General features: G+C 43.9%; 1 protein-coding gene and 1 non-coding gene across 3 annotated transcripts; both read left to right on the top strand.

Annotated features, from left to right (window-relative positions):
* The first annotated feature begins 2,471 nt into the window (after positions 1 to 2,471).
* Positions 2,472 to 71,874, top strand: TRIM8 (tripartite motif containing 8). Of its 2 annotated transcripts, XM_066620593.1 has the most exons (8): positions 2,472 to 3,595; positions 4,761 to 4,820; positions 5,087 to 5,769; positions 61,708 to 61,803; positions 63,055 to 63,288; positions 66,114 to 66,145; positions 68,086 to 68,201; positions 69,720 to 71,874. In XM_066620593.1, exons 3-8 carry the CDS (start codon positions 5,200 to 5,202, stop codon positions 70,325 to 70,327), a joined length of 1,656 nt encoding a protein of 551 aa, XP_066476690.1. In that variant the 5' UTR covers positions 2,472 to 3,595; positions 4,761 to 4,820; positions 5,087 to 5,199; the 3' UTR covers positions 70,328 to 71,874. The 2 variants fall into 2 exon arrangements, with proteins under 2 accessions (XP_066476690.1, XP_066476691.1); XM_066620594.1 differs by lacking the exon at positions 4,761 to 4,820.
* Positions 71,875 to 107,994: 36,120 nt separating this feature from the next.
* LOC136647003 (5S ribosomal RNA) lies at positions 107,995 to 108,113 on the top strand. Its single transcript, XR_010794229.1, has one exon. It is a non-coding gene; the product is annotated as a 5S ribosomal RNA (ribosomal RNA).
* Positions 108,114 to 121,896: the final 13,783 nt, after the last annotated feature.

Here is a 121,896-nt window from a genome sequence, read left to right as displayed (position 1 = left end):
AAACACTTTCTAGGGGGTTCATTCAAAATTTACATTTCCCTCTCAGTTAGGAAAAATACCCACACAATCTTATTTTTTTAGCAACACTGAATCTGTATAGGTTAATGTGCTATACAGTGCATGACTCTAAATGCACAGTTTAGAATGTCAGTCTAGTGCAGTGTTTCTCAAAAGTTTGTCCCCCACTGGACCACTTCACACTGTCCACCTATTGTAAGTACCACCAGAGGTAATGGGTGATGATGTCATTGCCAGCTACTTCTGGATTGGGAGGCCAGATGCAACATGACAACTCCAGTAAGAGGTTCAGGGCAGGTGGGAGGACTTTCTGGAACCAGCGAAAAACACACACTAGAGCTCTGCCCACTGAGCTAATCCTCCTATGGCTAACTGATGTTTTGCATTGCTGGTCTCTCTGCCAGGTGATGAGGGTTTGGGGGTCGTGCATGTGCAAACCAGACAGCATTTAAGATACCACCAGTGGTATGAGAAACACTGGTCTAGTGCCTTTCTCCTTGCCATAATGCAGAGTCTAAATCTAATGGACCATAGCCACATTACTTTTGAGGACTGTACAGCACCTGGCTCTCTGTTGGTACTAAACCAGAGGCAATTAGCATCAATAAGAGCAAAACTTCAAAGTTATGTCTTACTAGACCAGTGTTTCTCAACCAGTGGTTCAGGTACCACCAGTGGTACTTGAGGTGGTATCTGATGGTACTTGCAGAACCCCCAGACATCTGCCACCCAGCAGTGAGACAAGTGACACAACATGACAAACAGTGGTATGGGGCTTGGCTTAGTGGGCAGAGCTACAAAGCGTACTTTTCACATGCTTGGAAAAAGACCTGATAAAGTCCATCCTGAGGCTCCTACTGGTGTTTGTCACATTACATCTGGCCTCCCAGTCCAGAAGTAACTGGTGATTACATCATCACCAGTTACTTCAGGTGGAACTTCCAGTAGGTGGACCATGCAAAGTGATACGGTGGGGGACCAACATTGAGAAACGCTGTACTAGCTGAATCAACACAGTGCGTTGTGATAGGCCTGCAGAAATGAAGATACACCTAAGATAAGTAGACACATGTAGTATAGCAGTGTTTCTCAAACTGTGGGACCCACTAGGTGGGTCATGAGCCAATTTCAGGTGGGTAGGTCCCCAGTTATTTCAACTTGATGGTATGTGATGGTATGTGACTGCTTTTGGGAAAATGTTACAGACCTGTACTTTTAACAAGCTACTATGTATATTCTTTTAATAATGACAGTAAATGGGACTTATTCCTGGGTAAGTGTGGGCAGGATTGCAGCCTAGGATTGCAAACATTTTTCCTGCTTGATGATGTCACTTCTGGTCATGACATCACTTCTGGTGGGTCCTGACAGATTCTCATTCTAAAAAGTGGGTCCAGGAGCTAAATTTGTGAGAACCACTGTAGTCTTACAGCAGCCATTGACAACCACTGTGCTGTGAGTAGTTCACAGGTGTGCCACAGGAATTTGGGGGAAAATCATTTGTTCGTAGGGCCAATGGGAATGTGAGCCCCGCATTGGCAGCATGGTGTGCCTTGGCAATGATAAAAAACCTGATGGTGTGCCTTGACAATTTGAGTGCCTTGACAGTGTGCCATGAGATGGGAAAGGTTGAAAATCATTGTCTTAGAGGATGGAGCCCCTGAATCTTCCATGGCGGTTCAGGAGAGGGGGAACTTCAAAGCTGTGTGGAAGAAGGAATCCTGTATCTTTTCTTACCCTGCAGCACTGGGATATGAGACATAGGGCACCATCCTAACCAGGTGTACTCAGAAGTAAGTCTCATTTTGTTCAGTGGGGCTAACTCCCAGGAAAGTGCAGTTAGGATTGCAGCCATAGGCAACAATCCTATCCACACTTTCCTGGGAGTAAGCCCCATTGAACACAATGAGACTTACTCTGAGTAGACATGCATAGGATTGGGCTGAGCGTTGCATCTGGCAACATTTGCTTTGAAAAGTAGGTGTAGGATCTCCGCCCTCTGCCGCATCTGGCAACAGTCACCCTGGTGCACCATGCGGTCTACGTGATACATACTCAACAATGTAACCTTGGTGAGAAAACAGGTCTTGTGCTGGTGAAAGAGGTAGATCTAGGCAGGCTGTATTTTTTCCTTTCCCTCCCCTTGTAGGAAGTGATAGCCCTTTATGACTCATCCCCTGACACCTGACAAATGCAGGGGAAGAGAGTGGGGTGGGGGGGCTCAGCCCAGTCATGGCTGGCTTCCCACCCCCGCCGGTGCTGCCAAGACAGGAGCTCCCCGCCCGCGAGCAAGTGAGTACAGTACAGATGCTGACACGGCTTGGCATTGGCCACCCTCCCGGCTTCCCCCTTGGCGGGGAGCGGCGCCGTTGCCCCTTTAAGAAAGCCCGGACGCGTTCTGTTTAATGTATCAAATTGTGGCGGGTCACGTGAGGCCCTGGAGAAGGGGTTGATCAGCACCGCGGCTGCAGCAGCAGCACCAGCAGCCAAGAGCCGACCGAGCCGGGAAGCGAGGGGTTGGCTGCGGCTAAGCCAGGCTGGGCGCAGTCCCGGTGGAGGGAGGGGGTTGATCCGAATCAAGGCGAGGCCCGGCGCTGGGGCACCCGATTTGCTCCGGAGTGACTCCGATTTCACACCCTTTTCTTTCTCACCCCCCCTTTTTTTCCCTGGCGTGTCCTTTCGCTGCTCTTGAGGACTTCTGCACATACCCACCAGGGATCGATTGGCTATTGATCGGTTCAAGGGGCCCTGCTGCCGCTGGGGAGAGACTTGAGCCGCTGCTCCTTTAAGCCCAGCCGTGGGGGGAGGAGGAGGGGAAATCCTGCGATGCGCCCTTGATCTTTAGTCATCCTTCCGCCCTTGAGTTCCTTCATACCCCCTTTTCCATTCCTTCCCTCCCTCCCTCCCTCCCACACCAACCCTAATGCGCTTTCACCACCCCCGGGAGACGAGGAGAAAAGGAAGAGGCAAGAGCATCTCTGCCTGTTCCCAGGGGCAGCCCCCCTTCGCCCTCCTCCCCTTGATTGCCACCCTGGCGATCGGCTGAAAAGGACCTCATCTCATTTGTCTTGTGCCATCCTCCAGTCCTTCCACCCCCCTAGCTTGCATTATATTGCAGAATCCTCTGTGTGTATGTGTGTGGGGCGAGGTTATGGGGTTTTTAATCTGCTGCATGCATGCAGGAGGCATTTATTTCAAGCAGGCAGCTTGTTCCCCTTCTAAGCCTTGAAGGCAAAAAAAAAGACCTTAAAAGAAAAATCTCCATAGCTTTCCTGTACCAAAATTGTGGGACGCCATAAATGGGCCTCATCTTTCTTTTTCACCCAGTTCACAGGACCTGGAGCACCCTCGCTTTCCTGACTGTGTGGGGCTAGATAGCTGTCCTTCTCTTTCTCTTCCTTCTTCCCCAGCCCCCCCCCTTTTAATTTTCGTTGTGTCTCTTGGGTTGGAACGGTGGCTCTGTTTTTCTGTGGTTGTCTCTTTTGCATGTGGCAAAGGTGTTGGAGATCGCCTTGATGCACTAGTTAATTTTTGTTGCTGTTCGTGACCTCGAGAACGTTAGCGAGAGGTGCTGAAGGTAGATACATATATATGTATTTTATTTAGGGGGGGGGGCGAGAGGAGAGAGAGAGAGACCCAAGATGGCTGGAGGTGGTTGTGAGGAGCATGTAAGGTTTTTTTGATCTGATGATAAAAGCTAAAAGGCACAGCAGCTGCGGCTGTATAAACTCAATTTAGAGCCCTCCCCTTCCCCCCTCTTCTTTCTCTCTCCCCCCCCCCATCATCAGGCACCCACTTGCAGGGTGGTGCCATCAACCAGCCTTCCTTCCCCCCCATTCATTTACAGATTTGTTTCCACTTTTCTCAAAAATAAAAAAAATCTGCCAATTAAAAAAATCAGCTCAAAATGGCTGAGGAGTGACTAGGTCCTCCTGGAATTGTACATTTCAGCAGTTCCCTTTAAGCTTGTGCGTGTCTCTCTGTCTCTCGATTCTCTTCTCTCTCTCTCCCCCCCCCCTTTTTTTTGCAGGCTGGTTCCAAAAGGAGAAATAGCTTTCATGTCAGAAGGAAAACAGAGAAGCAAAGGGGAAGAGGCGGGGGCTGGGCTCTTCATTAGCAGTTGAGAAATTCCTTTTCAGTTTGATCAAGGCATACTTGTTTTCCTTCCAGCAAGAGCAACCCATCACTCTCCAAAAGACTGAGAGGGTTTTGGAGAGGGGAGGTTTTTTTCTCATTTCAGCCTTATTAAAACAAAAACCAAGACAGATCTTGAGGAGAAGAAATTCCAGGGTATATTGAGAGCAGGTTGATTCTGTCTGTGGGTTGATTTGTCCTCAGCGGTTTCCACTCTTCCAAGGCTTTATTTTATTTTTATTTTCCTTCTCATTCCTATTTGTGAAAGGAGCAAAGGATGGGAGGGTCCCTTTGGCTCTGGGCTGGAATTTCATCTGAGAGTGATTGACCGTCTTCCTACTGAGATTGCACTGTCCCAAAGCCAGTGAAGAATTTTTTTTTAGCACCATTCAGCTGCATTAGAAGCCAGTTCAGTTTTAATTTTTCCTCTTGAATTTGTATTTTATCTCCCAACTTTTTGGTGGTTAAAGACTTGAATTCTGGACTCTTATGGGAGGAAAAAAGAGTTCTCTTGGATTTAGTTGGGAGGGGATAAAAGTTCCTTTGCAATAGCAAATGCTGGGTGAAAAGTGGTGATACAAATACTGAACTGGCAGTTTTTAACTTAGGAGGTTTATATGGAATTTGGACTTCCTTCTGGATTTTGTATGGATTTTTTCCAGTTCTCGGTAAGTTTTACTTTGGGAGCGTGTGTGTGAGTGTATGTGAAATTTTACTTTTCAGAATTAAATGTAAAAAATTCACAAGATTTCTTGGCTTTTAAACATATAACCATCTGTGCTCTGCAGTCTTAATATTGATTGTTAATGTCATTGAAACTGTGGGGTTGTGCTGCTGGGCTTTTGGGTGTGGGAGGCAAGAGGTATTTTACTTGATTGTTAGGAGATACAGTAGTTCTGCTTTTAATTTAACTTTTAATTTTTTGGTTCATTAGCAACTTAGTGGCCTTTCTGTTGCAAAAGTGAAAAGTCATCACCGTCGATAGACCAAAAACTGACTCATAAAAGATTTTTTGAAAAATTATAAAAATCTGTCTTGGTGGGAGACATGGCTGAAAACTGGAAGAACTGTTTTGAAGAAGAGCTTATATGCCCCATTTGCCTGCATGTCTTTGTGGAACCTGTCCAGCTTCCTTGTAAGCACAATTTTTGTAGGGGATGCATAGGAGAGGCATGGGCCAAAGAAACTGGACTTGTGCGTTGTCCTGAATGTAACCAGGCCTACAACCAGAAGCCCAACCTTGAGAAGAACTTAAAGCTGACCAATATCGTGGAGAAATTCAACTCTCTCAACCTGGAAAAGACCCCCTCAGTCTTACACTGTGTCTTCTGCCGCCGTGGGCCACCTCTACCTGCCCAGAAGATCTGCCTGAGGTGTGAAGCCCCATGCTGCCAGTCCCATGTTCAGACACACCTGCAACAACCCTCCACGGCGCGTGGGCACCTCCTGGTGGAGGCAGATGACATCCGAGCCTGGAGTTGCCCCCAACACAATGCTTATCGACTGTACCACTGCGAAGCGGAGCAGGTAGCCGTCTGCCAGTTCTGTTGCTATTACAGTGGTGCGCACCAAGGACACTCTGTCTGTGACGTGGAGATCCGGCGCAATGAGATCAGGGTAAGTGTGGAGCATTGCATTTCTGTGTTAGGCCACCTGCCTTTTGTCTACAAAGTACTAGCAGTTTGCTTCATGTTGAACAAGAGAGCATCAGAAAGTTAATTCCCTACCTCAGGGAGCCTCCCATCTTTAAAAGGTTTGATACGCCAGTCCTGGTCAGAAGCCAAAGAGGGGCTGGTTTCTTAACAGTGACTGTGGATCAACTGGATCAATATGGGCCCAGTAGCTCTGCTTTTTGACTTCTAGTTCTGCAAGGGCAGTGTTATCCTTATTGAGAGAGGTAGCTCCTTCTCAAATCAAACCTCTTTTAAAAAAATAAAAAATGGGGCACCCCAAAGGTGAGCTTTCTTTTCTTTTTTTCCTGACTAAGACAAGCATTTTTGTGTCTCTTGCAAGGCCTATGCAAAACATCATGGCCAATAAGATTTTCTGTAGGTTGCTCAGTACAGGCTTGCTGTACCTAATATCTGTGCTGTGCTGACATCTTAGATGTGGTGAAAATGAGGAAGTAAACAAAAGCTGACACAATCTCTTCAGGCCTCATTAGAAATGCATCAAGGGAAATGGACCCTTGGCTGAACAGGATGTGATGGGGGAGGAGGGGAAAGAAGCAGTGGGAATGTGTGTAGGTGGGGGGGCTTGCAATTTGAATGTGGCTATTCAAACAATAGCATGTGGGGGGGAGGTGATGGATGGTGGTGGTCTCTGGGGTTGTTTGTCACCCAGTATAAACAATAGGACCTTTAAATCTTCTAACTGCTTTGCAAACAATTGAAAGAATAGGAGGAAATCTGCTAAAGCTGCAGATCATTTGCATATGGTTCCTGACAATAGGCCTGCACTTAGCAGGTATAAAAAGGTCTCTCCTGCATTTACAATTTACAGTGAGGCAGTCTGATTCTTAGTAGGGGCTCTCCCCCCCCCCCCAAACAAAAAAATTGCATCACTGTCTCTTGCTCTTTGGCTTGCCCTGGGAACCTTTCCTGAAGGCCCTATCCCTCTGCTGCTCTCCACACAAGAATGGAGAAGAGGGGAAATCCAATGGGCTTGAAGCCTGAATGCACTGAAATCTGGTTTCAGGCAGCTTTGCTCCCAGGGGTTAGGAGCAAGGCCTTGATTACAATGCAAACCTCCTATTGTAAGGCATGTCATTGTCAAATCTCCATCTTCTCCCATCCTTTCTGGCCCAGCTCCTATGAAGGAAAAAAAAAATTCCTTATGAACTTGTCCCTCTCGTGATGGCTTCATGCGATGAAGGGTGGAGGGAGGCGGGAGAACATGTTGTCTTCAAGGGCAGGGCTGCTCCAGTGACCAAGCTGTGGGAAGGGGACCTCACTGGAACAACTGTCTAATGCCCCAACAGTTTTTGGCTGACACTTACCCGAATAAAGGAACCAAGTTTGAGGAAGGGCAGAGGGAGCTCTTTATACTGCTGCCAAGGCAATTTGGATCTCTGTGGCTTTGGAATACTAGGTTGAAATTTGAGAAAATAGGGTGCATTTTGTCTTGCATGCATGTAGTAATGGTGATTGGAACTGAGGATCCCTGTATGGATTCATTGAGTTCTGACACTGGCTATATTCTCAAGATCACCAGGTTATTTACTTTCCCCCTTAACAACATGACCATACAGTGCATATAAAAAGGTGACAGAAGGATTTTAAAGGGAGAGGTTTCTTTCTCCACTTCCTTAGTGCCTGCTTATTATGAATGTAGTGAGGTTCTCGATTGCAATGGTGATTATGAGCTTAAAACCAGGGAGTGGTATTTACTCTGGATTAATACTTGTGCCATATACAGAGTTGAAGGGTGTGGGCTCAAATGTTATGCAGGTGCTGTAACACCCCCATTTTTCTAAGGATTGGCTGTGTAGCCTCCCCCCTTGTTCTTGTCTGATTTAGGCCTCTGCTTTCCCTTTCTGAAGTGATCCTACTGTCTGAAATCTCTGAGAAGAGCCTCACAAGCAGGCCCTCGGATTCCTTTCAAGCATCATTGTGTAGGATAAATATTTAACAACAAATGAACAGCGGTGGCTGTAAAACGGAGACAACTTCCTGTGTATTCTAACATTGCCAACATGAGTCACCATTTAGCCATTAAATGGGGGGGGGGGTTAAGAGCAGTCATAAATAAAATTGCTATCTAATTATTTTCCAGTTAGACAGCTGGGCTCTTCTGTGGGGGATGGGGGTCTTCTGGGTAAAAAGAGGAACCTGTGAGTTGGACCAAGGTACCTATTTCCCACTCCTGGGTTTCTGGGGGAACCAAGGACCTGGGAGGAGGAGGTGGCTGTGACTCCATGATGCCCGCACAAGGAGGAGGAAGAGCTAGCTGGGCTTTAGGGAAGCTAAAAGGGTTGGCTTTCCCCTCCCCTCCTCTCTTTCTATTAATAGGTATCCAGGAGGGGAGGAATGCTGGCCCAAGCAGAAAAAAAGATGCCTTTTTTCCCAGATCTGGGAGAGGCTTGATGACAACGCGACTTGTGAATTGAGATGGACAAATCCCAATGGCGATTCGGTTCAGAGCTAACTTGTCCTTTAATGAGTCAGTTTTTAGGAATTCTTAGTCATGTCCACACCCGTCTCTTGCTAGAGGTTTACCTTGTGCTCTTTCTCTTTTTGCTGGAGGCTTCTAATGTGGAAACCTACAGTCATCCTGCTCCATTTTAGTCTTCCAGCTGTTGGTAGTCAGGCTACATTCTGTGTGAGTCACTCCCAAGTCCTTCTAGAATCTCCAGTAGGGGGTTAGCCTGAATAATCACCCTGGAGCAGCTAAAGCAACTGTACCCAGTGTCCTTGTGGTTGGGGTGGGTGTGACGCCAGGTTCTATTCTGTTTCTGTCAGTAAAGAACAAATGAATTGGATGTTGCAGCTTTTGGTGGGGCATGTTATGGGGAAACCTCTGCTTCTTCTGGCTCCTACCTCCTTTGAGAAAGTAGACAGCTGATATATATTGAGATGAATTTATCAGCCCCTGCCAAGCTTGCTGTAGGAGGGGTGTGTGTGTGTGTGTGTGTGTGTGTGTGTGTGAGAGAGAGAGAGAGAGAGAGAGAGAGAGAGAGAGAGAATTTTTTCCATTGAAAGTGAAGAGGATTTCTTTAATAGAAAACCGATACCATAGTAGCACTGAAGAATTGCAAAAGCTGAACTGCTGCATCACACTGGTGCTCCTTATAGGAGCTCCTCTGCAGATTTGTTTAGATATGTGTCCATTCCAGTTGCTGTCTCTTGAATGAAGCTGGAGTACATATACTTGTTTTTGTTCACCTTCCTTCTTGGCTAAGATTACCATTGTGGACATTCCAGGACGTTGGGGTCAATCTAGATGTGATACTAAACACATTGATTGCAAGCTAATGGGGCAGAGGCCTGCCTCTCTTTGCTTTTATTACTTTGTAGAATGGCTAGCATGTTGATGGTGAAGGTAAAATTAACTTCTGCAAGTAAAAGATGCAATCCACACCTTGCTGCAGTGGCAATGGTGGGGGTGATTTTTAGTGGGGAAAATAGCATGGTATGAAGACTGCCTTCTTCTGCACCATGGTCCTAATCTGGACTGGGGCTGTATGCAGCTACTGTCTTGAAAAATTAAAGATAAGACCCTGGCTGGGCAACAAGGTGTTTAACATTGCATAAATCTTGGCCCTAACATCCTGACCATTGTTTCACTGCTCTGCTAAAAAATTTTCTTTTTTAAATAAATACTGTGCTGTGCCTGTGCACCTTTGCGGCAGTCCCCCTGGAAATCACCTCTTTGATGTTCATGTTTTTTCTGTCCCTTTAGTAAAGAACTGGGGTTGTAATGCACAAAGAAAAAGTAAGGCACGCAGCCCCTCTTCTATTGAGATTTTTGCACACCTGCAGGAAGGGAAGCAGCACAGCTTTCTGTGTGTACATTAAACAAGGGCACCATGCTTACATTTGTATTTAAAAAAATAAACCCAAAACTCTCTGTCTAAGGAAAAGCAGGAATGTGTGTTTAGGAAATCCATACAAAAGGGTCATGGGAGATGTTTTGCGCTGGATCCGGGCATACCAATGCAAATGTCCTGCAAATAAGTTTAGGGAGCAGTCTGCTAAGATCCAGGTTTGCATAATAGAAAAGATTAAAATCAGCTAAGCTGTAAAATACTAAATTGGGAAGTGGTGAAAGTTTTGGATGTTTTTCTTTTGTAAGGTTTACAATGTGATCTAATGATTCCTGCTTGTACTGTTTGCCCTGCCTTAATTTTGACCATGCGTAAAGGCTTCTGGATATGGAGGTAGTGGGTGTCATGGGAAACAGTGGCAGGAGGGGCTTGTAATGTAAAATGTTGTTGGATATTCAGACAACTTAAAAACTGCCCATGGCCTTTGAGGAAGCATTATGAAATTTGAGAGCCCCCTGAATGATTAAGCAACTTTCTAATGCATGACAAATTTTAATGCATGCACAATTGGGACTATCCTGCTCCATGAATTGAGGAAACTCCAGGAAAATTATTCAGCTTGGTGCTTTGGAGAGTGAGTCAGCGAGTGGAGCATTTCACACTTTATGTAGCATTCTTATTTGCTGCGGTAAATACGTCAAGTGTGAACGGCAGCTGCTCCTCTCCATCGTACAGTGGATGCATGTTACAAGCCACAGCCAAATGTGGCTCCCTGGTGTGTTTGTGTCCAAGTCCTTGAAGACCTTTATCTTCCTTTCACACTTTACATGTTTATCACGGCAAACAACCGTGTGTGTCGGTGGTGCAAACAAGATTCCCGTATTGAGTGTGAAGCAGCTTCTAGTCCCCCCAGGGTTATCTTTCCTTCTATTGGTGGCTTGTAGGAATCAAGAAGTGGCAAGGAACAGAACCAGACACAAATACAAATATTTGTACTTGTGACAAATCTAGGGTGTTTCTGCTTGGAAAGAGCAATGCAAATGGTTAAAAGCATTGAGGTATTGAAAGCAACAGAAATGCAAGAGGCTATATCTCAAAAGATGCTTGTCTGTTCCTAACTTAGAAGTATTCAACCCTCAAACAGGGCTTTTGTGCCCTATCTGGTTCTTGTTTTGATGAGTCAAACTCTTGCCTGTACTTTGTGGGAAGCAGCGGACCTAGAGCTGGGTGAACGGGGCAACTGCACTGGGTGCTGAGTCAGTGCGCCTCTAGGACCGTGCGGGCAGCCTCCCTGAGGATCCCAGTGTGGTTGGAAACTACACTTCCGGTTTTCTGAAAATACGTTTAAGACCATGGGGAAGCCTCACAAGGCTTCCATAATCTACTTCAAGGTCGTGCAAGGCTCTGTCATGCTTCAGAGGTAGGGAGGCGTCATCTTCTGCAGGGGGGGTTGGCGGCATCTTTTGCAGGGGATGGCTTCATGGACCTTTGCCCAGGAGCAAGGAGGGGAAAGTCTACCACTGCCATGGACTGCCTTTTCCTCAAGTAACCTTCTTCCCTTCAGGCCAACATTTACCCTCATAGCCACAACAGAAATTGATCATCACCCAAAACTTCTTTTAAAATTATGTAACCATTTTGTAGTGGTTGTCATGCGCATGGTGCATGCCACATTATGGCTTTAGGAAATGCTTGAACTTACCTGTGAATCTCCAAAATGTCCTCCCACAAAAGATCCCAAACATAGAAATGTTTGTGCTCAGAAGTGTAGTTGAGTTTTTATCATTTTGTCAAGTCTACAAGTTTTTAATGTATCTTGTATTAGAACTAAGGAAGGTATAGGGCCCTAAAAAAAGAACGTGACTGCTGCCCAGTTCTGCTAAAGGTCTTCTGGGAAGATTAGCCCTTTGCTTCCAGCTCATCCCAGAAATAGGCCTCCCATCTCACTAAGGCAAGTCCTGCAACCCATTCCTGGCAACACTTGAAAATTCAAGAGGGGGAGATCTTCATTCCACTGCTGACCTAAATGTTTTTATGTCTCGCCACCCTTGACCCAGAAGATATATCTGTTTATATTTGGTTTGCTTTCAGCATGTATAATCTGTGAAGCATCCACCATCTAAGATCTATATTGATGGCAAAAGAATTGACTTTTTTCCCCCCTTACTGCTGTATTTTAAGAGCAATTCATGACTGTTTTATCCTTTGCTGAAGTTCACACTTGCTGATTTCTTGCAGAACTCTTAACTTGCAGAGGAGTTGACCTTTTGCACGCAGCTGTGGTTTGATATAATAGTCTATCTCTTGCAAAGTTTACCTTCATTGCCAGTAACAATCCTCAAGAACTGCTAATGGAAAAAAATATATACTTAGTAGAACTAAGGAGGAAGGTCAAAGTGAGAGTCTACCTACCAAGGAGTGAATTGATGGTGTGGTGTGCCTCCTTATTGGACTGTTGTAGAACCATATTTCTGAAAGGTGAGATGCACTGGAAAGGGTTGAGTATTTTTGGGCCACGGAACTGCTGTTCTAAGTGCATCTAACGGGACTGGAAGAAGAAAATTCAAATTTCTAGGTGTGAAGTGTAGGGTTCTGGCCGTGTTGTGGGATCTTGTACCAATTCCAGCAAGGGGGCCATTGATGACTGTTGGGTTCTAGTGCTGCTTCAAAGGGGTACCATATACTCTTAGTCTAACTCTGAATTCTTGTATGCAGTCCTACAAAACACCATTGGAATAAGTCTATTACAAGATTGGTCTTCAAATATTTTCTGATACAGACACCTACACAATTTGGGGGTTTGTGGCTTTCTGGTATTTAAAACTTTCCGCCTCATCTTTGGGCTATTTCCTGCTTGATGTCTTGGACTCCTCCTTTTCAGGGTCCTATACTTTTTACTCATCCTCTTGCATACTAAAGAAACACACAATTTGTTTTTTCCAACCTTGCACTTTTACAGCAATCTCGATAATAAACATCTGTGCTATATTCCTCTTAGTCTGTTTCAGCATACTTGCAACCTTGGAGTACCTAGGTTTTCAAAAATGCTCCTTCCACAAAAACATGATTAGGATAAAAAATCTGACAAAGAACAGTAGACAATCACCCCATGTTTGACATAAACATCTGTAGTCATCTAGACTTGTAATAATTGCTGCATAATAATTATTATGGACAATGCAGTGGGGCTTACTGAGGTATCATATCTTCCCTTTAAGATGCCACATTGTCACCACACAGAGTTCCTCCTAACTTGTTCCTTGAAGAGAAATTTGGAGCTTTTGAGCCATAATATTTAAGATGCCTTTTTATAAGTGAAATATGCTGTGAATGAGATTCTTCCTCACCCCCTGAGTAGCATTTATTTTCTGGCAATGTAACCATTTTTATATGGTTATATGGACCCCCCCCCTCCAAAAAAAAAAAAAAATGCAAGCACAATATCGCTTGTTTCCTATATGCTGTATAGAAGAGGTATTGTCTTACTGCAGCAGTTCTGCTGTGGCCAGCAAGTAGGTAGGATGCTGTTGACTTTGAGATGAGCCATGTAGGGTGGGTGGATGTGTCTGTTCTCTGTTGGACAAAGCCCTCCTACTTTGCTGCAAAGGAAAGAAGCTAAACTTCACCTTCATTTAAACTTGGAAGAAGAGCAACGGGCTTGCCAAACACAAATGGATCTTTGGGTGTCAAGAAAAGATTGCAGGAAGGCATATCTGGCAAGAGCCAGCACTGCAGTATGGTACAAAAATGACAAGGGATTGGGGGGAAAGGTAGCAAGCAGCCTCACTGTGGTCAGAACTAGTTTGCTTTGTCAACACAGGCAATGCAGGAGCCAGCTGATGCTGTACAAATGTACTCCTCTTTTCCCCATCTCTAGCTCCAACCAACTACTTTAAACCCCAGTTTTGCCAGGGGCACAGTAGGGAATGGAAAATGTCCTTTGGTTAAGGTAATACATGCCCTGTTAGATTTATCCTTCTGTAAAGGGCCCAGTCATATCCCCCATTTGTAAAATGCAGGGCTACTTTTGCTCTCCCCAGACCACAGAGCAAACAGTAGTGAGAGAGAACAGAATTTTTCAACAGAGACTGACTAAAGAGTTTCCATGGGCCAGCCACTGTGTTGAAGGGTGATGATTTAAAAAAATTCTAGCGGTATCATGGTTTGTACACAGGGTCATTTTCTCTCCCTTCTTCTCCCCCTTTGTTTTGTGGGTGAACCATATTTGCATCTTCATGATTATAAGCTTGCATCAGCAAGTGGGAGTACAAGTTCCTTCCGGCTGGTCTGTAAACGTGCCACCTTCTGCTTTCCCAGCTCCCCTTGCTGCAGCGCCTGTCACTTTAAATGTGAAGCCAAAGGCTTTCTTTTCCTTTTTCCTCATCCTAGCAATTCCAGTCCCAAATTCCCTTTTCTCTGTTCCTAAGAAAGACCTTGCCCTGCTCTTGCCTTCCAGTTGCTTGGCCTGCAGCATTCTTGCTCTTTCCCTGTGTGGGTTGCCAAATGTGTACAGTGATTTTTCTCCATTGGGCACGCTGCCCAAATGCTTTTTTTATTTGTAATGACTTATTAGGCCTTGGGTGATCTCCCAGCAAATCTGCTGTCACCCACCCAACCTCATTCCTCCTCTTTCCCCTGCCCCCACTGCTCTCCCTGATTGATTGGTCTGGACAGCCTCTAAATTCTTTAAGCTGGGCTTTTGTTTTCATGGAAATTTAGAAGGCAGGAAATTAAACTTGTGATAGCAGGAAAGACTGCTTCATAGGAATCCGAGAGATTAAGATCTCTTAACCATCATGGGTACTGAGGGTGCTGCACCAGGGTGGAATCTGCTCTTAGGACATACAACGAAGGTGTCTTGGCAATTCTCAACAACAATAAAATCTTGCATTTCCTTAAGCCTACACTGTTTCTTAGCTCCTTTGCTGCCCTTCTGGTGAGTGCTGTTGGATGGCAAGCTCTTGATATGGTTTCATTTTTAGCTAAGTAGCTTTCATTGCCCCCAGAGCCACATGTTTTAGGTTGAGTTGCCAAGAAAAATAGGCAGGGTGAAGCAAATGCTGTGGGAAGGCTTGCAACTGCAGATGGAATCGAATACATGGGGCTGATAAAACAAAAGTGCCCAGGTCCAGGGTGACTGCATGTGACAGGAGTTGGCAGAGGAGGGGAAGTTTGTCACACTTGTGTTAAGATATAAAATTGCTTTTGGGGGGATATGTTATGCCTGAGCTTAAACAGAAATCTATTTTGATTTTCCATCTCTTACCATGGGGGGGGGGGGGAGAGCATATGGAGTAACACCCTCAAGTGACCATGTGGAAAGAATGGAGGCAGGAATTTGTATTTCTCTCTTGTGCTCATCCTCATCAAGGGGTGTTTGACTTGGAGGGCCAAGCAAGAATGGCCGTCTGCTGCTATCAAGTAGTGTTTTCTTGGTCCCAGAGACCTGCTACATATTATCTATTAAGGTGAGAATTTGGCCTTCCCTCTTGAATAACTGGCCCCTTTGCTGTCTAGACCCACAGCTTTGGCAAGTTATGGAAATACCTTGGCAGTGATGAATTCTGGTGCTGCCTTGGTCTGACCTAAGGTTGCATCTATACTGTTTAGCACAACCATTGGGGGAGCAAAGGCATGGCAAACCATTCTTTCTTCTCCTATGAATCCTATTGAAAAGGCCAAAAGCACCTTAATTTGAAAGTCTAATTTCCTCCTCTGAACAGAGGAACTCTATGGCAAAGCTTGACATTCTCGATGACCTCCCACTAATTAAAAGGGCAGAAGACTTTTTAGTATGGTGGACATTGTTTGGAAGCCTCCTTGTTTCTTCACTTGAGTCATGGGTTGTGTTTTGCAGCGGGTCCCCTGTTGCAAGATGCTCTCCTGATTTTGCTCTTTGTGCTTTGTTGTCCTGCCACTGGAATTGCTGTTGATTCCTACTGCTTGCCACATGATACTATACTTTTTCATGCATTGAAACAAGCTAGAGGAGTTGAGGACTGTCAGATAGCAAATGCAATCATGATTGGTTGTGAGTGAGAATAAAAGGTGCTTGCTTCTCATGAGCATTGCTGGGTCTTACTTTTTCATCCTTCCTACCCCCCCCCCTTGTGTGTCAGTCTGATGTCTAGCAGAAGTAGGCAGTTGGTCCTTATGTTATAGTGGAGCTGGGGGCTTTGCTTTCTCTTGTGAATTCTCATGGTTTGTTAGCTGATCATCCCTCTTTAATTTTTAGTGACCTAAGACTTCTCCATGTCTACACATACATGCTATGCAGGAAAGCATCACGACTTGGAGCTGCTTTGCATTTTGAGTGGTAGAATTTTGGACTGTGCCACTTGAATCTGCAGGTGTTCTAGTGCTTCGCTATTGAAACTGGGAAGAGAACCTTCAAAAGACCCCTCTTGCTTTGTCAGTTATCTACAGAGACGTTGTGTGGTGTACAGAAGAATGAAATAGCCCCTCCATCTGCTGTCTGAAGTGATATAGTCCATAGTTCTGCCCCCCCATTTACTACTGCATCCTATTTAACGTGTAGATTCTTTTTTTTTTTTTGGCTGACTCTTCTCTATAGCCATCTATACTCTCTTTTCTTTGAAAGCAATATTTCTAGTTCTCATGGCTGCAGTGCTACTAATGCTGTAGAACTGCTTTTTTAAATAAGTTGTCGCACTTGGACTTTTGCATTTTAATGTAAAGCTGATTTCAGTCCCAATGGCAATTCAGTGTCTTTTCTGATCTTGGATCTTGGGCACAAATGGAAAGTATGGAAAATGTGAGTTAAAGTGAGGTGTTGGGAAGGAAGCTGAAACATTTTCTCCAAGAAATGTGCAAGGGGCATGTCTGTCAGAAGGTTCAGAAGCTAGCCTGCTGCATACACTGTCTGTGTAGTTTTCTATGCTGCGTAGCCTGCTGTGGGCAATGTGATTGGGGGAGAATGCTTTGAATTAGGAGGCTGCCAACTGCAATTCTGTCAGGACTGCAAACATGTATTTAGGAACAGCTTTTAAAGTCTGCACAGGGGAAGGAGGATCCAGCTTGGCAGGCTCTGCTCTTGCTGCAGCCCCAGAGCAGCACCTTGCCAGGGCTGCTTAGATGCTGGGATGGCTTTTCTGGTGACTGCATTGCCTTGTTCCTGCTGTCTAAGTCACAGGCTTAATGAGTCACAGGCTTGGCCAGCCCTATTGGGGGGGGGGGGGAGAGAAGGCCATGCTGTGCGTATGGCCCCTCCAGACAAAGATCTGATTTCTACAACCAGGGTGTGCTTTTTGTCTTAACATAAGCAAGATCTTGTTTCCTGTTGATCTTGGGGAAGGTCAGCTGCTCAGGTGCTTGGGAAGCCACATGTAGTTTAGTATGTACAATAGTATGCTCTATGTGTTAGAAGCTGTTTTTTCATTAAAGTGCTGGATAAGCAAAAGCTTGATACGAGCACTGTGTGGTATGAATACAGCCTGTGCCTGTGAATTTTATTTGTCATTTAAAATATGCAGCTGTGTAGTCTAGGTTGTAGGCGCTGTTTTCTGAGAAGATCCATGTCCCCTCCCCATTCATCCAAGACTGTTGGATATCCCTAAAGCTTGTCCTAAACAAAACTGGGTGATGTATTCAGATAAATTTGTGTTCAAGAATTGAAATTTCACATTGTACCTACCAATGGCCTTTCCCCCCTTCACAACAGTACAATTGGTTTTTAAAACTCGGTGGCAGCTTTGGCTGCCTAGATTGTGTTTTGACTGGATATCCTTTGCCCCCCCCCCTTTTCCTGCAGCCATAACCTTCAAAATGTATTCCTTCTCTTTGTTTTTAAATGAAGCTAAACTGTATAATTCTGGGACATTAAGAGTTGCTGCAACTTAGCCAACGGTGGAGGAATTGGTAACTTGGAAGCTATGAAATGCTGATGGCTTCTAGTTGGAGTGTGTGAGGAGGCCAGTTTCCATGGTGATCAAATGCCAGAATGGAAACAATGGTCATGTACTGCTTGTGTTTTCAACCATCAGCTGACAGTGCTTCAGTAACACAGGCCAACACACATTTTGCTTCCTTAAAAGTTACACCAATTCCTGGGTATATTTGGGGTACTGATTCCAAAAGGATCAGTTTTGACCTATCACATCTAGTTTTGGAGATACAGTATAGCCTCATTACTGAATGGTTCAAGCAGTTTCCTCATGAGGAAGCCTACACCATGGCTTCTTTGGCTAAAAGTTTGAGAACCACTGTGTTAAATGATATTACCTTGCTGGTCTGAGTTCACGTACAAATATAAAAAGGCTTTTAAAGAATAACCTTTTATCCTTTAAAACAGGGGTGTCAAACTAATTTCAAACCAAGGGCCGAATAGCATTTATGATGCCTGCTGAGGGCCAGAAGTGATGTCATTAGGCAGGAAATGATGTCATTAAACGGGTCATAACCAAAAATAAGCACTTTTTCTCACTTAGGACCTCATGAGCTGCAAATGACAGAAGAGAAAATATGCAAATCTTGATCATATTTCAAGATATAGGAGAGCCCAATTCATGTGGGCTGCCCTTTCAGAAGTAACACCTCAGCACTGCTCAGCAGATGAGAGCCTGAGAGCCAGATAAAAAGATTCCGCGGGCTGCATAAAAAGATTCAGGCCCCCGGGCCTTATGTTTGACACCCCTGCTTTAAAAGAATAAAAAGATAAAAGGCTTTTAAAGAATTCATAATACAGGCACATCTTGCTTTACACAAGGGGTTACATTTTTGAAAAGCAGCATGTATCTCAAACAGGTAAATTAAAAATATTTCAAACTGCTTTATCCTCTTGCAAGTGTAAAATAGGCTTTGGTACTGAACAAGTACGTTGTTCCAAAAATGCATAAATCAAATGCATGTAAAATGAGGGGTTCATGTATTGAGAAAGCAGTCAACAGTAAACCTACCTGCAGTTTGTCTGTCTTGTATTATCTTAGGTGCTACTCTAGTCTACCCATGTGGAACAAGATGAAGATGCATTTTTTGATCATATTTTTTATACCACCCTTCCTCCAAGGAGCTCAGGTAGTGTATGTAGGTCCTCCCTTTTGTCCTCACAACAACCCTGTGAGGTAGGTGAGGCTGAGAGATAGTGACTGGCCTGAGGTCACCTAGGAAGGGGAAGGATGTGGATCATAGGTTGAGGAGAGTCTCCATGGAAATTACCCATTTTATTCCATCCAGCTACCTGAGCTCTGGAGTGTGTTTTGTAGAACTATGAATATTTCTTACCTTACAAACCATTTGACATTGGCATCTTTTCATCTCATTTAGAACCTTTATTGTTCCCAGCATCATTCCTTACTTATGGAAAGGTCCAAACTCTTGCAGCCTGATCTTGTCTGCTTAAATTGGAAAAAGGTTCTCATTGTTCAGTGGGACTTACTTGGAATTAAGTGTGCATAGGATTACAGCCTAAGCTTTCAAGTAAATGACCTTGCTTAGTATTCTTGCACACATTCAGAGAGCCCAACAGAAATTGGTCTCTTGTCTCCAAGCATACCTAATTATGCAGTGCATGTGGGCTGCATGACAAAAAATTTTGGATTATGCTTCCTAACTATATAGAAGCTCCATTTACTTGCAAACTAATGTTTGAATTGTTATAGCAACCTGTTAGTATACTTGCTTGCTTAGGAATATGTATTTCAAAATGGAGAAACTTAACTAAAATCACTGCAAAGCTATTGGGTACTGATCTGGCGACACTGCTGGCTTGAATACTAAGGCTCACTTTGCAAATGGCACTTGTAATAGTAAAAGGTGCAGCTTTACTGGTGGCTCATTGAAGCTGTATTCTAGCTTAAAGTGATCAATTTATAGCCCAAAATGTATGTGTGTCTTGCACGTGTGCATGTGCTTCTGGGAGAATGCTAAGAAACATAAGCCCCTTCGAATATGTTAAAATGCATGGCCAAAGATGGCTAGTTACTAGTAATCCTTATTCTGGCTCTCGGGGGAGACAAGCCAGAAATTATATTAAATTTGCCCACATAATGGATCAGAAAGGCTAAGACTATGGCCAATGGAGAATTGTCCCATGACCCTTGAAACTTTTGAAATACAGGTGGGCTCCTGTATCTGCAGATCCCATATTCATGGGTTCACTTATCCACCATTTGGGTCCCCCAACCCAGCACCCCTACTGGAGGCAAGGGGAGTTGAGCTCAGAAGCTGAAAACATGATTTCCGGTTTCACAGAGAAACTGGAAGTGACATTTTTAATGCTAATATGGCATTAGGAGGCCTGGGGAAGCTCTCCAGGGCTCTGACCTGCCTTACTTGGATTGTTATAAGGAGTTATTGAGGGAAAGTTCGTAGAGTGTTTTGAACACTCTGTGAGCGTGCAGTAATGGGTATTGGTTGAACTGTCCATGTCAAAGGGGACTTGGCTTGTATTTTGGGAAATGGGATGGAGTTGTTGGCCACTGTGATTAAGAGCAATAGCAACATGTTGCACATTGCAGGCACCCCCAGGCAATGGCAGCTTAAATCACCAAGGCTGCTCACACATGGTGTATTCATGTCAATGAATGCATTTGTTTAAAAGTCAGCATGGGGACTATACTCCTCAAATGTAGTGTAGCTGTATTCATATACTGTTGTGTATGTGTTGAACATGGCACGCGAATAACTACTTGTTGGCACCCTTCAGTCTCGAAAGACTATGGTATCGCGCTCTAAATGGTGTATGAATATTCCAGAATGGTGCATGAATATTCCAGAATGGTGGTTCTGGAATAACTACGCTCATAGTTATAACGTGAATAACTACGCTCATAGCAATCAACAGTAGCATGTACACAGATAATGTGTCTCAGTTTTGACATGCATTGTGTTCTGGGCTGGGGGAGAAAAATCATACTGCCCAACACAACCAGGCTGAGCTGGAAATATATCAGCTTTAGATGAATCCAGATGAAATAGTTGGCAGACAGTGAAGTTCTGGATGACTGTCTCTGAAATCTGAGTAAATGTTGGCAAGTCATCTTGCTTGTATAGTCTGCTGGTTTCAGGGAGTGCTGTAGTCTTGTGTGTGTGTTTCCTCTTAACATGTTCACATCACCTTTTTGGGAATAGTATTATCTACTGTACTTCCAGAAGCCAGTAAGATAAGCTAGAGCAGGGGTGGGCAAACTTTCAACTTTAGGGATCCTGGACCTTTAACAATTGTATAGAAGAGGGATTTTCAGCAGGTGCAGCTAAACTGCACCTGCTGAAATTCTCGCTTACACAATTGTTTAAGGTCCAGGATCCCTAAACTTGAAAGTTTGCCCACCCCTGAGCTAGAGCAAGATGCCCTGTAGCTTTATTTGGGCAGGTTTACCCCAATTTAATTTGGTAGTGTTCACCTTTCATTTAGCAGTTCTTGTGCCAGCTGCTTTTAAAATCTGCCCCTTTGTCAAATGGGTTCTCCACTTGTCCCAGTTGGTTCCTGATAGATTCTTCCTCTTCCTGCCTAGGTGTGCTTTGCTGACACTGCAAACAAACTCGAGGTTGAATGCTCAACTGTACACACAAACCACATCAATCATTTTGCGTGGAGGTTTGCCTCTGTCAGAGGAGGGCCTGGCTTTTGTATGGACAGCCAATATTAAGGAGCTTCTAGGAATTATCAGTAGTGCCTTAGAGTAGACAGCCTAATCTGCACAAACGGCAACTCTGGCTCTTTGGAAGCAGGGAAGGATGGCCTTTCCCAGACAAAGGGACTGTGTGTGCGTGCTTGCCTATCCCTTTGTTCTCTTGTTCAGGCATACCATACGCTGACATTGAAAGCTGCTTTCATATGGCCTTGGGGGGGGGAGGGTGGCTGGATTGCAAGCAGAATAAGATGAAAGCCATCAAATCTCTGGCTCCATTGTGACCCCAGTGGTGTTGGAAAAGCTTCGAGGATACTTGTGAATCTCTCTTCTGCCCTAGCTCTGGCCCTATCAGCTTATAAATGAACACTCATTAAAAGGAGTCCCCTCTAATTGAGGAACATGAAACCCATGTCAGAGGTCTATAATGGAATATAGGTCATCAAGGGAAGACATGCCTCTGTGAAGATTTTTTTTTTGTATAGCACTTTAAGTGTGCAGTGTGGATTTGCATGTATTGCCTTGTTGCAAGGTTATCAAGAGTTTGAGTTAGCACATGTTTAGGATTGGGATTGAACAAGATTTATGATGTTGGATTATGCCCCCTCCTGTATTTAATTTGTGCATTATCTTTTAATTTGATAATGTCCCAACTCCAGAAGCTTGATTTCTCCATCACAGCTCAACAGTCTTGAAGTGCTCTTATTCAACCACCTGGCCTAGCTGCCAAAATGGCCATTACCTCATGGCCTTGTCTATTCAGCTAGACTTTCCCAAGAAACCATTCATTGGTAGAGGCTGGTACTTTGTTTTATTTCCCCATCTCTTAGTCCTACATTTTTCTTTTGGACTCCCTAAGCTTTCCAAACCACCAGAAAAAACAAGGAGAAGAAAGCTTTATATTCTTTGGCGCATGTGTACATAGCCTTCTGAGTAGTGAGCCTAGAGGGGATAATATAGCCTTGCTGTTTTGTTGTCTTGTTTCTGCCATGGAGGCTCTTTAAGATTGTTGTAGGCTAAGATTAGAACTCAGTTCTGTATAAAGGGTTGAATTTTAAAATGAGCTATTTCAGTCTTATTGTGTCAAATGCAACTTTTCATGACTCCACTTTGGCCTAAATTCTTGACCTTTCAGTTTTTATGTAGTCTGAAGCATTCGAAAGGTTATTGTATATCCACCCATACCTTTATAATTCACATTAATTTAACAAATTGCAACTGATATACTTGATGTATTGAAAAGCACAAGTATTTTAATTTCCAGAGAAAGCAAAGCATTTTATATATTGCCTCTCTAAAACATGTTCAAAGAGTGAATAACCTTACTTATTAGGAATTCATTGTCTCTTGTCTGCCCTCCTAATTTTGATTAGATTTGTTAATGAAATTAAACTGTTTCCCAGCATCTCATAATGTGGTCCTCTGTCAATAGTGGATTTAAAATGTCCTTATTTCTATTTTGGTTTTGCTTATACTTCTGTTCCCTGGCATTTGGCTCCAAATATTCAAGTAGTACTGCTGGAGGTTCTATATAGGTAATAATTTGTAGTTCTTTGCCTGTATAGCTTGTTTCTGGAATCTTTGACACTGGCAAAGATTACACTTTCCTTCATATCCTGAAGAGGGAAGAATTAAAATCCATATTTAACCACTCCATGCAAAACCATAAGGGAGTAGTTCACCTCTGAAAATTGAGATTGAAATCTCAGCTCTGATATCTTTTTCTGCTTTTGACAACCAAAGAAATATTGCCTCTGGTATTTAGCCTGTGTTGAGGGAGTATCAAAGGTCTAACCCAGCCATTTTCAACCACTGTGCCGTGGCACATTGGTGTGCCGCGAACGGTCCCCAGGTGTGCCGTAGGAATTTGGGAAAGGGTCATTTATAAGTAGGGCCATTGGGTATGTGAGCCCCCCATTGACAGCACAGTGTGCCTTTTCAATTGTCAAAAAACTGATGGTGTACCTTGACCATTTTAATACCTTGCCAGTGTGCCATGAGATGAAAAAGGTTGAAAATCACTGGTCTAACCTAAATGTCTATCTGTCCCTTAACTTTGAGAGACCTTGGAGGAGGAAGGCATTGGATATTATTGTGGTTTCAATATCTTCTAGGAGGAACCCTTGTTCGGGTGGTGGTCTTCCCATTTAATGTGAGCCCCAAAATGGAAAGCTCTAACCTTGGTTCCTGGGCGATGCCTGGTTACTGGCAGCCCAAGTAAAGGGATTGGTAGTAGGTAAGCCAAAATCGGTGTGTGTTTAAATTCACTTTGATATGATAGCGAGCTCACTTAAGCCATTTCTGCCCAATGTTGTATATATGTGAAGGACCAAATGTATACACCTCTGGGCTAGGGAAAAATGGATTAAGCTTGTAATTTTCTACATCCATGGATTATCACGGAGTAGTGCTTGTGTTAAGATGTTGTTTGCGCAGTTAGACTGGTATAGTGCATTGTACCCGGTGCTATGGTGCTATTGTACAAGGCAACCAGAGGAAGAAGTTTGTCTTGCTCTTAAGGACCTGGTAACCTGGTCACAGTCCAGTTTTTTCCATTTGAGATTGAGAAAGAGAAGGAAAAACTGCAGCAGAGCAGCTTTAGTATGACGTTAAACAAAGCTGATCATATTTTTGCAACAGCCAGTAGAATGGATATTATGTTGGAATGTCAACATAATGGTCTGTATTAGTTATATGCTTTATTGTTTTTAAATTGAAGAACTTTCCTGGGTGACTTTTTTTTTGTTTCTGCTTTCTTGGAGCTAAAAAGATCTCTGCCCAAGTTCCATTTTCTCCCCCCTCCCACCTTTTCCTTTCCTTTTAATATTCTCTTCTTTCAATTACTCACTAGGTCTCTCCCACCCACCCCACCTGCCTCTTCTATGCCATGGAACAGCTAAAAGCTCATGAAGAAAATGTCAGAACTGATTCTGAGAACTGAAGTTTGCAAACTCATTAGTAGCAACCATTCTAGCTCAGAAGGCAATACAGTACTTTATCAGTCCTTGCTTTGCAGATATTGATGTGGAGAAAAGCCAACAAAAACGGGAGCAGTCTGCCAGGGTGTACTCTGTATGATTTTGACCGCACAGCTTTTCAGATTGTCCACTTCTCCATTCCCGAAAGCAAAAGTTTGTGCATGCACTTGTGTATTGGGTGGTGGTGGTGGTGGTGGAGTCTTATATTGAAGCCAAAGCCCTGTCTGATAGCTGTTGCAATGCTGGAGAAAGGCAGAAAGCTAAACAGCCAAGAACCACAAGCATGGAAATAGCCTGCCGTGGAGCAGCAGCTGGCTAGCTTATATGGGAGCCATGTGACTATAGGAGGTGTGAAGGGGGGTGGTGGAAAGACAGACTCTCACAAGCAAAGCAGTAACCATTGCATTTAAGGAATCTATGAATAAATGGAGTCCTGGGGAAACGTACAGCTTACTAGAATTGGTTCTCAAACTGCAAAAGGAATCTAATGTGGTACAGCCAGCATTCTGATTTAGGGTTTATTACTTTAGAGAAGAAGAGTCTCTCTCTCTCTCTCTCTCATATGCATATGTAAATGTACTAGAATTGGAGCAGTTATAGCTTGACTAAAGATGCAGTTGTTTCAAGTTGCCTGATGCACTGGTGAAGCAAGGCAGATCTGGGCCTAATATCTAACTGGGAGACCTCTTGAGGGTGCCACTTATGAGACTCCTTGGAGACAAGGGAGGATACAAATATAATAAAACAAAATGCAGTGGTGGGAAGTGATTTGGTGTACTAGACCTTGAGAACCTGACCCCAGCCTCTGAAGAACAAAAACTGAAGAAAAACAATTGCCTCTGGGTGTTAAGATCAATGGTGTCAAAGTCCCATCATAAATCAAAGAAGATTGAAAACCAACAACAGGTTGAGAGTGCAGTATATAGAGAAATATTGATGTAATTAATATTTTGTGATGTCAGGTATCTATTGCAGAAACAGGGCAGTGTTGCACAAAGACCGCACCAGGAAAAATGTTGCTACATAATTCTAAATGGGTCCAATTCCCCTTTCATGACCTCTCTTGTGCCACACAGTACTTGCCTCTGTATGAACTGGATTTTCAGTGGGCAAAATCCCTGAATGGGGCTCTGATATAGCTGAGTGAGCTTCTTGAGGATGGGGCAGTCAGGAGAGAGGGCCACTGGACAGAGAACCTGCTAGTAAACTGGATGTAAGCAAGGACATCATCCAATGGAAAATAAAATACTAAGTTTTGTGTAGTGAACAATTGCAGCGGATTAGCTGGTACATGTGCAGCCTATTTATCCACGGATTTTTTATCTGCGGATTTGCCTCAATGCAAATGGGGTGGGGGAACTGAAAGTCTCACACACACCTTTGCCCCCTTTGCCCTTCAATGGCCTCTCACTCCTTTTCCAGGCAGCCCAAAACACTGCAAAAAGGCTCAGGCAGGGAAATAGCCCTGGAGCCATGAAAGAGGCTCCCCTTGCTAAGGAACAGTAAGACTCCTGGAGCACCTGAGCCAGCAAAGAGGCTGAAGAGAGGAAAGGGGGGCAGTAAACCTCTGCAGCCAGAGCATATGCAGCAAGGTGGAGCGCTCACTCTCTATCTGAATTCCCCCCCCCCCATGGTGCAGGCTTTCCATGCTCCAGCCTACAGAAACAAAACAGCCCAGCAAGGCTACAATCCTCTCCACACTTTCCTGGGAGTAAGCCCCATTGACTACAGTGGGGCTTACTTCTGAGTAGGCAGGCATAGGACTGGACTCTTAAAAGATCAGCATCCCACCTGTGAAAGAAGTGGGAGGGCTGAATATGAAGGGGAGGGGATTGATAACAGCTGCCTTAGTTTCCTTCCATCTGGAAGTGTCAGGCTGCAGCCTATTTGCGTAACTCTATGGGATTTAGCACAGCGCATTTTTTGTTAATCACGCTGAGTCACGGAACAGAACTAACGCGAATAAATAGGCTCCACATCTGCAAGATGCAGTGAAGGAAATTTCTGGACTTGCAGGCATTTTCTACAATGAAATAAGAAGATGGAGGATGTTTGACTTCTGATGCAGTAGGTGTTTTACTTAAGAGAAGGTGTTTAGAAATTGAAAACTCATTGGGATGAGTCCAACGTTGGTGTAACCATGCTTTAGAACTGTTGGGATTTGTGGTGTACTTCCAGGAAGTGAGATCCAGGAGAAAAGCTGCCGAGATCCTTCAGAGGAAAAACTCTGGGCTTGTTACGGAAAACTAAAACACAATTTCCATTTCTGATTAGAATCTTAGGAGCCATGTTGGTCTCCCAAAGAAAGGAAGAGGATGATCTGGAATCAAGCTTCTAAAGTTGAACCTCTTCACATATAGTGTGGGTGTTGTGATGGCTTGGGGCAGTGTCACTTAGCACAGTCGTTCTCCAAAGCAAAAAGAATTTTTCTCGCTGCATCAAGCTCTCTTTAACCTAGAAGCACTTTAATAAGGCAGATTTGTTTTTCTCTTGTGCTTTTGCAGTGAAGATGCTACAAAATTCCAAAAGGAAGGATTCATGGATGTTGTGTGCTTGTAGTCCCTTCTAACCCTTAGATGTGCTTGCCCAGGTCGAAATTCATGATTGGAACTGTATTTGGTAGGTCTTCCCCTCTTCCCCATTGGAATAGTTTCCCATTCTGTGCAGATAAGGAGTGATGCTGAGGAAAGAGATTCACTTAGTAGAACTGTAGCCTACAAAGCGTGCATAAGCAGTTGGCATGTGGGTATTTGACTAAATTTGGCAGTAGTGAATCCTGCATGAAAAGATGTACGAGAGCACCCACAAATTCACACTACAGCACTCTTATCAAATCTATACTGGCTTCTAGATGTCTGGTTAGATAAAAAAATGAACTTGTTTTCCCCCCTTATAACTAGGCAAGCTAGTGATGTTTCTTCACTTTGAGTTCCCTGTTGATAATTCAGAGCAATGCGGACAAAGTTCCAGTAGGGCCCCATGCTTGGCTGCAGAGTGTCCCCCTCCTTCTGCCTGATTACTACAGTAATTGCAGTACTTGTGTGTAAAGTAATTCTTTGTAACATCATAAGGGAGCTACAAGTTACTGAATTGAGCAAAAAGCCACACACACACCCTTAGAACCCTAGTAAATATAGCAGCTCAGTAGGAAAAATGTACTATGGCTTTGGTCCCATATGTGCTAAAGTAGCAAGCAAGGCAGCTGCTTAACCCCAATAGAGTGCCCTTTCTCAATGCTTGGCTTGAGGCCCTTATTTTACTGAATGCTAGTTTGGTTTGCCGAATGCCCAGAGCTTAATGGAGGTTCCTTCTTTCCTTCCCAGCTAGGTGGGTTTTATGGTGTAAAATCCTTCTCCTTCCTTTATTCAGACAGTGAAATGAATCTGCATCATACTTTATTCCTATTAAAATAATCCATATTCATAAACTGAGTTGGGGCAATTGTGTGATATTGCTTTGGTACCTGGGTTGGGGGTGATTCCAGATTGCAGATAAAGATTTTATTCTAGGTCAACTAGAAAATAGGTCAGCCCTGTTCATATCATTCTGTTTTAAAATTCATTTAGAGAGCAGTGCATTTGGGTAGGTCATCTTGCTTATCTGAACAACTGACAAGAAGTATAGTTCCTTGGATATGGTTAAACCATAACCTGACCTTGTTTTCTTAAAGTGTGGGGGGCGCATCCCTTAAGAATAGCCTGGTGCAGTAAACAAAAACGTTTAAAACATTGTATCACAAACTGTTCTCTTCTCCTTTCTCCCTTCCCAGCTACAGCAAACAAGTTTTACTCTCAAGCCATGTTTAAAATCATATTTCCCCTGTGAAATGGAACTAGGTCCAGATTCTACTACTTGCATTTTCACTACTGGTTCACCAGGTCAACTAACAAGAAGCTCTACTTTGTCAAAACAAAAAAGCTTTTGGATCTAGCCTTATCTATGCAAGATGTTCTCTTATAGGGTCTGTCCCAGCTCTTGCTTAGCAAAGACCTGGGGGTGGGTGGGCGGGGGAATACCATTTCCTCCTCTTCCTCCTGCCCACCCTGAAGAAGAGTTCTGGAAAACCTGAAAGCTTGCTGGTTTTTTCAGTGATATTTTAGTTGGAGTTATTAAAAGTGTTGCTTGACACTGGGTTCCCCCCCCCCATGGAAAAACATTGCTACCTACAGTTATGTCTTTTGGAGAATACCAAATTGTCCAGAAAATGGGATTTTAAAACTGAAGGGAAGTGATCTGCCACCTGAAGCAGGGACGGGGGGTGTCACAGCTTTTGGTAGAGATGGGAGAAGAGTTTACATTTTTGTACTCATTTTGAGTGCTATAAGTCTCCTTGAGTTTTTGGAAAGGCAGAATATAAATGTTAAATAAAATAATATGCGTATCCTCTAACTGCTAGGTAATGCTGTTCAATTTGGTTTATGTTGACTGTATCAAAGTAATCATTGGCTTTGCTAATATAAAGGCTGACATGTTCCTCCCCCTCCTCCCAGATTCTGACTATATCCTTATCTGTATTGCAAGATATAATATGAGATGGGCAATTGGCATGACTGTCTGCTGGAAGTTGGTAGGGTTACAGATTTAACTGAGTGTTGGGTACTTTATTTCGAGCCCCTCCCATTCTAAACCAAATGACTTGGTTCTGGGCTGGCCTTACAGCTGGCTCATAATGGTTCTTTTGCCCGAGTCCCTGGGCCCCTTCCCATCAAGTAAGTGCCTCTTCTAGAGAATAGAGTTTGCACAATAAAAACAAAGTTTTTGATGGTTTGGGGTATTCAGGTTAATTGCAGGGATATTCATTTTCCCAGAACTCACTCAGCAACATTTTTGTTGCTATTGATGGTGGGGAGTTCTGCTTCTTTCTTTCCAGCTGTTGGGTTCATTGCAAGTATAAATGCTGTGTAGATGGGACAAATGTGATGGGCCGTTAATGTCACATACACTGTTCAGTGTTGCACAGCTCTTCCTTTCCCCTGCTTCAGCCCCATGGTGGTCTTTTTTTTAAAAAAAAAAATTATTTTCCAAAAACTACAAACAGACCCATGGTGGTCTTTTTGAAGGTTCATTGTTGTAGGAAGACAAATGTTGGATTCCCTGAGCTGTCCTGCTCAGGGAATCCAAGTGCTCATGTAGTAGTTTTTCTTTAAGTTGCAAATACATGCAGTGCAGTGTCCCCAACCCTAAACAGTGCTGTGCAAAGTGGAAAGTCTTGTGCTATAAAAAGTGTTTTGAAGTTTGAGTTGCTTATGGGGGCACTGAACAGCACATTTTCTCTGAACTGTTGTTTTTTAAACTGCATAAATGGTGTGTTAATAGCATTCTCTTCTTTTTCCTTTCTGTCCTACAGCAATCACTTTCCTCTGCCCGCTATGTCAAAAAATTGTGTTTGGCACACTGGTTCTGGATCCGTGCTAGTCAAAGTATATAGCACAGGAGCATTTGATGGCCGAGCGTTTGTCTGAAAAGACAAAATGCCAGAAAGTTGCAGTGCAATTCAAACTAGCTTAATCTGACATGCTTTCAATTAAGTGTAGATATGTGCAAAACCTGCAGGTGGAACTTCATAGTTGGCTCTGCTTTTCCCAGCCTTGAGCAATGGATTTCCATGGAAAAATCTTGCTGCTTATTTGAATTTTGGCAGGTTTCATGGATATTGCCAGTCCTTCAGCATTGTCAGCTGCTTGCTTCAATTAAGGGCCGCATGTGCTCTTTTGTGTGTGTGTGTGTTCCTTGATTGAAGATTATGATTGGTCCACAATGCTTCAGTTGTCAAGCCACTGCAAAAGGCTGTGCAGGGAGAAGAGATTAAGCCATTTCTGCCCAACATTGCATACATGCAACAGGGATCAAATGTGTACACCTATGGGCTGGGCAGAAATGGATTAAAGCATTGCAAGAGTACATACTTGTATAGCTCTGAAAGGTGAAATATTGAGAGAATGCAGTTATTGCAAGAATATGCAACACCTATTTATAGAAGAGTGATAAGCACCCTTATAGATGCTGCTCGAGAGCCTGTGCGGTCTAGTGGCTAGATTCTTGGACTTGGCTTGGAAAGACCTATGTTCAAATTTCCACGTGGCCATGAGGCTCACTCCTTGGGCCAGTTGATATCTTTTAGCCTAATCTATTTCACAGGATGGCTTGTACTTTGGACCAAGATTTGAAAGTGATGAGAGTATGTTCTTTAAATTCTAGCTGAAAGTCTAGGAAAGAGTGAATTCATATTAGAGAGCTTCTTGTTGTTGTTTTGAGAATTCTGAGCCTATCGCTGGTGCTGCTATGATTTCATCCCTGATTAGGCTCCTTTCTGGGGTTTCTTTGTGCAAAAAGTTAGCATTTTTATTCAGAAGTGCTAAAGCTTTCCATAGTGTCCCTTGTGTTGTCTAGGTACATTTCCCAGACTGCTCTTCTTCCCAGCCATTGTTCTGCCTCTCTTCCTTCATACCCTTTAAAGCATCTGAGGTCTCACAGTTAAGATTTTAACAGAAACAAATCCAGAGAGCAACAGTCAGTCTGGAGTACATGTGGGGGGGGGGGAGTGCAAAGGGTAACATTGGTTTAGAGGTCTGCATGCTGCTATTACTTTAATGGTATTTCTTCAGCTTTCCAGCAATTAAGATGGGTTTTTGGCTATCTAGTGTAGAAAATCTTGTGTATACAAGGAGCTGCTGGATATGTGGATGGGTAAAAATGCAGTGTTACCTGCTAAAAGTTTGGGTGTGGGAGAGAATGCTTAATTCATGTGTATGTTTTTATGAATTGGACAAAACTCAGCAGTGGGTTAATTTGGAACAGAGTGAGGAGAAAATTTAGCTTGGATAATCCTGTGATATTGATTTCTTGTGGCTTGGAACCCATTTTAATTGTAGGTCTCATCATGGGAAATGTACCCCAAGAGAAATGGTGACAAGAGTTTGAACATCTCAGTGGTCAGCTCTCTGTAATATCCATGATAGGCTCATTTTAAAATAAAGCTGCTTTGAATTCCTTGGGGCCAAATTCTATCCAACTTCCCAGCACCAGTATACCTCTGAGGTAAGGAACAAATGCTCCCTTACCTTTAGAAAGCCTCCATGACTGCCCCCCTCACTGCAAGATGCAGCACATGTCCCTTTTAGCATAGCTGCATTGGTGCTGGAAAGTTGGATAGACTTGGGCACTTAGTTTTGAACAACAATATTTCTCTGGCATAACTTGGAAAACATTGGATTGTCCACCTTTATAACCTGGACATTATAACCTGCTCATTAACTTGGAGTCCTAGAACAGGAAGAAAGGCAAAAGTGACAACACTCGAGTTGTTCTGCCTTATTTCCCCTCCTCTCTGACTTCCAACAGCCCAGCCTGACAATCTAGGCTACAGTATGCTATAGTTGGAAAGCGAATATGCCGCAGGAAGATGGCTAGATAGCTTGTGTGTGAAGCAAGTCAAACTACGTGTCATTGTAGCCAGCCTGAAACCAAGCCCCACCTCTGATTCATGAGCAAAACTAAGTTGGGGAAAGACTGCAGCTTATCCACAAATATGGAGCCCAATATGAGTAAAATCCTTCTGTTGGATTCTCCAAAATCTCAAGTCCACCACCTTAAAAAATTAATTCCATCTGTTTCTGAAGACTTGGTTTTAAATCGTCTTTAGACTAAGTTTTTAAAAATCATTATAGCTTGTCCTCAAATGCAGCCAGCTGGGCAGTGTCGATTTGTGCTGCTTTCATTTTTCCTGGCTTGTGTAGACAGGCCTTGAGAAAAGGAATATCCCACCCTTGTGAGCAACATGGTATGTGTACTTTCTCTCTCCTCCCCTGCCCTTAGGAAGAGGCCCAGAATGTTAGGGAAACAAGGGTGATTCTATTCGAGACTGTCCCCCTTTCCAGTTCCTGTTGATGAGTAGCAGTCCTTGCAGCTTCGATCAATAACATGAAGCTTTGCTGGTGTGCTTGTTAAAAATATAGATCTGTATCATTTTGCTTTTTTAAAATTAACAACAAAAATGATGCATGCTGCAAGCTACAGCCAGCTGCTGGTTGGCAGCTTTGCTCGAACATCTGGTGTTCCTGGGCTGTTCTAACGATAGGATTCATGAAAGATTATAATTCAGGCCTTTAGAATTCTGAACAACCACCCCCTCAAAAAAAGTAAAATCCAAGCTGATTTTTTATTGCCTTTTTTAAAAAGGAGACAGCTGGAGGGTGTGTTAGCAAAATAGTCAGGATGCTTCAGCAACTTTGTAATTAGCACTGTTACATGGAGGTTGAATGGAAAATCTGTCCTGATGTGGAAATCTCCTTTCTAAAAATTGCTATATGGCATGATTGTGGGCTTTTGCTAGCTGTGTCGGAGGTCCTACCCCAGAAAGAAGTGGTTTGTGTTTGACTTATTGAAGGGGCTAGGCATATCTTGCAACATAGCTCTGAAAAACAAATATCAAAGGTTCCTAGACTGCTTCGTGTGGGAGACCTGCAAAACATTTCACAAAATTATATAGGAGGGGGATGGACAACTTTTGGTAAGGGGATGTATTGTGTGCATGTTAGTTACCCTCTAGGGAATTAGTTGCAATTGTGTATAGTTTCCTTGCATTTGGCAAGTACGAAAGCCAATATCTCCTGTGCTTGATCACTGACCCACCTGTGGACTAGGAAGAAAGTACACCCAGTTACTCTGATCTATTTGGCTGACCTGACTAGCAACTGCTGCAACAAACGTTCAGTTTAGTGGGAGTCAGTAACTATGCTGATGATTTCAGCTGGAAGATGCAGATACCAAAGAGAACAAGAACTACATTTGTACACAGTCCCTGTATTCAATTCTAGAATTTAATTTCAGCTTGTGGAGTGGAGGGTGAATTTCTTAAATTTCAAGAAACCAATGCTGAAATCGTTAAAATTCTAAAGTGCTAATGGCAAATTTTGAAGATAACCAGTCAGAAAACCCCATGTACACAGCTGAAACCATCTCTAAAAGAGGTACCTAATTTTTTTCTGCTTAGATGGAAGGTGAAATGCATATTAGAAATGCATCAAACTGGTATCAAACTATTGTGAGTGTATGTGCACACACAAAGTCCCCTCAAATCTTACACAGAACCAAAGCGCACTCTTTCCCTTTGCCCTGCAGCACAAATAGAATTCTTGTGGATAGTGATAGGGTTGGCTTATTGAGGCCTCTGGCCACAACCCACTGTGCAGTGTTTTTCTAGGCCTGGAATTTTGAAATTGTCTGGCAAGTGAGACCTACTACTAAATGTCTTGGGAGGATAATGCTGTAGCATTGCTGAAGCTAAGTTGTGGACCTTGTCTGTCCCATAAAGGAGACACCACGGAGTGCTTGCATAAGAGGTATAATGTGTGTTAAAACTGGCCTGACGAGGCCCTAAATGCCTGTTCTGAATTCTGTCTTAAGGTTTTGAAGTTTAAGGTAGACCATATGTTACTGTAGCTCATCCTTCTCCCAGTAAATGAATATTTGCTCACAAGTTCTCCAAGAGGAATTTTATCAGGGGATACAAAGTTTCTTTTGGATCCCCTCCCAAAGAGAGGGGGCAGGGGATGAAACGAAGTGGGAGAGGATTGTGACAAGGGTGGGCAGAACAGGGGTGGGGAAAGAACAAAATAAGGCGGGGAGGGTGGTGACAACCAGATAAGTCTTTGGAGCCTAGGTCTACTAGGCTTCCCCATGCAGAGCCCAGGTCTACCTGCCTGTGCAGGGTTTGCAGCTAGATAACAGTAATATGGAAAACTATAAATGCATTCATCTCTAAAATATGTAGAATCACTGCAGAAAGTTAGCATCCTATTTAGACTCACGCTAGAATGGAAAGTGTCCATTGTGTACTAAAACATACTTCTGTAGCACCGCAGCTGTGTCCCTGAGCTCCTATCCATGCCTTCAGGGCAAGTGGTTCTACACACCAAAGAGCTACTGTAGCAGGCCAGTTTCCTCCCAGATCTGACACTGTGTTGAGGAATGTCATGTATGCATTTCTTGGCCCTGCACATGTGGCTTTTGGTAGCAGCAGCTGCCACACACCCAGGATCCCACGTGAGCAGCGAGTCCAGGTAAGATAAAAAAAATAAGATCCCAGGAAATATCTGGGGCCCTTTCTTTAGCTCCTGGGCCCGCTTTTTGACCCTTCGCCTGGGTCAAATTACCCCCTTTACCACCCTTTCATGACCCTGTTTGCTCATTCAGAAGCAGTTGGCTATTTTTACCAATATCCTTCCAAAAGTGTTGTCTTCGTATATGGCTGGAGAGCTAGACAAGAGACTTCATACTCTAACCCAGTGATTTTCAACCCATTTCATGTCACGGCATACTGACAAGGCACTACAATTTTCAGGGCACACCAGCGGTTTTTGGACAAGGCACACCATGCTGCTGGCAGGAGGCTTACATCCCCAATGGCCCTAGTAATAAATTACCTTCCCCTAAACTCGCAGCACTCCCATGGACCACTTAGGGCACCCTAGTATGCCAGAGCATGCTGGTTGAAAATCGCTGCTCTAACCTGAACAATTTGAGGTACAGCATTGTCCTCTGTCCTGTGTGCACATTCCTTATTAGCTGGTCCAGTGGGTCTCTACCAAGAAGTTGTAATGTGGAGTGAATGGCCTCCATTGGTTGACATGGAGGCCTGCAGTGCAAAAGGCATGCAGCTCAATCCTTAACTATTGATTTTTGGTGGAGTTTAGTTCCATACAAGTGCATTCCTGTTTGTCTCCGGGCACAACCTTCTGATTGTTCCTAGAACAGATAACAGTGAAGTTTGTTGGGAGGCCAAAGGGCTCTGTATACGTGCTGTGGAGATGGGAAGCTTAACTGGTGAGGAAGGGACACAGAGCACAACTAGGTGTTGTGCCCATCCGGTTAACAGATGCAGGAAGTCTGATAGTGGGCCTGTTCTCACTTGAGCAACACAGCATCTGATGGCCGCTAGCCTGACCCTGATCCCTCTCCAAGAGGGAGAAGCAGAGGGGCAGAAAGTTGAAAAGGCAGGAAGCTGGCATTCATACATACCTTCCTAGATCTTGGTGGGACTGCTTATGCAACCTCTGATTTCAATACATTTAATATTTTTGTTTTAACGTGATCTGTTTCTTACAGATAAAGGCCACCAACATAGTGAAATTTAACTTTAAAAAAAAAAAAGCTGTATTCTGACAACATGAAGACACAAGTGTTCTGGCATCCTGCAGCAGGAGTATTCATAAGCATAGGACTGAGCCTGGATGTTGATAACTCTTCTCCCTGACCTGCTAGGTTTCTATGTGCAGGGAAGACGTTAGGTTTCTCCTCCTCTGTCTTTCCCAACTTGGAAGGTTAAAGCATGCATTCTTCACCTGTTCATGGTATTGTAACACTGTCCAGGAATAAGCTTTATTACTTGACTCTGATGATTGTAGAAACTGGCCCTCTGTTTCTAAAGTAACACAAACCTCTGTGTGTTTACAAGTTTTGGTTAAAGTTTTCTTGAAATTGCTAGTTTTAACACTCTGGGTTTAGCTTTCAGGAAAGGTTAAAATAAGTTAGTAATCATCCATTGTGGGTGGTTACTCACATCGCTACTTCAGGAGCAAATTGCCCTTTGGGGGGACGGGACACGACTTTCTGAATGAAAATAACATGAGGAAGGAAGGAATCAACACATGCCTGTTGGTTCCAAATGGGACTCTGTCCTCCGCATCCCACCTGCTCAGCTGTTTTTGAGAGAAAGGTGGCACTTCTGGCTAGAAACATGTCTCTAGCACCCACATCTAGTGCACATGTCTGGTTTGGTCCTTAAAATCCTCTGTCAAATGCTCTGATGCTCTCTAAATTATGACTGGCTGCATGGTGTGGACTGGGCCAGGCCCAATACCTTGGAGAGTCCAAGTTTAAAACCGAAAGGGGCTTGTCTGTCAAGAGCAAAAATACCCAGTTCAGATGGTAAGAACCCAGAAATTTCATTTGCTTCTGTAGTATATGGAGGCAATGATTGTAATCCCCAGAAAAGAATCTTGTTGTTCACCTCTGGGAGAGGGGAGGTCCGTCATATGGCATCTGACATGTGTAATGATCTTGCTTTGCTGCTTTCCTATTTAAAAGATTTGTATACTGTCTTTTTCTGGGCAACAAGAGGCCCAAGGCAGCTCATAATCGATAAAAATACAATAAATAAAATTGAGACTGTCTCCTCACTCTGTACATGCTTGTGTAAGTGAACTTTCTTTTCACTCATAGATTTTACTTTTGCCATCTTCAAATATCTGCAAAATATCTGCAAGTAAATGATATTTACTCATTTCCATCCTGTCCTTTACTGGACGGTCTCAAGGTAGTTAACAAGAACATAAATACAATTTTCAATATAATCAAACTCAAGCAAAAATATAATTGGCTATTGACTAAGACAACATTCCAGCAGCAGCAATGGCAGTAACTCAGCTTCCCAGTCCAAAAGCTTGGTGACACAGGTGTTTTGAGGATGGTCTTTAAAAGCAAAAAGAAAGGAGACCTCTCAGATAACCTGATGCTAGAGGTTTCACATCTGGGGAGAAGGCTATCGTGGAGAAGGCTCTGTCCTGTATGCATGAAAGTATTGGCACACAGTGAGCCTCTTCAGAGCATTTTAACAGGAGAGTAGATTTGTATGGCAGAAGGAAGTTCCTAAAGAATTTCCTAAAGAAGGCCAAAAACTGTATAGGATATTGAGGGCAACAACCAACACCTTAAATTGAACGAAGTAATTGGAAGCCAGTGTGTGGGAGTGATCAGTTCCCCCAGCTGGAGTGTGTTGCAGTACACCAGTCAAAATGTGACCAAAGCATGGGTGACTGTGGCTAGTTCTTTTTGGAGTAAGGGCCACAGCTGGTATACCAGCTGGGCAAAGGCACTCCTGGTCTCAGTTACCACCTATAGGGGCACCACTGGGGACTAGGAGCATGCCCAAGCTGTGTGCCTGTTCTTTAGAGGGAGTGCAACTTTCATTCCTAGACCACCTCTCTCCTACTATCTGTTAGTACTTCTATCTTGCCTGGATTAAATTTCAGTTTTGTCCCAAAATACTGGTTCAGAACAGCCACTGGCTCCCTGGGAACAACAGACATAATGAGAAAAAACTAGGAATCCTCTGCATACTGTTGATGTCTTAGCCCAAACCTCTAGCCATTCTCCCCCAGCAGTTTCACATACAGTCAAGCAACATACGGGTAAAATGGAACTTTGTGGGACTCCATAATGTTGAGAAGTAGTGCCCTTGCAACACCATCTGCACCCTCCAAGTAGGACTGGAACCACCACAGTGCCCTGCCTTTCAGTTCCAAATCCAATTGGGCAAGTGGTCCAGAAGGCTGCCATAGTCAGTGATGATAAATGCTGCTAAGAGGGCTAGCAGAGCCAATAGGGATGCTTTTTCCTGTCTGTTTCTGGCATAGGTCATTACCCAGGACAGTTTCAGTCCTGACCTCCGGTTGAAATGGGTCAAGATGTGCTGTACACAGTTTTGTAGAAGAGAGCCCCACTGCTATGAATGGAATTTTCTTTAAATGTTCTTTTTTTCATCGCTACTTAGAGCTTCAAGGTTGATGCTTCGAGAATAATTCTAATTAAATCTCAAAGTTCATTTGGGGGTTACTCTAGAGCAGCCATTTTCAACCACTGTGCCATGGCAGGATTCTCTGGAGTGTGAGACCTGCTGCTTGCCCGCTCGACCGTTGCCCAGCATGGCTAATTAGGGCTGCCCGGGAAGGGCTAGCCGAGTGGACGGAGAGGGTGGTGAATTCATCCTCTCAGGGAGGGGGTGCTCCCGCCTGCCTTGAAGCAGGTGATGGTTCGCCCCTTCCTGAAGAAGCCCTCCCTGGATCCCACTAATTTAAACAACTTTCGGCTGGTCTCGAATATCCCGTTTCTGGGCAAGGTGATTGAGCAGGTGGTGGCGTCCCAGCTTCAGAGGGTACTGGAGGAAACGGATTATCTGGACCCATTCCACTCTGGCTTCAGGCCGGGGTTCGGGACGGAGACTGCCTTGGTCGCCTTGGTGGATGACCTTCGCCGGGGAATGGACAGGGGGAGTGCGCCCCTGTTAGTCCTGCTGGACCTCTCAGCGGCCTTCAACACCATCGACCATGGTGTCCTTCTGGGTCGGCTGGCCGGGTTGGGGCTTGGAGGCACTGTCTTGAAGTGGTTCTGCTCCTTCCTGGCTGACAGATCCCAGAAGGTGGTGCTGGGGGACGCCTGTTTGGCACCCCGACCTCTTAGGTTTGGGGTGCCGCAGGGTTCCATCTTATCCCCAATGTTTTTTAATATCTACATGAAGCCGCTGGGAGAGGTCATCCAGGGGTTTGGAGTGGGTTGCCATCAGTATGCTGATGACACCCAGCTTTATCTCTCCTTTCCCCCTGATTCTGAGGAGGCGGTTGGGGTCCTGGATCGCTGTCTGGAGTTGGTTAGGGGCTGGATGTGGGCGAACAAGCTGAAATTAAATCCAGATAAGACAGAGGTGCTCTTGGTTCGGAAATCCACAGCTCAGGTACTGGACTATCGTCCTGCTCTGAATGGGGTTGCACTCCCTCTGAAGGAGCAGGTCCGCAGCTTGGGGGTCTCCTGGATCCACAGCTGCACCTGGAGTCCCAGGTGGCGGTGGCGGCCAGGGGAGCCTTTGCTCAGCTTCGGCTGATTCGCCAGCTGAGCTGCGTGGACCTGACCACAGTAACCCATGCCCTAGTAACATTTAGATTAGATTATTGCAATGCACTATGTGGGGCTGCCTTTGAAGACGGTCCGGAAATTACAACTAGTACAGAACACGGCTGCTCGTGTGGTGGCTGGAGCACGTCGGTTTGACTCTGTCGAGCTGTTGCTTTGGCGGCTACACTGGCTGCCGGTTCTGTTCCGGGCCCAATTCAAGGTGCTAGTTTTGACTTTTAAAGCCCTTTACAGCTCGGGTCCGGGGTATTTGAGTGGCCGCCTCCTTCCTTACGATCCTGCCCGGGCTCTTAGGTCATCTGGGGGGGCCCTTTTGACTGTGCCGCCACCAAGAGAGGTGAGAGGGGCGGCAGCCAGAAGGAGGGCCTTCTTGGTGGTGGCCCCCGAACTTTGGAATGCCCTCCCCTTAGAATTGAGAACTGCTCCCTCTTTGCTAACATTTCGGCGTGGACTGAAGACCTTTTTATTTCTAAAAGCTTTTAATTGTTGACAGGCTGGCTGGCTTTCTTGCTTTTTATATGGGGATCCACGGGGTTTGTTGTTTAGATTTTTAATTATTGCTAAATTGTTTTAATTATTGTTTTTAATGTTGTGTTTTTAATTGCTGTAAGCCGCCTTGTGTGCCCTTGGGCATAAAGGCAAGATATAAATTAATAAAATAATAATAATGGGACACTGGTGTGCTGTGAATGGTCTGCAGGTGTATCATGTGAGTTTGAGGGAGTCATTTGTTAGTAGGACCATTGGGGATGTGAGCCCCCCACCAACAGCATGGTCTGCCTTGTCAATTGTCAAACAACTGATGGTGCGCCTTGACAATTTTAGTACCTTGTCAGTGGGCCATGAGACTAAAAAGGTTGAAGATCACTGCTATAGAGAGAGAATGCTTAGACTTTGTGTCCTGAGTTTCTGTAGTTTAACGTCCTTCTGCATATATGGTCCTAGACTTAGCCTTCAGGTTGTTCTTCAAGACACTCTTGATACCCCTATCTGCCTAATGTTATCCTCCTTCTCTAATATGTGTATGAACTACAGCTTATCAGAGAAGTAGTGTGATGCAGTAATTAAAGCCTCTGACTAGAAATAGGGAGAGCTGGGTTAAAATCCCCATTCTTGCGGTGTCTTGAGCCGGTGATGCTTTCTTGGTATAATCTTTGTCATAATCTTGTTAGAAGATGGAACCATGCATGATGTCCTTAGTGTGGGGGGAGGTATAACAATGTAATTGCTCTCTTCCTAATCTACACAGGTAGCAGTATGTACATTCTAGAGGGATACCCTCCCAAGGAAGAAGTGCAGTAGAAGACTTAATTCTTTTGTCCTGAACTTTGGAGGGAGTTGTCTAGGCATACCACCTGTAACAGAAGAGGGGGTGGGGATGTATCAGCCATTCTATTCCCTTCCTTTAATCCTTGTTCCTGGTCCAGCTAATGAGTGAGTTGTGATTGGTTGATTTGCCACCACCCCATTTCTCTGAGCTGCTTTTCAGCAGAGCAGATTCTATTGCTTACTTAGCAGAGGGTAACAGTCTGCTCCTTTAGTCACTTATCTGCTCACTTGGCCACAGGCCTGACATTGTTGTGATTGACGAGGCCATCCTGCTGACCTCATTCCCCTCCCTCCCCCTACAGAGCTGATGCACATGGTGGTGTCCTCCAGTTGCCATGGTGACTGGACCAAGTGGGTCCCTTTCCTGCATTGCCTTAGAATGGATGAATTGCAATTTGATGCAGGCCCCCTTGCATTGGGGGTTTATGGCTGGCAACATTCCACTCTTGCTGAGTGAGGGAGTGTAATTAGAATCTGAGAGACAAGATCCTCGGTGATCGGTATCGTTTTCTTCCACTGCAGCCCTCTCTCCTGATATGGAGAAGGAAGCAGCCGTTCTGTTTGTACTAAGCAGAATTTCATCTGTGGATGGGGCTGAAATGAGCAAAAAAGTGTGTGTGTGGATGGATTCTGCATGCAATTTGGATAGACCTACTGGTTCTCTAAGTGACATCTATTCAGCTGCATTTATTAAGTAAGGGCTGCTCTACACATGCAGTAAAGTCATGTGAGTGCCTGGATTATGCCACCTTGGACTGCATTTCCAAGGTGGAAAATTGGACATTCCCCCCATGCTAAAGAAAAATTAAATAAAAATTACTGTATGCGAAAAGCTTACACATTGAGAAAAGAGAATTTAGCTTAGTCCTTTTGTGCTGTAACTTCCTGCACTGAAAAGAATGGAGAGAGTTGTGTGGGGGATGTCATTCAAAATGTGGGTCATCCACCTATAGAATGGAGCGGTATACTGTAGAAAAGGCCCTACCTTGTGTCCTGATTGTACTCATAGATTACACATCTCTTCATTCACTGCCCCTATCTGGACATTAAGCATTTATGTTGCAAGCTTGGTACAGATGTTAGTGTTCACATAGCACACTTTGGGATTTTCTCACAGGAATTGTGTGAGAGATTCCTATGCAAATTTCAGGAAATGGGGGCAGAAGTTTGGAGTGCTCACATGATCTTGCGAACAGAAGCTGTGTGATGTGTTCCTAGGATGGTTGGCTAGCAGATCCTGCAACTTCACTGTTTCCACAACATGATTGTGTGGGAGCCTTGCCAGCCTCACTGTGTGTTCTCCCATCTTCCTCAGCCTCACCCTCAAAATCAACCTATGGGATCTGGGCAACACTGGGTCACAAGCAGAAAGCAAGTGTCTGTGGAACAAACAGCAGTTCCTCTGACTTAAGCCACAAAAGGCGAGTGTTTTCTGGGCATCCTCCCCTAAGTCAATCTGATTAGCAAGGCCACAGTCGGGACTGCTGAGGGAATTGGTGAGACCCTGTCCATGACCAAATTCTTCAGTTAGATCTTCACAGAGGGATTTTTGAATGGTACAGTTCGGTGCCTGCTCAGCAACCTGTTTCTACTTGTGTCTCAACTTGCTAAAGGAAGGTGAGGAAGAACGTTTTGCTCTTGAGAGGCCCTGCCCTTTGGCCTGCCCTTGTTCTGGGTCTTTTAGGTGTGTTAGGGCAAATGCAGCTCATGCTGCAGCACTTGCCATTAGTATTCAAGGAGTTACTTTTTAAATAATCCTGTTGGTGCAGGGGAAAAAAGTGTCAATTACTAATAGAAAATCAACCTGCTGGAAAAGAAATGCAGATCTCCTCCATGGCAACGTACAAAAATATCAAATCTTCCAAGGTCTCAGTGGGTTGATACCACCTTCCTCTGCATTATTTCATACTGAGATAAGAAGACAGTTGAGCTATAGCCTCTGCAGATAATAAAATCCTTTATTTTCCTGTGCATGAGGGAGGGACATGGATAAGGAAGTCAGAAGCAGTGCTAGGGGATGGTGCCCAGATTGCAGAAGTTTGATGAGCATACCCTCTTGTCATCTACCATCTTCCTGCAGTTTACAGATCACCTAGCATCTGCAGTGCCACAGCCTAGTGCAAACATCCCTTGGGGAGGGACTTATTGTAGCGCAGTGGTAGAGCACATGCTTTGCATGCAGATGGTTCCAGATTTTCTTGTCTTCATGTCCAGGTAGAGCAGAGAGAATCCCCCAATCTTGGGGATTTCCTCCTGTCGGAAATCCCCAAGAGACACTGCTAGTCAGTGTTGACAGTACTGAGCTAGATGGACCCAGGGCCTCACTCTGCAGAAAGCAGTTTCCTGTATTCCCCTGGTACTATTTATATTAAGCAAAGCACCTGGTTTGAGAGAACATTTTAACAACCATGCTGGAGCCAATAGACCACATATGTGGCTAAGTGATTGAAGTCTCACCATGCCTTACCTGGAACTGATGCAGAAAAAGAAGAATCTGCTGTTGCCATCAGATGAAAAATAAAACCCTGCCCTGTTGAGTATCCTGTCGAAGGCTGCAATGTATTCCTTTCCTATAGAAAGATGCCCTACCCTCACAGGACTCTTGCAGTGTGTAGGCCTTCTGTGCGCATTCCTAGACCGGAATCTTGCGGGTTAACATCTAGTTTAGTTATTATAAAGGCATCCACCCTCAAATCTAGCTGCCTAGTCAGACCATTAGTCCATCTAGCTCAGTGATTCCCAAACATTTTTGCACCGGGACCCCCTTTTTAGGTACGACAACCTGTCAGGACCCCTTAAGACAGGGGTGTCAAACTCATTTCATATGGAGGGCCACATAGCATTCATGATGCCTGCTAAGGGCTGGAAGTGATTTAATTAAGCAAGACGTGATGTCATTAAACAGGTCATAACCAAAAACAAACACTTTTTTCTCACTTAGGAACTCATTAGCTGCAACTAACAAAAGAGAAACTATACAAATCTTGATCATATTTCAAAATATGGGAGGGCCCAATTTTCATGTGGGCTGCCCTTTCAGCAGTAACACCTCAGCAATAAGCAGCTGAAAGCCTGAGGGCCGTATAAAAAGCTTCCACAGGCTGCATCTGGCCCCTGGGCCTTATGTTTGACACCCCTGCCTTAAGACCTAGGGCAGGAAGTGACATCATTGTGCTGGCAGGGCCACAAGCAATATTAAACAGGAAGTGAAGTCATTTTTTTTAACCAATTTCTACCCAGCCCACAGGTGTACACATTTGATCCATGTTGTATGCCATTGGTAACCAAGGTGGTAAAGCCAAATTTTACAGAGTCTGCAGAGTATTTACATTTCTGTTCTCCACACACTGAGACTCACCTAGGAATGCACAGAGAAGGCACGGCATGCCTGCTCAGAGAGAGACCTGGAAGAGACTTCACTGTTTGTGCTCACACACACCCCGAGACGAGCCCAAGGCAAGGCTAGTGACCCCGCAGCCAGAAGCGGCAGCTTAATAGGGAAGCCCCTTGCCAGAAATTCCCACTGTTCCCAACTGCTAAGTTGCAAAAGGGTTTCTGCAGGCACCAGTAGGATGATTAATTTCGTAAAGATAATAAAGAAAACACATTCGCCACCAAGCGATCACAAATGATTGCTTCAAGTACAACTACTAATGCTCAGATTCTCAATGTCTTTCTCCCCCACTTCACATTCTCATTAACCACATTCTTAAGCTCTGCCTTTCAAGGTGGCAGCAGATGGTTGTTCAAAAGAAACTTCCAAGATGGTGGTACCCAGTTTTTCAAGATGGTGGCACCAAGCTCTCCATGACCCCCTGAAAATCGCCTTGTGACTCCCTTGGGAGGGAGTTCTTACTGAAGTTTTCTTTCCTTTTGCTTCCCTATATCCTTCTCTATATTTCTTTGCCAAGATCCATTTGGGTCAGAATACTGTGGATAACAGGGTTATTTGGGGCAGCTGAAGTGGTTGGGGATGTAGCTACAGGGAGAGAGCCAAGCTTAAGGCTGAATCCCTTATCTGAATGTCAGGAGAGATTCTATAGTAGCATATTCAAATTTCTCATTATGATGGGAATGCGTTGCCAATGTACAATCTTCGTGACTAACAGCTGTCAAGAGACTAAAGCAGAGGGTGTCCCTGCATCACCCTTTGGAAAAATAGAATGGAAACATGAACAAGCTTCACACAATATTTACTCTCCACTTGTTCTGTGCCTATATGCATTACAGAATCATTTTAATGTCAGACTGGGATTTCTTCCGTAGCTGTTATGGTCTTCCTGGATACAGCTGTTTGGCTTATCTGAGACTGGTTGGTCAGGATTTTTGAAGAGACCACAGTGGACTGGGTGTCATAGTGTACAGTGCAGGAATTTGGGAACGCCTTCCTGACCTTGAGTTTCTGAAGCATGAAATTTAATTACCTTGAACTTACCATGCATGACTTGAAAGTTTTATGGGCCATAAAATTATCAAGCTAGCACACTTGACTCCATTACCTCTCAGTGGTGTCATCTCACTTGGGTTGGCTTTTTGCCATAAGACTGAAGTCCTTTAGTCATGTCCATCTCCTGCTACCTGGCTCCTATGTTTTATGTAGTTCACCTTTGTTTCAGGAGTTGGTGTAGCATTGTGGCTAAAAGACTGAGGGCCCAATCCTAAAGAGTGCACACACCGACTTACACAAATGGCACGCACTTTCACAAATGGGCCAGGCCCTGGCGCTGAGCTAGCACCGGCAGAGCACCAGAGCTCCACCACTCGGCAATCATGTGGAAAGTCGGGCAGTGGGGAGGTAGGTGGGGGAGGGAGTGGGGTGGGAGGGAGATGGGAGTGGTGGAGTTTTGCTCCACCAAATCCTGAGCCTTTGTATCAAACTGTTCGCCCAACACAGAGGGTCTAAATTCTAAGCCGATCCTTGGGGCGTCATAGAATAAAGTAGTGCTACTCACTTTACCTGGGGGAAGGGGATGAAATTCCCCTTCTCCTGAGGAGGTGGCGGTGGCTGCTTAGGACACACTGGATGCAGCAGCCACCATTTATGTTGCCGCTGCAGCCCTAGGCACCAGGCAGCTCAGGATTGGGCTGTGAATTGCAAGTTAGAAATTCGCTGCTTTTGAATCTCACCTCTCACTAGAATGAACTCACTAGATGGCCTTGGGCAAACCACTACTTCTGTGCCTTAGCTACCCAGCTGCAATGTAAGAATAATAATACTCACTTTACAGGGTTATTGTAACCCTTACAGGGTTATGGTAGGGCTTATAAAGATAATAATGTGAAACTTCTGCACACTCAAAGCGCTATATAACACTTATAAATGTTAAGTATTGTGAGCTCTTCAGCAGAAGATGTTGGTGGAAATCCCTTTCTCAGATGAAGTCCGTGCTACAGTGTAGGAGTGAGCATCTCTGTCACTATTGATCTGGAAGTGACTATAATAAGCCAGCAATGACACTTTGCCCAGCAAATGAAAGGGCCCAATCCTATCCAACTTTCCAGTACTGATGCAGCCATGCCAATGAGACACGTGCTGTATTCTGCAGCGGGGGGCAGTCACAGAGGCCTCCTCAAGGTAAGGGAATATGTATTTCATTACCTTGGGGGCTGCATTGCTGCTGCATCAGCACTGGAAAGTTGAATAGGACTGGGCCCTCAGTTCTATAGAATGCTTGAATTGCTACGCTCAAGTGTGAATTTGCAGAGCAAACATTTTCAAAATCTGATTTGGAAATTGTGAGATCTGTCAAAGATACTAATGCTTTTTATTCCCAGATTTTCTTTTTAATTCTTGTATATTAAATGCACAATGCAAAATGTACAAACCACAATAGCAGTAAAAGACAAAAGAAGAGAGGCCAGCCCAACAATTTTAAGTATGTACAACATTATAAGGAGATGCCCCTAAAAAAACTGAAGATTTATCCTAGCTAATTTCCTGGCATTTTTTTAATGGCTAGCAAGTTTTGGGTAATTCAGTTAATCCAGTTAATTTTAATTTTTGAATCTTAACTTGTTTTTCCGTGGGGGGGGGGGGGTGGCTAAAAAACATGCCATAGATTGCAAATACAAAATTTGGTTCACATAAGTTACAGCTGTCACATCGCAGTAACATAATGCAAAACATTATAGGATATCTTGTTGCTAGTGTTGATAAGCATCATCAGTATTTGATTATTGTGTTACATTACTGGCACATACAATAAAAAAAAAAATCTGCTTTTTGTGCCTGACAATGTCAGCAGCTTTCTACACTGAATTTATGCATCTTGCAAATCTTTCTAAGGTATCACATACTATTGAGAAGTAATTTTACAACAGTTTTCTCTAAACACTAATGATATGGAAAATAAAGAACCATTGAGCCCATACACCATTTGAAATTCCTGGTTGTAGGCCTTTTTCCACTTTGTAACACAGATTTCATAGTTTTGACATCTTCTAAATTGGAGCTAATACTGTGCACATGAGAGAGAGATTTGTGTTCTTATTTCTCAATCTATCATTACTTCTAAATGTTGTATATGTGTTTGCTTATCTGGAGAGAACATGTCAGCAGATACAGTACAGTTGTCCCCTACTTAGATGCAGTTGACATGAGTGAAGTCAGCTTCATATGGTCCACAGACCAAAAGGAAAAAAAACAGCAGTTTAAATATTGCAGGTAATTCCACCCACTATTCAACTTACTTTATACATGTTTTGAGAGTGAGCGTGAGGTCAAGAGAATGAAGCTGCTGTTTTCTCTGTCACTTTCGGTTCTGCCAGTGTCTCAAGTCAGACCAGTGATTTTTCAACCACTGTGCCACAGCACACTAGTGTACCGTGAATGGTCTGCAGGTGTGCCACAGGAGTTTTTTTTTTGGGGGGGGGGGGGGTTGCTATATTAGTTGGGCCATTGGGGCAAGCAGTGTGGTGTGTCTTGTCAATTGCCCAAAATCTGACGGTTTGCCTTGACAATTTTAGCACTTTCTCAGTGTGCCTTGAGAGGAAAAAGGTTGAAAATCTGTGGTTCAGTCTGGTTTAGTTCAGAAAATATTTTCTGAATTTAAGTGATTTTCAAGGCAATTTTGAGTATATGTAATTTTAGCTATACAAACTGACACTGAAATGTAATCCTTGGGTAAGATGAGGGGCAACTCTATTGACGAAAAGGAAACGTCGTAGTTATTGTTCCCTGATTATTTGTTTTGTTTCCAGTAACTTTTTAAATGGCATCTCTGCACCAGTGAGGGCAGAAGGGGGGAATAAAAACAGTTTGGATTATTACAAAAACAAGGCCATAGGACACACACAAGTGTCACATGGTCTGCAGGCCATCTCAAAACCGGAATACAAATAAGTATAGTCAGTTCTTGTTATTCACTAGAATCAGGTTCCTGGAAAACCTAGTGGATACCAAATTAGCTGATACTGAGTCATTGAGCCTATGGAAAAAAATTGGGTTAGGTTCTAGGGGACCCTCTTCACCATACACACTGTGAATTTTATGAACCTGAATCTTAACTTGAAGTCCTTGGGGCTGGATGATAATGTGGGCTCATCAATCTCTCCAACATCATATGCTTTATCCCCTGTGCTGGATATCCCTAGATGAATTGAAGATTGTGATGATGGCAGTTTTTCTGTGCTGGCAACCCCTCAACTTGCTGAAGGTTGCTGGCCCAACAATGAGCCCTCAAAGTTCAGTAGTAGGGAGGGGGTAGTTTCACCCATCCTCCACCTCTGTCTTGACTCCTTTCCTCGGCTTGTCCCAGCACAAGAGCAACCCCCAGGTAGCCTTCCAGAGGCCTCTCATCATCTGCTTCTCATCATTGCCAAGGTTGTGAAGGTTCAGCGGGAGTCCCCAGGATGGTGCCCAACATGGTGGGGCAAGTCTGGAAGCTGGCACAAATGTGTCTGATGATTCTGTATGGGCTAATACCAATTCTTGTTCGATGCAGAAAATTGAATTGAAGATAATGAGAAATAGTGGCAGTTCTGCCCCTCTGAGATAAGCGAATTCGTAAATAATGAATTCACATATGTATAGAACTGACTGTAGTTTGGTGTTTTAAATTGTACATTCAGAAAATTCCAGGTTTTTTGATACAGGATGTGTGTGGCCATTTTGAACATCTGGGTAACCTGGTTGTATTACATTGCTTATTTACTCCAGCCAGTGTGTCTTAGATGCATAAACAACTTGGCTGCAGCAATTGCTGTGGCAGGTTTGTGGCTGGGAAGCTTGTTTGTCCCCAGTACTGCATATTAATGCGTGATCATGATGTTAGCCTTGGCATAAGGAAGCACAAAAAGTTTCCTTATGCTGAAATCAGATTATTAGCTTGATGTTAGTGTGGGAGGGCTTTTTTGCTTCTGTGATCAAATGATACTGGATTCTGGGAAAGAATGGCACCCTGCCTATCCCCATTGGAAGTGGGTAGGGCTTTCTACTGATTATAGTGGGAATATGGTTATAGGTTTGTTCTGTTGGTACAGATAACAAACCAGTTGTGTGTGCTGGAAGCAAACTTTAAAAAAGTAATGTGTTGCACTGCAGCAACATTGAAAGGGTGTGTGAGTATGGTGGATTCTGGTTTAGTTGCCTTTTGTACTTTTTTATTTTCACAATTTGTTGCAACTCCAAATAGACTTCTCACAAGATGAAAAACTCTGTGTTCTGCTACTTCAGATGAGGATGTCTTTGTGGGCGAGTGTTTATGTAGCATTCGGAACTGCCAAAACAATCATGACATTGCTCAGTATGCTTGAGAGTGTTGCCTTTTGAAAAATTAAGGTGTTGTTCCCTAGAGTCTTAAGCCAGTGCAGTACTGTGAATTGGATTTAGCTGGCATCAAGGAATCAGTATTGTGGTTGTGCTGCTGCTGATGCAGTGTTGCATAGAAATATTTTATTAAATGAATGGCATCCTGTACAAATTAAGTTGGGCAAAGATGGCCTGCCTTGTCCCCTTTTCCATTAAACAATTGGTTGAGGACATGTAGAGTGGAATGTAGAAGACATCCTCTCCACCACCACACCTAGACGATACTGTCTAACTTGTTGTGGGTCATTGCCAGTACTGTATTTCCTTTTACTAGTAATTGGGGAAGAACTGTCCTTCAAAGTGGTACAAGATCCTCTGATCCTTTCAGTTGACCAGGAGCCACTGTGATGTACTTATTAGAGTGTTGGCCTATGACCTGAGATACATATGTTCAAATCCACACTAAGCTTTGGAGCTCACTATGTGATTTTGAGACAATCATGTGCTCTCAGCCTAAACTGCTTCACAGTATTGTTATAGGGTTAATGGGGGGGGGGGCTTTGCATGTAGAGCTGCCGCCTTGTATGCCTGAAGATCTGAGGCTGCCAGTTCGAAACAACCTAAAGTACCCGAGAACTGACCATACGCTGATGCTGATATACTGATGAGCTGACCCTTGGTGGCATGGTCAAGTGGAGCATGGGAGGCGAATGGCCAGAGAGAGGCCAGACCTGGAAGGAATCCAGCTGGAACGAGGAGTTCTATGAAAGACTAGAACTATTCAGTTGTAAAAATCCCTGGGGGGGGGGGGGGTAGAACAACCTGCCTATGTAAACTGCCTTGGATTAAAGTCTGAGGAAAAATCTGATGACCAAAGAAAGGTGGTATATAAATACCTGTATAAATAAATAAATAAAATTAATCTCATGCTGTGTTATAACCCATTAGGATATTTTCATATATCAAAAGCTTTATGAAAAAGAAAATGCTAGTTTTTTTTTTTAAATCAAATCTAAATTAAGTTCAAAACATTGCAGTTATTTTTGCAGAAACTCAAGCTATTGTCAGCCTGATCCAGTGAAGGGCCTATGTACACTAGGAGTGTAATTTTATCTTGCCTGGGAGAAGTTTAATTATATACTAGATAGTCAGAATAAAATAGAGTTCAGTCAGCCCACATCTTTCATGGAATTATGTGAATTCAATTACATGTGCTCAGCAAACAAGGGGGGGAAAAACAAACAAAAATTTCAGTAGTGCAGGCAATTCTGCAGTTTTACTTACTAAGTATATGCCTTGGAGTGAGCGTGAGATTGGAGAATGAAGCTGCTGTTTCCTTAGTTGGTCTCAGTTCTCATCTGTCGCTTGTAGTTTTTAAAGAGACAGTACTTTTTTTGCCTGAAAGGGATTATCAGGGTAATTTTGAGTATATGCGATTTTGGCTGTCGGTGCAACTCTGGAATTTAACCTTGTGTAAGATGCTGGCCCACTGTATATGTAAATAGTGATGTCATTTGGTGATTCTAGCGGATAATGTTCTAAGCTGTAGAATTTTGATAAAATGATTAAAAGTCCATATTGGTTTTAAGACTAGAATTTCCAGCTACAAAGGCAGCTTTGAGGAAGTAGAATGCTACTTCCCTTCATTCAGAAATCCATTGTGTTCAGACACTGGTGTTGCCTCTGTGTTCTTCCTGTTCACTATTGTATCACTGGTTACTAGGGAAACCAGCTATGGTAACTTAAGAATGGAGATTGCATTCAGTGTAACAATGGGACTGATGCTGCAGGCTTCGTAATATCATCCTGCTCTTGTATTTAGCATGCTCGTCCTATGCAGTGCCTTCCAGATCCAGGAGAATACAACACACTCAGTGTGGACTGTATGAAAACTTCAAAACACCTCTTGTGCAGTTGCAGTCCTGATTTCTCTCTCATTAACTATGCTGAGAATTCCAGCTTTATTTATTTATTTTATTTTTCCCCAAAGTACATTTTAAATTCTCAGTTTGCAGAGCTAAACATGATTATATGACATTGCCAAACCGGTATAATGTGAAGAGAGCCAAATGATGTGTTAGAAGTCCATGGTTGAAACCTCAATTTGGCCTTAGACAGGCTGCTGTTTCATGGCCTGTTGGAAAACACTTAGCACCATATAGCACTGTTTTCCTACATGATATTAGTGTGGGTCAAGGACAGGCAGACATTTGAAAAGTGTTAAAACCTTTTTCATTTTCATTGTTTCTAGTGTTAATTCGATTCACATTGGAGATTAGTAATTCCAAATGCATTAGAATTGCAACATAATGGCTATATACCCACCTGTCATGACTTGCTGTATGTTACGCACTGGCTCATATGCTAAATGCTAAATTTAAGATTTAGTGCTTAATGAATGTTCCTAAGTACTGGAGGATGGTCCTACCCCATCCTGGGCACAGCCTGTCCACCAGCCCCCCCCGCCCCAAAATACCTTCTTTCAGCCCTTCCCAACCCCCCCCCCCACGTCAGCCTTCTTGGGCTGGTATTTCTCTACCTCCTCCGCCACTGGATCTAACAGAAGCAGGATGGTGTGCATCCTTCTGCTGGTGCAGCCTGCTCCCAAGTTGTTGCAGATGTGCCTCATGACACGTGTGCAACATTCCCGGGCCAGCGTAATGAACTTATCCCAGGCCAGCACAATCTTAGTATTGTGCTCCAAGACTTACTGAATGCAGTAGGCTTACTTATTAATAAAATAACACCATTTTCAAAAACCTCTACCTCTACCTGGGTCCAAACCCTGGCCCGGGGGCCATTTCTGGCCTTGGGGAACTCCAATTTGACCCGCAAGGAGCTCCCAGTCTCCTATGAGCCGGTAGGCCACCAGACACTTGTTGGAGCCCACGTAGGCTGGACCTGACTGCTGTCAACAAAAGGGCCAACTCTTGCACAAGCTGCTGGCTCCCTCCATTGCTTGCTGTTTCACGTCTGTGAAGCAGCAACGGCAGCAAAGAAAAGGCCAGCCTTGCTTTGCTTTTTATTTTTCCCAGCCCCCAACACAGTGTCAGAGAGACAATGTGGCCCTCCTGACAAAAGGTTTGGACATCCGTGACCTAGACCATAGCGCATAAGGGTAGATATGGAGAATTAATTTTCTGTGCTGTCTTTCACTTGTTTGACTTAGTGGTGAGATGATCCTTTGCACTTAAAATACCACTGTTGCCATCTCACAGCAAACCGTTCATATTTGATTTTAAAAAATACTTTGACAAAAAAGTGCTTCCAAATCATAGATTTTTCTTTCTTCCAAATTTGAGAATATAAATTACCTGTGTGTAGGTTTTCAAAGATAAGACCAAATTTTTAAAATGTTTCTGCTAAGTAGAATTAACCTTCCTAAGAAACAAATTCCATGAGTACTTCGATTATTAAAATGTTCACATTTAGGGTTCAACGCATACCCATGAAAGAGAGATCTCTCCATAGCTATTTTGGCTGATAGCCATCCTGTTAGGGGACAACTGTTTCTGAATTTGATGGTTCCATTTGTGACTATTGACCATCATGCCTTCTCAGGAGAATTTGCTGGTCATGGTTAGATGTGGGAGTTGAAGGATCGACCAAAAGAATTCTTATTTAATCTGGATTTTGTCTTCAAATGTGGATGCTGCAGGCTACTACAGGGTATGGACCAGTGAGGAATTTAGGTGACAGTTTAAGAGATCTGGATTTAATTCTAGATCTCCTGGAGACACTCTGGACTCCATTCAAAAAATAATACAAATAAGCCACTCTTACAGCGTTCTTGAAAGAACGAATGGGAAAAGGAGTTGATAAGCACATACAGTATGATGCTAGAATAATGCCATAAATTGCAATTTGGAAAGAAGAAATTCATTATTGCTCCAATGCTCTGGAATGCTCTTCTAGATGAGTTACAATATTCCTTCTCATTTCTTTCCAGAAATGAAGCAAAACAACCCTATCCAGAAGACATTTTAGCTATTTAGATGTTCTATACTGTTGATAAGTTTTTCCGTATTCTATTGTAATGGACTTGTTGTTTTAGTTTGAGTGTTGGATTTTTAAGTACGTGTATTTAGTGTTGCAGCTAGGGAAAGCAGGATAAGAATATTTGAAATAAATAAAAATTAACTGTTAGTCCAGAAATACTGGGAATGGATTATTGGGAACAATCAGTCAAAATAACTCATTGAGCAGAAAACATCCAATCGTAAATAGGTACTGTCTTAAAAATTAAATATCTTTTATTTCTATCATTAATTACTCTAATGTGGAAGCATGGCATTGTGCTGAGGTGAAAAAGGAGGGAGCAGTCTGAAGGTGGGGGGGGCCAATTGCAGTACAATCCCCTCCCTCATCATTTAAGGGTTTGTTTGCTGAAGTACACATTCACATAAAAACCAAGCCTCACAAAGGTTTTCTGTACAATGTGTGGCAGACAGGTCACACCTCTTGTGCTGTAGTTGTGAAGGATGCATTGTTTGCTGTGGAAAATGTAATGCTTCCCCAGATAGCATACCCAGTGTTGTTCTTGCTATGTGGAATGTATTTGTGCAAGTGTCACTGGTACTGTTGGATGATGTTGGTGACCAGCAACGCTACTTATTCTGCCCCTCCTCAACACACCCTTGAGAAATTCCTTTTTGTTAGCATTTTTCTGAATTAATTTTTTTTTACTGGGACTACATGCTCCTCTACAATGTTGAATAGCAACAAAGAGTTTTGCAGCACCTTAAAGAGTAACCAATTCTTTTCAGTATATGTTTTCATCATCTACTTGGGCTGCAATTCTAACCACACTTTCCTGAGAGTAAGCCCCATTGAACAAAATAGGATTTACTTCTGAGTAGACCTGGTTAGGATTGTGTCCTTAATCAGATGCCTATCTTTTCAGAGTATCTATTCAAATACTGAAGTCTAGCCAGATTTTCCTTCCCTGTCCCATGCCATTCGATTAGGTGAATCTTCACAAGGTAATTGGAGACCTCATTTCCCCTACCCTGTGCCAGAGTTGCATGTCTTGGAAGATTGTAGAAAGAAATGGGTAAGCAGCAGTGCAACAATTATACCTGCAGCAAAACCTCCCCCTCCCCGATCCATCACATGTGGGTGGAAGGGTATGGAAGGCTATGGGACCAAGACCGCCCCCAAAATGTAGAGGCCCTTTGTCAACAGGGACCGCTCAAGAGCATTCTCCTTCCTCAGTACATGGCTTCCAGCATTTAAGGGCTGAAGAATCATGATTTCTAGCTTGCCTGGAATAGTCTCACTAGTGCTGCACATTTGTACCTCCCACGTTTGCCTGTCTATTTTAGAGCTCTTCTATTTTAAATCTTCTCTCATGAGTGTTGCAAATGCTGCTGCGACTTTTCCAGCTCATCAATCTCTTAAAAAAAAAAAACAACTCTAGGAAAGAACGTAGAACTTTGCCAAATGTGGGATATCCCCCATAATGACGAACCAGTTGAGGGGTATGCAGTAATCTCACCGCTTGGCTGGCGCTGACAGGAAAGTGAATAAAAGCAGGGTCACTCTGAGACTTTGCATTTATTCAGCATTTATTATTTCTAAGTAGAAGTTTAAAAAGTTAAGCTATGAGGTAGTTTTGCTTTGCCATGTTTTATGCCAAACAGTGTCCATTTAATTCTTTTTTAAAGCTCTTGTGCTGAGATACTAGTCTTGACTGATTCATAGCCCGGCTTTTGCAGAGCTTATCTTAATTAACTAGGAGAGGAGCTGAGCTCTTGGAAACAGCTGTGGTCTCATTGAGCAACTTGCTCAGGCAGCATGGGTTGCTCATTTGTAAATCTCCAATAATTTTGCAAATTCCCTTAGCGAGGAAAAAGCAAAGTTTGTTGCACTTTTTTGGGGGGGGGGGGATTCCAGAAGAAAAGCAGACCCAAGAAGCATTTGAGAGGGGAGTAGAAATGTTTCTTCTTCAGAGGGACAGAGTCTGCAGGTATATCCCTTTTTAAGATCATGAAAGCCACCCAATTTTTCTACACTGCTTGCTGTAGCCTTCCAGCAATTTCCTCCTCCCAGCTTTATGCAGGTGTTAATGAGTCCTGAGGTGCAGGAAACCTTAAGAAAAACAATGAAATCCAGAGGAAGGGGAAGGCTCCAAATTCTTTCACACTGGTTGATGAGGAGGTGGTGGTCTTTCCCTGCAGTGCCATTAATCCCCCCCTCCTCTCCCAGAATTAATTACTTGATTATAATCACCAAGTGGTAGTTTATAATAGTAATAATCCCCTCAAAACTGGTCTTGCTGCCATTCTTTCCCCCTCCCAGAAACTCTTCTGTTTGTTCTAAACCAGTTAACATTTCCTCCTGCTCTGTCCTCCCCTTATTTCATTTGTAACTAGGCAGATATTTTTTTTCTTTCCCTGAAGAGGATTAAATGCACGGAGAGAATTAAGGGCAAATGTCTGCAAATTCTTCTGTGTGTGTGTGTGTTGTGGGCAGTGTGCCCTTGGCCGTTGTGACTGGAGGTGCCCAGTGCTGATCCAGCACCAGCCACTCTTGGCAGGGGAAGCTCCCTCTCCAAGCTAAGCTTTTGAGCAGAGGATTAAAACTGAATAGCCATTTTGGGACTGGTAACTGAGGTCTTTTTAGGCCCCCCCCCCTTATGGGAACGGACTCTTTCAGGGAGTATATTTTCCTATCTGATAATACTGGAAAGTATACCATCATACTTGCAGAGTGAGCCTACCCACAGAGAGAGGAAATGGAATACTTTGGGATGACTAAAATACTTCTCTTCCCCTTCTTGGGGTCTGTGCTTGCTCTTTCCTGCATGAAGATTTTGTTGTGACTGGAATAAGACAAAGCTTGAGGAGGCAACATGCACATCTCTTTCTCCTTTTTCTTTTCACCTAACCTCAAATATGCACAAAGAATATAATAAAGAAATACTCTGGGGCAAAATGACAGAATGTTCCTCTACTTACATTTATGGAGCACTGTCTGCTCTGTGCTAAAACAGATTTAAATTCTGTGCCATAGGGCACAAGCCTAACCAGGTCTACTCAGAAGTAACTCCTATTTTGTTCAATGGGGCTTACTCTCAGGATAGTATGGTTAGGATTGCAGCCATAGTAATGTAAATTTTGCATTCAAAATGAGACTGCAATGTTTAGTTAGTTATATAAATTTTGTTTTATCATTCTTTTTTTTAAAAGAAGTATGCCATGTAATGAATCAGCACTTTAATATATATTATGTATAACTTTTTTTTTCTTCAGTTGTACTCATAAAAACCACTCATGATTGGTGCCATCTTAGAAAAGGCATTGCTCACACTCAGGAAGGAATGTGTCTCTTAAGATAGGACATATGGTGTAGTGGTTCTGGTGTTGAATTTAGACCTGGAAAATCTAGGTTCAAGTCCTTGCACATCCATGAGGCTTCTTGGGTGGCCTTGTGCCAGTCACTGTGTCTCAGCTTAACCTATCTCACAAAGTTGTTGTGAGGACAAAAGGAAGGAAGAAACCATGTATGCTGCCAGGAAGGGTGGTATAAAAATGTGAAAAGTAAATTAATGTATATATCTATATTGTCTAAAAACCATGAAAGTATATATTTTTTCATAACTCTTTATTCATGCAGATGCTAATATATTTTAAATTATTATAGGTGGTAGCCCTATTTAAAAAAAAAAAAAAATAAAGCCAAATTCTGCAGTCTAGATAAATTAAGCATATTCCATCATCACCACCAGATCTTATTTATAAAGTGCCTGAAATTACTATGTATTATACCAGTAATTTTCACACATTTAGCACCGGGACCCACTTTTTGGAATGAGAATCTGTCAGGACCCACCGGAAGTGATATCATGTTCGGAAGTGACATCATCAAGCAGAAAAAAATTTTGCCATCCTAGGCTCCAATCCTGCCCACACTTACTCAGGAATAAGTCACATTTACTGTCATTGTTAAAAGAATATACATAGTAGCTTGCTAAAAGTTCAGATCTGTAACATTTCCCCAAATGTAGTCACATACCATGGTAGCATCAAGTCTAATATATTAAAAATAAAATCTTGAAATGAATGGGGGACCCACCTAGTTTGCAAAACACTTTATTATACAATACTATTTTTTAAAAAAATTAAAGAGAGCACCATATTTGGAAACAGACCAATACAACATGATGCATAAGGGGGAGTGTGCGTGTGTGTGTGTGTTGGGGAGAAGATGACAACATTTACATATGTTTCTTTATCTTGTGTAATTGACTTTTGTGATTGGTGTGAAATAGTCTGAAGGCTCAGCATGTGTCATACTACTATTGAAGCTAAGTAGGTCTGCCTGGTTGAGAGACCTATTGGGAATTATATGTGAATACTCTGACCTCTTGGTAAGAAGAGTAGGGGTGGGGGGGTAAGATTTGTTTATGAATCAAACTCTCATATTCCCTTCTCTGTGGGAGGACCAAAGACTACTGCATCCCTCCCATCTCTTGGATACTACAAGTTCTCCTAGCCTTCACTATCTGCTTCTAGGACTTGGTCTACACATACAGCAAAGTGAGGTGGTTGAGTGTACCATTTCAGACTACAGGGGAGGTGCTTTGTTTAAGAATGCTCACTGATGTAAGAAAAAATTATAAATCCATACAAATAAAAGCTAGCACAAAGCAAGGGGGAGATTATAAATCCATACAAATAAACGCAACACAGTCAACTCTGCTAGTTTTATTCTTTTAGGTAAGTTTTTCACAAAGGAGAGCATTCAGAAACATGATCTGAAGTCTGAAATGGTACAACCTATTCTACCACCTGGAGTCTCTGCTGCAGGTGTACACTGGGCCTACACCAGGCCAATGGGTGGCCTTTCAGGACTCCACATTCCACATGTTCACTCTGTGATTGCAGGCATGTGGAATAAACACAACACTGCTTACTCTGTACATGCTTTGGAAAAACAGCTCTAAAACATGGTGGTAGTTGAGTATGTTGTCAGTTTTATCTCAACCTTTGGAATCGGAAAGACATTTTTGTTGGATCAGGGTATACTGGGGCATGATTGAGACATATAATTTTGCATGTGATCTGGGGAGGGAGGGTAAGAGAAGTTGTTTTTCCCTCCATCTCTCACAGTTCTAAACCTAGGGATTATCCAGTGAAACTGATTGGCAGGCAATTTAGCATAGACACACTGAGGAGGTACTTCATGCAACACATTCATTAGTCTGTAGAATCCATTGCCACAAGATGTAGTGATGGCTACTAGCTTCAATGACTTTAAAATTGGAGGACAGGTCCCTCACAATGGCTAGTTACGATGGCTATATATTCTGTCTTCTGGGTCATTGGCAACATGTCTCTGAATACCAGTTGCAGAGAAGCAGTGGTGGGAAAGAAGTGTGCCTTTCTCTTTTGCTTGTGGGCTTTGCAGAGGCAACTGGTGGACCATTTTGGGAAAGAGAAAGTTGGACTAAATGTGCATTTGGCCTGATCAAGCAGTGTTTTTCATATATTCTTACACTGTAGTAATAGATACAGTGTTTGGTTTGTTCAAGGGAGTCATGGATTCCAATCCCTACTCTATCAGGAATCTCACTGCGTGGCATTAGGCATGTTACTATTTCTCAGTCTACCCCACCCCAGAGGGTGATTGCAAGAATAAAATGCCCTGAGCTTTTTGGAGAAAAGGGCCAGGTACACATGTCGGCAAACTACAATCATGTGATAGTTGATTGGCAATATAGCCATTTTACCCAGCAGTTGGGGAAGAGCTTAATCGTTGGCAAGCAGTTTGTCCATCAGTGTGTCAGTGTTATCTGATATCCATTTGGGCATTGTAAGATATACACTGTCAACAAAATCCACTTGTTGATGTAAAAGGCAAGACTCTGCAAGACTGGTTTATCTAGATCTTTTATTATCACAAGAAACTCATGTGTCTGAAATGACAACAACCTTCCCAGCTGCATCAAGTGAATCAGAAAGGTTTTTTTTCCATCCAAAAACCTGTCTGGCTTAAACCACTTCCATAGCTTCAGCTTCTTCTAAATGTGTCCTTCCTTAGTCTTCCCTCCCCCCAAAAACAGCTAGAAGGGCCTTTCTGTGAGAAGTTGAGTTGTCTGCACTCTCTTTTTACCATGCAGTCCTTATGCACTTGTCAGAGTGCCATTTTGTGTCTCTCTGTCTCAGTGTCATTTCTCTGGATCCAGGGTTTGAGGTTGGGGAGGGATCTAGGAAAATGTCGACAGCAAAAAGTCAGGCAGAGCATGGCTGTTCTCTATAACAGCTGTTCCATTTTGGTGCTATACTGGAGCATGCTTGTGACGCCAGCCTTGTCTGCTGACTTGCTTTGGCTTAATGGCTGCTTTTTGCTGCTTGCCGGGGACTGTAAAACAAGGCACAGGGGAAGAGTGCAGAATATTTTGACAGGCTGTGACATGTGGCTGCTGAGCTGTATTCCATTTGGTGGCTCAAGTTGTGCAGGTCTGCTTGCATTTTTGCTTCATAGTTTTTTTTTTTCCTTTTGGTCACTTTAAGCTAAAATATTGTGCATTTTATTGCTTTGGCTTCTGCTCACAGGTATTGTTTATAGTTAACACAAGCAAAGCAAAGCTCCTGCTTTTATACAAGGCCTAGGTTTTTCAGTGCTTATGCAATAAAAATATTATGATGATTTAGAATAGGGTGGCCTTTTGCCTTCTTGAATCTCTTTCACACAACCAGCTATTGATTCCCCCCTTCCCCCCCCCAAAAAAAATCCTAGTTAATAAACCTACAATATTTATATAATTTGACATTGGTCAGAATCACCAGTCTGCAATTCAAACATACTTGGGAAGTGCAGGTGGAAAACTCCACTTACAAGGAGTAGCAACTTTTATTTATTCCACCATCATCCCACTGTTCTTCCAGTGTGGAATTCAAGATGATGTACATGAGCTTATCAGGCACTGATCAGGTCTAGACCTCTTCAGCTTCAGGAAAGTGGCTGTGTCATATGCCCTTAAGTTGTAACCTTGAATTCATGGTTTTATATTTGGGATCAAAGGTACATGGATCAGTGTTTGATAAGTCCATGTTGTTAAATGATGTTGACCAAGGGTGTCCAACTTGTTTCATAAAGTGGGCCAAATGCTGAGGACAGAAGTGACAACATTGAGTGGGTGATGACCAGAAATAAGCACTTTGCTCTCCCGTAGGAACTCATTAGCTGCAAATGACAGAAGAGAAAATATGCAAATCCTGATGATATTATCAAAATATGGGAGAGCCCAGTTATCATGTGGGCCACCCTTTCAGTAGCGCTGCTTCTGCCAAGGCATCACTTTGCAGCTCAGCAGCTGAGAACGTCTTTGCAAAGTGACACCTCTGCAGATGTGATGCTGCTGAAAGGGCAGCCCATATGATAATTGGGCTCTCCCAGCACCTCCCTTTCAGCAGTGCAGCTCTTCCAGCAGTGCTGCTTCTCCCATTGCATCACTTCACAGCTCAGCAGCTGAGAACTGCTGATAGTGATACTGGAGAGCCCAAATATAATGAGAGCTGGATAAAGAACTTCCACAGGCCGTATGTTAACACGCCTGATACTGACCATGTATGCTGGGATTTAGTACAGAGCATCAGGGGTGCAGACATCATTTTGTAAAAGCAGGTTAATGGATAGAATTTATTGGTCTGAACCAGCATGGTATATAAAAGGACATAAGAGATAACGTTCCAGAGAGGAGTTCAATCCTCTTAATACAGACCCTGCTGTTGACATGGTGTTGCTCTTTTCCCTTGGCAGTTTGCTGTTGCCAGGGTGACCAAATGTCCTCTTTTTCCAGGACATGTCCTGTTTTTTTAGCCAAGAACTTAAATCTCTTTTTCCCTGACCGGACCCCCGCAGGCAGCACATAGTCTTCTTGTAATTAACAAATTATATGTAATGAATTATATGCAATATTGTTTTAAAAACAAGTAATACAGTATTCAAATTAACTGCATTAAATCAATATATGAGTGTTTTTAGCTTTTATTTTGTCACATCCTACATTTTTCTTGGAAGTTCTGCATTTTGGGGGTGCCTTGTCTGTGGTTATGACATCTGGTCACCCTGTCTGTTGCTAACAAGAAAAAATAAGTTGGCTAATGGAAGCAAGATCATGGAACTCCTGGCTCAAGAGCTGGAGCCCAGCAGATTCTGATTGCTCCTCCTGACTCTGTATTTCCCTACTTTTGTTTTGAAAGTCCATGTCAGGAAATGGCTAGAAAATGGCTGCAGACCTGTGTATTTACAACAGGGGAAAGTCAGAAAGAAGCCTGAGAGGCAGTTCATGCATTACTTGGAAGCCAAGAAAGCAGCACTTCTTTCCCTGTTCCTGTAGCAATATTGCAGTAAGATTGAAGAGTTCTAGGCAGAGTTTGGAACCCAAGGATCTCACTGCAGTTGTCAGATGCGAGCAGCACATTACAGTAGAAATGGTAAAAAAAAAAAGTCATTTATAAATCAGCCTCCTCTCCCATTTATTTCGCCCAATTCCGTGCCTGACTGTTCATAAGCTTTGCAGCTTTTCTCTGGCCATTTTTCTGCATGCATTTTGAAAGAGTGTGAAAGTGGCTTCCTATGCACAGGTGTTTCCTAGGCACTTGGGGAATTCCTTGCAGTTGTTGCAGCTGTTCAGTGCTGATATCAGTAGTAGTCTGCTGTGTGGTGGGTTGTTTTTTGTGTTTTTTAAAATAAGACTAACATCCTTTGCTCTGCTTGTCCCTTCTCTTGCAGAAGATGCTGGTGAAACAGCAGGACCGTCTGGAAGAGCGCGAGCAAGACATTGAGGAGCAGCTGTACAAGCTGGAGTCGGACAAGCGGCTGGTTGAAGTAACTGAGATTTTTGCTTTCTCTGTTGCTGAAGTTGGGGAGGCTTCTGGGGCTGCAGTCACCCACCAAGTTCTCCTTTCGGAGAAGTTCCTTTATAAGAGAACCTTGACAGGAGAGAGTTGCAGTTAGCATAGCAAGAAACTAATTCTGTGTGGAGAGCCCAATGAGGGCAAACTGTCCTTCTGTAGCAGGGGTCTCCAAACCCCGGTCCAGGGGCCAGATGCAGCCTTCATTCATCTAAGCTCCATCTCTAATGTATTTATTTAAATTTTATATTCAGTTTCTTTTCTGGCACTCAACACTGTGCCAGATATTTGATGCAGCCCTTCAGCCGAAAAGTTTGGAGTTCCCTGTTCCTTAGGACAGTCTGCAAAAGTGTTCAAGCTAGTAACTACCCATCACCAAGAGCATATAGACTCCTGGAGAGTTCTTGGCTAGAGAAAGCAATGGTTCTGCTTTACTCCTTCTGTATTTTAGAGCAGCGTTTCTCAACATTTGGCCCCTGCTGGACCACTTTGCATCATCCACCTATTGGAAATACCATCAGAAGTAATTGGTGATGATGTCATTACCAGTTACTTCCAGATTGGGAGGCCAGATGTAATGTGACAACCACCAGTAAGAGACTCAGGGTGAATGGGAGGGCTTTTTCAAGCACACAAAAAGCATACGTTGGAGCTAGGTGCTTCGGAGTGTTAGGTGAGTTCTTTATTTTAAATAATTTTTTAATTTATTGTAAACTTTCAATTTACTTAATTCAATTTCATTTTGTTGTATGGGAGGTGTTAAAAACTTCCTGCTTGATGATGTCACTTCTGGCCATCACTTCGAGGTTAAGTGAAGTGACATCAATTCCAGTGGGTCCCAAGATATAGTCATTCTAAAATGTGGGTCCTGGTGCTAAAAAGTTTGAGAACCACTGCTGTAGAAAATCAAATGGCTGTGGAGTAACCATCTCAGTGCCCAATTCTATCCAATTTTCCAGGGCCAGTGCAACTATATCAATGGGGTGTGCGCTGTATCCTGCAGTGGGGGGACAGACACATAGGCCTCCTCAAGGTATGGGAGCATTTGTTCTCTTACCTTGGGGCTGCATTGCAGCTGCACTGGAGTGGGAAAATTGGATAGGATTGGGCCCTCAGTCCACTAATTTCAAGATAGAACCCTTTTCACTATCCATAAAAGGTGCCACAAGTGAGTGAGAAGGGAGGCTAACCGTTGGTCTTGTTCTTCCCTGTTCTGTATCACCAGGAGAAAGTGAACCAGCTGAAGGATGAGGTGCGCCTGCAGTATGAAAAGATGCATCAGATCCTTGATGAGGACCTGCGCAAAACCATGGAAATCCTAGACAAGGCCCAGGCTAAATTCTGCAACGAAAATGCTGCCCAGGTGCTACACCTCAGTGAGCGCATGCAGGAGGCCAAGAAGCTGCTCAGCTCTGTTCAGGTCATGTATGACAAGACCGAGGACATCAACTTCATGAAGGTGAAGTGGAGGATGTTGGGGGGGGGGAGCGGCTTGATGTGCACTTTGCAGTGGGATCTTAACTGAGTAAGAGGCACTTTTTCAAGTGGGTGCTCCTCTTTTATTTAGCAGGGGGAGAGTAACTGGCCCACCTCACCCCAGCAGTGTCTTTTCTTGTGGCTGCCTGCTGGTGTTGCATCTTTTTAGATTGTGAGCCCCTTTGGGACAGGAAGCCATTAGTTATTTGATTTTTTTTCTGTAGACCGCTTTGTGAACTTTTTGTTGAAAAGCGGTCTATAAATACTGTTGTTGTTAATAATAATAATAATAATTAATAATATGGGAAGGACTAGAACCTTAGAACTGTCTCCAGCCAACAGTGGTGGCTTGAAACTCTCATCTGCCCCAGCTTGGCACTGCTGCACACCCACAGCCTCGCATTCTAGAAATGGATGCTTCTCTTGTGCTTCCTCCTGTCCTGTTACACAGGTGAAGACCCATTCATTTGGAACTGTCAAAGGGTTATAGGTACTTCCATATCTTCACCCTTGCATAGAACAGTTGATTTGCTCACCGTTTCTGCATTTTAAAATGCAGCCATCAAGGCCTAAATAATGTCATAAGGGAATATGTACATAGTTGAGAGAAGAGCATCAAGACTATTTTTAAATGTGGGCATAGAGAAATATATGTTTAACCTTTCGTGCTGGTGTATGAAACCAAAATATGGGTGCGTTGCATCAGTTCTGAATTGGTACATATCTAAATAATTTTTTAAATTGTCTAGCTGCATGGAAGAGTCAATTGGGAAAGGACTAGGCCCCACTCCTGTGTATGATATTGAGATCCAGGGTGGGCCCAGGGATAGTGCTGGACATAGTGTGGGCAGTCCCCAGGTTCAAATCCTCACTTTTCAGCCCTAAAGATCAGTTGATGATGATGGGCCAGTCCCTATCCCTTGTCTGAACCCATTTTACATAGTAATTGAGAGGATAAAATGAGGGGGAAAACTCAGAGTTGTTAAAGTCCTTTTAATGAGGAAAGAAGGAGACAGGCTGATAATTGCAACGGTAGTAGTAGTAGTGAAAGAGGGTATGGTCTTGAAGGCATGCAATGCAGCAAACTTGGTGAAGCTAAGCATGTTAATGCCTCATAGGAGTTTTATTTACAATTAAAAAAGGAGATCTGGCAAATCTGTTCAAACCAGTCAGTTCATTTAAGGGTTAAGGCAAAGACAGAGGGGGACTAGTAGCTGCCCTAAGAATCATCAACCAATCAGAAAAGGTAATCCATGAATGTTTAAAACCTTGGGGGATGAAGTTTTTCCCTTGGGAAAAACCCAGCAAGTTGCCTTGAGTACAGGGAGCCAGGCTTTTGTCATTCAGGGGCTGCTTATAATAGCTTGACATGGTGGGGGATTTCCCTTGCAGCTGATGGTGGTATGCAGATGTGTGACCCCAATGGGCTTCCCCTCCTGATTTCCTAGATTGAATCTTCCCCTCTTATACAACAGGCTAGTGAATAAAAGGGTCATCTCAGACCTTGTACTTGGGGGTAAAGTTCTGTTCAGCACTCTCCTCCACTGAGGCTAATCTCCCCTTGCACAGACCAGATGGCCCACTCTTCATTTTAGAGGGAGGATATATCCTTGACCTTGTGAACAACATTGTCTGTCAAAAAGAGGCTTTCCACATAAATCTCAGCAGCTGATTGGCAGGGTATTTACACTCTGCTGGGCCATATCGCTTTAGCTGGGTTGATCCACCAGTGTTGTCCTAATTGTTTTTCAGCAAGTATTCCAAGGCTGACCACAGAGGTGGTAGAAAGTCGCAGAAGAAAATGTGTTTGCTGGCTTGTCTGGAATTGCCTGTGGACTGGAGGACAGGAGTGTATTCTGTTTCTGTTCATCTGGGCTGACAGAGTGCATAGGGTGCTGGGAAAGTATAGTGAAGTGAGAACAACACCCCTATAAATCTTGTTAGTCCAAGTTTGTAGACTGCCTGTTGTTGAACTCTAGCTGAAGTGACAGGTTAAAGACAAGAATCCTTTATGGTACTGGCAACAAAGTGTTGGACCAGAGGTCTTGGCTGAAGTTCCCATTGGAATTGAAGGTCGTTAGGTAGTTCTGCTTGACATGCAGAGGATGTAAAGAACACTCAGCATAGCTGACCAAGGTGGCTCTTCTAGCTCCAGATTCAGGAAGAGTGGTAGTGGCGCATCACCATCTAAACCTCCAGTAGAATTCTGTAAAGTATCAGCAGTTCTGTGCTTCATTATGATGGCATGCAAATATGAAAGATTCAGTTTGGTCTCCTTTGAATGGTAGCTGGTAGATTCTTTGGTACAATGCAGGAATGGAACAGTCATGCAATAATAGATCTTTGGTTTCATAGCTTGCATTTATTTAGCCCTTAAAATGTGTGAAGTACTTCTCAGTAATCCTTACAGTAACCCTTTACAATCAGTCATGAGTCAGTACACTGGCCTAACAAACCTGTTTACTATCAACCCTAATTGGGGCTGTTCTTCTAGGGACTGGGACAAAAATTGTTTGTAGCCTTGTTACTTGCAATCTTTTTGCAGAAAATGTGGAGGATTGGGGCGGGATTATGGTAATCATCACTGTGAAAAACATGTGCTTCGCTCTAACCTGTGGTCTTTCCCAGACACTTGTTGTATCTTTGAAGCCTAGGGTATGGCTGCAGTGAGATGGGGATTGGGGCTGGGAGGGCATAAAACCAATGGCAACACCAGAGGTCTACAGGACTGCGCAAGGTGGAGCTGCTGCTATGCCGCCTACGATCTGTGCCACAACTCCTGACTTCATTTTCTCTTTTGCCTTCTAGAATACCAAGTCAGTGAAAATCCTGATGGATAGGTAAGAAAACTATTTCCTAGCAGTTTGGGTGAAAAGGGTGAATATGATATAGCTAATTCAGGTACATGGCTCCCTCCCGGCAAAACAGAGGGATGAGGCAGAGGCGATGTTGCTGCTGTTCAATTCTGGTATCCCTGCATTACAAGTAATGTTGGAAAATTGGTGAATATGGAGAGCACAGTGATGAGAGTGTTCTGAACATTGGAGTATAAACTTTGCAATAAAAGAATTAAGATGCATAATCTGTTTAGCTTTCCAGAGGGAAGGCTAAGAAAAAATTGGATTATAATGCCCAAGCACTTTCACAGTGGGAAAATACTAACTAGGTGCTAAAGGGATCATGCATGGATCAGAGAAGAACTGATGATGGGAAATTAAAGCTATACAAAATCCAGTTAAAAATCAGCACAACACTTTTAATGGGCAATTATAGGGCATACCTTGCAAGGCTCAAATAAAGACTGAGCATCCATCTTTCCAAGACCCTTTTGAAGTCTTGTTTCCGACTATGCCATGCTCCTGTGTAGGACTGTAGGCAAGTGCGGGAAAGCAAAGAACTGTTGTTGGTGGCATTGGCCATGTAGCGTTATATACTTCATGCTGAGAAAATCCACAGGATGCACGAAACTGAGATACTGGAGCATAGAACCTTGCCCAAATCGCCAACAATATTGTTAATGCACTAGTAATAGCTAGAATGAATTCCTGCTCTGTATTAGGCAATGTTAGTAGTCATTATTGACAGAAAAATCTTATTGTTAGTGAAGAAGAGAGTGGTGGATGGAATCAAAACTGGGAATATGGGCTTCTAAATGAAACTAAGAAGATAGTTGGGAGGTCCTCCAGATGGAGAACTAGCTTCAGACAGGGTTTAAAGAGATAAATGTCCTCTTCTTAGGGGAGAGCCCTCAAAGGGAGAAACCTTCAGCAGTGGCATATCAATGGGGGGGTCCACGCTGGGTATCAGTCAAGTACCAGCCATAAAAGTGTGCTAAGGGGTGCCAGTGTCATTAGTGCCCTGGCTGCGCTCAGCCTCAGACATTCTGCAGCCCAGACTGCAGGAGGCTTTGTTTTTACCAAAGAGCAGTGGGCAGGAGTGGCAGCGATCCTTGCCGCAGTCAGAGCTGACATGCACCCATACCCAGTGCACCACAGCCAGCTTCTTTGCCCTCCAGCAGCAAAAGCTCAGCAATCCAGATGCAACATGATGATACATCACTGCCAGACATTTGGGCTGACGAGCTCCAGATATTATGCCAGGTTATGCCACCCCCAGCGACGCTGCTGACCTTCAGATACTTTTCACTCCAAAATTAGCAGAGGAACAAAGCTCTAAGAAAAAGCCAAGTGGTTAAGGCTGCAGTTCTCAAACTCTCAGGGAGTTTGAGTACCGCAGTAAGTGCCTGCGTGGGAGCAGGGAAGGCAGCGGGGGCAGGGGAAAGCAGCGATGCAATCCCCAGGATCACATTGCTAAGGGGGTCACAGGGACTGGCATTTACTTACCAGTCCCTGCAGCAGCCTCCCAGAGATGCAGGGAGCCCTTCATGACTGTCTGCAGGGCTCCCCAGAGCTTAGAAAGTGAAAGCAGAGCGATCATGCCCTGTCTCCACAAAACCCAAAGTGGAGCGTGATGGTTCCGCTTTCCCTTTTTGAAGGCTGGGGATCCCTGCAGAGGGTTGCGCCTATATTACGCAATTAGTAAGTAAATGCCAGTCCCTCCAGACCCCTCAGCGATGTGATCCTGGGGATTGTGTCGCTGCCTCGCCCCTCCCCCTGCTCCTTAAGGGGGCAGAGGCCAGGGCCCTCAGGCTAGAGTGTCACGACGCCCTAGTTTGAGAAGCCCTGGGTTAAGGTGAAGAGGAAATGTAGCTGTTTCCCATCAACCATCTATAAGAAGCTCGGCAGGTCATTTTTAATAGATTGTCATGCTCCTTTTTCAGGACCCAGAACTGCACAGGAGGCAGCCTGCCCCCTCCCAAAATTGGCCACCTCAACTCCAAGCTCTTCCTGAATGAGATTGCCAAGAAAGAGAAACAGTTGAGGAAGCTGCTGGAAGGTGAGTAATGCCTTTCTTTTATGTCTGCATTGAGGAACCTTTCCTGCAACTCGAGAGGAAGATCAGTAGTCCTCCTTTTATAGTTTCGGCCTCCTTAGTCTTGGCTGTGCTTGTCAGTTGCTTTAGTGTAATGCTTGCAACCAGAAAGCCAGGTATAATCAACAGGACAAACTTGACTGAGGGATGGGATGGGGGAGAACAGTGGTGGAGGTATAAATGTTATTGGCATTCTGTTCTCTGGGGCCAAGCTTATTTCTGTTGCTTGTGGTTAGTGCCTGAATTTGATTAGTCCCTGTCTATTACCAGTGCTACGAGATTATGGCAGACCTTAAGGAGGCAGTCTGCCTCTGAATGACAATTGCAGGAGAGGACTATGCCATCTTCTGCTTGTGGACTTTCCAAAGGCATTGGTTTGCCTCTATAAGAAACAGGATGCTGGATTAAATGGACTTTGGACCTGATCCAGTAGGGCTGCTTTTATATTCTTAAAAAACTGAGGCATTCTGCAAACACACATACTTGTTTACAGTATACTTTAGGCCAGTGGCTCCCAAACTTTTTCAACCCACAGCTCCCTTGATCCCACAAGCCCTTTGCCCACAGTTTCCCATTACATTACTTTTTTATTTTGGAGTTTTCATAGGCTGAACAATGCTTTTTAACACACACTGCTTATTTCAGTTTGCCTGCTTGAGGTTAACAACAGGATGTTTTATAAACCTGGACTGCATGATGGAGATGCAGATTAGGCTTCCTGTACTGGAGAAACTGCAGTGAGCCACCTCTACCTTCTTCAGGCATAGTAGTTCTCCTCTCCGCAATTTAATTCCTTCGCCCCAGGACTCTGCCAAATTGCTGGGCTAAGACATAGCAATCCAAGCCGGTACCTCCTGGTAAACAGATGAGGTAATGCTTGGCCAGTGCAGAGAGCCCTCTGCATCCAAAGGCTTGTCTATCCCTTCACTGACATTAGTGTAGTTGACATGATGGGCACACGTCAGAATCCAAGTTCTGTAGCAAAAACTCCTCAGGCTCAGCAAAGCAAATTGGAGAAATAATGCATGTCAGCATAATGTTCACATTCTTGGTAGAAGAATGTAGATGTACCATGCTGTGAAACTTCTATTTTCCAGTTACTTATTGGAGTGTGGTGGGCAGCTGTTACATCTAAAACAGGCCTGGATCTAGGGCATTGGTTTTGTTTGTTTGGAATGGTTACTAAGTGCCTGGCATTCTGCAGGTACCCTATGCCAAATTTTGGAAGGTGTTACTTGATTGAAGAGCTGCAGGTTCTACAGGCCCTTCATAAATTCTACACTTAACTTGGTTGCTTATCCTGAAACCCCTTAACTTGTTTCAGTATTACCTGCACCATGTAGAAACTGGAGGACTAAGTAAGCAACTAGATTATTGGGAGGAAACTTTAAGGTGATCATGACCCAGGGGGTAAGTCTGACTTTTATGATAAAGGTAACAGCTCCTGTCTTTTCTCTCTCTCTCTCTCTCTCTCTCCTTCAGGCCCCTTCAGCACCCCGGTGCCATTCCTGCAGAGCATCCCCATGTACCCTTGCAGTGTCAGCAACTCAGGAGCCGAGAAACGCAAGCACTCCACAGCTTTCCCAGAAGGCAGCTTCTTGGAGCCATCCTCTGGACCCGTTGCCAGCCAGTATGTGAGCCAGGGGGCTTCAGCTGGTGAAGGCCAGTCTGCACAACCCATGGTGCCTTGTAGCTCCACCCAGCACATAGTCGGACTCCCCAGCGGCCCTCAGCCAGTACACTCTGGCTCAATGTTCAACCCTTCTCACTACCCCAACAGCACATCATCTCAGCAGTCTGTGCTGTCTCAGTATGGTGGGCGCAAAATCCTAGTCTGCTCAGTAGACAACTGTTACTGTTCTTCAGTATCCAATCACAGTGGGCATCAACCATACCCACGGTCAGGCCACTTTCCATGGACAGTGTCATCGCAGGAATACTCCCACCCACTCCCGCCTGCTCCGTCTGTACCTCAGTCGCTTCCAGGATTGGCAGTGAGAGAATGGATTGATGCATCTCAGCAACATGGACGCCAGGATTTCTATAGAGTTTATGGTCAGCCTTCCACCAAACACTATGTCACCAGTTAACCATCCAGTTTGGATAGAATCTTGTTAATTTTTGAAGATTTTTTTTAACCTAGTGGCTTTTTTTGTTTTGTTTTTCAAATCAAATCCATTTCCATCTATTCTTACCGTGTGCCAGAGTCTGAGAGGGACACTATGTCATCTCTATTTTTAATTTAATTTTTAAAACTCCTCCCTTGCACCAAGATGGGGGAGGGGGTCTATGGAAGAAATTAACAAGGATTTCAATCAAGCATATGCTTCTGAATCATGTGACATTGGTACTTTTCCTGTTTGGAAAACTATTAAAGGGACAAGCAATCCTTTTCTATTTCAAAGTCTCTGGGCTCTTTGATTTTGCTTTTTAAATTCTTTTACCTTCCTGTTTTTTTTTTAAAGGAGAAAATTTCTATCATTGGTTCATTATGAAAATGACATTTGTAGATTTTTTTTAAAGCTTATTCTATTTTTTGTGTTAAAAGGCCCCGCATCGTGCATATTGGCATTTTTCTTCTTTCAGAGATTTGTAAATACACAATGGCAGGAAATGAAATGCACAAAAAAAGGGAAAAGAAACTTAAAAAAAAAATAAGAAATTTAAAAAAATCTGTTTTAGTTTCCAGGAAGAAAGTGTGTGCCAAGATGCACATGTTCCTTCCTGTGTTTCGTTGATGCAACTTCCTCTAACAAGCACTTTGTATTAAAAAAGTGGACTTCCTGTTATAAGGCGCAGGTATTTATTCTGTAACCAATTTTAGAACACACACAAAAAATATTCAAATAAATGTGATCACTTAGTGCAAATACTTTGTTCTGCTTTGCTGCCATGGGCACTGCTTCAGCCAATACCTTGTCTGGGAATAGGGAAACATTACTTAAACAGAAATGTGTTGACATTTAAAAATAGATTGCACCCGTTCTTTATTGCTATGGTCTTCCTTGGGAAAAATCAAACTGGATTTGCAAGGATGGGGTAAATGTTAACGAGGGTTTGTTTGACAGGCCGGACACTTTTTAAGTAAATCAGGAATATCGTACTTCTAAATATTGGGATATAATGAAACATACCCATGAGTTGGTGCAGTCATACAGAATAAGAAATATGTGTAACTTATGGATGTGGTATTGTAGAAACAATGCACAATCTGTAATATTTTAATTATCATCTGTTTGACTTTGTTAAAAAAAATGAGACCCACAAATCAGTGACTTAGGGAGAGCTACATGTAATCTTGATAAGCAGTGTAGAATCTGGTACAACATTTGGCTTCCTAAGAAATTTGGATTTTTCTTTAGAAGAAGGAGCAATGGACCAGTAGCATCTGTTCTATGGACTACTATTACATTGTTAGATTTTTATCCTGTTCTTCTTCCAAAGAGATCAAGAAAATGCTGGCTTTTATTTGAAAGAAAAATAGTTTTCTAGTTTTCATCATTAATATTTTCAAGAGTAAATTACTAGAGAGGGACAAGCACTGCCCTAAGCCCTGTAATTGGGTTCTCAAGTTTGGGCCAGAAGGCCTAACATGGAGTTCAAGATTTGGCAGAGCAGAGCTCCACCAGTCCTTCTCTCCTCCTCCCCTGGAACACCTCCCCCCCCCCCCGACACCTCACTGCAACCTGGAGCTCTTACCTTAACTCTGGGCAGCATCCGATCAGTGCTGGGCTTAGCGCTGACTGGTGGTGGACCAGCGCATACTTGGCACAGGGTGTCAGAGGCATGCCTTATGGCACATTTGTGACACCTAGCACTGGTGCCGGAGGTCATCGCAGGTGCTGGCCCAACTCAGGATTGGGCCCTTATTTTCCAAACATTCCTTTTACTTACATTGTTACATACAGTGTTTCATCCCCTTTCTAAGTAACTCAGGGCACAATCCTAACCCCTTATGTCAGTGCTTTCCAGCCCTGACATAAGGGCAATGCAGCTCCGAGGTAAGGGAACAAACATTCCCTTACTTTGAGGAGACCTCTGTGAATGACACCCAACTGCAGGATGCAGCACATGTTCCATTGGCACCGCTATGCCAGTGCTGGATTGCGCCCTCAAACTCTAACTTACAAAAAGAAAATTTTTCTCTGCTTTCATCGTGGACGTTGATCCCTATCCCTCTGATGGCCAGGATGCAGCCAGCTCCTCGGAGAATCTCATGGAAGAGAACTGATACCAGCAGCGCAATATAGAGGTGCAACACTGTAGCTAATAATTAACCATAGAGAATAAGTGAAAGAAGGATAACATGCCAATTTGGGATCAAGCCTACCTAAAAGCATTATGCCAAAGACATGGCACCAGCCACATTAAATTCAAGGCGAAAACCTGATACTGGCAATTCATTCCATAGAAAGGTCAAGTTAGGTGATCAGAGTGATGCAGATCAGAAAAATCAGTCAGTAGCAGCCTATAGTGTGTAGTAGGTTATTAAGTTGTTCGTTGGAATGTTCCCCTCTGGAGGGAGAAGAGTGCTTGAAGCATCTGTCTAGAGGTGAGAGAATAGTTTTTTTGTGCAGGATGCCTGATGAAGCAAAAAAATAAATACTTGATTTCAGAACACAGGAAGAACCCCAGCAAATATTTTCCAATTCTACTACTCCTGTTCTAGAAAATGTGTTTTGAAAGCTGTTATCAAGGGGCAGCTGATGCCTCCAAAACCTGAGAATGCTGTAAGTTCCACCCATCCTATTCTCTTTCAAAGTTAGTCCTACCTGCTCCACCAGTGCAAGCCACTCCTTAATAGCTCTAAGAGCTAAATGAAATCTGCTGGTGCAGTGGTACAATCAATCTCAATTCCCCCCCCCTTTATTAACTAGCTCTGTCTTCCCTTTAGTTTTACCCCAACCCTTGAAATTTAAGGTCCTAGCTCAATCTCCAGCACAAAATGCTGGGAGAATTTAAGGCATTGGAATTTAAAAAGGGGGGCAGCTGACCCATCAACAACACCACTCACTCACTTATTCATACAAAGTTGTCAGACCACTGGTCCATCTAGTCTAGTACAGATGCTCCCTACCTACAAACAGGTTAGGTTCCCGGGGTCTGTAAGTTTTGGTCTTGTCCAACATCACTATTATACATAATGAACATATTGTGGAAACATGACAAAATGTGTACTTACACTACGCCTAAAGTACTTTATATTGTGTGAACTTGCCTTGAAAAGTGGACTAACAGGGCTGGAGGTAATAAGATGGGGAATGTTCAGGAATGCTGAGAATAGGTGCCAACGCCATCTATGGACATTGAGCCTGGCATGCTTGTAGCCTGAAAGTTCTTAAGTTGAAAAGTAGGGGAGCTTCTACTATTGCCAGGATCTGTGAGGAACTTGGGCAGGGCTCTTTCTCAGTTCTGGTACCTAAGATGCTTTCTTTGAATGGAGGTACCAGGATTTATGCATATGAAGCTCACCCCTACCTCTGAGCTACGGCCACCCCTCCATACTGCCCAATAGAGGCGGCACCTGGGTGACATTCAAATAGTCCTATAGTGGCAGGCAGAAAATGAACTGTGTGAACTCTTGTTATGTATGGAGCAGCAAGCAGTCCTGTTTTGTTCTTTCCATACATACATGTGGACTTTTTCCCCCTCAAGATGACAGTCCGCTGAATTTACAGGTAGGGTAGTACGCTACAGTATGCAGTATGTTTGCAAGGAGGCCCTTAAGATAATTTTAAATATATTTTTACCCTGCCTTTCCCATCTAATAAAAGAGGCACCAATGCAGCAGTTAAGCATATTGTACACACTGTAAAACAATCCACAGCTCAATACAGGATTCAAGGTCAGCACTGTCATTCATTTGTAGACATTTTCATATCCTCATTCATCTGGCATGTCTGGGAAAGTTTGAAGAGTCAACGATCGCTGGAGTTGATAGGCCAATATGATTCAGATTCCCTTAAGATCTGCAATCTCTTTAAATTAATCCCATTAGTATCTCTCCAGTTTAAGAAGAGGATAACAGTGATGAAAGTATCTGGATTTCTTTCATGTCATTTCAGAGTACTTACTAATGCTAATTAAATATGTGATCTTTCATTTTTTTTCTTTATAAAAAAAATAAAACCTGGCTTTTTTCCATTTTAATGAAAAATCAACCACATCTTCATGTTAAAAGATCTGGCCTCAGCGGTGGAGTGTGAATATGTGCATGTGTGTTTAGTTTTTGACATCCCCCTTAAAATTGGCCCAAACTGCTAGAATGATGACATACTTGGCATTGGCTGGCTTTTGTAAATCCTTCACTGCTGCACTGCAATGTCACCAAACAAGACGCAGCAAGCCTGCAGTTGGGTTTGCTGTCTCTTCCTCCAGATTAATAATCTTAATATCCCTAGGTAGCAGAAACAAGGTAGCCAGAGCAGGTCACACCTGCAGACCTGCTTGTCCCAAAAGGAGATTACTGATGAGACCAGGGAGTTGAGTGGGTGGGTAGCCTCAGCTATCTCCCACTGTATCTCCTGCTGCACTGGAAAACATACAGATATGTGGCAGAGATGACCAGTCCAACTAGAGGTGATGGCAGCAGGCAAGACTTCTGTTGCAGGTTTGCACCAATTGCATAGAACCTGGTATGGGAGTCAGTGGTCCAATTTAAAGAGTCACATGCATAAGGAGTGCTGAACCCTCCCTGGTCCACTGGCTCCAGGGCAGTAAATGTTCTCCCGAAATCATTTCAACTGGGCTGATACTGGAAGTGAGTCTAGTTGGAGAAGCATAGCAGGGAACAATAAATGGTAGGCACAAGAGGGTTCCAGCATGCCTCATGCATACATTTCTTTCTGCTGTTCAGTCAGGCCCCAATCCCCACTTTATATGTGATTGGGATAAACTCACATTTAAACAGGCCTGCTGCTGTCACATCTAGTTTACAAGCAGGGGCTAATCAAGCCTCTTTGATTACAGGCTTCTGCTTGCATTCATAAAATCTGATGTTGCCTGGAGGGGTACATAAAGTGCTGTTGCTGTTGCATCTTAGTAAGAAGCAGGCAACTGCTGCGACTTCATCAGTACCAGTAACTTTTCCCAGTACTTGGATTAAACACAAGATTTTTGCAATGAGCACATTAGTGATAATTAGCAATGTGTTGCCTAAAACACAAACACATTCTTAAACACAATCCTAAAATGTTTTGTTTGGCCTTTTATAGATGGTTAAATACAGAGAACAAGAGGGGAGAAAAATAACATGTTTCTTTCATAGGCATAAGAAGGAAATCCAGGAGATGAGGCATGGCCACACAGAGTGATGCTTGCTTAGCATGAAGAGGTTTCTCTGTGTGGCGGTAGGTGGCCTTGGTCTGGCCCCAGGAGAAGTTCAAATGACTCCCAAACAGTGGGTTCAACTCGGTTGTCAGCTTCTTTTCTGACAGAGGCTCCAGTGCCTTTCATAGCTGAATGCATAAGAAAAATTCTTACTGAGCAGTACCACTGAAGCAAGCAACTGTTAAGGGCACATGGGGATCTAACTAGGCTCTGATTAATTCTAGCATAAACTAGGTATTAAACAATGCTGGAACCATATGTCTTAGCTCAGCCATTGAGACTTCCTGATGCACAAATAGATTACAGACCTGAGAGAGCTCCTGTTCCTTTAGGGATTACTGTACATAGAAGGCAGAATTTTTCCAGGTGTGGATTTTCCAACTACAGCTGCAATTACAGGAGAAGCTGCAATGGGTGGTATTTATAAGCCTTTACCAATCTTAAAGAGGCAGGGACTTTCTCTAGGTCTGGATCAGGTGGCTCTAGGCACAAGCAGCACAGACAAGGCTGCTTTCGGGCCAAATCCTATCTAATTTTCCAGTGCCGGTGCTGCTGTGCCAATGGGGCGTGTGCTGCATCCTGTGTTGGGGAGGCAATCACAGAGGCCTCCCCAAGGTAAGGGAACATTTGTTTCCTTACCTTGGGACTGCATTGCAGCTACACCGATGCTGGAATGTTGGATAGGATTGGGCCCTCAGTTGCTGGTTCTATTATATGAGTTCACCAATTGGATGAGATAGCAGAAAGGGGGGAGTTTTACATTAGCCTGCAATGAACGGTAATCTTGTTGTTTTTAGGGGTAGAAAACAGACCATTGTGGAGGGGAGAGACCGTGACCTCAATAGAAACATTAAAGGGTTAATGTCTCAATACCTAATCTATTGTGGTGGAGCTGGAGGCCTTTACTGTAGCTAGCAGCCAATGACCTTCCCAGAACTAGGGAACTTTCTAGCCAGGTGCCTGACTGGTGAGTGATCTGGTTTCATTTTCTTTAGTTTCTTTTTAAGAAGCTTATTCCTTTACAGCAGGGTCTGTGAGGGACAGAGAGTCACATGTTAAGCCCATAATTGCATTTTGCTTTCAGAAGCAAGGAAATACTTTCCTAAGAGGCAGTCCTACACTGCAGCCAACTGGGCTGGAATGAATGATGCCTGGAATGATTTGCCCAGCCCACTCTTATGTATTTTCTTTACTAGTACCAAAGCAAATGGCAAAAAAGGCAGTTCTATCTAGCCATGAAAGGCTGCAGGCAGGAATGATTGGTCTCAGTTCCTCATCATCTAGTACTGCTGCAGGGGTGTTGGGCAACCATTACTAATGGGTTAGTTTTAATGTTTCTATTGATGGTAGGAAAGGCCCCTATCTTGAGTGTAGCACCAACTGTACCCATGCAACAGAGTAAGGACTTTTGTCCTCATCTAGGCCCCCGAAATACCACATTACAGGCCAAATGGTGACTCACGAGCCACATGTGGGTCGTTGACATACAATCTGTGGTTCTCAGAAATCTGCTGGCTGAGCTCCTTTTGCATCAAAATATAAAAGGTAAATAATAAATTTTCAAACTTTATAATTTACTGGGTATAGACCCGAGAGTCCACTAGATCAAAGCATACATTGAATGTTCCTGGTGAGTAAATATGTTTAAGAATTTAAATGTTTCTTAAGTATTGGGGTTCTCAAACATCTGAAGTTTATTGTATATGGCTCTTATGTGAAGCATCCCTGGCATGCAGGGTCAGGCTATTAAAGGCATGCGTATGTTTGATATGACCCAGTGCTGGATGGGCCCAAGCAATGGAGTCTTCTGGGGGTTATTTAGTTTAAGGCTACCACTGACACATTGTTTACACATACATACCTTACACCTTAAGTTGGGTATGGTCCAAGCTAAGGGTCAAACTATTTTAAACTCATACTATGCAGCTGTGCACTTGTTTTTTCTTTGTTAAATAGCATATTCAAGGAGGCCCGATCCAGACTGGGACTGCAGGAGAGAGGCTTTTTTAATGCTTGCTCCTGATCTGGATCAGTCTGCTGTAGTTGCTACTGGATCAGCTATAAAAACTCCCATTGGTGCTTTGGCTGTTGGTCTGAATCATTTCAGAGCAACACCCATATATGTAATTCCATATAACTTTTTGTAAGTGAGGCAAGCCTTAACATACGTACGTACATACATAAAAGAGAGAGGCAAAGACCGGAACAGCTCCAGAGTTGAAGCATTAACTCCACTCTTCCTGCTGAAATAGAAGATGGAGCCTGTTAAACTCCAGGAATATTTATGTTGTCTGCAACTCAAAGGGGCTCCCCTCATTCATCCTAAAGAACCCTCCTGAGTGTACTGTTTAGGATCAGGATTGGAAATCCATTGCTCAAAATTTCAGTGCCAGAGCCTTGCTTTCATCAGAGTTGTTTTTGAAATATACCCGTCCCAGCTAATAAAGAAGTCCTTAATAAGGTTCTCTAGAGTCAAGAGGTCTGGGGAAAGAGATGGAATTCAGATCCTTTTTTTAAACCTATTTCTGCCCGGCCCACAGGTGTACACATTTGATCCCTGTTGCGTATATTCAATGTTGGGCAGAAATGGCTTAATCTTGGTCCAAGGCTTCAGAGCATAACAAAACAGGCCAGTTGCACTTTCTCCATCATAGCATGAAATTAAAACTTGCTTTAGATATTTGGTTCTGAGCTGTAGAAAAAAGTGCACACTGGAAACTCCTGGATGTGTATTGATCAAGAGAAGCCTACTTTGAGTGATACAAAAGTGCTGACTAGTTTCTAGTGTAACTAGCAAGTCTCAAGCAAAAAAGGAAAGGGGAAAATATACTAGATGGCTGAAGAGAGGATGTATATTTGCTGTGCTTGACTGCTGCTGTTGCCCCAAGCAGGGCAAGCAGATGGGGGAAACCTTTAAACTAGTCTAAGGGTGTGAAGCATCTGATATTTATTACACATTTCCCCTCATTTTCCCTGATGGAACTCAAACATAGCACATGTGGAGTTCTTTATGGTCTTCCATTCAAACACTAAAGATTTGCTTCACTTCAGCAAGGCGGCTACTTTTGATAATGCACCTAGTATTGCTGTTCCTTGAGGTGAGAAGGAGAAACGACTGAGGAAGATGGCAGCCATGCTGCTCTTCAGCTTCCTGAGGTGAAACGGTTTATGGTGCTGCTGGGGAGAGGCTAGAGTCTCCCCTTCCCCATATAAGAGTTCTGGGCAAGAATTTATAAACCATGGAATGAATATTCTTCTGGAAATCCTTATCATAGTGTACTTGCTCAGCCTGCCAGCTCTCCTCTGGTTATAAACAGATATTTTAAACACAATCCTCTGTTTCCTCTGCTCAGCTGATAATGGGGATGGAGATTCAGTATTGTTCATCCTGCCTGATGTGGAAGGAACTTTTGTGGTGGGAATGCTTGTTTACATAACCATTTTCCTGTGATCAAAAATTCCATCATTTCCCATTTATTTCTGGTTTGTTGACAAGACGACAGCATAAACCATAACTTGAAAAGCAAAAAAAAAAACAGGTTACTGTACGGTTGGAGGTTCTTAACTCTTTTCTGTCATTGTGAGTAACTGAATTGTGCAGGATTTGTGCTTCAAAAGAAGCGCAAACAGAATTTTGAAAGTGACCGGAAACAATGAGCAACGATGCACAAACAGAGCACTGGAACTTCTGTTGGTTGCGTCCAGAGCATTGGCCCTGAAAACATTTGTGAGGCCCTGTAGTTCTACTGAGAATCCAGCACTTTCAAGGTATTCAGTCTAGCTTAATGCCTACAAATACCGTTTCATTTTCTTCTAGTAAGGCCTCTCTATTGCAAATGCCTGAAGTTCCAACACAGTCCAACTCTATGCATAGAGTTCTGGGAGTAAGTGCGACTAAATTTGATGGGACTGTTGCTTCTGAGTAGACATACCTAGGATGGTGCTGTTGGGTACCCTTACATGGTACTACAGGGACTTTCCCTCCTGGGCCTAATAGCAGTTTGCTTAGCAGTCAGTGAGTGTGATTTTAATGTGGCTTGCAGCATGAACAAAGATGGCAGCACAAATGATGCCTTTAATGTCATTTGCGGTTTGACATGGGGGAAGGACTGTGACCCAGTGGTTCGAGCACATGCTATGCAGAAAGTCCCAGTTCTATCTCTGGCTTCTCAAGGTAGGGCAAATAAAAATTTATGTCTGAAACCCTGGAGAGCCACTGCCAATCTGTGTTGACAATGCTGAGATTGATGGAACCATAGCCTGATTCAAGTATATTTTTTCTGTTTTTTTTCCTATGACTCTACCTATGCAGGAATTAAGGAAAACACATTACATTTCTGTGTAGGGAACTCCTCCCCCCAAGCAGAGAATAGACTATGGAATGAGCGAGACTGAAGTCATCTTTATTTTTAAACTCAAACAGCCAAGGTCTGTTTACAATGGAGGGAAATGTAAAATTCAATTCAGCACTTTTTGTGTATATATTGAGACAAAGTGGAGAAAGGTGAGATATCTGAGTGTAGATGGGCTCACAACGCCATTCTATTCACTGTCTCTTCCCCCCTGGCCACACCCACCCACCCACACACACACACACACACTTCCCTCTCTCTTCTGAACCCTTCCTAGAGTTGCAAACCCTCTTCCAAAAACTTGGTGCTATTGTGTCAATGGTGGCCTCTTCAGTGTAGCGTGGAAGGGGAATGCATACCGCATGGATAAAACGCCCACTACCTTGCAAGTTGCATGGCAGTGCTGAAGATAAGAACATGAGAAGAGCTCTACTGTGTCCAGGCCAGAGGCTTATCTAGTCCAGCATCCTGTTTCCTACTGTGGCCCACCAGTTGCCTCTGGGAAGCCCACAAGCAAAGAATGAAGGCACACCCATTTCCCACTGCTGCTTTCCTGCAACTTGTATTCAGAGGCATACTAGGGTGCTGTGTCAAAAAAGAGTTGCAGCACACAAGAAAGAAACTCAACCTAAGGGTGTAGGGGAAGACTTCTGGGGAAGGAGCAGTAGAGACATTGCCTTTTAAATAGATCCATGAATTTAGATTTGGGAGCTGGATCTGCATGATCTGAGGTCTGTGTGAATCTTACATGAAACTGTGTATGTTGCTATAATGTACTATTTACAGCGAGCAGCAAACATTTCCCAAAAGCAATGGAGAACCCTTGTTCAGCATTCCATTGTATGATTAATCACTTAGAGCCTTTTCCATAAATTCTGTCATGTATTAATGGGAGGGAAGGGTGTTGCCACATTAGGACAAAACCTTTAGTATTGGGGCTGCACTAAATGTTCTCAAGCATACATTTTTTGGGCGTGAATGAGGGACTGGGAGAAGGGTGGAGGAAATGTTGTATGACACCCCTTCCCTGCTTACTTGGTTTGTGTCAGTTCAGGACCTGATGGCAGCTCTGATCAGCAGCTACTTTGATGCCATTTTTTTTTTTGCACAGTGATGCCATTGCTTATTATAGGCAATGCAACTGAAGGCAAGCACATATAGCAGCTGCATAATGTTTTTTAAGTGTGCAAAATGCTTCATGTACATTATTATGATGTCCTTCCAACCACCTTGTAAGGTAAGAAAGTACAGGTGTGCACCTCTTAGCAATGTTCTGGCTAATACCAGAATTGCATATGCGATGACCACGTGTAGTCACGTGGTCGTCAGGGGCGCATACTCCCACCCTCTGAATGCAAGGGAAGCTCAGCTCTTCTCCTCTCCAGAGGGTTGTCTGAGCCTCCCAGAGGCAGTGCACATTCAAGTGCTGCCTCTGCAAGGCTCAGACTGAGGGAAATTGCATCTCTCGTGCAATTTCCTGCTTTCTCCATGAAACTGGAAGTCACGAAAGAAATCTGATTTCCCTCAATCTGAGTCTTGCAGAGGCAGCACTTGGACATGCACTGCCTCTGGGAAGCTCAGACAACCCTCTGGAGGGAAGGGAAGCTGAGCATCCCCTTCCCTTTGGAGGGTTCAAATTGCATCAAGCACGGGCCTCAGAGGGAGTGACTTGCCTAGTAAGCTCCTGGCAGAGATGAGACTTGAACTAGGGAAGTCTTGATTTCTGGCTCAGTCTCTATGCCACGTGAGGAATACACCAGGTAGTTCCTAGTCGGGGCTCAGGAGGAACTGGCTTTGCTTGCCCTTGATGGCATCATACATGGTCAGATATGATTGACTTCACTGTTCTAGGCAGAAGGTTGACTTGAAACTAGGTGCTGAAGCCACAGCTGATGGCTGCAAAGAGGCTGGCTCTGCAGGGCTACTGCCTGAATGCCACAGATTTGGGAGGGGAGCTCTACCTGAACATATATTGGGGTGAGTGGGCCAACAGTTGCAATGCAAACACTTCAGCACCCTCTTCAGCAGCAGCAGCAGCATGAGGGAGTCCTTGGCCAAGGCCTGGTTTGTGGCCCGACTGCATTTGCACTGTTGCCACTACTTGCCCCTCAGCTTTCAGCATCCCCCCTTGCATGCAGCAACTGGTGGAGAGCTTCTGGGAACAACCTCTTCTGAAAATCTAGAAACTTTTTTTAAGATTTGTGCAACTTAATGTACAACTTTCATATAGAATGATGAACACATAGAGAAGAATTCTAATCTAGATGTTTGGGAGTAAAGGTTTTGGGGGTAGTCAGGGTTTGGCTATGTCAACACTCAGGAGCATGTGGGCCCTTGGCCAGTGCTTGATCAGGCTGACCTCTGACACTGCCTCTGACTTCATTGAAAAGGGTGAGGGCTTTCTCTGGGAACAAAAAATGTTCACTAAACCTGCGTTCTGTTTCAGCGCAACTCTGTTTAGTTTTGGTTAAAATGCAGCAACTTGTGTTTCTGAAAGGCCTTGAGGAGGGCAACATACTTTGTTAGTTCTTCATGTAGCACTTTGAGTGACTGCAACATTACTTGTAGTTTACCCCATTCATCCTCGAAGGTTATATAGGAATTTGCTTTTTAGGAATTTGCAGAATATTCCTCCATTTAGCTCAATACACTGAGCTGCGCTGCCTGGCAATAACACTCCAGAATTTCACAAGGGATATTTTTCCCCAGCTCTACCTGGAGATGTGGGAGATTGGACTTTGGAACTTCTGCATGCAAAGCATATGCTTTAGCACTGAACCATAGTTCTTTCTCAGAGAAGATTTATTATTTACTGTACAGGTATCGCTACCAGTCTTTTTTTAAATTTTTTTAATTATTTTCCAAAATAAAAACAACAAATATAAACAAACACATAACAAACACAAACGCAATACACAACACACACAAAAACATACCGTTGAAGGCTACAGGCAATCATATATCAATATATCTAATCAATCAATACATATCTTCTAATCTTGTTCCTCTTCTAGTTTAACCTCTTAATATCATTTATCTATCATATCATATCATATGCTGTATAATATATCATGTATACAATATATTCATCTAAATGCCCTGTTTTATACATCTACAACTTCATTTTCAACCAAGCATAAAATGGTCTCCATTGCTCTATCTGTGTCGGTTTACGCTGTTGATCCAAAATCTCTGTAAGCCTATCCATTTCCACCACATTCATTGTTCTCTCTATTAATTCATCTTTCATTGGAATTTTAATATCTTTCCAGTATCTAGCATATAAAATCCTTGCAGCAGTTAATATCATAATAACTAAATACACATCATTTTCTTTACCTATAATATCTAAGGTGATATTAAGCAAAAATAACTCTGGTTTCAACAGTATCGTAAATCCAACAACCTCTTGTATTAGATTCCTTACCATTTTCCAGTATACTTGCATTTTTTTACATGTCCACCACATATGATAAAACGTCCCTTCTTCACATTTACACTTGCAACAATTTTTGATATGCTCTGATTCATTTTTACCAGTTTTACTGGTGTCATGTACCATCTATAAAACATTTTATATACATTTTCTTTAAAATTTGTTACTCTAGTAAATTTTATTTTTCCAAATCTGTTCCCATTGTTCTAATGTAATATTTCGTCCTATATTTTGCACCCATTTTATCATACATTCTTTTATTGTTTCTTCATGGATCTCAAAATCCAATAGGAACATATACATTCTTTTGATATATTTTTCTTTTGTTTCTAAGAGTATTCTATCAGATGGCGTCTGTTCTGAATAGAATCCTTCTTGTTTATCTTTCCCAAATTTGGAATCAAGTTGCAAGCGAGTCCACCAATCTATCTCCACACCCTGTCTTAACAGTTCTTCTTTTGTCTTTAATTGCCCATCTTTCTTCAATAACCTTACACAGTGCTTTTTTTTGTTTTTTAAAAAAAAGGTGCAGGAACTCACAACTTGTTAATCTTTTATTTATTTATTTATTTATTTATTTATTTATTTATTTATAAACTGAACTTTGAGGAGTTTTGCAGCCTCAGCTGGCCCCCCCCTTTTGGCAACTGCCAACCAACCTTTATATTTTGCAGCCATGGAGCACCTCCCCTCCTAAAAAAAAAAAAATTTCTTCCTCGTAGGGATTTGAACCCCTCCACAGACCAGCACTTTAACAATTGAGCCATAGGAACTCTCAGACTCAAAGTGTTTGGAACTAATACTTGAGGTGCTGATGGCCACCAGCTGGGCTCAAGACCTTATATATTAGTTCTGAGCACTTTGACTACAGGCTTTCCTATAGCCCAGTGGAGAGAGTGCTGGGCTGTGGAGCATGAGGTCAGGGGTTTGAGTCCCTCCCTAGCCTGCAGTTAAAAAAAAAAAGGTGGAGCACAAGGTCAGAGCCGGGGGTGCCAAGGTGAAGCATGAGGTCAGAGGTTCGGATCCCTCCCTGAGTGAAAGGGGAAAAAAAGGTGCCAGAACGCCGTTCCGGTGCGTTCTATTACAAAAAAAGCCCTGACCGTACATATCTAAGCATTTTTGTTGTCTCTAGTAAATTCGGCCGGGTACATGCTTCTAGCGGTGCCACCCATCGGGGGATTTTGGTATACATCTGTCTTTGTATTGTAGCCCAGATCATAATAAAGATTTCCTTAACATATTATTATTGAATTGCTTAAATTCGTTTGCTTTTCCATACCAAACAAATGCATGCCACCCCCATTCAAGATCATGTCCGTCCAGTTTAAGTATTCTTTGATCTTCTAATATAATCCACTCTTTAATCCATAGTAGAGCTGCGGCCTTATAATATAAAAACCAATCAGGAAGCCCCATGCCTCCTTTTAGTTTCACATCTTGCAAGGCCTTCATTTTAATTCTTGGCTTCTTTCCCTGCCAGATGAATTTTTTGAGATAATTTGATTAGCTTCTTTAAAAATATCTTGCTTCAAAATTACAGGGATTGTTTGGAAAAGAAAGTTTATTTTAGACAAAACATTCATTTTCACTGCAGCAACTCTTCCCATCAATGAAAGTTGCAATTCTTTCCATTTTGTTAAATCTCTTTTTTTCTTCAATCAATTTCAAATAATTATCTTTCACTAATGTGCTTGTTTTCTTCGTTAATTGAATCCCTAAATATTTAATTTTTCTTCTTCTTTGAAATTTGTTAATTCCACCAATTCCTGTATTTTCTTTATTTGCATATTCTTTGTTAAGATTTTCGTTTTCTTGACATTTATTTTCAGTCCTGTCACTTCAGTATATTCTCACAACACATCTAACAAATTTTTGGCAGATTCTAATGGTTCTTCTATAATCACCATAAGGTCATCCGCAAATGCCTGGATTTTAAATTCTTCACCCTTATTTTTAATCCTTTAATCTCTTCTGTCTTTCTCACGTGATTCAAAAGTATTTCCATAATCACTATAAATAATAATGGAGAAAGTGGACATCCCTGTCTCGTTCCTTTTTCAAGTTTTATCTCCTCTGAAAGCTCTCCATTTATTCTAATTCTAGCAGTTTGATTCTTATATATAGCTTTAATCATAGCAATAAACAGAGTTCCTACATCCATTATTTTAAATTGTAAAAACATCAAATTACAGTTCACATATCAAATGCTTTTTGAAAATCTATTTAAAAAATCGCCATTTGTTTATCAGGGTGCATTTCATAAGATTCTAAAAAGTTTAATACCTTTCTCATATTATTTCTAATTTGTCTTCTTGGTAAGAACCCTGCTTGGTCTTGATGAATAATGTTTATCAAAACTCTTTTTAATCTTGAAGCTAATATTGTTGCAAAAATTTTATAATCCACATTAAATAGTGAAATTGGTCTATAATTTTGAGGTATCTCTACCAGTCTTGAAGCAGAGGATGAAGTCTTTAGGAAGCCAACCCTGACACTTTTGGAATTTAGGTACTGCCTGCAAAACGTCCTGGTTTGTTTGTTTCCTGCCTTTCCCATGCCAAAGCAAATGCCCAAGGTGGCTTACAGAGCTCTATAATAAAGTGCAAAGTATCACAACAGGTAAAAAGAAAAACATCAAACAAAACATTAATTTTAACAATACATAGTGAGACATAAACCAAAACAGAGCAAAATCTAACGAATATCATTGAGCCATGGGGGAACAAATTAGTCCAGGGAAGCAGTCAAGTCACAGCAGTATTTCAGAGGCACAGAGGGCAAATATTCACTCAGCAACCAAATGCCAGATGAAATAGGTATGTTTTGAACCCTTGCTGAAAAGCCATGGAGGGAGTAGTTTGCAATTCCCCTGGAAGGGAATTCTGTAGTTGTGGCTCCACTGCAGAGAAGGCTTGCCCCTGAGCTGCCACCCCTCCCCTTTCACTTGGGACAGAAGTGGCATTTACAGAAGACTCCTCTCAGATGACCTAAGAGGGCAGGCTGGAATGTATGGAAGGAAGCAGTCTTTCAAATAGCCTGGACCCAATTCATGGAGAACCTTAAAGGTTAGAACTAACCTCTTGAATTGGGATCAGAAATGAGGCTGATTGGCAAATGGGGCTAGGGAAGAGAAAAGAGGGCCTGTCCTTCCCAACTGCTTGCATGATATTGGATGGACATGGGAAGAGGATGTTGGAACTACTCCCAGGTTTAGCATCTTAACAGAATGACATGCCCCTGAAGGAACAAAAGGGGTGGAAAGAACTGCACTGTAGAAACGTATCCGTTCTCAACTGGGACATTAAAAGTGTGTTGAGTCAGATAGCAAGAGGCCCAGTGAATTGAGTGCCCTGGAATAACTCCGTGCAAGAAACAGCTAAGCCCCAGAGTAGCTGGAAGCCCAGTTTGCCTCCCCAGAGAAAGGTGCGGGGGATGGTGCTTGTTTTTCTCAGGAGGTGCAGATGTGCCAAAATATACAGCTGTGCACATTGAGGATTCAGAGCTGAGAATGAGAGGCTTTGTATTTCATCAGTATTTTCTTGCTGTCTTTGTGATGCAGCAAGCTTCCAGCTTCTTCCTCCTCCTCCCCCAGCAACAACCCCAGCCAAGATCACACACTATCAGAAGCCAAGGAAGCTCTGGGCAGCATTCAGTGTTTCCTGCTGCTTTAGAAATGGAGGCCACAGGAGGGGCAAAATCAGATCTGATTTGTATTTTAAAAAAAAAAGAAGAAGATTAAGCACACACCCTCCGCACACACTTTTCTGTTGAAATCGGTTTAAAATCAGAAGTGTTAAATGTTGAGTTTTAATTCTGAACTTGAAGTTCAGAATCTTAATATAGAGCACAACTTTTTTTTTTTAAACATTCATAAGCATTCCCACTAGACATCTGTCAAGAGATTCTTTGTTTTGTGTTGGGGTGGGTTGTTGCTGGTGCGGAAAAATAAGATTTAATCCTATTGTTATTAAGCAGATTGCAGATTTCAAGTACTGTGGTGTTTTAATAAATTAACTAGTTTATTCTGGCTTGCACTTTCTGATGAAGTAAACTTTGGCTTACAAAACCTAGTCTCTCTGAGGTATATTTACATTATAAATGTAAACCAGTTGAACTGGAATTAACTTTTCTGTGTCATTGACATAGAAATTGAGGCTTTAGAAGGGTGATGAGACTTCTGTATTACAAATCCCCTGTTCTGTCATAAACTACAATTCCCAGGTTCCTTGCATGGAAACCATGAACATTATAAACAGATTTCCAGCTTGTTTACAATTGTAGCAAACACAATTGCTATTATATTTTTCTGTCACTGTGCCACTACACCAGACTAACCCTGCCCTTCTTCTGGAATTTCTCTTAAATTTTATTGTGAGTTTGTCTCCGCACCAGGGACATGCAGTGGGTGGGGAGGCAGGTGAGGCAGAGCCTCCCTACTGAAGTCCTTCCAAAAGCACCGCCACCATGTGAGGCACCCGAGCAGAGCGCGTGGGTTGTGAGTGCTTGGGTGCCTCACACGGTGCCGGTGCATTTCAAAGGACTCTGGTGGGAGACTCAGCCTCATGGCCTCTCCACCCTCCACACATCCCTGCTCTGCACCCATCTGCCTCCCTTTCCAAATGGGATCGGCTCAAACAGGATGGCCACCAGGGGCTGCAGTGGAAGCTGTTGGGAGTGTGCTTTCTCAGTTGTACCTAGGTTCAGGCTCCAGGCTTAGCAGAGCAGTGGCACCCTCAGAGCACAGAGGCTGAACAGAGTAGCAGTGCGCCAAAGGAAGCCAAAGGCAAAGCACAATCTGACAGACATAGTAGGAGGAAATGTGACTGCACAGCTGTCCAAATAACCACATCTGCAGTTCACTTGGCTGTTTGGTTTCTCCAGGAGAGCCTTCTGTATTGGTGTGTTGTTTGAACCTGCATTTTCAATCAGCAGTGCTGTTTCTCCTGCATTAATTTTCATTGGTAAAATGCTATGCTAGACTCTGGGCCAGCTCTTTGGGGGTTAAACTAGTGGTGTTCCCTTTGCTTGAGAGGAAGAGCTGCACATTTCTTTCACTTGCCCATCCCTGACTCATGACCCTTTCACCTTAACAGCAGCCACTGCTGACAGCCATGGGCCTGGGGGGAGACTGCTGAAGCTGTGGTGTGCAGAATATAGAACTTTTTTTCCTTATGGCTCTATAAGGCTTTAACTTTGTCATAGCTTATGGACCGAGGAACTGGCTTTGATCTTTTCCCATGTCTGCCAGCCACCTAGATGTAAACCGCTATCCTAGTAACAGCTGCTGAACATCTGCAGGGCTTATAACAGTCCCATTAAACGTGCCCATAAAACACCTCCCAGCATGTCAGGTTCCATTTTAGATATACATGGGAGCCTACAACAGGAGCTCTTGCTCCCTCCAAGGATAATGTAGTTCTACCATATTCTACCTGACTATAGCAGTAAGAACTACCACCCAGGTTAAAAGCTTAGCAAAGAGGATCCAAAATTGTTAGGAGCCTGTCTGACAGAAAAAGCAAATGTGGGAGGGATGAGAGGAGTAGAGGTATAAGAACCTCCAAAAGAAGAATGGCTGTGAAGAGGAGTGAGAAGCAGTCTGGCAGAACGAAGAAGCAAAAGACCTGCTGTGGGCAGCACTGGAGGCTAGCCAGGCTGGGCTGATCACAAGCTATGACAGAGTTAAAATAGAGCCACAGTTGGAAAAAAGTTCTATATTCTGCACATTGCAGCTCAAGCAGGTTGAGTCAGGTTGGGCACTGGCCAAGGGCCTGAGGATTCACCCAAGTGACCCCTGAACTCTTTCCAGTACCCACCTTTGTGTAGGGCAGTGGCAGAGTGACACACTTGATTGAGTGCATCACCATACTGATCTCTTCTTCAACTTTCCCAGTCTTCAAATGGGCTTCCTCAAAAGCCCTTGTGATGATGTAAGAGCTTGTAGAAAGGTGGCTACAGTGGGCAGGAGGGATTTCACTCAGCTGAGTGAGCTGCTCTGTCATAGTTTTTGGAGAGTGGATAAATGGTCTCTTTTCTCAATTGTGATGTGGGGAAAATGTGCTCATCTGTCTCTCCTTACCATTTTTGGATGTTGAGAACATTGAAAGGGTGGGTGCACTGTTGTGAACTGTGGAGAATATCAGGGGGACACAGCACAAGGCTTTGTCTTGAGATACAACCTGGCATCAACCCTAGATGCAGGCTTCCTAGTCTGGGAAAACTAAGACATTGAGCTGATTAAAAGACAGGGGTGCCATTACTTATTATTAAACCCAAACAGAAGGTCATTGAAATGTGAATCAATAAATGTATCTTGAATATACCAAGAAAATGTTTTGCACCATTCTGTGAATCTACTGAAACACCTTGCCCTCCCACAACAGAAACCTGAAATGCATCCTCTGGCTTTGTCCCTTTGGTCAGGATTGTGATGTGTCATTGTGGTCTAGGAAAAGGGAATTGAATCACAAATCCAATTCTTGAGGGAAGATTTCGCAATGTCCCGTTCGATAGTAGGACCTGCAAATTTTGTTTCTTGGAACCTGACACGGTGGGTCATATCCTGTGTCACTGCCCTGCTCTTCGAACACTCCATGATTCTTTTCTAGATCCAACTTTGTCTGTTCCCTCTGGTTCTTCTGATGATCCCTTGCGTTTTCTTTTGGAAGATAATTTTGCGGCTACCACTGACTTGGTCGCTGATTATTTGTTAGCTGTTATAAAGAAAACATCCTCATGTGTTCCATCTACCTGAATATTATGCTGTGAACAGAATTTGTTGTTTCTTGTGTCCTGTTAAATTTGTTTTATGCCAATAAAGGTTCTCGAACTCACTCTCGTAAATCCAACAAGGTGGAGAAAATAGTTAATTTCATTCTACTTTTCTGTCACTCCCTTTTCAGCCCCATCCCCTCTTCTGTCATCTCCTCCTTGGCCTTCTCCCATTCCCCTGCCTTTGAAATCCCAGGTGAAAAGTATGTGAATTAGATCATCTCTGTAACTTGCTCACACACACATCTGTTCAAGAACATAGATGGATTTTCTATTCTCCTTTGGACTGAGAGGAGGGAGGGAAGCCTGCATTTTCCAATAGATTTGTGTTCTACCCAAGCCTTGGGATATTAAGGTCTCTCCTCTGGGCAGAACTGAAAATCTAATGTCTTGTCCACAAAATTACAACTGAATTGACATAAATTTGAGGTGCACACAAATGACTGGCAATATTTGATATCGGGGATGGCACTATGATAGAATGTACATGACTGCACACACAGTTGCCATTCTCCTATTTACAAGCTAATAATTTGGATTTTTATATAGGAATGTGATGTAACTCCAAATGAAGCTTGTGGTATAATACTCCTGAAAATAAAGCATAAAATATGTCGCACAGGACAGAATTCTGTTTTGTTTGGTCAGTTGTCCTGCCAGATTGTGGGAGTTTCTAACATGGGCCTAGTCTGGATACCATCACACAGATGCAGAGCCTTTATCCTACAGTTGATCTTCTACAAAGCACACAATGTATAGCAGCTGAGTTTAACAGACTATCAGTGAGAAGAAAATAATCTCCTTCTGGCACATGGCAGAGACACAGTGCAGTCTTGTGGGAGAAGCAGAAAATTGTATATGTGCACAGGCACAAATCCATACTGATGTGTTCCTACCTTCCTGCACTGTGCCATACTGCAAGTTGATGATGGGCTTGCTGAAAGCTAAGCGTGACACAGACTCCTTTGAATATTGTACTGGTGTCTGTATGTGGTCCTGGGTGGACATCCAGCACTGCACTGTTCTGATTTGAGAACTAAGAGTGCCCTGAGACCTTTCCTCTTGTATCAGTGGCAATGTGATCTCTCAAAAATACAGAGGTCTACATCAGTCTTCCCACATTACACTTTCATGCTTCTTAAATACAAAGTAGTGTACCTCCCACCCATAATTCCAGGAAACAACCCTGAGGAAGCTCAGAAGTCTTGAAGTTGTTTCCTACCCTACAGCATGGGAGGATGAAAGTTTTGATCATATTGCATCATTATTATTCTTTAATCAAAAATTTGCTTAAGGAAGGGCAAGCTGCTGGTCTCTGATGTTGCATGTGAACTAATAAACTTGTTCTGTCAAAACAACAGCTAGAAGTCACATTCAAATTGTGCAGGGAATATTCTGTGAGTCTGTGACAAGTTTATTGAAGAATATAGCAAGTAAAAGGCATGTTTACTGAGGAGAGAGATACTTGCAAATAACTGTGTTTGGACAGTAGGAATTAGTTGGAAAGATGACTCTTTTGGGGGAAGAGAGAGAGATCAAAGGGGGGGAATCAACAACCCTAGTCTGCTGGTCATGGCTTTAAGTCCTTCCTGAGCAGCAAGGCAGGGCTGCAAAGTTCCCAGGTTCTTAGTCCAGAGAGAGAGAGAGAGAGAGAGAGAGAGAGAGAGAGGTGACCCTCAGCTGCTTGCTTTTGAAGTGAACCAGAAAACCCCCAATCTGTCTGGTTCAGAAGTGACTCCCAATCTGGAAGTTTCCTTTTCACAAAGGACACAAAAGGTGTTTTGGCAGGACAAAGGAATTTGAGGAGCTTCTTTAACTATGCATTTTGAGCTTCCTGGCCTTGATTAAGTTTTCCAGGAGGACACAAAAGAGTTTGATGGCCCATCCAGGGAAGTTCCTGCTGAACAACAGTGTGGCAGGGTTTGTTATGTCAGGTTCAGGTGGAAGGACTTCTTGACCCAGAGTCTGAAAATAACTACCTGATTCCTGTTGGCAACCTTCAGTCTCTAAAGACTATGGTATCACACTCTGAATGGTGGTTCTGGAACTGCACCTAGTGTGGCTGAAAAGGCTGATTCGGGAGTGACAATCCCTTCCACACTGGGAGCAAGTGCAGTCTGTCCCTGGTCTGTCTCCCTGGCTATGGACCTTTGCCTCTTTGCCTCAGTCTGTTGGCCATCTCTTCAAACTGGGAAAGGCCATGCTGCACAGCCTGCCTCCAAGCGGGCCACTCAGAAGCCAGGGTTTCTTACTTGTTGATCGTTTTAGCAAGGCCTCCCAAGATTTTGGACTGACGATCAGCCTTAAGAAAACACAGGTCATGGTTCAGGATGTGGACTCACCTCCCTGCATTACCTGATTGGGCAATTGCAATTTAATTTAACATTCAGATAGAACTTGTTCTTGCAAATTATCCTTTTGTCAGGTCTCAAGCGCCCAGATTTAATCAACCACAGAGGGGCCTTTCCTTGGGACTCAACAAAATCTCATCCTTTTTGACATTTCATGGAGGCCTGCCAGACTCTAAAACCAAGATGGAGTCAGTTTAAACTACACACATGTTTGGGAAAAGGCAAGCCCCAATAATGAAGAAGTTTGCAATTGTTTAAACATGGCATTTCATAGCATTAAGAAGCATCAGGGTCAGCTTCGTACTTGCTTTGAGTTATGAATATCATTATTTGGAACAAAAGTGAACTGCTAATTGGAACAGACAAATAATAGATATGGATTTTACAACTCATTGCTCCTGAGTAGGGCAAATTGCTCCTAAATTGGCTGGTTCTTTGAGACATACTTTTCAGCTTGCCTCTTCCCTCAAGTGCTGATAAGAGCCAGGATGAAAATCCAGTGCAATACGTGCTACTTGATTTTTGTGTTGTTTTAACTGTGATTTAGGGTATGCAAGTATGTGGTGTTTGTTTTAAGTTTTGCAAGAAATGGGAACTGGGCAGATTAATATTATCAGAGAAAGTGACTTACCTAAGTTCACTGAGATAGTCTAGTATATGAGGTGACATCTGAACGTAGGACTTCCAGGCTCAGAATTCATACCCTTAGCCACTGCTCTCTTATGGGCCGATTCAGGTGTGTGCTCTCTCCCTGCCTGCCACCGCTATCAAAATTTGGCAGTCCTGAGAAACAGTTAGGTAAATTACATTTGCCTTGAAACATTGTTTGAAGCTCAAAGCTGAATTTCAACATCAAGACTTAAAATCATGCATTTAGAAGTTTCATATCTCTTCTGGTTTATCATAAGCCAGTAGAATACACAATCCAGTATGTTACGTAAACAGATGTGACACTTTCCCCTGGGACCAGAATCAGCTTTGTACCAGGAAAAGGCAGCTGTCCTAGGGTGTCCCTGCAGGCAGCAGCCTATGAGGCTTGTCATGGACAGGTTTAGTCAAGCCAATGTGTCCCTTGTACTGACCCTGTCCTGAGGTGATATTTCAACACACTTTCATACTAGACTCTTCAGTCTTTACAATACAGGCACCTAAACTCATAGTGATAGTTTAACCAACCTATTTTATCCACCTAGGTGCAGAGCCTGAAAACCAAAAAGACAATGCTTAGAACTTGCTTATTGCTTTCCTCTTTCTTATTTGGTGTAGGGCAGTGGTTCTCAAACTGTGGGTCGTGATCCGATTTCTGGTGGGTCGCGAGAAGCTGACGGCAGCCATCTTGGAAGATGGCAAAAGACCTAGGCGGTGCCATTTTGGAAGTGGGCAAAGCCTGGGCGTCACCATTTTAAGCTTCCCAGCATTGTTATGTAACTAAAAGTAGCTTGCACATGTGCAAAGAAAGCAGCATGCCACTTTCCCCCAGAAAGCATTCTGCTGCCTTCCAGTTGGACCTCCCTCTGCACTTGGAGGCTTCCCTTAGGGGGGCCAATTGTGGAGTGCAGGCAAAGAAGGACCAGGAGAGACGTGGACAAGCCAGCCAGGCTTCTCCCCACCAACCTTTGTCAGCTTGGCTGCTTTGACGGGATGGGCTGCCTTGGGGTTGCAAGACAGAGCAGCTCCCCCCCTGCAGCTGGGCTGGGCTAAAGAGTGTAGGCGGAGACCTGCGTGATCTCCCCTCTTGTGAGCCCGCCTTAAAAGCAGCATCACCGCCGCCACCACCCCACTGCCGTCCTCGTCCTCTGCATCACAACCTCTCTCCCTCACTGAAATCACCTGGAAGCAGCGATCCTTTCCTGCCCTGGCTAGCACGTCCTCTCTTTATATCTTTGCTGGGGTGAAGGGGTATCCCTGGTTGCCTGGCTGCCAAGAGAGCAGCCGTGGGGGGAGGTAGGGCAAGCCTGGCATGTGGGGGGGGAGCACCCAGGGAGAGTGCTGCTCTGATGTGCACCCTTCCCCTCTTCTTACTTCTCTCTTAGGCTGCAATTCTGTCTACTCTTACCTGGGAGTAAGCCCCATTGCCAATAATGGGAGTCAGTTCTGAGTAGACGTGCTTGGGCTTGGGGGAGATGAGGGGAAACGTCCCTGCTTATCTTCCTTCTGAGGGGGATACTACTTTTTTATTTCCTTTATTTACAAAAACTCAAGCTACTTCTTGTACTGAGGTGCATGAGTAGGGTGCACTTGCTTCTGGCTAATGCTGTGCACAGCATCAATAGCCACATCAATGTTTGTTAGTTTCAAGTGCAATACAAGAAGTAGCTTGAGATTTTGTAAATAAAGACAAATAAAAACAGTAGTAAATAAATACACAAATATTTTGTTCCCGATGTTTTATTGTTTGCTTGATAGCAATGATAGAGCAGGGAGAATTGGAAAAAGCTTCTGAGCTGGAATACTGTCTCTTGTCATTTACAGTTTGAGTTTCTAGGCAGGAACTTCCTGCCTGATGACATCACTTCCAGCTCTGACACCACAGTGATGTCACTTCCTGTTTGATGATGTCATTTCTGGTTATGACATTATTATTATTAACAATAATAACAGTATTTATATACCGCTTTTCAACAAAAAGTTCACAAAGCGGTTTACAGAGAAAAATCAAATAACTAATGGCTCCCTGTCCCAATAGGGCTCACAATCTAAAAAGATGCAAAAGAACACCAGCAGGCAGTCACTAGAAAAGACATTGCTGGGGTGAGGAGGGCCAATTACTCTACCCCTGCTAAATAAAAGAGGAGCACCCACTTGAAAAAGTGCCTCTTACTCACTTCCAGGTTGCTGACATCACTTCCGGTGGGCCCCAGACAGATTGTCATTCTCAGAAGTGGGTCCCAGGCTAAAAAGGGTGAGAACCACTGGTTTAGGGGCTTTTTCACTTCCTCCACCACTCTTTTTTGGACTGAGTAGTGAAGACATCAAACTTGGTTTTAGGGCAGAGTTACTGAATCCCCAAGAGTAATCTCAAGAATATTCTCAAGAATAATGTTCTGATGTCTGTAAATCAGATAGCAGTACAATCCTATGTGAGTTTACTCAGGGTTGTATACCCAGTCATAGAATTGTGGCTCCAAGCACCTAAGAAAATAAATACAAAGGGGCATGCTAGCTAACACCCTATTTCAAATGTCAACAAACTACAGAATTGGTACAAATTTTGGAGCTACACTCTCAGAGTATTGACTTCATATACAGTAGATACAAATCTGTCAGCATGGACACATGGGCTAGATCTTCAAGTAGGTATACAGGATGGTAGCAGAAAAACATTTTTGTTGTAAAGAAGTTCCTCACAGTTCCCTGGAATGACATCACAAAATGAGATGATTCAGAGCCAATCCCATTGTGTTTCTCTTCTATGTATAAAATATATACACTAGACGCTAATACACTAGACGCTAATACACTAGACGCTGTGCCAGAACCACCTTTCAGAGCGCGATACCATAGTCTTTCGAGACTGAAGGTTGCCAATACAATACAAATACAAATACAAAAATATATATAAGTTGGACACAACTTTAATTTGCAATACATATTTGCAACTTTGCAATCTGCAATGCTGAGCTTTCGGTCTTAGCTGAAGGGAGAGAGGGAAGGGAAAAGGAGGTTAATGGCAATGGATCCATAACCTTTACACTGGGCGCTAACAGGATATTAAATAACACTGAATTAAATCGAGCTAGTGGTCAAAGAGCTATGAGTGAGTTCCAGAGAAACAACTGTTTCTCAAAACTGAACTTTTGGTTTTAGCAGGCCAGATGGAGGCTATTTGATTTGTGGAATGTGAATCAAGTACATTTCTAGATCCAGTAAATCACGTTTCACATTATCTATGCCCCAGGGCTGAACACAGCACTATCATCAGAAAAAGACCTAGATTCAATTTGGACTTTACAGGGTTGGTCAGAAGGAAGGCAATTGATCCCATAATTCTGAAGCGCAGCACAAACCAGAAAGACAACCTCTAGCCTCTCCTTCCCAGAAAGTGAAAGCCGCTTTGATGCACAATTCTCAAATGTGGCTTGGAGGGCTGAAACATAATCAGATGGAAGATTGACTAACCAGAGACTTGTGCTATTGTGGGTATGCTTATTATGGACTCTGAATGGTACATGTAGAAAATAACAGATTTAGCAGTGGGAAGGCTCCCATATAATGTTATTTGTTTTGTGTCCCATAAGGAGCACTTTGCTCTGCAAAGATGTCATTCTTATGGCATGATAGTGAATCACTGTTGTTGAGTACATTTTTCATAAGAAGCTAATTATCTTTACAAGCTGAGCCTTGCCTTATCCTGGACTCTGGTCTCACACAGATGGCCATTGTTGATTCCTCTTGCTTCTGGCACATGGGAGTGGCACTGGGTTTTTGTGCAGAAGTCTTAAAAGTATGCTCCAGCAGCATTTTGGTCCTTGTGAAAACCACCTGCTAGCCATTTTTCAGTGGCAGTATCCAGTATCCACATAACAGAGAGGTAGAAGAGCCTTGCTGGAGTGGAAAGATCGTTGTGCTGCCATTTGAGCCAATTTATTGTTTTTAAGTCTGGTTCAATGTACCTTCCAGTCCAAGCAATGGGAAGAGGATGGCCTCTAATGTATGAAAAACAAATGAACAAAGGAGTCACACAATGATGGAGCATTGCTGCTCAGGGTATATGAGTGCTCCCATACTTAAATGCATATGAGATATATTCACAGGTTCCAAACAATTTGAAAAATAGAAGATTCACAAAGTGGAGTGGGCATGGAAGGATATAATCCCATTAGCCACTTGGCCATGGAAAATATCAAGGCATGGGATGAATTCTTTGAGAAGAATTTGGCTGAGAGAGAACATGTTCTGGCTTGTCATATGTTGTAATATTTATCCAGGCTGGTGTAGACAGAAAGGAGCCAAATCTCTCAAGAGCTTCTGTTGTTTCTTCATGAACTCAAAGGTCCTTCTTTAAGCCATTTCTGCTCAACATTGCATATACACAACAGGGACCAAATGTGTACTGGGCTGGGTAAAAATGGGCTGGGTAAAAATGGGTTAATTGTGTATAAACCTAAAACTCAGGAGTTGCTATGTGGTGTTTTGTTCTCTCACATGGGTTTCCACCCATCTTTGCAATGCACTTGACAGATGTACAAATTAATGATTCCAACATTGATTTCATTGTTAGTTTTGGCCCCCGCCTCTACCTTGTTTCATGCAGTCCACTTTGTCATTATGGTTTTTGTTTTTAAAGTGCAAACTGTATGTTTACACACTTTAAAATGTATGTGTTTTAAAAGTAATGACACCCTTCATTCACACAGGGGGAAAAACAAAGCACTGGATTTGGGACTGACATTCCAGTGCGGAGCAAAACTCACCCACCACCCCTAACAGTTTTTGGCCTACACTCCACCATCCAGGATCCTGTGGAGGAAGGCAATGTGTGCCTGCATGGAAAATTACGAAGAGGAACATGACACATACACCCCTAAGTGATCCCTGGAAAATACAAGTCATTCCTCCACAAATATTATGCCTCTAAGATTTATATTTTAATATATATAGTTAAACAATATGATAAGTTTTTATATAAAAACCCATTTGGACAGTGCTAGTGCCAGGTTGCTAGGGACCCTGGAGCAAAGCCCCTCGCTGGACTCCCACATGGCACCTCCACCTGCAGTCTCATAGTGCATTAGGAGCTGTCACTGCTGCTGGTGATGGCAGGGGTTTGCCCAGCCAAGTGAACCCTCTGATGTCATGGAACCTTGGTCAGTGCCCAACCTGACCAACCCCTGAGTTTCTATATTTTGGTCGTGCAGGGCTTGTAACTCCGTGTACCCTTCTGTTCTATAGCATTGTTGTCTTCTTCTGGGAGATCCCTGTCACAGGGATGGTGGCAGTAGTTGGCCACACCAATAATTAACCAGATTAAAAAAAAAAATGGGAAGACAATACAGAAAACACTAAAATGCAGAGATGCCATCTGGATTTTCAGTAACAAGTGAGTGGACAATGAATGGTGCTTCCAGGGAAAGGGTTAATGCTGAAGCAAACATGCACATAATGGACCCACTTATTAGCCATTATGAGTAAGAAGCCAAGATTGGTGTTAGGTTGGTTCTTTTTCAAATTTACCCCATTTATACGTTTACCATTTATAGATGTTCTTATGGAAATTTTTCTGCATCATCATGAGCGCGTATCTTTGCGCCAGAAATGACAGGAACAAATAAAGTTTGATTTTATCAATGCAGGCAGCAACAGTAGCACACACCGTGTTTGTACCATGACAGCCAACCTATCTTTAGCAAAGGCAATGATGGGATACGATTCCAGATTCGGCATGAGGACCTTGTGCCCGAAGTAGGGCTCTTACACCCCGTCCTGTGTGATGCTGTGCCTCACATACAAACTGGGAGGATTCTTCTTTAAACATGTTCTCGTTTTGTGTCTGTTTCATATAGGAGTGAGCAAAATACACAAGGCCCCAGTGACCCTGCCCTTTCAGCACCCCTTGAAGTATGATTTTAAGAAGATACAAAGAATGAACTTAGTGCGGATTTCATTCTGCTTGATGTGGCCTAGATGCAGCCCAAATGGCTTTGTCTGTTTCATCAGCCATGATTAGAACAGAATCTTGCACCACTCCCCACCTGGGCAGTTCCTTCAACTTATCTTTGGCTGATTTTCATGCCTTGGAAGTCAGCATGAGACCAGACACCAAACCAAATGCCTTTGGTTTCCTGAGTCTTCCTTTGGGGCCTCTTTTATAGCTAAATCTTTAAAAGAAACTACAAGAGAGACAGATTAGTCCCCAGGAGGTCCTTTTTTATGACAGCAACGTTGCCACTCGAAAACCCACAAAAGGGATATCTTCTTTCCCATGTCACAAATAATAAAAGCAGGTTAATCAGATGGAGACCATGTCTCACAAAGAAGGTTTCCAAGCCAGGGTGGTCTCTTGCCTTCGGCTAACCTGCCAGTCAGACACATAGCATGTAGTACTTCACACGCTTCTTAATGCATTTTGTACAGACCACCATTAGAGGCAGGATACTGGGGCAAGGAAGGGATTGGTGTAACACAAAGTGGAATTATAAAGAAAAACAGTACAAGGTAAGTAATGTTTTGCTGTTGACTAAGTGAAAAAAAGGATTTTGACCCTCAGGCAGTTTGTTCTGTTGTGCTTGCCTAAGTTTGGTTAACTATTTATAGAATGAAAGAATGCCATGGAAGTCATCAACTCCTGACAGCAGTTTTCATAACTGCTTCCCACATCCAGTGTAAGCCACAGCGGATATGTACAAACATCCTGCTTTAGCTGGATTTGGGGGTGGGGATGGAGGGGTTATTTGTTAGTCTTTGAGTTTCAACAATCAGCAGTTTCGGAGAGGGCGATGAAAGGCTGCTGAAACATGGGAATGCTGATGTAGCTGTTGTGCAGGAATGGTGTGCGGGTGAGAAAGGTAGCAATTCATACACAAAAGGGGAAGGCAGGGATATGCAACAGGAGAGAATAAAAAGATTAGCAACCCAATCAACCTCTAGTTGCACCACCGGGTGGACATCTCACTGAAAGCAAGCCTGTTTCCTCTCATAAATCTCTTTTTCTTTCTAGGTTGGAGCACAGGATTCAGGTTTAGAAAAGAGACAAATGATGTTTAGGCCTAGGTTCCACAGGAAGTGTGAATGATGAGGAGAAAATGGATGTTAGCATTGTTTGCTAAATAAAACAACAACAACAAAAAAGCTATGCAGTCAGATAGCCAGCAGCAGGGTGGGGGCTATCCAGTGTTCTGCATCGAGTGCCACATGTATGATTATATGCCTCTGGGGCATAAGTCATGGGTGTGTCCTCGGTGCAAGGAGCTCCAGGCTCTCAGGGAACGCGTCCGCTCCCTTGAAGCCTTGGTGGCCGACCTGGAGAAGCGCAGGCAGCCAGAGGAGGATCGTGGGGAGACTTCTGGGGACGATCAGGCTTCGTCCCAACCTCAGGCGTGCAGCTCCTCGGCTGCCCGGGTGGGAAGTCTCAGGACTGGAGGACGTCATCCTGGAGAGGAGGGAAACAACCCCCTAGGGGGGATCCCTTCTCCAGGGGATGGGCCCGTATCCGAGCGCACTCAGGATACTCCTCGGCGGGAGGGGGGTCGGGGGCTTCTTGTAGTGGGGGATTCGATTATTAGAAACATAGAGAGGGGGGTTTGCGATGGATGTGAGGACCGCATGGTGACTTGCCTGCCTGGTGCGAAGGTTGCGGACATCACTTCTCGTCTAGACAGGCTAGTAGACAGTGCTGGGGGAGAGGTAGCGGCTGTGGTGCATGTCGGCACCAACGACGTGGGCAAGTGTAGCTGGGAGGTCCTGGAGGCCAAATTTAGGCTTTTAGGCAGGAAGCTGAAAGCCAGGACCTCAAAGGTAGCGTTCTCTGAAGTGCTACCTGTTCCACGCGCAGGGCCAGCTAGGCAGGCGGAGATCAGGGGTCTCAATGCGTGGATGAGACGGTGGTGTAGGGAGGAGGGGTTTAGATTCGTTAGGCACTGGGGAACATTTTGGGACAAGCGGGGCCTGTACAAGAGGGACGGGCTCCACTTGAACCAGAATGGCACCAGACTGTTGGCGCATAACATTAAAAAGGTGGCAGAGCAGCTTTTAAACTGATCCCTGGGGGAAGGCCGACAGGAGCTGAGGGGCATCCGGTTCGGGACTCCTCATCCCTATGGGATGAGGATGGGGAGGTTAGAGAACAACAAGACAAAGGCAGGGTAGGAGAAGAAATTGGGAAAGGTAGGGTGATGGGATGTGATAGACGGTTTGCCACAATGAGAGGATGCGGGGACAAAGGAGCGAATAAGCAGCCCATCCTGGGGCATTCCGTGTATAAATGCTTTTATGCGAATGCCCGAAGTCTACGAGCAAAGGTGGGAGAACTGGAATGTCTGGTGACAAGGGAAAATATTGACATAGTGGGCATAACGGAAACCTGGTGGAATGCGGAGAATCAGTGGGATACCGCAATCCCGGGCTATAAACTCTACAGGAGGGACAGGCAGGGGCGTGTTGGAGGTGGGGTGGCCCTTTATGTTAAGGAAGGGATAGAATCCAGCAAAGTAGAGATTGAAGGTGGGTCCGACTCCACCGTAGCATCTCTGTGGGTTAAATTACCAGGCTTGTGCAGCGATGTAATACTGGGGGCGTGCTATCGTCCTCCAGACCAGAAATCTGATGGCGACCTTGAAATTAGGAAACAGATCAGGGAGGTGACAAGGAAGGACAGGGTTGTAATCATGGGGGACTTCAATTATCCTCATATTGACTGGGTCAATTTGTGTTCTGGTCACGATAAGGAAACCGGATTTCTTGACATGCTAAATGACTGTGGCTTAGATCAGCTAGTCACGGAGCCCACCAGAGGACAGGTGACTCTGGATTTAATTTTGTGCGGTACGCAGGACCTGGTTAGAGATGTAAACGTTACTGAGCCATTGGGGAACAGTGATCATGTTGCGATCCGTTTTGACGTGCACGTTGGGGGAAGAATACCAGGCAAATCTCTAACAAAAACCCTTGACTTCCGACGGGCGGACTTCCCTCAAATGAGGAGGCTGGTTAGAAGGAGGTTGAAAGGGAGGGTAAAAAGAGTCCAGTCTCTCCAGAGTGCATGGAGGCTGCTTAAAACAACAGTAATAGAGGCCCAGCAGAGGTGTATACTGCAAAGAAAGAAGGGTTCCACTAAATCCAGGAGGGTGCCCGCATGGCTAACCAGCCAAGTTAGAGAGGCTGTGAAGGGCAAGGAAGCTTCCTTCCGTAAATGGAAGTCTTGCCCTAATGAAGAGAATAAAAAGGAACATAAACTGTGGCAAAAGAAATGTAAGAAGGTGATAGGGGAGGCCAAGCGAGACTACGAGGAACGCATGGCCAGCAACATTAAGGGGAATAATAAAAGCTTCTTCAAATATGTTAGAAGCAGGAAACCCGCCAGAGAAGCGGTTGGCCCTCTGGATGGTGAGGGAGGGAAAGGGGAGATAAAAGGAGACTTAGAGATGGCAGAGAAATTAAATGAGTTCTTTGCATCTGTCTTCACGGCAGAAGACCTCGGGCAGATACCGCTGCCCGAACGGCCCCTCCTAACCGAGGAGTTAAGTCAGATAGAGGTTAAAAGAGAAGATGTTTCAGACCTCATTGATAAATTAAAGATCAATAAGTCACCGGGCCCTGATGGCATCCACCCAAGGGTTATTAAGGAATTGAAGAATGAAGTTGCAGATCTCTTGACTAAGGTATGCAACTTGTCCCTCAAAACGGCCACGGTACCAGAAGATTGGAGGATAGCAAATGTCACGCCTATTTTTAAAAAGGGAAAGAGGGGGGACCCGGGAAACTATAGGCCGGTCAGCCTAACATCCATACCGGGTAAGATGGTGGAATGCCTCATCAAAGATAGGATCTCAAAACACATAGACGAACAGACCTTGCTGAGGGAGAGTCAGCATGGCTTCTGTAAGGGTAAGTTTTGCCTCACAAACCTTATAGAATTCTTTGAAAAGGTCAACAGGCATGTGGATGCGGGAGAACCCGTGGACATTATATATCTGGACTTTCAGAAGGCGTTTGACACGGTCCCTCACCAAAGGCTACTGAAAAAACTCCACAGTCAGGGAATTAGAGGACAGGTCCTCTCATGGATTGAGAACTGGTTGGAGGCCAGGAAGCAGAGAGTGGGTGTCAATGGGCAATTTTCACAATGGAGAGAGGTGAAAAGCGGTGTGCCCCAAGGATCTGTCCTGGGACCGGTGCTTTTCAACCTCTTCATAAATGACCTGGAGACAGGGTTGAGCAGTGAAGTGGCTAAGTTTGCAGACGACACCAAACTTTTCCGAGTGGTAAAGACCAGAAGTGATTGTGAGGAGCTCCAGAAGGATCTCTCCAGACTGGCAGAATGGGCAGCAAAATGGCAGATGCGCTTCAATGTCAGTAAGTGTAAAGTCATGCACATTGGGGCAAAAAATCAAAACTTTAGATATAGGCTGATGGGTTCTGAGCTGTCTGTGACAGATCAGGAGAGAGATCTTGGGGTGGTGGTGGACAGGTCGATGGAAGTGTCGACCCAATGTGCGGCGGCAGTGAAGAAGGCCAATTCTATGCTTGGGATCATTAGGAAGGGTATTGAGAACAAAACGATTAGTATTATAATGCCGTTGTACAAATCGATGGTAAGGCCACACCTGGAGTATTGTGTCCAGTTCTGGTCGCCGCATCTCAAAAAAGACATAGTGGAAATGGAAAAGGTGCAAAAGAGAGCGACTAAGATGATTACGGGGCTGGGGCACCTTCCTTATGAGGAAAGGCTACGGCGTTTGGGCCTCTTCAGCCTAGAAAAGAGACGCTTGAGGGGAGACATGATTGAGACATACAAAATTATGCAGGGGATGGACAGAGTGGATAGGGAGATGCTCTTTACACTCTCACATAATACCAGAACCAGGGGACATCCACTAAAATTGAGTGTTGGGCGGGTTAGGACAGACAAAAGAAAATATTTCTTTACTCAGCGCGTGGTCGGTCTGTGGAACTCCTTGCCACAGGATGTGGTGCTGGCGTCTAGCCTAGACGCCTTTAAAAGGGGATTGGACAAGTTTCTGGAGGAAAAATCCATTATGGGGTACAAGCCATGATGTGTATGCGCAACCTCCTGATTTTAGAAATGGGTTAAGTCAGAATGCCAGATGTAGGGGAGGGCACCAGGATGAGGTCTCTTGTTATCTGGTGTGCTCCCTGGGGCATTTGTTGGGCCGCTGTGAGATACAGGAAGCTGGACTAGATGGGCCTATGGCCTGATCCAGTGGGGCTGTTCTTATGTTCTTATGTTCTTATGTTCTTATGTTTGCTTCCAGGACCTTTCCACACAACTCTGCATTTGAGCAGCAAATGTTGTTATTCATTAATGGTGTGTGATCCTGGCTGTGAGGGCGATCTGGCTGCGACATCTGTCACCCCATTGATCGCCAGGGTTGATTCGGCTGATCTGGCTGGCTAGGCGGGTGTCCCCTTCCTCCCTCACCGCTCCATGTGCGTCCCTCCCGAAGCTGCGCGCTCGGTGGAAGAGGATGGCCTCCCAGATAGAAGGAGTGTACCGTTCTTCGGTCAAGGGTATACGATAGCTGCGCTCCCCTGCTAGAACCTCCAAACAAGCTCAAAGTGTGTGATCCAAATGCCTGCTTTCAATGTAGCATTTTTCCTAGTTGTCAATCTCACCTGTGTGGAAGGGAAAGGTGGCATAAATCTAAATGTTCCTTTTCTCCTTCCATCTCTCAAAGGCTGGTTGCTGAGATTCAACCGATGAAACAATGTGCTGAAACATCATTACTAGGCTTACTGGAGAGGGGGCCCAATATGAACTGGATTTGTAATGTCTGATGATTGGTTCAAAATTCACAAGTACATTGTTTGATTTTTATATACTTGATTACACTGGATGACTGGCAGCTGAATGTAAGAGCAGATACCATTGAAAAACATTATGTTTGGAAGGCATATTAAAGTAGCCTTTCCAGTGATGATGGCTTATTCAGACACACAAGTTGCACCTGATGTCAAGAAACGAGGAACATGCATGCATGAAGCCATCCTGAAAGTGGTCCTATCTTCTCAATGCAGTTCATTTACTATATACATTTATGATCTGTGAGCTTCATATAAACTGGCCACAAAATCATATGAAAGGACCAGCAGAACCCTTTTAAAATGATAAAACTTCAATTGCTCTAGATTTAGAATGAACATCCCAGCATCTATTTGGATGAACTTTAGCTGGCTTTGACCCCCTATGAAGAGTTCCCATCCCTGTAAATGTAATCCAGTTCTGAAAAGTAATTAAAAAGAGCTGCAGTACATTGAATATTGTACACTGAAATAAACGGAAAATGATTTGAAAATGAATCAAAATTAAAATGAAGCAAATATCCAAATCAGGCACCAAGTGAACCCTGTTGTCAAAATGAGACATCAAAATGAGCCAACAAAATGAAGCAGGCCCCATCCAAAGCCATGAAGTGATATCTGAAACAATTTTTTTGTGCATCCTTTTTAGATTATACATTAGTGAAAAAACTCCATTGAATGCAGAGTTAAGTCCCAAGGAGAGGAAATTAAATGTCAACAAAACAGGGAAATGCGTAATTGAGAAATTCCTCTCCTAAGCAGGCGGCCCACTGGTTGTCTTTTCACAGGACTGGATCTTGAGGTTGTAAGAGGTTCACATAGCTATTCCCATAAGCCTTTCAATAATGTAACAAGAGATTTACTGATCATAAATACACTTCTCATTCTTTTTCAGCTTAGGAGCCTATCTTAGTATCTTGATCACACCCTTTTCCCTCTCATTGCTCTCTGTAACTGGAATGCTTTATCACCCAGCATCCACCCAGCTCCTACGGCTGCTCCCTTTAAATACCTGTTTAAATCCCTTCCTCTGTGCTCTGGCTTTCTTTAACTGATGATCAGCCTCCTCTTCTCCTCTCCATCTTTTGTTCTGCTTATTTCAGACTGTTCACCTGTGGGCAGAATTTGTGTTGTTTTTATTCTTGCACACAGAGCCTTGCCATTGTAGGGGGAAAAATTATTTTGATTTTAAAGCCCAGGTTTTTTTTAAACCTCCTTTCCAAAAGGTATGCATAGATTAACCAAATTAATTAACCTGTTTTCACATTTCCATGTTTATTATGGTTGTTACGTGGTTGTCTGCTGTTAATTTTGCAGAAACCTCCATTTCTTTTACTAGTTATTCTTTACTAGTTATTCACTTAATGGAGGTTTTAAACTCTGAATATTACTGAATACTGTAGTGTACAGTGGTTGTTATGGCTATGAGTACAGCAGAAGAAAAGTATTGATCTATTCTAATAGAATCTAGTCAGCCTTGTATTTGAAATTGTTCCATTAAGAAACGCAACCAGGGTATCACTAGGTTGTAATAGCCCTTGACACCTCTTACCTGCTCTGTTTTCATATGTCACGTAGTGGTTACAGTGCCAGACCAGGATCCAGGTTCAAATCCCTGCTTAGCCATGAAGCTTACTGAGTGACCTTGGGTCAAATGTTATCTGTCAGCAGAAGTGACTTCACAGGGTTGTTGTGAGGACAAGATGAGCGGTGGAAGGGAAAAAAAACCCGCAGTACGCATGCTTGAGCTCCGTGGAGGAAGGGTAGAATAAAAACACACAATCCACTTCAGCTCCTCCTTATCCTCTCATGTCCCAAGACTGTCGCCCGCCTTCACTTACTACCTTCATTTCTTCCATTCTCCTTGCCCCATTTTCTCCTAATCTTGCTAAGCCTGGATCTTCCCTATCTACACAGATGCTACATCCCTAGTCTAAAATAGAGACCAAGTCATGAAGATAAGCAGTCTTCATGGAGAATGCTGGAACATCCAACTATGCTACTGAATAAGGATCTCCTTTCTCAGGCTTCCTCATCATTCCTGGCTACGGCTTGCCTGTTTTGATGTGGGTGGAAAAGTGTGCATCTTTGAGAATGCAGTCCAGTAGCCTCTCCAGCAGTGCTGGGAGCTGGCAGTCCAGTGTGCATATGCCAGGCCTGCCAAGCCAGTGCTTGCATCCGGGAAGATGGCCTAGGCCCAGAGTGCAACCGGAATTGTGAGCACGCTTAGGGCTATTGGGAGTGGTATCATATTCCTTCTTTTGGGTGCTTGTTTGGACAATACTCTTATTGTTTGACCAGCCCTATATGTTAAAAGATGTACTCATGGCACATTCCTGACCTCTCCAGTTGTTTCCCCCACTTTCCTTGTATGTCTTTCTAATCATGTGGGAGAGTAGTGGTTCAGCCCATTAGTATTTATGCTTGGGAGAAAGGGGATGAAGGGACTGGATGATGCACAGGGGTGAAGGAAGCTGAAGTTGAAGGACCTAGCTGCCCTCTGAAAATAAATGTATGCATAGAGAGAGCAATGGGGGAAAGTTGGGCTTCCAGAGGGGGTCACTCACTATAGACAAGCAGCAGAAATCCAATACCAAGAAGATGATAACCTCTAAGAAAAGGCACCTCCCTTCAGACTAGGCTGGGTCAGGATCTGAGGCCTGGTCTTTTCCTATGGGGGACAAGAGTGCAGCTGGAAAGATGCACTACTTCTGCCACAAAGCTCCTGAGTACCTCCCAGAGAAATGGAGGGAACACTCCTACCCACTCATGTGCACCTAAATGAAGCAGAGATAAAGCCTGACCTGGCAGGGCCATCCCCGTACAGTTGAGTATGCCCACACATCTGTTCTCCTCAGAACCCTTCCTTCTGGGATTTGTATTCCTTTCATTACCATCTTCTTTCCCTTTCTGGCTCCCAAACTGGCTAAACAGAGGCTGCTGCAACAGTCAGGGCAACTGGTCTTCAGCGATGGGCAAACCCAGCACGGCTTAACTTGAATCAAGTCACGAGTCTCTGCTTTGACTTGACAATCAAGTATGTCTACAGCCATACTACTCTGAATGCGCCCGATCTTGTCTGATCTCGGAAGCTAAGCAGGGTCAGGCCTGGTTAGTACTTAGATGGGAGACCGCCTGGGAATACCGGGTGCTGTAGGCTTTTATTTTTGGGGCATTTGGTGGGCCACTGTGAGATACAGGAAGCTGGACTAGATGGGCCTATGGCCTGATCCAGTGGGGCTGTTCTTATGTTCTTATGAGTTGAAAACAAGTCATAACAGGGGCACTTTTTGAGTCACCCAGAGCATTTTCACAACTTGAAAAGACTCAAATCACAAGACTTTTTGATACACATGTCAGGCATAGGAAAAAAATAAAACAGGGTTGCTGCCAGGGTGTGTGTGTGTGTGTGTGTGTGTGTGTCGAAGTTTTCTTTAGACTCTCCCCTGCTGTCATATCACATCTGTAAACAGGACGGAAGGGGGTGGGATGGACTGCAAGAGAGTAGGGACAGAAGTGGCAAGAGGGGAGAGTCATGCGCAGCAGCTGCAAGGCTTACCAGGACAACCCAATCCTTTGCAGGTCTACTCAGAAGTAGTCCCACTGCAGCTGATCATTCAATGCGACTTCCTCTCTCTCCAAGTAACAATGGAGGTCACAGCAGCCATGTGATTGGAAAGCGTGATCTCTAGAACCTCCCCCCCCCCCCCGCTTTCCCGCCTCCATTTTCCCTGGGCTTTTCCAGCCAATTCCAAGGCAAGAACCCCCTTGGGCTCCTTCTCCTGCCCTCCCTCATGCAAAGAAACAAATCAAACCACCCATCCTTTGTCCTATGATCATTGGTTCCTTCCTATTAGAGACACGCAAGAGAGTTCACTCCCCCCTCCCTGGGCTTCTCCAGCCGGTTCCAAGGCAAGAACCACCTTAGGTTCCTCCTCCTGCTCTCCCTCATCCAAAGAAACAAATCGGACCACCCATCCTTGTCTAATGACCATCCGTTCCTTTAGAGATGGACAAGAGCCTGCTCCCACCTCCTGCACTCTTGCCCAATGCAAAAGGAAAACATTGAACCTTCCCATCCTCCTGGTTGGAACTTCCCTGCTGCTCACCCAGTCTGAATAATGGCCCCACAAGGTGTCTCACACCGTAAACACAGTAAGCAAGCGCACCCAGGCACAGACAGACTTAAGCTTGCATATGTGGGAACTGAGTGCCAAGTCAGTGGCCCTTGACTTGAATGTTTTGCCGAGTCTTCCACATGCGTGACTCGAGTGTACAGAAGTCAGCAAAAAACACTGATATTCATGACTCAGACTTTGAGTTCCCATCCCTGCTGGTCTCCAAATCCAGGGCAGAGATGCACCTTCCATCTGATGAGCAAGCCAGGAATGCCGCCTGACCCTAGCCCAGTGATTTTCAACCTTTTTCATCTCGCGGCACACTGGCAAGGCACTGAAATGGTCAAGGCACACCATCAGCTTTTTGAAAATTGACAAGGCACACTGTGCTATCAATGGGGGCTCACATCCCCCAATGGTCCTATTGATAAATGACCCTCTCTCAAATTCCTGCAGCACACCTGGGGCTATTTGTGGCATACCAGTGTGCCATGGCACAGTGGTTGAAAATGGCTTGCCCTAGCCCCCAATTGAAATGGGGGGTGGAGTGGGAAGTCATTCTGCAAACTGCAAATTTTGTAAGAATTTTGTTCCTTTTGCAGCTTCAGGGTGAGTCTATTTAAAATTTGCATGTAGATGAACTAATGCATGCAAACAGTATTCTTTTTTTTCCTAGAAAAGTTTGCATTATCCTTTCCTTTCTTCTGTGTTTAAGCTGTGTGGCTCTGTCCACTGCACAGATGGCGCCTTTTGTCACAGGTGCTTCTAGCTCTGCAGGCCACCCCCCCCCCAATCATTCAGCTGCCAGGTGCCATCATCCCCACTGCCACCACACAACTGTGAAAGAAAGCGATATGGCCTGGGGCTCCAGCAGAGGCAGGTGAGGAAGGGCAAAATAGGAGGAGGCAAAGATGGCAACATTTGCCACGTCTTGTGATAATCCAACTCACCCAGTAAAAAAGTTTGTTTGAAGAAACTTCACAAATTTTATTTAGTGAAGGGGGGGATCACTGCTCCAGGGGGCGAAGGGCATGGATCCAAGTTCATGGGCATTGCATTGAGCAATGCTGAATGCGAACAGACTACTCAGCTGTTCTGAGTATGCTATCTTCACCCTTTGAATCTGATTCTCTTTTTACGTAAGATGTACACAGTTGGTGGTTATTAGGATCCAAATAAGTATTCTCCACATAAGAAGCACTTATGCTGCTGGCAGATCATATTTTCCAATTAATATTTTCCACAGTAGCCACAGGAAATGCAATTATTTTGCATATTAGTGTGTTTGCTTCATGTGCAATTGCCCTATATCAGGTTTGAACAGACCCCTCCAGCTCCTCTAGACAACCTTTTAAGCTTTCTTTTCTCCCCAAACTCCTCATAGATTGCCTCTGTTGGAGACTAATCAGGAGAGTGGATGTAAGCACTTGCTCACATTCATGCTTCACATTCATTCTCTCTCTCTTCACTGTTCAGTCTGGTCCTCCTATTGCAGATGGATCCACTAGGTTGACCAGGCCTGCTATAAAAGCCAGGAGCTTGGACTACTGCCCTAGTCTGCTCCAGAGAGTAAGGTCAGAAACTGACTCTCTGGAGCAGACTAGGGCAGTAGTCCAAGCTCCTGGCTTTTATAGCAGGCCTGGTCAACCTAGGTAGGATTATGGCTTACATCTTACTGAACACAGGTACAGGGGGTCCTCCTAAGGACAGCTAAGCTGACCCCAGACAACAGCACTGCAGCCCTCGGGAACCCATACCCCTGGCCGACAGGCACCAGCCGGAGAGCTCTGCCTGAAACCTCAAGGGATCGGGAAGGAGCGGGCAAAGAGCCTATCGTGCGCTGACGCCATGAGTCTGTGTAAGGCAATGGGGCCTGTGACGTAACAGGCCCCATGAATGTCAAGAGTTTGACGCGAGTAAACCGTCTGTGTAAAACAGCTGTCTCTGCCTCCCGTCCTTCTTTCCGCCGACGACCAACTCTCATTGACAGGGTAAGCCCCCGGCACTTGGCCCCACACCAAGGGGTGGGGTCTCCGCCCACCATGGACATCACACCACCCTGCCCTGAGACCTTGTATAAACAATAACCGCTCAATCCTAACCAGCGTCAGCACAGCAGGGCTGTGTGGCCTACACTTATCCTGCACTGGCTAGGAGCAGACTGGAGGTCTCCTTGGGGAAAGGGGACATTTGTCACCTTACCCCAAGTAAAGACCCAGCCCACACAACAGAGCTACTCAGATCTGCAGCAGCAATATAGTCAGGCTTTCAGGCCCAAGAGGAGAATCAGGATTCGGAGTACACTGGCACCGCCAATCCTACTCCCCTCCCAGGCCTGAACTGCTCCCCAAGTCAATGTCCCCCTGCTTTGTTACACCTTTCCCCTCCCCCATTCTGGCCCCCACCCCTGCACTGCCCTGAGGGGGCTTACCTGCTCTGTTGGGCACTCCTTGTGGCTTCAGTGGCAGCAGAAATGTGCAGGCCTTTTTGCCAGCACGCCTTACTCACTGGATGTCACAACCTGCTTTCCAGCACATTTGCTACAACCTACACTAGTGCAGTGGTTGCTGCACCAGCCTACTTGATGAATAGAATTACTCCATAAGTGAACCATCATAAAAGGTAAAGGGGTCTGGCTCTTTGCTAATTCAAGCACCACTAAGGAAGCACTATTTCTCTTGGATAATGTACACTGAACTCTGCCTGTCCAGTGGAGAGGATCTCATTAAAATAGCTGGCAATTAATTTTGCTGCTCCAGCTGATCCCAAACCAGACTAGAGTAATACCTTTATTAGGACCAACTATATAACATAAGAGGGTCAGCTACCTTGGATGTTTTTTCTTCTTTGCAAGGACCAGTATGGCTATCTGTAATTTTTACCAACTACTGTATTCACAATAGTTCTTTGGCCATGTGCTCCACAAATGCAATGATCTCTCAGCATGTGGGCAGATGAGGGGGAGGAGGAATTGGAGGCTATGATGGAAGGTTGACATTTCATGTTTTATTGATGGAGTACTTCTTCGTGAAGGGTGAGGGCTGAGATGGGGAGAGGAGGAGGAGGCTTGAAATAGAGCATCAATATCCAGCTCAAGTTGTAAATGGCAAGAGATGGATTAGGAACTCATTGAAAATGTGTCAGAATGCAGGAAGAAAAATGAACAGCTGACTAAAGAAAAATGGGTATCTGATGAAGGACATAAGGCCTGGTGGAAGTGAGGTACTTGGAGCAGGTGACACTGTTCAGGAAAGCCTGATGAAGAACAGCTGGTCTGGGCAGAGAATAACACTGTAGTTGGGGTTGGAGGGGGGAGGGATGTGAGGGGATTCAGAGACTCTGGTTATTGCTCTGAATTTTCCGTCTGTGATCCCTCTCTCAATTAAACCTGCAAAGCTGGGTCCAGCATGCTTCTCTTCAGCTCTCCTTAGCATTGATCTTCCCAAACTCTGTTCACTATAATATTCCAAAGAAGAGAGATTCCCAGGTATCAGGAAGTTTCCCCCTCCCAGCATTATTCAAGGTCTATTGTTAAAATCCCATTCCTACTCATCTTTCAATCCAGGTGAATGTGGAATATTGCCTTAATTACTGTATTGAATTTTTTTAAATTGATAATTTTTGCTTGATGTTAGGGAAACAAATCTATAAAGGCTACTTTCCATCCCCTACTATATCTTCAGTCTCTATGCATACATCTCAGTCCATAAGTCCATCTCAGTCACCTACTGTATGCTTTACCCCCTTTGCTTCCAGTACATCAATCTGAACATATCCCAGTGGGCTGCTGGGAAGTGTCTGCATGTACATTTCCAGTAGATGGTCTACTCTATGTTTGTTTTGACAGACATGACACTGACAGGAGCCTCAGTTCTTCCCAGGGAGGAAGCAGAGAATTCATGCACTTCGGATTTTGTCTCTGTCTTGAAAAGAGTGGACGATACTGCCAAAACAGCACCATCAGCCAGTGCTTTGCCACTGCCTACATAATTCTCATTCCAGGCCAGGGTAAGGAACCTCCCACGTTGGCCTGAATACTGAATTCAGAGATTCAGTGTTAGAGACTGGACATACAACACCTGCCAGTGCTTGTACGCTGGTGTAACCCTTACTGCGTTGGATTATTTCTGTTTTTCTCTCTCTCCATCTCTTCCTCCTAATTGTACACACATTTCATTTCTTCATAGCTGCAGCCTGGGCAACAATGTTGGTCCTTCTAAGATGTGAGATCTGCAAAAACAAAACAAAAAATCCTAGATCCCCAGCAGGCTATACTGGCTTATCTCTTATTCAAGCTCTCAATATATGTATATTGGCAAGAGATGTTCATAGCCTATTAGAAATTAAGCACAAGGCTTTAATTACAACAGGAAATATATTTAGAGATGTCATCAGCTTGCATGTATGCAGGCTTATAAATATGGAACACTGACTTGGAGGTTTGCAAAATACCTCATCAGTTCTTAGAAAATGTGCAAGAATATTAATTAGTCCCCATCTATTTTCTGGTAATGAACATTCTTTATATAGGGCTCATTTGCTTTTTCTAAATCACACTTTCTAATGGTGTTATCTTGTGATATATTACACTGAGTCTGCAATTCATTGCAGGATTTCCATGTCTTGGTTGGTCAGGAAGGGGGAGAATAATGTCTTTGGGTATTTCAGGCCATAGGCATTATAGAGATGGCTTAAATTTGTCAGACAGCACCTTCACATATATGTTTACTGGGGAGTAAGTTCCACTGATTTCAAGTGGACTTTCTCCCTACTATATGTGCAAAGAATTGCAACCAAATTCTTCTTAGTAAGTTCAGAGATGGTCTAGTAAGCAGGTTCCCAGGAGTACGAATGTTTACCTACCATAATAATTTAAGCTAATAATAAGCTAATAATTTAGCTACCATAACTAATAAGTAACTAATGCAATTCATAGCACAAAGCTGCTAAATCTATTGTTTGAATCCTAAAAGTTTCTTCATACAAATTATTAATACCAGTATATACCATATGAATAGGAATTTCCCCTGCATTACCTTTGTAATCTTTACTCATCCTATACAAGACAAACCAACATTATTATCTTTCACATATTGAAAGGAACAGGTGGTGGAGACATTCAGTGAATAATACCTTAAGTCAGGGCTTTTCAAACTGGGGCGTCGTGGCGCCCCAGCCTGCAGGCCCTGCCCCCTGCCCCCTTAAGGGGCGGGGGCAACCTGGAGGCAGGGAGGAGGCAGCGGTGCAATCCCCAGGATCACGCCACTCAGGGGGGCTGCAGGGGCCATTGCAGCCTCCCTGGGGGTGCGGGGAGCCCGGCACGACCTGCAGCAGGGTTCCCCGCAGCAGTGAAAGTAGATGCGCTCCGCGTACCCAAGCTCCTGCAGCCCCCCTGAGCGGCACGATCCTGGGAATTGCGCTGCTGCCTCCCCCCTCCCTCCCACGCAAGAACTTAGTGGCTCTCTCTCCCAGAGAGTATGAGAACCACTGCCTTAAGTCCACAGGCAGGATAACCCTGTACATTATGGAGGGATGCCGACACCAAAGCTTACACCCATGGAACTCCTGGGGATCTTCTTATAAGCAAAGCCAAAAGCACTGTCGTAGCAGGAGCAAAAAGGCCAGATAGTAAGAGCAATTGCTACTTTCACAGTCCCATGCAGTCCCAGTCATCACAACCACTAATCACTTGCAATGATGCCCCTATGTTGGCTTTGCATAGAAGACAGTGATCAACATGCAATGATAGCAGGAACTACAGTACTAGCATCCTGGCCCAATAAACCTTGTTGTTCTTCCTCTCTCTCCATTTCATGCAAAGCAAGGAGATGGACAGAGATGAGGACCCCACCACCACCACCAATCTGGTGCCTGAGGTGACCACTTTAGTTGGCCTTGTGGACGGCTCAGCCCTGCTAAGTTTATCTCCTCATTCTCCCATTGACAGGAACCCTGATGTCTATGTTTAGGAGCGTACCTGTTTGGGGGAGGCAATGTAGTCACTAGCAATGCTTCCCCATCCAGTATAGGTCACTGTATTTGCATTTCATCTGTCATTTATTCTTCTCCATGTGTCTGGCTCTGTTGCCATGAGAAAGAATGTATCGTGACTGTATAGTAGTGCAACAGGCAATTTGTATGACAAAGCTACCCAATCTATTGTTTGAATCCTAAAAGGTTCTTCATACAGAGATGAGCACCACCACCCCACTAATCTGGAGCCTAAGGAAACCCCTTCAGTTAGCCTCATGGGTAGGCCAGCCCTGCTGGGGCCACCAAAATTATCAGGGGCTTTTTGGCTTGGGAAAAAAGGGGTGGGGAGAACGTGTAGGTTTATGAAATGGTTTGGACTGAGAAGCAGAAAGAGAGAAAGCAGAAAACTTTTTGTAACTCAAAAAGTTACAATGAAGTAATATCTTTGTTAGTGCCACCCAGAATGACACAACATCTTAAGGAAGTTTAATAAGGATAAGGTCCCACTCTCCGCTTCCATCCTTGGCATCCCCAGATAGAATTCTGATAACAGACCCTGGTTTAGCATCTAGGGACGCAATCCTAACCCACTTTCTAGCACTGAGATAAGGGCAATGCAGCTCTGAGGTAAGGGAACAAACATTCAGTTACTTTGGGGAGGGCTCAGTGAGTGCCCCCCAACTGCAGGATGCAGCACATGTCCCCTTGGCACAGCTATGCCAGTGTTGGAAAGTGGGTTAGGATTTGGGCCTAAGGCTGTAATCCTATAGACATTTTTAATAGGAGTATCAGCCCAATATTATCCAGCTTTCCAGCACTGATGCAGCCAGTGGGCAGAATTGCAGCCCAGGATAGTTAAAAATTTTCCTGCTCAATGATGTCACTTCCAGTCATGCTATCAATTCTGGTGGGTCCTGACAGACTCTCATTCTAAAAAGTGGGTCCCGGTGCTAAACATGTGAGAACCACTGCATTAGAGGGAACACTGCTTGGCAGAAGCAGTGTTGCTGAAAGGGCAACGTATGTGATAATTGGGCTCTCCCATCTTAAAAATATGATCAAGATTTGCCTATTTTATCTTCTGTCATTTGCAGCTAATGACTTCCTAGGTGAGAACAAAGTGCTTATTTCTGGTCATCACCTGCTTAATGGCGTCACTTCCTGCTTAATGATGTCACTTCTAACCCTCAGCAGGTTTCATGAATGCTAACGTTGGCCCACTGTAGAAAATGAGTTTGACACCCTTGGACTGTCTGAACAGAAGCAATTTGAAAAATGTTATGCTTATTATTAAATGATGAGAAAATCTGACAGTTTGGCAGAGTCCAATGAACTCAGAAATTAAAAGCCACATTGCACAGAGATCCTAATTGTCAGGAGGCAATATGTTCATTATAACTCATATAGTTTGTTTCTCCTCCCCCTGGTTCCTAGTCTTTGTCCCCCTACTCTTGATTATTGACCCTCTCTTAGTTACTGAGTACATGCCTCCTCCACTTTCTTGATCTGCAACCCTGATCCGTTTCAAAGTATTTATTTAGAATTAAACACAGAAAAGCAAAATCCTAGAATGGAGCAAACAAAATTGATTACCAGATTGTTATGCAAATGAGGCACATTTGTGTTGCCTTGGGTAATTTATTCTGAATATAAATGCTGGGATTCCCATGGTGCAGAACTGGGATTCTTTTTATGGAGAGTGTGACCAATTCTGAAGTTTTGTGTACCAGTGTCCTGTGTTATTATTCAGCCAGCGAGTCCGACTTTCCTGCTTCTTTCACATCACATCCTGCCTCCTTTCCTCACTGATGCGCATGTGGCTCTAGTTTGGCACAGTGACGCCTGGCTCGCTCTGCCATGAACATGTGGGGAACTTCCTTCCTAAGGTCTGGGTGAAGATGCTTGTTAAAGAGGCAGCCTCTCCTTTTGAGAGAACTGACAAAAGCCAGTGGATCTCTGGATAACAAAAGCCTGTTTGTTCCATGTTATGACACACACACAAGAGTCGAGTTCAGATAAGTCCATTTTTGGAGAAAAGGCAAAAGCGAAAAGAAGCTGCAGGCCTTTGGGCTGAAGTTCTGCAAGGAATTTGACCAGGGGAGTTTGGTTCCAAAACTGTAGCCAAATCCTCCTCTTTAGATGCTTATGACAATCTAACCTCCAGCTACAAAACCTTCAGCTGGAAGCTGAACAGTCTCTCTGCCATTCCCTCTCCCCGGCTGCATCCTTTGCTACATCCGGGCCAGGAGGTGAACTTCCTGGTTGCCTTAGAAACAGAGATGAAGGCCAGATTCAAACAAAGCCAACCAAAAAGTACCTCTTTGTCTGTCTGTGGCTGAGCAAAATCCACCATCCAAGTAATCCCTCCCCCCCCTTTGGCCAATCACGCATATATGTGTGTGTAAGAGTCAGATGGAATCTCCATGAAAGGCACTGGCAGTTGGTAGCAAGCAGTTGTGAGTGGATGAATGCCTAGAGCAAAAGTAGCTAATCATGTCAGCAGCTCTCTATATATTATGAAGCAACAACACCACATTAAAAAGAAGTGCATTGCCTTTCCCCTTCTTTTGAACATTAAAAACGGAAGAAAATGCAAGTTCTTTTTTCCCCTCTTTCCTCAATGGTAGGGATTGGGATTTTTCATGCTGCATTCGAACAGAGGTCATGGGATGAGGGTGAATTTACACATGCACTCACCCAGATATAAACTGCTTCCTCTTTGGGCAATTAATCTCTATATTGCACAGGGTTTTGGTCATTTGAATGCATCATTATGTGTTGCTGGGTGCTGATAACATGGCACCAGAAAACAGGCATATCTGTATTTTTTCAGTGGCATGTTATTTAGTGTGTATTTCTTTCTGTATGTGTATAATATGCATCTGGATGTATATTTCTATGTGTGGTATGAGCAAGCACACCAGGGGGGATAGACGGACGAGAAGCTGTAGTTGACCCACAGACTTTGGAAATAATAGAGATTGTGTGCTTGTTTGAAAACAAGTACCTGTACTATATATTTTGTATATGCACACGTGCATTGTAACAAATGCAATCAGGTTTAATGGACTTTTGGCACGAGAAGACATCCCTTCCCCCCATTAATCTGTTAAATCAAAATTTAAATGTAAGTGCATGTTTTTGATGCCACCCTAAAATATGAAGCAAATTAATGCATGCACAGAGTTGGCAGATGCCAAGAAGAAGCATCACCCAAGTAGCAGCAATGCATTTTCATGATGCATTGCAGCAATGCAATTTCATGACGCAATACCTGTCCTTCTGTGCTCTTGTAAAGTCTAAACAGAGCAGGGAAATGATGGGATGCAGGCTCTTTCAACAGACACCACCTACCTGGCCGATGGATGAGTACATGATACTAAATTCATCAGGAACTGAGTGCAAACACATTCACTCTCAGTTCTTCTTCTATCTCAGGGCGGCTCTAGAGCCGCATGTGGCTCTTTCAGCTGTCTGCTGCGGCTCCTCCCTGTGAAAGTGGCAAAGGGGGTAACAGGAGGCACCTGTGTTGGGAGGGCAGGCTGCTTCCCTCTGCCCCTGAGCTCACTGCCCTCCTCTCCCTTCACCCCCACCTGCCCCCCATTGGTTTCCCTTTTCAATTTTGCCCGCTCTGCAGGCTTAAGCTCCCTGTTTTTCCCTTCCCCAGCTCACCAGCAGGACACCCTCCTCCTCAGCCATTGCGAGCCCTTGCAGCCTGCCTTTCCCTGAGCAGGTCCCCACTCAGTGCAAGGAGAGGCTTTTCCTCCACAGCAGAGGAGACATCCTGTGTGTCTACTCAGTAGTAAGCCCCATTACAGTGGATGAAGCTTACTCCCAGGAAAGGGTGCCTGGGACAGCAGTCTTGGAGCCTGCTCCTATGTGTGTCTACTCAGTTGTAAGCCCAATTACAGCGGATAAAGCTTACTCCCAGGAAAGGGTGCCTGGGATGGCAGCCTTGGAGCCTGCTCAAGGCTAAGCGCAAGGACGGGTGAGTAGGAGCCTCCGCAGGTCTGTTCGAGAGCAAGCCCCTATGTAGTCCCTGGGCTACTCCCAGGAAGGTGTGGAAGGCTGTAGCCTCAGCCCTCTCCTGTGCAGGTCTACTCACAAGTAAGCTGTAGTCAGTGGGACTTCCTCCCAGGAAGGTGTGGAGGGCTGTAGCCTCAGCCTCCTCCTGATTTTAGGAATGGGTTAAGTCAGAATGCCAGATGTAGGGGAGAGCACCAGGATGAGGTCTCTTGTTATCTGGTGTGCTCCCTGGGGCATTTGGTAGGCCGCTGTGAGATACAGGAAGCTGGACTAGATGGGCCTATGGCCTGATCCAGTGGGGCTGTTCTTATGTTCTTATGTTCTTATGTTCTTATGTGCAGGTCTACTCACAAGTAAGCCCCGCTGTAGTCAGTTGAGCTTCCTCCCAGGAAGGTGTAGAGGGCTGCAGCCTCAGCCCCCTCCTATGCAGGTCTACTCACAAGTAGTCAGTGAGGCTTCCTCCCAGGAAAGTGTGGAGAGGACTGCAACCTGAGAGTTCCAACCAACTTGTCTGCTCAGAAGTCCGATTGTAGTCAATAGGGCTTACTCCCAGGATAGTGTGGAGAGGGTTGCAGCCTGAGTGAGGGAGGACAGGTAGGCAGGGCAGAAGCTGGCCTGTGGCTCCCCCCCACCTCTGGCTTCTTCTCTTCCCCACCTATGGAGTCTGTGTCCTTTTTTCCTTCCAGCAGGGTGTCTCTGGAAGGTGGGGGGAGTTCTTTAGTATCCATGTAAGATAAGCAGATGTCATAACCGACATATGTATTGGAATCCTGGAAGATCTGGTGAGGAGGTAGATGTGGTGTCAGCAGTGGCACCTTTAAGGGTAAGGCCTGGGCATCCAGCAGAGTGTGCTGCACAGCTGCAGCCACTTGAAGGCAATAGGGCCATCAGGGATATAAGGCGCACCTGAGGCAGGAAGGGGGGTGTGGGTTGTGGAAGGAGTGCAGGTAGGAGAGGAGACTGACTGTCTTGCCTTATTGACTTTGACACGGATACTCTGACTGATTTGACTGACTTACTTTGGAATCTGACCTTGGCTTATTGGCTTTGGAATCTGACTGTGACTTGGCTTATTGGCTTTGGACTCTGCCCTGGATACTCTGACTGACTTTGTGACTAATGGACTGCTGGAGACACTGGAGTTTGGTGTGTGGCTGCTGTGCCCAATACCTGCTGAGGACCAAGGGTCTGCTGTAGTGGTGGGAGGCTGCTGGCAGGAGAGAGGACCTCTGCAGGTTGAACAGGCGAGCTACCCTGTAGGTGGGGTCCCGCAGGACTGCAGGGCAGAACCAGGGTCATTTGTTGGGGGAAAGAAGGGCAGCTAATTTGCTTAAAGTGGGCATAATTCTCCAGGCAGAGAATGGCCTTGGAATCAGTCAAAACACCAAAGAGGACCAGGTGTCTGAAAACACAGGACAAGAATGTATGACAAAACTAACTAAAAACTGTAAGAGGGGGTTACATTATAAAAATGGGACCTATAAGAGCATAAAGGTCCCTTTGGGTCCCTTTGAGGAGAAGGGCGGGATAAAAATAAAGTTTTATTATTTTTTATTAAAGGTAAAAAAAAACTATATATGCAGTGTTATCTTCATTTTAGATGTCAAAAGGGTTTTGTGGCTCCTGAGGTTTTTTTTCCTCTGGAAAACGGGTCCAAATGGCTCTTTGAGTGTTTAAGGTTGCCTGTTTAAGTGTTTAAGGACCCCCTTAAGTGTTGAGTGTTTAAGGACCCCTGTTCTATCTTTATAGGGTTCTAGGTCACTTGAGATTGAGAAGGCTGGTTCTTGCTGCAGAATGTTGCTGAACACAATATGGGCCCTGTTGGATTAGAGAAGGGGTGCCCAAATCCCGGCCCTGGGGCCACTTGCGGCCCTTGAGGACTCCCAATGCGGCCCTCAGGGACACCCCAGTCTCCAATTAGCCCTCCGGAAACTTGCTGGAGTCAGCACTGGCCCGACGCCACTGCTCTCAGCATGAAGGCAACTGTTTGACTTCTCGTGTTAGCTGTGGGATGAGGGCTCCCTACACTGCTTGCTATTCCAATCTGTGTTGCAGCAGCGGCAGCAAAGAAAAGGCCAGTTTTGCTTTGTGCAAGGCCTTTTTTAGGCCTTGAGCTATTGCAAGACCTTCATTCATTCATATAAGTTCCACCTCCAGTATATTAATTTATGTAAACTTATTTTCATAATTAAACTTCATAATTAAACTCATTTTCATAATGTAAACTTATCATTCATAATTAAAAAAGAATTTACATTTAAAATTTGAATAAATTTACATATTCAAATTTTAAATGTAAATTAATTCTTTTTTTCCCCGGGCCCCCAACACAGTGTCAGAGAGATGATGTGGCCCTCCTGCTGAGAACTTTGGACACCCCTGTAATGATTAGAGCAAAGGTCCATCTAGTAAAGCAGGATCTTGTTTGCCACAGTGGCCAAGCAAATGCTCCTTGGTGGACCACAAATCAGATATGAACAGTTACTCCCTTCAGCTGCTTCCTGCTTCTGAATTTTGAAGTTTCATGTAGCTCTAATAAACACATGGAGCAATGAAGATCCAAATGCAGATGAGGAAAAAACACAGTTCAGGATCCTATCCTGTCACACAAACACTCACACAAGGGGGAGGAAGAGAGAGAGATTCCTATATTATATTCTATAGCTATAACTCTCTTGAATGTCAAATTGCCATCACTACCAGGCTGTGATCAGGTCAAAACCACATTATTTTCAAGCTAAGTTTGTAATGGTTCTAGCTGTGGCATATCTACTAAAAGTCATTAGCAATGATGCTTTGGTGCTCCTCCGATCGTTTTCTGGCCTT

This window comes from Tiliqua scincoides, chromosome 3 (genome assembly GCF_035046505.1).
Source record: "Tiliqua scincoides isolate rTilSci1 chromosome 3, rTilSci1.hap2, whole genome shotgun sequence".
Lineage (NCBI taxonomy): Eukaryota > Metazoa > Chordata > Lepidosauria > Squamata > Scincidae > Tiliqua > Tiliqua scincoides.
The sequence above is the reverse complement of the archived record's forward strand: the minus strand, read 5'-3'. Positions and strand labels throughout refer to the sequence as shown.

Bases quoted from the DNA above. Each gene is read 5' to 3' on its own strand.
- TRIM8 (XM_066620594.1), top strand. From the start codon at position 5,200: ATGGCTGAAAACTGGAAGAACTGTTTTGAAGAAGAGCTTATATGCCCC. The intron at 61,804-63,054 runs GTAACTGAGATT...CTGTATCACCAG, and splicing joins CGGACAAGCGGCTGGTTGAA to GAGAAAGTGAACCAGCTGAA. The intron at 66,146-68,085 runs GTAAGAAAACTA...CTCCTTTTTCAG, and splicing joins GTGAAAATCCTGATGGATAG to GACCCAGAACTGCACAGGAG.